Source organism: Saccostrea echinata, unplaced genomic scaffold, assembly GCF_033153115.1.
Source record: "Saccostrea echinata isolate AGI-Se365-2 ecotype Australia unplaced genomic scaffold, CSIRO_AGI_Sech_v1 ptg000047l, whole genome shotgun sequence".
Lineage (NCBI taxonomy): Eukaryota > Metazoa > Mollusca > Bivalvia > Ostreida > Ostreidae > Saccostrea > Saccostrea echinata.
This window is the reverse complement of record NW_026889796.1, coordinates 10,467,144-10,600,990: the sequence shown is the minus strand read 5'-3', so window position 1 is coordinate 10,600,990 and position 133,847 is coordinate 10,467,144. Positions and strand designations below refer to the sequence as shown.

The following is a 133,847-nucleotide window of genomic DNA, read 5'->3' as shown; positions in this document are numbered from 1 at the left end:
TATTTACCTGGCGTAATTATTATGACCAACATTTGATTTACTTTAACAATAAATTAAGGTAATTTTAAAAATAGACTTAAGTCTTTAAAGTACACATTTTTAATCTCAATATTTAGTTATTGGATTTGGTGCTTTATGTTATATACACATTTAGATAATATATAAATGCAATGCACATCTTACAGCTCATTCAAGCGTTGATAGCTGTAATTTTTTTTGCCCTTATCAGTCCCTGATCAAATAAAGGGGGGGGGGGGTCGGTTGCAGTTCCCCTATAGATTCTAGAACGCGAAAAATTCTCCTAAAAATTATACATCATGTATCCACATCCTATAAAAATATATTAAATTAATTGCTAGAACTTATATGAAATTATAAGGGGGATCCCACTCTGGTTGATAAAAAAGGGGGGGATGACCCTAGAGTAGGATCCCACACCCACCCCACCCCGTGGAGAGTATGCTCTAGAGTAGGATCTCTCCCCCTTGGGGAAATCCTACTCTGGAGTAGAATTCTACCATGTGGAAATCCCACTCTAATACACCGGTATTTAGTCAACCATATAAATATATCTGGGTCAGCTTTGTGACATTCTGGCTCAATCCCACTGGGGTATATATATAATTGCTAAAGCAAAGGATAATGTGAGCTTCGGCCATATAGAGTGCTTATTGAAAATAGAGTTATGCTTCTTTACTTGTGGACAGATGGTATTTAGATCCGCTCACATATTGAAAGGATCTGATTTACATCAGATTGGAGATCAATCAAAGATAATCATGACTATGGTTACAGTCCTTGTTGTTTTAAGAAGCCTTTTCACATATCTACTCATTATCAATGAACTCGGAGTAAAGTTGATCGTATATATATCATTTTCTTTCTACAAAACACCACATGGTGCCGATAGTACAAACTGGTTTTCCTGAAGTCACTAGCAATGTTCGTCCAGATCTCATCGCATCTCCGCCCCTTATTAATTGCGAATTTTTTTTTTTTTTTTTTTTTTTTTTTTTGGTGTTGTTTAGTAATGAGTTTAAATTTAAATTACTGCCCTGGTATTTAAAGTATTATTAAAGAAAAAATTGTTTATTTTGAAATCCATATAGAAAGTGATTATGAATTTCAAAATAAAACATTTGCAATTTGTTATTCTTAATCGAAAATTAATATATATCAGTAAATAATATAAATCAAGATAACTTCTTTTCACCTTTGAGATTTGAATTACAATCATATTTTATTTATTGAGAAAAGGGGAAAAAGTAAGTATTTCATGTAAAGATATGGAAAGATCAATGTCCACTGAAGCCAACAACTTATTAATTTTGATAAGATTTTTTTCTGCTGAGTAGGGTGTAATTGTTTTACCTATCAATATTTTGGGGTTTACCGATAACATCATAAATATTGACTTTGACACGTAAAATACAGACGCCAAGCAGAGCATGCGAGTGACAATTCTCGAAAATTAAACACGCTTAATCGTTTTTAAAAGCTCTCCACTTTTTAATGATCAAGAGTTCTTGAACGTCGAGCGTTGTACATTCCACATTTCTACTGAGAAAACACCGGGTGATCGGCATGTCTGAATGCAACTGTTTAGAATTAAAATTTTCGTCATTCATCCCTTTTGAGCCTCTATTGAACTTTTCCACATTCAAACTGGAGAGAAATTTGTTTCACTTCCCCTCACACACACACGATGTGTTAATGCTTTTTGTCGTCAAATGTCAATAAGAAAGGAATAAAAACGCCAATTCGGTGATCTTAATCAGGAAGGATTTCTGAAACGAAATTTGGAACCGCCGCGCAACATTCTCAATAAAACCATTGACAAAAAGGGTTAACGGCATTCTTTGTATGGAGTGACTGCATTTTGGATTGAAAACCGATATTAAACCCATTGGAAATTCCTTAAATGGCTTCTGAACACATGTTACTCGCACTATCCTATCCAAAACAAGGATTTTGTAAGTAATGACATTTCACTTTTTTGTTTCCTTTTGTTTTCCGACTACATTTTGTACTGTTTCTGTCCCTTAAGGAAGATTATTACATATGTAAAATTTCGAGAAAATAAAGTGTATAATATGATTAACATCTCTTCTCCTTTTGATCATAGTTCTGTGTATCAATTTGTTTCCAGCCCAAGGAAGCAGAAAATTTTAACTACTTCCATCTAAATTCTTAAACAGCGCATTGAATTTTACACAAATATTTGATATCCATGTACCATATATTGACAAAAATTGATTCCATTTTTGCTGTGAGATTCCCTCCGTATGAATAATACATGAGATTTGAATTGTATTGACCATACCAATTCAGGGATTGAAAATGTATTGACAAAGACATGAAACACTTTGGGCTTTTCTTCCGTTATATAACAGTATTTTCCATTAAACACCCCTTTTTGATATGAGTATCTACCTCATTAAAGACTGTATTAAACGGAAATGATCGATGTGTTTGGATACATTAACTTTCTGAAAAGTTTTCTCCGGTGGTAAATATTTCATACAGAGAATTCTAAAGCTGGCATGTAGTTTGGTTGTATCCAGTTTGTCAATTTTTCAATACATCATTGATGTCAAAATTTCTCTAATCTTAAATCCATTTTTTCTGATATGCTTTTGGGTTGGCAAAACAAGCGTATATACAGTAAAGTAACTGCTTTTATTTAACAGGAAGCCATTCCAACGGCGTCTAAAGGTACGCTATGGTTCAGCGAAAAATAACTCAATTTCCTGTCGGTTCACATTAGACACTGTGGATAATCAGCTCGAAATACAAAGAATGGTAAAAGACTAACTGTCAAACAGAAGGCCTTGTCCGTAGAAGTTTAGCGCTACAAAGGGAAGGAATATCGTGAAAGCTGACTGGGCGAGTGCGAGCTCGACAAATTTGATTTATAAAGCGGGAGAAGTTAACTGCATATCCCCACGTGCAGTATAACGCAAACCATCATACTACCCATACGAACTCAGGCGGAAGTTTGCGCAAACCATCTGCTTGCGCGATACCGAAACTGCAGCAAAGAGAATGGCGGAGCAATGGCACTTTGGAAGTTAACTCAACCTGCGTAGCGTGGAAATAAGTTGTCAACATGGTGATGTTAAAACCCAAGAGTAGCAGCTTCAATTCCTTGTGGTCTATCGTATGCTGTGTAATAGCTGTGGGAGTTCAATGTTTTATTTCCTACAGAAACAATTCCGATTACCAGGAATCTCTCAGAAACCAGTGGAATCGTGGCACTCCGTCAGGGGTCGGGGTAAAACTGGGACTCACTATTGTCTCCTTCATTGTTCTTCCATTTTTCATTTTATTTTAAGAAAGTCAGAGATCAGGGACACATCTTAATGTAAGTTTTAACTTTTGACTTTCCATCGAAGGCAGGGTATTACCGAGTTTTGACCTGGACAACTAGCTGGTACAAGCTACAGGTAGGTTGAGGAAACCCTTCGAGATCAAGGTAATATTATCAATACCAAATATATTCTGCATCTATCAATGGCAGATACGATTGCGGCGTATATTTAACAGGGATATTATATGGTACAAAGTACAGGTAGGTGGAAGAAAGCTCTGAGATCAGGGACATATCTTCATGTAAAAATTATCTAGTGACTTTCCATAAAAGGTAGGGTATTACCGAGCTTTGACCTGGACTATTAGCTGGTACAAGCTACAGGTAGGTTGGGGAACCCCTTTGAAATCAGGGTAATATTGTCAATACCAAATATATTCTGCATGTATCAATGGCAGGTAGGATTGTGGCGTATATTTAAAAGGGATATTATCTGGTACAAAGTACAGGTAGGTGGGCGAAAGCTCTGAGATCAGGGACATATCTTGATGTAAGTTTTAACTTTTGACTTTCCATAGAAGGTAGAGTATTACCGAGTTTTGACTTGGACTATTAGCTGGTACAAGCTACAGGTAGGTTGGGGAAACATTGCGAGATCAATGTAATATTATTAATACCAAATATATTCTGCATATATCAATGGAATGCAGGATTGTGGCGTATTTAATAGGGATAATATCTGGTTCAATGGGCTGGTAGGTGGAAGAAAGCTCTGAGATCAGGGACATATCTTCATGTAAAATTTACATAGTGACTTTCCATAGGAGATAGCGTATTACCGAGTTTTGACCTGGACTATTTACTTGTACAAGCTACAGGTAGGTTGGGGAAACACTTCGAGATCAAGGTAATATTATCAATACCAAATATATTCTGCATGTATCAATGGCAGATAGGATTGTGGCGCATATTTAACAGGGCTATTATCTGGTACAAAGTACAGGTAGGTGGGAGAAAGCTCTGAGATCAGGGACATATCTTCAGGTTAAATTTATTTTCGACTCTCCACAGAAGGTAGGGTATTGTCTTGGACTATTAGTTTGGTGAAACTAGAGGTAGGTGACAAAGAATATCTGGGATCAAGGTTATTTTCTTAAATAAAATAAATATTGTTTCCATACAGAGTACGTAGAGAAATGGTGGATATTGTACAGTTTTTTAAGCTGGTACAAGCTACAATCATCTGCGATCAGGGCTATATTTTCATGTTAATCTTGTAAAAAGCAAAAGTATTTTGATTAGAAGTGTATTCTGATCTGAGATTTCAGATCGTAATTTTTCCAGGATATGCTAAAATGAATTCAGCATGCACATTCTACGTAGATGCATGGGAGAAACATTTTGAGAGAACGTAATATCTTTATGTTTGATTAACCATTTGACTGTCATAGGTCTGTAAGAATATTAGCCTTTTTTGCAGAAATATTAGCTGAAACATGTACAACCTAACGTAGAAGGCACGTAGGAACAGGGGGTGGGGGGGTGGCAGGGGCTGCCCCCCTTTTTTCCTAACATAACTTCTTTCTATTGAAAATGTTCTTTGAAAGGCCAGTTGCCCCCCCCCCCCACTTTTTTGTAACAGTAAAGGTCAAATACGGATGATTAGTATTGTATTAATAAAATTTGTACTGTAAGATGTTGTAATTATACACCCCATCCTCGCCCCCGACGAAATAGGATCTTCGAGTTTGGGCAATTTTCCTTCTTTTTTATCGGCTTGTCAGCTTTTTCAGGTAAGTAATTTTTTTTCTCTGGCTCCCCCCCCCCTTTTAAAAACGATGCTTCATCACTGCGTAGAGAAGAGAAATGAAATCATCTGAAATCTAGTATATATTTGCATTGTTAATTAATCTGGGACTGTCCAAAATATATAGGTGAAAAGTGTATATTGTGCTAGTTTTTGGTTTAAAGGTACGGATAGCTTGGAAAAAACCATCTGGGATCAAGACAATATCCCTATGTTTGTGCAATGTAGGTTAAGCGTATTTTATGAGGTACTCTCAGATGATACATAATTCAGGGATATTGGGATAAAGACATCTATAACATCAGTTTAAATTGTCGCCCGTGTGGCGCAGTGGTGAGAGCGACTAAGTCTTGAGTCGTGGAGAAAGGAGTTGATCCTTTCGTCACGAGTTCCATTCACTTCACAGGACTTAGAGATTGGTTCTTCGGACGATACGGTATAAACCGAGGTCCCGAGTCGCGGTAGAAGAAAAAAAATCCCTCACTGCTAAATAGGCCCTGAGTGCCGAGTCTATCCCTAATTTAGACCTCTATCAGGTCTAAATTTGCAGCCCTCCACCCGTAAATGGTAGTGTCTCAATATGAGTGAACAAATCTCGAAGGGGCGTTAAACAAACAAACAAATGTCTAACATTAATCTGATACCTGTCAAAAATAGGTAGAGAAATTAGGTGCATTGTTTAGAAATATATACATTTGTACTTTCGATTGAAAAATAACTCGAAATCACCTAGTGTGAAATGTATATGAGCTAGAAAATTTTGGAGTAGCAAATGACGAGGAATATAAGTTGATAGATTAACCAATGTCTTGCTGTATTGCGTTTGGATATGCCTCGGTAAACCGTGAGTTTTGTGAGAAAATAAAATCTCGGCGCTAAGTAAGACATTCAGGAAAAATAAAATAAAAAAAAAACTTTTGCAATCAAAAAAAGATAGAAAATGTGTTTTCTTTACTAATATAGGCAGATTTTTCAGTAGTAGCTTAGGTATGAGTATATTATTAAAATATTATTAAAAAAAAAATACAGTAATTTCTATCTTACAACTTGAGTCGATTTTAAAAAATAATCCATCTTTCACTTATGGAATCGTCGCCTGCATGGGGCAGTGGTAAGAGCGTCTGCTCTAAAGTCGCGGAGTAAGGAGTCGATCCTTATGTCGCAGGTTCGAATTCCACTGCGGGACGTGGCCATGGAGACCGGTCCTTCGGAGGAGACCATATAAATCGAGGTCCCGTATCCCAGTAGGTGCTGGCACGAAAAAGATCCCTCACTGCTCAATGGACCTTTAAGTGCCGTGCATAGGTTATCACGGTTGGATTGGCTGTAAAAAGGGGTCTTAAGGCAGCCTCTAGACATGTTTTTTTTAAATATTCATTTGTAACGATACGTGCCTGTTTCCAGGGGATAATACCACCCCCTCGCGGATTTTCTATTCCCAATACACATAAACATTGCATCAATTGAAATACAAATGAATATTGGAAAAATATATATATATATCTAATAATATAGTTCAACGAATTTTATTTTGAATTTAAATGAATCCACGCTTGTCATCAATTTATCCATATTTGATGATTAATTTAAATGGATACATTGTTTATATGGACTAGTATTTCTACTTTTACGTGTACGACTTAATATATAATTACCAATTGTAAATTGCCAGTGAAATAAATGTAAATTACCTGTGAATATTAATATTAATTAAGAATATTTCATTTATTTCCGTATACATGTATTTTAACACATGTCGAATATTCCACCTACGGGTGAATAGATCTACTACATAATGAATGATAACTCGTACTATGAGCGATAACTCGTGTTCGCCTACCTGTACATTGTACCATCTAGTGTTAACCCTTTATTTACTAGTACCCTATTCTGTACCTCATAGATCTGCAGTAGAACTAATATGTTGACGGTGCGACCGTTAGGGCGAGCGCAGATACCTTTCAGTTTTAATTTAGATCGGGCTCGTCAAATCGCACGTGATATTTGCTACGTCTAGACTCTGACGTCATATGTATGTTGCATTACCAAAACGGAGTCTGATCAATGCTTATTTTAATCAAGAAAGTTTAATCTACTATTTTTCTGCTATATATCCATTAAATCAAGGTGATTTTATTTTTTGTTGAATTTTTGTTGCTACCGCGAGAACGTAATCTGCGACGAGATGCAATTCGCTAAGCATTATGGGACCACAGGTAACTGCAGAAAAAAATGCATTTGGATCAAGGTGCAAAGTCCGAATTTTTCTCTTCGCCCGGGCGTTGCTTTAAGAGCTCGCAGTGACGAGCGGCGCTATTACAATTCAGTCCCTCATTATTTAATATACACATGTACAAGGATATTTTGAGTCTATGAGTTTACTTGGCAAGCCTAAACTGAAAAATGATTTATTTTCAGTCTGGGAAGATATGGAATGGAAATTTTTAGGGCCTGTCGCCTTGTCGATACGGGATCGCATTATTTCAAGTTTATATTTATTTATCCTTTTCGTAATTTCGTTTTAAAATGAGATAGATTTTAATTAAAGAAACAAAGGTTCCATATAAATAACGATTGTATTTCTCGATCTTTAACTTGGATGAAATAATACACAGTTACGGTACACTGTAGTACATCTATTATTTATCGAATTCTCGAACGTAGTTATTTGTGCTTCGCTAAAATATCCCATTAGGACTCAAACCAGAAACATACCGTTACTGACGTCATCGAAATTTAGCTTAATAATTTTCATTATAAAAACAGCATTAATAAATGTTCTTGATGAATCATGAGAGTCCTATCTACTTAAGAAATAAATAACAAGGTTAAAAAAAATTCTCAGGGAAATGAACTTGGTTGGTCACTTGATCAAATCCTGTGAAGCCCGAAGGGATTCTCAGTAGATTTGCTAATATTGAAAGAACAATGATCGTTACTGAGAATAATCTTACTATTTTATGAGTTCTTCATATATGTTAAGTCAAAGGCGGTGGTATCATAAGTTTCAGTTTACGTACCTTCAAAGGAATATAGGGTTAAAAAGGTAAGTTTGTTTGTTTGTTTGTATGTTGTTTTACGTCCCTTTCGAGAATTTTTCACTCATATGGAGACGCCACCACTTGCCGGTGGAGAGCTGCAAATTTTGTCCTATACTTGGCACTTACGGTCATTGAGCAGTGAGGGATCTTTTTCGTGCCAGCACCTACTGCGACACGGGACCTCGGTTTAAACGGTCTCATCCGAAGGACCGTAAAGAGGTAAGCGTGATTTTAATAAGATTATTCAAACCATTATTCACACCGAAGGAAGATCTAACTGACAACTGTTGATTGAACAACAAATATCCATACATTTCAATTATCCTTGTCATCGCTAGCAAATTAGAATTCTCTGTGACAGAAATTTGTATTCGAGATATTATCTCGACGTGTGATTCGGTCACGTTTTGACCTCTGACCTCGTGATAAGTTCATACAGAATTGAACATATTTTCTCTGGAATGAGTTATCTTAGAAAATATTTGCATTTGTAAATATAGACGTATAGCATAATTCCTGTTTCTGTTATACATGTATGATATAGATTTATACATATATACGAGTATATAATACAAAAACATACTTCAATCATAGTGAAACAAATCTCAATATATGCATTAAGATTTCCTCTTTAAATTTGCTTTCATTTTCCCTTTGTAGCTGGACAAGAAAAAAGGCAATACAATATCTTTTGAATTATACAGCATTTGATGAGACTAAGATAAACGTTGAAGTTGATCGATACATAACATGGCCAGGTCAAGCATGCACATACAAGATCGGCGAGCTGAAAATAAAAGAATTACGCGCTAAAGCCAAAGAAGAATTAGGTATTTTAATGTAGCATATATTCATTTATCTAAAATTTCTTTTCAAAGGACACCATAAATATGTTACTGCCAACAGATTGGTTGATTTACAGGATTTATTTTTAAGAACACTGCCATCACTCATGTAAAGATGAATATTTCTTTCTCTCAGATGAAGAAATTGATAAACCTAATGCATCGTAGAGATCGAGCTGCAATTGCTGTACATGGCGGACTAGCACGCTGCAATTGAATGGTCGGAAGTGGGGATGATTTAAGAGTTATGTTAATTTCAAAGGTTTAAAAATAATACAGTAAGGTAAAAAGTAAATTTAAAAACATCAGATATTTGATTTAAACGTTGATTGTTATCTTTAAACCTGATGAGTCATCTGCAACTCCTCTTTACCTTTATTTTGAGAATTTCCAGGAAGAGTAATGAAAATGCGTGCTTTCAGTCATTTTGAGGAAATATTGGCATCACATCAGGAAAAGAAAGAAGGATTTTTTTCGGAATATTAGTGCAATACTTATGATTAACGGCTACAAACCCTTGAAACCCCTAATTATTGTTAATTGTTTTATTAAACATGCATTTTCTGATTTCTGTTAAGAGGGCTCAAAACCAACTTCCGGTAATGGAATGGAAATCATTCAACCGTTAAATCACTGATTGGCAAAGTTAATAATAACAATAATTATGGGAAATGTGTCCAGTGTACCAGAGTGCTTGTTGAGGAAAAAATATGTGCAACATGTAGGCGTCGCTATGATGCCTAGCATATACAGAGTTGTAAATGCGAAACTAAAACATACTGTCAGTTGCCAAGAAAATTCAGCTGGAAGCAGTAGGACTTGGAAGAAAAAGGCTTGTATCTCAGAGAGAAAGTGAAATGCCCCAGATGAATACAGGTAAATTTTCATTAGGGCATGCAATGATCTACTGAATTTTGTTTATCCTGCTCGTAGGAAACTGGGATTGGCAGCATGGTTGCGGGTGAAGCCCAAATCCTGAAATAGAAGCTAAAATCTGAGGAGCCCAAAGTGCAATTTTTGGTACACTTGAATCTCTTATGTAGATCACATGCTATATGTTTACTTATTGTTCGAACTTTGGATATATGAAATGCAATTAATTAGCACTTAAGAAATTGTCCCAAAGTCTGATTTCATTTACTTCTCATATATATGTCTACCCCCTTGGCAGGCACATGCTTGGCATTAAAAGAAACCGTCCCCTGCCACAGTAACAATCTCCTTTAATCTTGATATACTCAGCCATGTTTTGCTCTATTTTCTCCTTGATTACTTATAGATAATAAAAATTATTTTAATTTAAGACTTTTGCTAAATTAATGTAATAGAGACCCTTACTCCCGGTATCCAAACTCAAAAGTTGCACTAAGATCGAGATATCATCGTTGTCGACGTTAACAATGTCTTTTTTTCCTTAAAGGTTCAAAATTTGACATCAGAGATTTCCATTCCACTGTTTTGAAAGAAGGTGCCCTTCCTCTTCACATTCTAGAGGAAAATGTCAATCACTGGATTGCAAAAACAAAGGAAAAAGCCCGAGAAACAATTAATCAGTGCACTTCGGGTGGATTCAGAATAAATGCTTACTTTAAAATATTTCTGATTATTTACATCATCATTTTCAATTAGAAAGTATAGATTCAGGTATATGATGTATATTATTAATATAATTGTACTTTTCAATTGATGGTTTTATTGTATAAAATACCCGTTATATTTTTTTTTTCAAAATATCCAATAGTTGTATTCATTTCTTCATTATTCGAATACATGTATATTTATTGTGTTTTTAAATGATTTGAAGTGAATAAATAAGTCGTTGCTGCTTTGTTGTTGAACATTCTTGAGATATTGAATATTTAATCTTCCCACTGCCTTGATGAAGTCTCTAACAAAAGTAAAACTGTGTGATCAAAGAATATTCTATCTGATTCCAGGAAAGAACAAGGTTCACTTATGGACTGTTATGGCCCTGTGAATTTCTAAAAAAAAAAAAAATTAAAACTTTAAAATTTCACTTGGACTCTTGGTGACTGTATATTTATTAAAAAATGGCGAACTTTTGTCGCTATCCATTTCATTATGACGTCATGAAATGTGTCATTGTCCTTTACTCCCTGAAAATTTCTTTAAAATGGCCAAAAGTTTAAGCTGTTTTCAATATTTTGCATGGAACCCAACCTCTGATCCAAAATGTGCAATTACATAATTTAAGAACTGTTTTTGAAAATAATAATCCATGTTTTATTTTTTGGATAGACGGGTGGGCTCATATTTCAAATCGAATAATATTGCAATTTTGCAAAGCCTGTTTTAATATCTGGGCTCTCAGAGGAAACTTTTTATAGAAACTGAAAGCACTAAGTGTTTATATGTACTTTTATTGATGTTTGAAATGGGACATTGGGTCTTGGTATATTACCAGTTAATGGTATCTGGGCAGGTCCATTGTATGGTTAAGGTGAATCTTGCTCTTTCGAAAAACAGGTATTTTTGTAATCTTCGTTGAAGTGCGGTCAGCTAACACTGTAGTATCTATTGTTTTAGTATAAAAATGTTCACACACAAATAATCATTCTTTAAGATATTTTACTTGATCTTATTTAAAAAAAAAAATAAGAAAATAAATATGGCATATAGTCGTGCCACATTATTGATGTTCGCATTGGAACCTCCAGATGAGAAGGGAGTAGCCTTGACTTCATCCAACCTTTCTTCAACTAACATCTATCGTAGTGACATCGGAACAGATCCCTTCTTAAGAATAAGGGAGAGCATATCTAGAAGATTAAATTTGCGCCTGTGTAATAAAGAAGATGCATCTTTTTAAGATGTTTAGAAAAAATGGCACATAAGAAAAGTGACATTAAAACATTTTGTTTTAGAATTACAAAAATTTAAAGATTGGAATGATATTCACGCAGAGAAATAAAAGAAATAACCATTAAAATAATAGGTTCTTTCTCTGACGATCATTTCCTTCTGTATAAATTCGAAATTGTTACGATGAAAATTTTAGAATCCATGAGCGTTTCGACTGACAAGTTTAATTTTTTTTTCAGTTTCAGTTCAAACCATACGTTTTAGGTCATTGTGCTTTCAAATGTAATGTATCTCTGCATTGCCAGGTTTATATTATATGGTTGCTAAGTAAAAAAAAAGTACTGTAGTTTATCTTCTCAGATTTTTGCGTTATCAAGGAAAAATTGACAACTCTTTTATGAAAAACGTCATTGAACAATGAAGTTTTATTATTTTTAAAGCATAAGTAGATACAACTTGAAACAAACCAGTATGACATTTATTTTTTTTTAATTTTTTATAATCTCTGAAATTGTAATATCGGTTAAGAAAGGAGCAGAGCTTCTAAGAGATCACAATTGAATGTTTCTCAGGTAGAGTCTGCACATGTCTACACACCAATGCTTTACAAACGTTGTGAAAGCACAAGAACATCACTTTCAGAAATGGCAGCCCTTTTCGTAATATTAAATCCCCAAGTTTTGAATTTGCTGTAGTGTCAATACACTAGTCATATTAGAACGTTAAGTATGGGGGAGGGGGATATATCTTATTGATTGAATCTAGTTTGATGCCAAAGTAAATTTTTGAGATATAATGCTAAAAGAGATGTGCTGGGGATGTGCTGGGGATACAGCAAAGAAAATTTATCTTGCTATGAGAATATGTATGAACGATGTAATGCTTAAAGCATATAAAATTTTAAAAATTAATAGTATTTTACACTTAATTTTATTATTTTTTACACTGCATATCTAAAACGTAATTTGAACAAACAATTTTTCTAAACGTTACTTTAATGGAGTAATTGTTTCATGTTTAATTTTTCCATTTTTATCACTAAAATCTAAAACCTCATTTTCAAAACCAATTCTCTCAAACTTTTTATTATGGTGATCCTACGATTGTCCGTTCTGGGGACGGATAATGAAAGATGGCATGGGCACGATTACTGAAAAATGTAATCGATTAATAATCGATTACTTAGAGGAATTTTCTGTAATCGATTATTAATCGATTACACTCGTTTTTGTCCTGTAATCGATTGTAATCGATTACTTTGGATGATATAATCGATTAGTAATCGATTGCTTCCAAGTTTTTATCCTCTCAAATTTCAAAACAATATTTAAATGTTAAATGGAAATGTTGATGACATCCACTGAAGTTTAAATGTGTTCCTGCAGTTTCAGTGCAGATTCTTTTAATGTTTTATTGCCTGACGCCACGTGCGTCAGGCAGTATAAGGATTAATTTTTTCAAGATCCGAAACTAAGCGATCATTCTTAATGAACTAGATTTTCTGGAAGCTGATTTACACTGGAATTTGTTACCTGCATTTAAACAAATACAGTTTGCTTAAGAAATAATCGTATTACTGATGCAAAATAATGATGTGTTTAATTCCTTCAGTTTTTTGGCATGCACATGTTTATTCTTTGCGATTCTTTGTACGGGCATGTCCGTGTAACATTTTTTCTGCTTTTCTAAACTACTGGATCAGTCCATTTGCCTTCTACAAAAGGGGTGACACAATCATTTCGCGACAAATGTCACATGTAAATTATCTTCGCGCCTTTTTCTTGGATTGTTCTATTGAATGGGTGGGATAACTTCTATGGAAATAAATAAGGTTTATTCTTTTAACCTGATTCTTAAGCTTCAGATTTTTTATTAACAGTAATTTTTATCTCATTTTTAAAAGAACACATTGTATATGGGCAGGCAACACTAAAGCAATGGATTTGCTGATTATTCTTACTATTTATCCCATAAGTGAACTAGTCCAATCATAAGCAAACTCCCTCGACCTAGTAAATGGGACATCCCTTCTTGATTCAGTCTGTTTCCCACCTTTAATTTCAATATTACATTTATTAATAATGTACGTTACAAGGTTAGGTTTTTAAAAAAGCTTAGAAAGTCAGCCAGTAGCATATTATTTCATGCTTTGTGATGAACAAGGATAGTAACAATAGTAGGTCAGTACCCATAGAGGAATGGGCTTAACTCATGTAAGGTTCTAAGCAAAGAATCGGCAAAATGAAGAAGACATCATTATTGTCAGGAGCGCCCATAGTATAAATACCGCACGGAAATTGTGTTAGGGATGACTTTGATTTTTGCAATTGGACCGTTAACTATGCTCTTATTATTTGATTTATTGGATTATATATTGATTATTACTTGGAATCATCTTGCCGTTAATTTAGTGATTGTATATAATTGCGATATGTTTAAATAAATTGTAGAATAGATAAACTTGAGTTTCATTTCAAGGTATGAGGAAGGATTTACGTTGCCATAGAATTAAAATACTGAGGACAAAATATGAATACGACCGCTTGGCCGGTGTAACGACGAAAATGACCCCCGTAGAATATTGACCGGGGGTCATTTTTCTACGTAGAAATTTGACCCCCTGGTCAATATTCTACGTAGAAAAATGACCCCCTTTTTCGTAGAAATTATGGCCTGGGGGTCATTTTTCTCCATGTGGGTTGTAGAAAAATGATCCCGTAGAATAATGACCCTGTGTCTCTTTTTTTATACAAAAAACTGGTTTTGGTAGGAATATTCTTGTTAGACAAATACGTAGAGGTAAAATCATGCAGCCTAAAAGCTTTAAAGCTTAAGTATCAAAAGGTTACACTATATCTTACATGTACATCAATAATACAAGATGTTTTATCCCATTAAATAAAAGGAAAACAAATAACTCTAGGCTATTATGCTGTTCGATGACTATAAGAGCAAAAATACACGTGTTTGTTCTATATTAAAAAAAGTTTCCAGAGTCGTCATTTAAAAAAAAAGATTATTTACTTAGCTGGTGTCAGAGAGAGAAACTTACATGTATATATGAATAAAATGCATGGTGTCTGTGTATAATTGTAATGGTCCTCTTTAAATTTTACTCTTGGTAAATAATGTAAAAAAAAAAAAAGAATGAAAATAAAGTCTACAGCGTTTTTTTTCTTCAGAAGTTACAAGAAAGATTAATGTTTTCGAACCCTACCCAAATAAATCTGCGTGAAAAAAAATGTTAAGAAAATTAGATCTCATATATATCTTTGATTTTCCAGTAAAAAAAAACTTCTCATAAAAATATAAGGAAGATTAAATTTGCGTAAAACTAACAGACAGGACAAAATCAAAATTCCCGCGATATTCGTTCTCAGAGACAAAAAAATGGTTAGCCCAAAATCTTTACCAATATATTTTGTCGTTTGCTAGTGTTAACAAAGCCTAAACAAAATGAGGCTTTTTACATTAAAAAAATTGATTAATTAATAAAAGACGTGTTTCGTATGAAGAATTGACACAAGTTTATACACAGTAGTACGTATTTCCCCTTTTTACTTACACATAATAATGTTTACCAATAGAAAAAAACCGAATGTTGCATTCTGAAAAAGCTTCTCTGTCTAATTTAATTTACATATTATTTTTTCCCTAAGTATGATTGGCAATATTAGCACAATTGAAGTTGCGTTTGCAAGACTACATAGAACTGAGCCAAAAAAATATTGTAACACATATTGCGTTCGAATTAAGTACGTGATTCGTGTCAGCGTATCTATAGTGGTAAGTTTTGAGGGAGTGGCTAACGAGGATGTAATTTAACCCACTCTTTAAATTTGCTAGCCTATAGAAAACAAATCTGGCCATGTCTTTCCTATACACAAATTAAGCGATCTTGCTGTATGATAAGAGGTTTTAAAAATATAAGAGTTTTTAGGATAAAAGTAAACAAAAAACTATTTTTCTTACATCAAAAATCCTTATAAGGAGTTACATAATGCATATGTGCATTATGATGTAGATTATATATGTATCTATATAATGATCAGGGAGGGGGAGTATATTGCCAGTACATGTATTTCTATCACAATCTAAGGGCACTCCTAACAAACATTTACTATAGTAACTATAGTTTACTATTATTAACTATAGTAAATACTTTGATACTTTGAATTACTATGAAACTTTGTTTGGAACTTTTTTTAGATTTCAAAGCTGAAACTTTCTTAAATTGATATCAGTAGTGTAAAATTTTGGGATGATATGTTAATGAGCAAGAAATACGAGGGGTAATTAAAAAGTTCGCGAACTAATTGAATTACTTCCATAAAAGAAATAAAATCAGATTTCGATGGTTATTATTTTTTTTAAATGGTCCTCTCCGATTTGAGTACACGAATCACGTGATCCAGGCGGTCACGTGACATGCTCCGTAGCTTTCTGTTCACAGAAATTAAAAGATTTTTCCGAGTCTTATATTTCTTACCATGCAAGTTATTTTTTATAACAAGAATAGCCCATTTGTCACAAATAGGATTGGCGGATTAGGGTATCTTTTCCTAGAATGAGTATGGTGACCATCACAACCCGACTCTTTTGTATTGGGTGCGTCATTTATCCATTGTGGATAAAGTGTGGACGCCGTCTTTTTATCATATATGATATGTTTAAAATCTAAGGTAAACGATATTTTACGGATTTAATAATTATATTATTCTCCAGCTTATTTTCACTGGGCTGCAGAACAAACCTCATTTTCACCACCTCCTTTCCTTCACTAAAACAATCAATCCAATTAAAGATTGAAGTTCCGGCAAGTCTTTTGTCTTCATAAATCTTGTCAAATTATTATATGCTACAGTAACTGCAAAGTTTAAACTTTAAAGCCGTTTGTTGCTCAAGTACGACTGAGTCAACTATTTTTTGTCAGGTCATCTACATATTGAGTCATTTTTATATTGTGACGTCACAAACGTGGAGCAAACATCTGTTATAACTTATAGAACATGTTTATGAGTAATTGTGTGCCAAATTTCATTTTGTTCTGAAGTGTGGTTTTGTAGATAAAGAAATAGTTTACGAACTTTTTCATCACCCCTCGTAGTTCCCATGTGCACACATAAATTTAAGAACATAAAATATAACAATCATATATCATAAATATATATATATTTTTTTACTATAGTAAAAACTTTGATACTGCATTAAACTATTGTTTACTTTGGTAAACTATAGTTGTTTTTCTTCTTTTTGATAGAGACTATTATTGCTTTTCATATAGCGATCCTGATACAAACAATATCCATGTGTATAGTGTTTCATAGTTAACATTATTTAGATACATTCGTTTTCCCTCCTACGGTACAAATAATATAATTCTACAGACAATAAATGCATTGTAAGTACACAGATTACAGGGGAAACAAGAAATCTATGAGCCAGTGCTCTCTAGTGATACCCCACCCGCACAGACAGACGATAAAGATTTGTACCAAAATGAATACCACTGTATAGCATGCCGAACCAAAGAGTGTGTTAAAATTTCGAGCATCTGCGATGAGTTGTTGCAGAGAAAATTGTTCCGGACAGACAGGAATACACAAACACTCACCCCCACAAACAACAGAGAGATTCGCAGAGTAAAAAGTATATACCACCATTTCCTTCGGAGCGGGGGTAATACATGTAATATTCATGTTATAAATAAAGATAAATGAACCTAAAAGAAGACAAAAGATAATACATGCTATTAAAAATGAAACAGTAATTACAGTTAATGATAACATCTCCATATTGGACGCTTCATATACCGTGCTTTCTCTAAATTTTTCCTTGTCTAAAATAATAATACAATAAGTTTTTTTTGTTTCAATGCATTGGTGTATCCAATAACTGATGTAAAAGCTGAGGCGGAGGCAGGTTGAATGCGGGCACAAATTTTAATCTTGAAGTATGCGCCCGGCCACAAACTTGTCCTTTAAAATGGTTCCCGATAACATCTATTCTAAACAAGTATTCAGTCAGAAACACATATCATTTTCGGAACAAATCCGATGAGGCAAAACCCAAAATCCAAGAAAAAAAAAACAAACGGATCATATATATATATATATATATATATATATATATATATATATATATATATATATATATATATATATATATATATATATATATGAATTAATGCTCCTCAATAATGTATACTGGACAAGAGAACAGGCGCTTCAATACATGCTGAACCACACATCAGCTGATGAGATGATTCTTGCAACCGAAATCGACCGATATATAACATGACCAGGCCAAGCATGCGCATACAAAATTGGGGAGCTCAAAATAAAAGAATTATGAAAAAAGGCCCAAGATAAACTAGGTACAGTTTTAACAAGATTTTTTCTACATTAAGTTTTAAGGAAGACTACTTTCCTTGAATTTCTAATTGCTGTGAGTATTATCGAAACATCACTGGTAGGAAATGGTTGACCCCACTCTTCCACATTTTTTCTATCTATTTAATCAACTTGTCTATAGTTAAATTGATTTGTAGCAGTTCTTACAAGACAGTCTTTTAAAGAAATTTTAAGATTAAACCATTTTGATGAAATCTAGATTTTCGATATATTAGTAAACTGTATAGAACCAGATATAACAATTACAGATGGACGCATGTATTAAAAATATTTGCAGCCGTGCTTTATTCATTATTTGTTTAATACTTATTTATTTTAGATAGGTTATGCATTATACTAATTTGGGATAGCACTATCCTTAGTGTGATGGTTCAATATTAATATTATTTTCATTCAAGGAACCAAGTTTGAAATCAAAGATTTCCATTCGACAATTTTGAAAGATGGCGCCCTTCCTCTGCGTATCCTAGAAAAGAATATCAATCAGTGGATCGCCGAAACAAAGAGCAAGCCTACAGAAACGAAAGAGCAGTGCACTTCCAGTTTCTCTTTTCTTGATACTAACTTGAAATTGTTTCTAATTATTTACTTTACTTTAACAGTAAAATCATAGATTTAACTCCAACTCCCTTTTTCATCATTTAATGCACATACTGTAATATTTTCAAAATAACTTCTTTATCATTAAAATTCATTTTGTTATTCATTTTTGTATACGTAATTTTGCTGCCCTAGAATCACACAAATATCTTATCAACAAGAATTCACGAAAGTTTATATGCAATATCTAATTGACAGTGTTATGTTGCTCAGTTTTGCTTTGTTTTGTAACAAAGTTCCCTTATTCATGCATTTAAGATTATTTTGGCATTTTTTGTTAAATTAGTTTTAGAATATAAATTATAAATATTATCCGCTGAACCTTCTTGTCCAAAAATTGCTATTATGATTAAGAGGACATGTCGAAGTGAGTGTCTATTGCCAGTTATTCTGATGTCTCGAACACATGAACCCTACGATTTTTCGACAACCCCACAATGTTGGATATATCAAGCTTTGGCTGATAATAGTAGTTCTTGTTAAAAGAACTAAAAATTACACAAAATATATATGCATACATTACTTTATCTATAAATTTTGAGACTTGTTTATTTTGAATAATATAGTTCTTAAGATAAAAGGCTTTATTTCTTTTTCAGAAACACTAAAATTTTACATTTTATGTGTTTGTGTATAGATACAATACAAATATCTAAATTTCAAAACATTACAGGAACGTCAATTCACATTAAATCCACAGGGGGATAAATTGAAAAGAAGTATTGTTTTTATGTTTAATATGCAAGTGTTAAATATTGTGCTTATTTTATCTCGTTTATATTCCAATTATCAGCTCAATTATAATGTCCTTTACCTTTGTAAATACTACCATTTGTATATCTTAAGTCACAGAATTTCTTCATTGAGTCCATAGAATTTACAATAGAGAGACATTTTTCTTTCATTCACTAGGCTCCGTTTCATAGGCACACTACCGTCACAATGTTGTCCTACACCTATAGATTGCATCTCCTGATACTCACTGAAAGTAAACAACGATATATTTCTCTTTAATTTCTTTCATTGAATATGAAGATGTTAGCATGAAAACACTTTTGCAAGTTCTTTTTGCATAATTACAAATGTATCAATATGAAGGTCATCACTCTGTATCATAGATTTTTTTCTTTCATTTTGGATCATCCTACGCTATATTGTATTCGTCAATCTCCCCGTGAGATTTCGAGTCGTATGATAAATATTTTAGTTGCAGCAAAAATGAAGGTATAATGGAAGCTTGTCTTGATCATTAAGCGATTTCTGATGAATGTGGGTAAGATCGCTGCAGAATTTATACGAAGCTTATATGTTCTTATCTTTTAAAGTTGCGTAACGTTGTGTAACATTTGAAATAGCATCACTGTATTCAATATGCACAAATTGACAATTAATTATTCTCCGAATAGAGATTTTCAAAAATGTTGTGTTTTTTGAATAGTAGTAGTTTTAAATTTAATTTGTAAATGCTGTTTTGTACTATTTTTGAAAGTGTATATCACAAATGTAACTTTTAAATGTTTAGGCATAGCGAAATTGGTTCTTAAATTGTATTTTAATGTATAGAGATTAGACAGGCCAATAATAATCTATGCTACGTGTATCCCAAGCTCAAAAAACATTCAACAACAACAATGCAAGGTCCAGGAAATAAAATTGTAATGCCAACAGCATATCTAATTATCGATATACTATAATAGAGGAAATTACAAACATCAAGTTGTGTTTATGATTAAACTTTTAAAGATTGGAGTTGTTGGGCGTGGCATAATAAAACAGCAAAGGGTCCCCAAGCAGAGCAGACCCAATATGTAAACAGCAGCTGCAAAATACAAAACATACGCCGCATACATATCATGCCGTTCAAGGTTTACCAAAGACGGCCATTTACTTTTAGATAACCTTAATAACTGTCATTAGATTGCATGTACAAGAAATTGAATTGTTTGAATATCTAACGCATTACAAGAAAGCATGATTGTGTATATATTAATTTTTATCCTACAGACTATATGCATTTTATAGGTCATGCGGAAAAGTAAGTACCAAAGCCGTATGAAATGGGATTTTTGGGAAAGTTAAGGTTGATCTTCAGTTTTATGCAACATTTCAATTTTATAAACGTATATATAAAATTAAGAGGTAACATTAACATTAACTGCATAACAACTATTTATAACTTATAATTCTACAATGCTAAATGCACGCTGTGTATTTCACTTGTAAATTCCATAAGAATTTTTAACTTACTTTTTTCCGACATTATAAATCTTCAGATCTCAAGTTAAACGACAAATATCATTTAAGACACACACACCAATAATGTAAAAACATTGCAGTCCGCTGATGGCATGAGTTGATCGAGTAATTGCCTTGTATTCTTGAATAATAGAATAAACAAAATGCGTAACAATTAAAATCTATGAGTATTGTCCTCTACAAAAATTTAGAATATTTCAATTTAAATTTGTATTTGACAATTATGTGTTTATAAAAATTTGTGGGAAGACAGTATCCCAGTAAAAAAGAATTTTTTCTAAAGTGACATCACAATATTTTAGTGGACTACTTTTCTTCAAATTAATGTATATAAGATTTAACAACATTTATCATATTTTTTTGTAAAGTATGCATCATGATGTTTAACTTTGTTTCTGTTTTAACATTAATAAATGATATTATGTTACAAGATCATTAATAAGTTAATCTAACTAAGTTTTTTTTTTTTTTTTTTTTTTTTTTTTAAGATTGATTGATTGCTGTTGCTGTTGTTTTAGGTCTTTTTAGGTCTTATTGACTGGGTTCGAGGATAATATGCGTTTTGTTGGACCAAAGTACCAAATTGTTTGCCTGAGGCCGTTATGCCGAAGGTAAACAGTTTGGTTCGAGGGGTCAACAAAACGCATTTTGCCCGAGAACAGTCAATAAATGTTTTGTTATACCTGTTATTATATATATATATATATATATATAGATAGATATAGATATAGATATAGATATGGATATATATATATACGTGTATCTTTCACTGGCTTCCATGATGTAAATTTCCTTTACCTGCGCTAAAACTCGGTTAACTCTGTCACTGTCGAACACTAACGAATGCAAATAAGATTTAGCTGATACCGCCCAGAGTGTGACGTAAGCGATCCAATATCTCATCGACAGGCCCAATATCTCTCTCTGCGGTCAAACATCGATTTTTTTATGACTGCTCAGTAAAGCATTGGAAATGTTAGACTTTTTAGTATATATTTATATAGGAACCAATTTTTAAGGCATAACAATCTATATTGAAGTAGGGTAACTTCTGCAAGCGTGAGCAGCGTTAGCTTTGGTGTCAACTGTGATGAAAATGTCGGTCTTGGCTCCTCTTCTCCTGTTCTTATATAAGCTAAGTATGTTTTGTATGGCAAGGATCTCTTCCTCACGGTGTCCTAGTAATATTGGAAAGGTTGAAATTAAGGACGATTTTTTTCTGTACTCAATTACCGAGCAATTTGTTAAAATGTATTTGTTTTATATTGTAAAATATTTATTGCTTTATGTTGCTATTTGAGTGTTTCTTGATCTTCCCTGTAAATATAATTTTTTTTTATCCAATTGAATTTGGTTGTGATTAATAGCTGTATGTCAAGACTGAAAATTTCGATATAAAGTCTTTTCGATTACACTAGTGAGAAATGTCCTTATTTATCAATATCTTATTCATCTCAAAGAAGTGTTTTCTTTAAACTGTTATCACTGCAATATCAGGAAGGATATTCGATACTGAACATAAATACAAAATATTGAAAGCAATCAAAAGAGTTCCCAAAGAAGAGAGAGCTTATTTGCATCGACGTTTATGCATACAACGATCGTATAAATACCCATATAAAACTTGTCATTTTAATTTAACATTTGACATAGGGAGATTAGAGAGTTAATGAAGATATGCAAACCAACATCCTCTCTTTTCTCACTTTCCTGACTTGTCTACCATTTCTATGCCAATCACAAAAAATCTATCAAGAGGAATGTGAAGACGTTAGTACCAATGGGGAGCATAAAAGTCCAACTTATAAGAAAATTATGGTAGATTTGAATTCTCGAATTTCTCTATTTGAAGACAAAATGAAGGCGGATTTTGAAAGTCATAAGAAGTACTTACAGGATTCTTTGCAAAAACGTATCTTTCAACTTGAACGAAATTTTCAGGATTTGCGGGAATATACTTATAGCATCATTCAGAACAAACACGAAAGGAAATTGCAGGATTTTGAAACCCGGTTGAATGAATTAAAGACATATATGTATTTATTGCAAAAAGACATCACCATAGTTGAGGGCAAATTGGATTATAAAATAACTGAAGGACTTAGTATGTGTATGGTTTTACATAATATAACAAAATCGCACATTAGTCAAGTTTCTATAAATTTATCTACTCTGAATTTGACTATGTATTTGAAGTTGAAAAACACTGAAAATAAGTTGAACTCAATTGGTGCAGATGTAAATACGACGCAACAAGTCATACATTCATTCTCACAGAGTGTTTTAGACATGCAGAATTTAATGGAATCACAGTATAGAAATAACAATGTTTCGATTGCAAACCTGTCGACAGAATTGGAAACATTCAGTACGTATTAATTTTATAATTTAGAGAGTAAAATAGAAAATAAATTTGAATAGGTAAGTTGTTTCACTGAAGTATTGTAATAGTGGTCTCCATAGAATTACGAACTACTACAGATTCCATCATTCCTTCATTAGAGCCTCAATTATTATCGATGAGTTTTTAAATGTCTTAATGTAATCACTATCATTATAGTAAGTATTTACCTGTTTGAACATGTCAATCCGTTACCACAAAGGAATGGCAATTCAGATTCAGACCGAAGAGGTTCCCAAAATCTATACAAGGACATCTGATCATTTTTTTCGTGTCAGAGAAAGAGAGGCCTCCTTAAATGTTTCGTCTTTCTTTAGTTCCATCAAGTTTTGTTTTTTAATGTTTTGCCATAGAACACTACATTCACCAAGGCAATAAGACTGAAAAAAAGTTATGCAAAATTGATGTTTATGACCTTGCATTTTTGAAAACAGTTGAAACAATATATATAAAAAATCTCCGAGCTCAGATATATTTCATTGTAATCTTCTTTGACCCATCTAGACAGGAGATGGGGCATCTCAATTTATCTTCGTAAACGTTGATCCAATTTTTGAGGCATACAAAGCAAAATTTCAAGAATAAAATGTGGGAGTCTTTGGTCTGACCAAAATAAAATTAATAGAACAATTTATTTTATTGTTTCAACCCCTTGTGATCAACAAGTGTATCACTTTTAATTGATATCTAATAACGAATTTAGTACCAAACACAGGCAATTCCCATTTTACTAAAATATTTTCCCGTATAATGGTTGTAATATACATTGGAAGGAGTATGAGGCATATACATGTAAACAGTTAATAGCTCTCTAATATTTTTTTCAGTTGTAATGAATATATGGTTCGACTCGTCGATGGTAACTCTTCTGGTGGAAGGGTAGAAGTCTACTATCGAGGGGAATGGGGAACAATTTGTGACTCTGGTTGGAATGAACTAGCCACTCGTGTTGTCTGTAGAATGCTGGGCTACAGGTAACAATTAATTTGCTTATATTCAATAAAAGTTATATTTAATTCATGTCTCATTATTTTTGGATTAAAGATCATCAAAATCTCAAAATGATCACTGAAAAAAAGAAAATATATTTTTATCTATTTAGCGCATTTCTTTATATTTAAGTATAAAAAGTTATTAAAAGTTATCCTTTAATCACAGACTATTTCAAATTGTTTTGCAAAAGTTCAACTTTTATTTTACAAATATTCCCCATCTTCTTAATGTGTTCCTATCAGCACTTTTGAAACTTTATTATCCAAGGCAATTTGAAAATTTCCAACCTGTATTTTTGTTTTCAAAACTCCTTTTTAACAACTTATATTTCATAAAATTATTTAATTTTAGACTGGTAAATTTTTTGTTATATGAAATACTAATATGAGATGCCCAAGGGCCACATTCTTTGTTGAGCATTATTGCTCATTTTGATACATGAATATTTATGTGAACTATAGAATAACTATTATGGCTTTTTCACTAGTAACCCAAGTACGAAGGAGATATTTGGAAGCGAACTTGTACATGTGCGTGCGGGTTTTACTGTCTAATTACAGCATCTTGTTTTTATATGTCCATGTTTTCAACTAACTCCAACGAATCTTGAGGTAAACTTATTTGTTTACATCATTATGTATAATCTAGTATTTCAATTTCAGAGAAGCTTTGATAATTTTATTTTTACAGATGTATATAGAGTCTTATCATGTCTATATGACAATTAAATCATAACTCTTTATAAACTGAATATAATTGCATTGTATTTGTTGGAATGAAGCATAAAAATGAATTTAATTATACATCGTCATGTATTTATAAGTTGAACATTATTTCACTGAAAAGATAATATAATCAATTTAGTTGTTAATTATATATAAAAGTAATACCAAATATATTATATAAAACATTTCATTAATCTATATACATATGTGCCTCTAAAAACAAGCTGTTGTTATATCATTTTAAAAAAAATCCTAATAGAAATATATACTTTAAAAAAGTCTAACATTTCCAATGTTTTACTGAACAGTTAAAAAAAAATCGATGTTTGATCGCAGAGTGAGATACTGGATCTGTCGATGAAATTTTGGACCGCTTACGTCAAAATATGGGCGGAATCAGCTAAATCTTACCGGTAGGCGTTCTAGAGAGACAGAATTGATCGAGTTTTACTGCAGTGAGGGTAAAGAAAATTTTCATCATGAAAACCAGCAAAACATATATATATAGATAGATAGATAGATAGATAGATAGATAGATAGATAGATAGATAGATATATATATATATATATATATATATATATATATATATATATATATATATATATATATATATATATATATATATATATATATATATATATATATATATATATATTAATAATAAAAATAAAAAGTATAACAACACATTTATTGACTATTCTCGGGTACAATGCGTTTTGTCGACCCCTCAAATCAAACTGTTTTCCTTTGGCCTAACGACCTCAAGCAATCAATTTGGTTCTTGGGTCCTACCAAACGCATGTTGCCCTCGAACCCAGTCAATAAATGTATAATGCTAGCGGAAAAATATATTACGGTTGAAACCAAACGGGAAGATAATCCTGCACATTCGCCTTCTCTGCATTGTTGTCTTCTTCTTGAATAAAGTGACTTTTGTCGGGAATTTGAAGAGTAAAAGCTGAGTCACACTTAAGATGATGGTCATGCGACCAAATTTTTCTCGTATCGTCGGATGAAAAAACATGATCGGCCGACATTATCGGGCGATGCGGAGCAGTCACATTAATTCCTGGGAACACCGATGATTTTAAGTTTAAATATTAATAAATCGCACAATCATCACCCGATCATCGAGCGCTGAGCAACAGTTTGATTTTCAACGTCGACCGACATTTTGGAAAATCCAATACCTAATTGTCGAACGACCGACTTACTAGTCCGTTTTCCGACAGTCCGACGATGATCGACAGTTGATCGGCGGTCAAATCAAAGACTGCTTTAAAGCATAAATCGGGCAAGACAACATCCGATGAACTGCCGACTGAAGCCCAAAGATCCCATTTTTTCCTCAAAACCCTGCGGACGTTGCTCGTTTTTAGCAGTGTGACTGGGGTTTAAGCGATAACGACCATTATGGAAAAATTCGGAGTGGTTGCCATTTAAAACAGCATGGACGACATTTACGAGCTCATATTACAGTCCCTGAAACGTTCTACTTTCCCATTTTTCCGTTCGCTCACCGTTCGTTCAGAGTGCGTTCACCGTTCGTTCACCGTGCGTTCACCGTTCGCTCTTCGTTCACAGTTTTGCGTTCACCGTTCACAAAGCGTTCAGCGTTCGCTCTTCGTTCCGTTCTCTTTGCGTTCACCTTGCGTTCAGCGTTCACCTATCGTTCAGTTTTCATTGTCATTCGGAACTCCGAAGTGAAAGGACTTATCTTTTTGTAGGTTAGGAGTCACAGATTTTAATTTAACAACTAACATATCGTGTTTGAAGAATCATTATTTCATGGGGAAAATATCTATGATATATATTTTTATTATTCTAACTTAGCTGTTAGGTTATTTATTAAATTACTCTGGAAAATAAATGTTGTTATAAGCACATTCTGTACCTATGTAGAACTATGCTGAAATATTTAACTTAGGGCAATGTGCAAATACTTCAAGCACTGCAACATTTCGTTGTTTTGTTAAAGACGACAAATCGTGAATGGAGATATAATTATCCAAGTCAAATAATTACGCTGCAAAATTACGAAAATATTTATTTCTAACACGTTTTTTTTCAATTACTACAGAAAATATGATAGAACTAGTTCTGAGAGTTATACATAGTACTGCGGATATCGTGTTAATTTATTATCTTTGGAGCGAATTAAATTGATAGTGTGGTTAAAGGAAATATTTATTTAAAATGTTATGTACTACAGAATTTTCCCTACTGTAATATGTAAAGTCTATAGTTATAGAGAAAAAAAATCTTTCTTCACCGTAACTTTATATGTTTGCCATTCGATATGATTAATACTCCCCCCCCCCCTTTTCCCCCTAAATCGGTTACTTAGTCAGTATTGTATTTCCAGAATATTTTAATTATCATTTTAAAAAAAAATTAAGGTCTCTTTTAGAACAAAAATTTCAGTCTCAAAACAAACATGCATCTAAAAAAGTCACAAAACAATAGTAGTTCAAAATGTACACGTGTCAGCGGTGGTATTTGGAATTGGCAGAGAGTATGTTTCAAATTCAAGTGCTAATGCCCAATGTATTTCATTCAATTATTATTCAAATGTTGGAATCAAATCTAGAAATGATAAAAATAAATGTTATAGCTTGTTGGAAATACTCGCACTTCGTCTTCGATGTGACGAAACTTTCACACCTGCACAGTGTCGAATGATTTTGATTGACAGGACAAGCACGTGGACTTCGTGTTAACTTGAAGCGGGAAAATAAAAACGAGTATGACTGTCAAACAAATGGATATGATTTGTTGATAAAAAAAAAAAAGTTACTTTCACTGTCTGATATATTTAGAAAAAAATTTCAGAGTTTTTGTTTGATATAGGTACAAACATTTAGTGAAGCCTGAAATGGGGGGGGGGGGGGGGGCTAAAACGGAATCTCTCTCTCTCTCATTTGTCTGTTGAATAAAAACTATAACAGCACATTACTTGAATATCAAGTTCTGAAAATTGAATTTATAACAAATAATATCAATATGTACCTTTGTATTATCTTGTCCGAGTATAATCACGGCCATCTACAGATAAATGCTGCTCAATAAACATGGCCGTAGGAACCGGGGGGTGGGGGGGGGGCTAGGAGGGCTGTGCCCCCCTTCCCCAATAATTTTGCCGATATATAGATGACTATGCTGAACATAGATACTATATGCTTGTGCCCCCCGCAATAAAAAGTCTGATGACCTTTTCTTTTTTTTTTTCTCTTTTTTTTTTTTTTTTTTTTTTTTTTTTTTTTTTTTTTGCTTGTCAGGAAATTTTTGGTAGTCCTCAACTATCAACTGAAAATGTATGGCTGTGCACCCCCCCCCCCCCCCCCAAACCGAATTTGCTTCCTACGGGCCTGAATAAATCATCATGAAAAATAGAAATGACATATAATATATTATTGTATTAAAAATTTAAAATACGAGCATATAAATGCAAAACGTCCACTGACCTTTGTAATTAATTTTTTTTATTACTTTACACGAAATCGCCTTAACACGGAGATATATGAATGGATGTTACAACCACTTTAATTTATTCTATTAGTCAGAAGTTTTCTCTGATTTGTTATCAAATATCTCTGATTTGTTATCAAATAAGAACAAAATAAGAAAAAATAAGAACATTTTTATTTTCCAACTAAAAAAAATATCTCTTATACTTCAGCGTTCGACAACAATTGCAATGTTTTAATGCGATAAAAATCGTGTGATTAAAAACTTAATGTGCATGCATCGTCTTTCTCAGGACAATTTTGGAGAATTTATTTTATTGACTTATTTATTCATTCATTTATTGATTCACTTATTTATTATTGATTTTTTTTTTTGGCACCTGACATTATAAAACAATAAAATAGTTTCGTTTCAATGCAAGGAAAAGATCAGAGGCATTCCGAATATATCGTTCATCTTGCGTTCACCGTTCACTTTGCGTTCCGTTTGCGCTCCGTTCGCGTTCTGCGTTCGCTCACCGTTCAGCGTTCACACATCGTTCACCAAGTTGCGTTCAGCGTTCACACGTCGTTCACTCACCGTTCGCTCTGCGTTCGTTCACCGTTCGTTCACCGTTCGTTCAGCGTTCGCTCACCGTTCAAGTGGGAAAGTAGAACGTTTCAGGGACTGTAAATAAGTGGATGAAAAAGAAATGTTTTGGATATCATTGATGCATATTGTAGGTCACTTGTCAGTTTTCAGGTTCGCACAAGTTAAACTTGTAAATTATGAAACTAGCATTTTAATTTAATTACCAGTCATCAATTTACTCTGTGTTTGTTATTCTAACAGTCAATTTTTAAAAAAGGCAGAATGTTGTACAATATGGCGTTTAAGACACCATTTTTTGGTGTCGACAGGTTTTCTTCACCAAAGTGTTTGAATTAAACAGAAGTTGCAATTTTCGAACATTTTAGACGGTTGCTATCAATGTTTAACACATTATGAAAATGAATTTAAAATTGATGAAATGTTTTTAGCTAAGAAATACAGCCTAAGAAATACATCTTTAAATTGTGTATTTTATTAGACAACATGGAAATACTATTGCGAATTCTATGTAGAACTTATGTTACATTTTGGTTAAAATTACATACAAATATCAATGTTACAGATGTTTTATCACTGACCCCACAAAGCATAGCATTTCATGTTGATTCACAGAAAAAAATCAAGACTAAATTGCAGCGTATTAATTTTTAGTGTAAAGTGTCACCATTTTTTTTCATTCAGGGGTAATATTTGTTTTAATTCTGTTATATCTGTCATACATGACTAGCCTTCTGGTCGTAATCCATTTAGATGAAACGACAGCTTTAGTTGATTTTTAAATGTAAAAAGTTCCTCCTAGATGATAGAAGTACTCCTTACATTTATAAAGGTAATGAAACTATCAAGTATATGAATCTTCATTTCTGTACCTGCATAGTTTTTTTCAAATCTTTTTTTTTTCCTAAGGACAGTCTTTGGTTTTCACAGAATATTATGAAAATGACTCTTCAGGATTATATACCCTCCCAAATATGAGTATGCATGATGCAACAAATTGTACTGCATAATCAACATCGTTCTATCAGTGGTAGCTTACAAAACAATCTGTGAATGCAGCATCCTATGTTCTGTGTGTGTGATACATTATTTGTGGTAAAAATGGAGATGTATTGGAAATCTGTGCTGGTTTTAACGGTATTACTGATGACAGAAGGTAGGTTGTTCGCAAAAAGGAATTCATATTATGTAATTTTTACGGTAAATTGAGAAAATAACCTTCTGGTTATATTGTTATATTCTTTTACAGTACATTCCTATAATTTCAAGCCAGGCATAGCATAAATTTTAATATGAAGTAATTATTTACATGTATATTACTTAATGAAATAAAATTGATCATCCTTAAGCTATTTCGCGTTTGAGTTATTTTCCAAGGCATGAAAATATTTTATCTAGTAGTTACACTTTATCAAGTCTCCAACTATGGCTAAATTTTTGGATCAACAATCAATTAGTGCTGATGATTTTAGTCAATTCAATCAATGATTCTCAAATCTTTCTATCGTTTGTGGGTTTTTTTCATTGTATACAAGTCAATCATTCATTTTCATAGCATACATAAATACAGGAAAAATCGTGAAGCTTTACATGGATCATAATCAGTTCCAGGTTACCATTATGCTAAACACTACATAATTATTGCTGGTTTTAAGGTCAATACGATGATTTACCTACCTAAGGAGTACAATATTAACCGCACCCGAAGGACGAGGTGAATATTGTACTTTGAAGGTGGCTAAATCATCGCATTGATTGAAAAAAGCAATTAATGTTTTATTATATGATTCAATTATTTAATGACACAAACCCTTTAAGCAAAAATGTCATCTTTCTTGTATGCATTTGCTGAAGTCCGGTGCGTAGCATCAGTTTTGAAAGTTGGAGGGATTATAAGCACAAAGATGACAACTTATCTGAAAAAAAATCTTTGAATAGCCAAAAAAAATCAGAAATCTAGAATTATTCAATCATAATCAAAAAGGGCTATTATGCAAAGAATAGATAGAAAGAAAATGATGAAATATTAGCATGAGATTATAAGACATCATTAGAACCAGTAAAAGATGTTTTTGCAGTATTTTATCTAATTTCCTTTAATTTTAATATGAAAGAGAAGTCAGAGAACTGATAAAGAATATATTAAAAAGAAAATGGCTTTTCATGGTTAAAAATCAGAAAATAACTGAAAAATAAGTAAATAAATGATACTAAAACTGTGATTTCAGGTTTTTTGTATCTGTCTTGTTATTTTTTCCACTGTAATCGTAATTTGCTGAACACGAATGCTCCGCTTGGGTGTACTCTTGCATCATTTAATACGATGAGACGTCTATGATGTATTCTGCCAAAAAAATTGCGTGGTGTAGTATAATAACTTCAGTCTCCCAAAACTGTTGGCATGGTTCTATATACGACATCAGGTTTTTACCGAATATGTTGATTAGGTGAAGCGATACCCTAGATCGACATTGTCTGAAAATGATGGAGTGTGTTGGCATATCGTGAACATACGTTTTAAGTTCCAGAAAAAAATATGTACATGCTGTCTTACAGTGACCCCTAAGTCAAGTAAAAGTAGAGTGCTATTTGACTTTTGACAGCTGAGTGTTTGTCATCAGACCTTGATTCCCTGCAGAGAGAGTATGCAGAATGGAGATTACAGAGTTCTCCCGAGTATTCTACGAATATTGGTATATACAAATTCAACGACAGACTGGGAAATTTGGCATCATCGGGACTCGAAGAAAATTTTGTATGAATCATGCACAATGCTCATATTTTTTTTCAATCTAATGCCATCTGGAAAAATCATTGTAAATAACGTAATAAATTATAAACTTTCTACATTTGATTTTTTGATGGCTTGCTAATTATAAAGCATACTGTAGCTTCATCATATTTCGTTGAACACCAATTTTTGCTGTTTTCATGGTTGATCAAGACTTCGAAATTAAGTGACCAAAGAATATCAACTTTCACTAATGATAGAATAAGCCGAAGTAGCTGTCCACCAATTTTCATATCAAAAAATTGTATCTTTTGTCAAAACTACGAAATTTGATCCCCTAAAAATTGATCATACATAAGTATGTTAAACTATTATATTTTGTATACAATGAATCCTAATTTAATGCATTTGAGGATTTTAGATCTGAATATTAAACAGTTACACAGGAAAATTAAAAATGAGCTTTATTTGCTAAAATATGATTTATTTTAGAACAAATGTTTAGACCTTCTAAATCGTTTGAAGAGCATTGATTACAACAAACTATCACCGAAACAACAGATAGATTTTGATGTGTTCAATGATACATTAATGACAGTTGTCCAAGGATATGACTGGCGAGAGTATGTATATTTTTATGGTTTTTTCTAAATTCCTCTGTACATTATAAGAAGTATCAGAAGTAGGCAAGGAAATGTACCGTTCAACGTTTTATTATTTCATATCACTTTAATCACAGACGTAAAAGAAATACATGTATTTTGAACATGGCTGACATGTTACGAATGATTACCTTTGATTTCAAATTAAAGTATACTCAGAGCTAAGAAAAACAATTATCTCATGAAAGTAATTTTAAAATGATACATGCGATTAAGTTTCTGAACTTCATATTTGATGCAGAATTAATCATTTATTTACATGTAGCATAATTTATGCATTGCATAGATACAGCTCTTTGAATCCAGTAAATTTCCTAGAAGGTCCACAAGTTGATCCATCTGATCTGCCGAAAATAACGCCATTCGATACGATAGGTGACTATGAAAACTACATCAGACGACTACAGCTGTTCCCAAAGCAGGTTTATTTATTTATTTTTTTTTTTTTGTTTAATGTCCCTTCGAGAATTTTTCACACATTGGAATCGAACCCGCGACGTAAGTATCAATTCCTTACTCTAGCGCAAATGCTCTAACCACTGCGCTACGCGGGCGACCACAAAGCAGGTAAACAGAATATAACAGAATATAAACAATTTCACATTTTACCTTTCTAGCTTTGGCTTACTATATTGAGTCAGTGTAAAAATAGTGTATAATACTGTCATTTTTCCCATGTCAGATTGATGAAATGATATCAAGATTTGAGACAGCAATAGAAAAGAAGCACACGTATCATAATGTATCAGTGGTAAGTAGAGACTGTGTATTTTATTAATCACTTGATCATCTTTTTGTTGTTACATAAGAATCATAAAGATGAGCAAATTATGTTGACAGAATATTTAGAAAATTGTAGAATATTACCTTTCGTGTTTGTAGAAAGAGTTAATGACTTAGAATTGTTCATTTTTTCATCCTAGAACAGAGTTCCAGGTCAGATAGATGCCATTCTTGAAGGCGTAAATGTTACAACTTTTCCTTTGTACGAACCTTTTTTGGATCAATTGACAAACCATACAACGATACAAGAGTCCAGAAAGTAAGATTTAATAAAATACGAATCTTTCAGTTTAAGTGCTCGAGAATCCTAAAATATTTAAATCGTCACTTTAATTAGACAAGAAATAAAGTAATGGAGTTGACACATTTTCTCATGCACATGCCCATGCTTCATCTTTTAGTTTGTTGCCAGAATTTGAATGTTATATAATAAATCTTTAAGTTTATCAAGAAAAAACATGTTAAGAATTATGTAATATATGCAAAAGATTACCACCTTTGTAAAATTGATTATTCCCCATTTATTCTGCACATGAAAAAGAAATAATAGAACATGTTTCATAATTAAACTACTGCTTTGATTATGATAGAAAATGCAAATAAGGTAAGTTGATTTGGTCTTCTTTTAACCTGTTAACGCCTGATTTACAACACACAGGCCCGTAGAAAGCAATTTCAGTTCGGGGGAGGGAGGAAATACCATTTTCAGTTTGCGTGAGCACCACTAAGCAAAAATTCCTACAAAAGCAAAAAAAAGGTCATCTGATGTAATTATTAAGGGGGGATTCATAAAGTAAGTACTGTGAAATCACTAATTTTTTAATGTTGTTTACATGGTATGAAGGGGCCCATGCATTCATGTCCTCTACGAAATATATTCATGGTATGAAGGGACCCATGAATTCATGTCCTCTACGAAATGTTTTCATGGTATGTAAGGACCCATGAGCTCATGTCCTCTACGAAATGTTTTCAAGGTATGCAGGGACCCTTGAATTCATATCCTTTACGATGGTATGAAGGGACCCATGCATTCATGTCCTCTACGAAATGTTTTCATGATATGAAGGGACCCATGAATTCATGTCCTCTACAAAATGTTTTCATGGTATATGGGGAACCCATGAACTCATGTCCTCTACGATGGTATGAAGGGGCCCATGCATTCATGTCCTCTACGAAATGTAAATTTTGTGCATATAACAAGTCAACACTTCTTCTTTCTCGAAATCAAGTCCCCACGAACCAATATTTTTTCCTCAAAGCACAAAAATTTGACTCCACGAAAATATGTGACAGTACTTTTGTTTTCTATAGTATACTATATATCAGCAAAATTATTGGCGAGAGGGGCAAGCCCCCACCCCCCCACCCCCACCCCACTTACCCCCCCCCCTTCCCCACCTAACTCGGGTTCCTATGGCCATGACAAAAGCAAATGTATTTTACGCTTTTCGATAGTTTCTTTTAGTAATTTAATTGCATTTTTGTTGTGTTTTAGGCAACTTTCTCAAATAGGCATTACATGCACACAGGTACATATCCTCTTAGTTTTGCAATGACGTACAACTTAAAATGCAAATCTCCTCTAATACCCCAAACAAAAACATCTGAATATACGAATCCTCTCTCTAATACCCTAAACAAAATATTTCGTTCAGCCCTAAATTCAATGCATATAAAATCAGTCCCTTATGTAATGTAAACCACAGTCAATATTCAATTTGTTCATACACTTTTTTCGACGAAGTAGTCCTGTGAACTCTTTAATCTTTCCGTACTGATTTTCATTTGAAATATTTATGAATATTTTTCGATTACAGGAAGAAGTTGCGACAAAGAGTTAAGCCAGCAATCAAGTTAATTATCCAAAAATATCACAGTTTAAAGACATTTCTTCAAGATGTAAGTTATAGCAAGAGTCTCCATGATTGCCTGTATGTCTGTTTATTTGTATCTGTGTTTGTAAATTTCGTCTTTTAAGTTTTTTTTCTTGTATGAGAACCTGTATATCTTGTGAAAAATATCTTTTTTAAAAAAAGCACTCTTTCTGTTTCCCATTTCATTGGATATTATGAGTAGATAGCTTTCTTTTCCTCCATTTCAAGGTGTACTTTCATAATCTCAGAACTAATGTTGGGGTAAGTAGCTGGGATAAAGGGAGAGAATTCTACAAAGAATGTCTAAGATGGTACATTTCATTGGATTTATCACCTGAAGAAGTACATAACATAGGATTAAGAGAGGTGGAAAGAATTTATATGGAAATGAAAAAGGTAGGTGCATTTAATATATTGATAATGAAGTAGACATCATATCAAATGACTTTTACTTTCTTTAAACATTTTTAATATTTTACAGGTCATGATGAAACTTAACCACCAAGGCTCTGTGAAAGATTTTTTTGATAAAGTAAAAGCAGATCCCCGGTTCTTTTTACAAAGCGGGGTAAGAATACTTTGCCATTATTATCAAAATTAACCGTGTCGATACTTCATACAGAGAGAGAGAGAGAGAGAGAGAGAGAGAGTTTATTGACAATTTTTCATTGTTCGTTTCAGGATGAAGTTATTGAATGGTACAAGAACGCAATTCAAAAAGAAATCAAACCAAAATTACCAACTTTGTTTAAAAATCTTCCAGACTTACCATTAGTGTAAATATCCTTAATGCAGATGCTGTTTTTGAAGATTATGTTCAAGTTTTGTTGAATGCAAATTTTTCTTATCAAAATTGTTCTACTTTTCACATATACATATGTAATTCGTTTTAGGAGATTTCAGTGAAATACATGCAGACTTTGTATTGCCATGATTCCTACATAGTTCAACTTTTGGCTACTGTGCAATCATTAGATTTCGTGGTGGCTCAATTTTCAAGGAATTCGTGAGTACCACTCATCCACGAATTAACATCCTCCAGGAATTAATAAACTATGATTACAAAGTCATATTTCCTTTTGTAGATATAAGAGAGTAAATGAAATTACGTCCCCACGAACCTGTAAATTTCAAGCAATCCACGAAAACTGGCCCCACGAATTTTATTGATTCCACAGTATCACACTAGACGATGACATTATTTCTTGTCCTCATATTAACTTATGTTTACCTTCAACATTTTTTTTCAAACTGGGCTGATAATTTAACATTGAAAATACAGGTTTCCCTTGTAAAAAAAAAATTAAAATGGTTATATTGAGGAAAGTAAAAGAAAGTTTAAAACTTTAAACTCATAACTTATCAACGACATAAAATTTAATGATCTTAGCCTAAAATGCATTAATTCATTTGGTTTTAAATGTATGATTTGCATTGTAGCATTGCTATACAAAATTTGTTTTGGTATGAATTTCCCGAAGTGTGTTGCATACATACATGTATAATTCCTAGAACGTTGACTTTTTGCTTTACAGTGTGAAACCAAACCCAGTTGATGGAATTTTTGGACAGTATTTTGCAGGGCCTTCAGATGGATCCCGGCCAGGAGTGTTTCAAGTCAATGTTCATCATCCCACTAAATTGTAAGATTCTTCAAGCCGAAATACTGACATTTATGGCAAGCCCTTCTAATTTTATTCGAGAAAAAAAAATTCTTTCAATTTCTTTGAATAAGAGATATCTCTTTAGCTTAGAGAGATATCTCTTTAGCTTATAGAGATATCTCTTTAGCTTAGAGAGATATCTCTTTGACTATGAGAGATATCTTTATAACCTAGAAAGATATCTCTTTTTACAAGAGAGATATCTCTTTTCACAAGAAAGATATCTCTTTTTACAAGAGATGTAACTCTTTTACTTAGATATCTTTTTAAGCTAGAGAGATATCTCTTTAAGCGAGAGAGATATCTCTGAATATTAGAGAGACAGGGCCTGCCATAGACATCCCTAGTATCATAATTTATATGCATCTTGTTTATGTACGAACCGCAACCTCCTACTTCGATTGTTTTGAGATTCAACAACTTTTAGTATTTAGCATTTTCGATCTGTCGTATTACAATTGTAGCTGTATGACCTAAAAATTGTGAGACAAGGAAAAAAGTAACTATGAAATGTATGAACTACTCATATTTTTAAAAATTTTAATAATTTTCTCTTTACAGACCAACAATTGATTTTATGGCTTTGGCTCTCCATGAAGCTAATCCAGGTCATCATTTGCAGGTGACAGGAATTGTCAAACAAGGATTTTTTTTTCTTCCATGTATAGATGTTTTTGAGTCGCCTGCATAGCAGAACGACACATTGGGATCATTTGGCATGGCATCTGTCTATCCGTCTTTCTCTCTGTCTCTCCGTCTTTCTATCTGTCTGTCTGTCTCTCTGTCCGTCTGTTATACCCTCTCTGTCCGTCTGTTATACCGTATATCTTGAGAACTGTAAGAGGTAAGGATATGATATTTTGCTCATGCATTGCTTGGTACAATGGCTTTTGCTAAATAGCAGGGCTACTGACCTTATGATCTCGAACTTGCCTTTGAGCTGCTTTTCAAAATAGTTTGTTTATGCCACTCGCATTTAATTCTCTGAACGGTGAAAATAAGTCTGATGTACACTGCTTGTTGTAAGACAGTTTGAAAAAGAAAAATAGCTATGTTTCTATCCAATTGATTTCTACATCTGTTTACCATCAAGAACACAACTAACTGTTAATAAATATATCTTTTAGATTTTGAGAGGTGGGGCATTTATAGCTATCATATATACTGTATTTTTATGATCTCATGAAACTGTGCTTTCTAACTAATTGATATACATTCATCACATTAACTAAAATTTAAATGTATTTGCTTAATCGTATGAAAATAAAGGAGGATCTGTATATTGACTCGGATTTATAATTCAAGATAAGTCGTCGGTTGACAATTGTAGTACAGAAGAAGACTCTTAGATATTGTTGAATTGAACGCATATAATTTAATGAATTATTATTTTAATTAAATATTCATTTTAGCTTGAAGTGTTGCAGAATCATATATCAATTTGATTGTCACATTTTTTTAAATATATTATTCTAATACAGTCTTACTAACCAGAGATTTTTTTAAAAAATTTTCTTTGCAGTCAAAGGAATAATCTATAATTTTAGTATGCAAATAAATAACTGTAGAGTGTTTCAATAAAAGCATGTGTCGCTATAGCATAAATAAAGACATGAATGAATAGAGCTAAAGTATGCTCATTTTTTATTGTCATATTAGCATTATAGTTATTACAAAGAAAAAAAATATCCTCGAATAGAGAGAATGAGCTCTAATAGTATTTATTTATATTGTTAAATGCGAAAATCAAATGGAAATGTTTCCTCGGCCCTCGAAGCTAAACTGAAGCTATACTGAATTCGTCTTCACTTCTAAAGTCAATCCTCAACTTTGCTTGAATTACGAACCCAAGTTGATGTATTGATCCCGGCTTATTTTTAAATTAATAGCAGAATGTACATGTACTTTAAAAATTTTAGTTTGGGTGGTAGAGGTATATAATAAAGCTTTTTTTAAAAAAGCGGTATGAGGTCATAAAATATTCCGAAAAAATAACAAAATATATTTCTGGATAATATAGGCTGCAGCTTTAATAAGTGTTTAGATTACAAATGTCAGACAAGCATTTAAGAAGCATTATGTGCGACACACTCAAATTTGGCATACACCTTCTAGGGAAACCCATAGCAATGCATTATACAATACATATACTTAGAAAAATTGCTAACGCCCATCATAGAAAATAAATGTTCACCTTTTCAATACTTGTTTAAGTTTAAGACGTATCCGGTGTATAAATATGTTACTATTGTTAAAAGTAAGTATGTTTATGCCCAAACTAAAAAAAATGGACCCAATATTAACTGAAGCGTAACAATTCCTTAGAAATGCATGGAAATTGTGCTCACATTATTTAGAAAGATAAATTTCCATTTTCTTTATTGTGCTTACGTTCTTAATGTTTGCATTCTTAAAAAAAATCAGAAAAAGCGTGACCGATTATGCAGCATTTGACCATAGAAAAGTCTGGGAGGGTAGTCGGTGGTGTCTTTATGGTATTCCTTTGTAGAGGTTTGTTAAAAGTGAAACAATTCAATAATTGATGTTTCCTCTGGTTACAAATGCTGTTCTAGATTACTATAGTAACACATATACTGTATATTTTTTGTGAACACGGCATTCAATAGACACCACACGACTATTGCATGGTTGTACCGTAAATCTGTGGCAAGTGTGATGGACTGGGTACGAATGCAAAAGTACTGAATGACTACTAGGTGACTTGTAAGACATATCGCTCTAAGTCATTTGAGAGAAAGGGACACCGCCGCAATTGCCATCTTCGGTAGCCGCAACTTCAGATCGTGCAACAAATGGTGAACAATCGGCTTCCGGTAAAGAGCAAGAGCCACGAACCATCAAAAATGGCCCTGTCTAAAAAAAATTAACGGGTTTTTGTCAGTTGATAGTGTAGTCTTTTAGCTTTTCTTTGCCTTTTTCTTTTTTCGATATCGATTATATTTCGTGAAAAATAGAGTTTGAAGTATGACGGTGTTTTAAAAGAAAAATGCTAGTAGAACGTCATTTTTCTGTAGCGTAACGTCGTAGGGCGGAAAAAGCAATTTTACATGTATGAATTTAACTGATTGAATTTTACAGATACCATGTAGTAAAAATAATGTGTGTGACTGTCTCGAAAAGTTTTCACTCCGCCTGGTTCCTATGTTAATATTATTTTATAGAAGGAACATTCTTTTACTATCCCTTGAACACATTTTTGAGCGATGCTTCGCTCCTAGTTAAGTATTGAGTATTGATAATCATAAGCAATATACGATTTGCTTCAAATGAAGATAGTTTGTTCAACTTAGTTTATTTTTGTGAAAAACACAGGGCCAAAAATGATGGTTCGTGGCTTTAGCTCTTTGATTGCGACAAGAAGACAATTTTACGACGTTGTGTTGACACCAAGATATCGGCAACTTCAACTGCAATGAGCAAGAAGGCATATTAGATTTACTTGTTTCTATAGGCAAATGTTTTATTTACAGAGGAAAATATTGAATGATGCGCCAGAAATTTGTCTAGTTTTATTGTATATATGCTAAGTATCTAAGCACTGCCTCACAGAATTCAGTAGACATAAGCTGAATTTACGGATTAGAGTTTTCTTTAAAATAGGTCAAAAGTCGACATCAAGTGGAGAGTAAGGCCTATATTTTTCTGAATATCACACGCAGTGCACATGCTAAATAGCGCATACTTTTTCAAAAGTCAAAAATATGCTATATATCGGCACTATAAAGAAAGGTCTGATAGAAAAGAAATTGATCCAACCAAAACAACCCGTCACGGTAGCCTAGTGGTAGAGCGTTCGCATTGAAATCGGGAGGCCAAGGACGTCAAACCTAAGACGTAAGCATAGGTATTGAACATTTCTTCGGCAAGCGCCCGACATCAGAATGATTAATTCATTGATTCATTGATCTTATGTTGTTTTGCGTCCCATTTCAAGAATTTTTCACTCGAGACGTCATCATATACCGGTGAAGATTCAAATTTAGAACTATACTCGGCACTCAGTGCCATTGAGCAGTGAACGTTCTCTTTCGTGCCATCGCCTATCGTGACACGTGCCCTAGATTTTTAAGGTTTCATCGAAAAGACCCTTGACTTTCACTTCCAATGTCGGGCGCTTGACGAAGGAACAGTCACTACCTTTGTTAACGTCTTAGATTTCACGCGGTCCGGCGATCGAGAACCCGCACCTCCCGATGACAAAGAGAACGCCCTACCAATAGGCTGCCGTGACCGATCCTAGCATTAGAAGTGAATTTCTTGGATTATTCAGGTGAGACCTTAAAAACGGAGGCCCCGTGTCACTAAAGAACATTCACTGCTCAATAGCCCTGAGTGTCGCGTATTCAAAACCCTTCACTGGTATGTGATGACGTCTCTAAATGTGTGAAAAATTCTCAAATAGGAAGTAAAACAACATACAATCAATCAATCCAAGCAAAACATGAGCAAAATATTCAGTCTCTGTCTTTAACAGTTCTTAAGATAAAAGATGTGTCAGGCAGACAGAAAGAAGCTTGGCAAAGTGAAACTGACCCCATCATGGTTTATTTATATATTAAATGTGGCAATTGCATGCGAAACAAGGATTTTTTTAAAATACTCTAGTTAAATGTCTCCTACGTCTTCAAATATTCTTTTCTCTCTAAGTTCCCATAACTCACTTTTAGACTTTCAAACAGTATAAAAACAACAAATTTTCAATCAGAAAAGCCTGCTTATAATTATTTTTTTTCCTAAATTTTAGATTTCTATTGCATCTTCCGCTAAACTACCCAAATACAGAAAACTTAGGGGTGGTTACTACTACTCGCCTCCAGCAATTCCCCCCCGACACTCCGCGTTTACAGAGGTACACACTTGTAAGATATCTAGTGTTGTAATGTTCTTAAAATTTTACTGGCTGGGCATGTATATTCAGACTTTTATTTATATACTAAGTGTAAGTACCTTAAAGATTATTTTACATTGGAATAATATATACTGATTTTTTTTATATATCAGTCCAATGATTCTTTATCTCGTGGGAATAATTTTATTGTATTAATGTAAGAGGAGGCAGTGTTCCTATTAACCTTTTGTCTTTGTCATAATTAGATAATTTTTCTCACAGGGATGGGCATTGTATGCTGAATCCTTGGGTGAGGATATGCAGTTGTACAAGACAGATTATGAACTGTAAGCAATTATGGTGAATATTATTACCACTCTCTCTTTTTTATTAACCCTTTCCATTCTCTTTCTCGATCCCACTTTATTTACTAGTACCCTTTCAACTACCCCATAGATCTGCAGTAGAACTATTACAATTCAGTCCCCCATAATTTAATATACTAGGATACTTTGAGTTTGTGAGTTTACATGGCAAGCCTAAACTGAAAAATGATTGATTTTCAGTCTGGGAAGATACGGAATGGAAATGTTTAGAGCCTGTCGCCTTGTTGTCGATACGGGATTGCATAATTTCAAGTTTGTATATATTTGTTCTTTTCGTAATCTCGTTTTAAAATGAGATACATTTTAATTAAATAAATAAAGGTTTGATATAACGATTGTATATCTCGATCGTTAACTTGGATAAAATAATACACAGTTACGATACACTGTAGGACATTATTATTTATCGAATCCTCGAACGTGGTTATTTGTGCTACGCAAAAATCTTTTTACATAAATATCCCATTGCGATTCAAACCAGAAACATACTGAAGTCATCGAAATTTAGCTTAATAATTTTCATTGTAAAAAAACAGCATTAATAAATGTACTTGATGGATCATGCGAGTCCTATCTACTTAAGAAATAAAAAACAAGGTTAAAGGTTAAGGGCTTCTCAGTAGATTTGATCACGTGCTTATAATGATAGAACAAAGATCGTTATTGAGAATAATCTTACTATTTTATGAGTTCTTCATATATGTTAAGTCAAAAGCGGTGGTATCATAAGTTTCAGTTTACATACCTTCAAAGGAAAATCGGGTTAAAGAGGTAAGCGTGATTTTAATAATATCATTCAAATCATTATTCACACCGAAGGAAGATCTAACTGACAATTGTTGATTGAACAACAAATATCCATACGTTTCAATTATTTTATCCTTGTCATCGCTAACAAATTAGAATTCTCTGTGACAGAAATTTGTAGGCAAGATATTATCTCTTGTGAATCGGTCACGCTATGACCTCTGACCTCGTGATAAGTTCATACAGAATTGAACATATTTTCTCTGGAATAAGTTCATCTTAGAAAATATTTGCAATTGTAAATATATTCGAATAGCATAATTCCTGTTTCTATTAAATGTATGATATAGATATATACATATACACGAGTATATAATACAAAAACATACTTCATAGTGAAACAAATCTCTATATATGCATTAAGATTTCCTAGTTAAATTTGCTTTCATTTTTCCCCTTGTAGCTGGACAAGAGAAGAGGCAATACAATATCTTTTGAATTATACAGCATTTGATGAGACTAAGATAAACGTCGAAGTTGATCGATACATAACATGGCCAGGTCAAGCATGCACATACAAGATCGGCGAGCTGAAAATAAAAGAATTACGCGCTAAAGCCAAAGAAGAATTAGGTATGGTATTTTGAGACACCTTAAATATGTTACTGCCAACAGATTGGTTGATTTACAGGATTCATTTTTAAGAACACTGCCATCACTCATGTAAAGATGCTTAAGAATATTTCTTTCGCTCAGATCAAGAAATTGATAAACCTAATGCATCGTAGGGATCGAGCTGCAATTGAATGGTCAGAAGGGGGAATGATTTAAGAGTTATGTTACTCTCTAAGGTTTAAAGATAATATTCAAAAATGAATACAGTAAGGTAAAAAGTAAATTTACAAACATCAGATATTTGATTTAAACGTTGAATGTTATCTTTAAACCTGATGAATCGTTATGCAGTGCATATTTGCATCTGCAACTCCCCTTTACCTTTATTTTGAGAATTTCCAGGAAGAGCAATAAAAATGCGTGCTTTCAGTCAATTTGAGGAAATATTGGCATCACATCGGGAAGTAAGAAGGATTTTTTTTTTCGGAATATTAGTGCAATACTTATGATTAACAGCTACAAACCCTTGAAACCCCTAATTATTGTTAATTGTTTATTAAACATGCATTTTTTTTTCTGTTAAGAGGGCTCAAAACCAACTTTCGGTAATGGAATGGAAATCATTTAATCGTTAAATCACTGATTTGGCAAAGTTGAAGATGTCCTAACTTTTTAAGTACAAAGTTGTATACTGTATATAATTTCTCCCCTAAAATTAGGATGTTGCGTTTCTTTTGCATTTCAGTATATTTATGATTGAAAATTGATAAGTGAATGAGACAAGTTTCTGTGTATATTTTAAAGGGCATATTAAATGAAAAAAATAAATTTGAACTTTAACCATTTGTCTAAAAATAAAATTGTTTATTATTATTTGAATCTTAAGATTTTAAGAAAACATTTACTGTTATCTTAATCACATTTTTTTGGGTATTTTTTAACTTGCTTGTACATACATAATCCACAATCGTGAAGAAACTGAATCTCTCTTTCTCCAAGGATGCTTTGTGGCTGGTTTTGTTAAAATTGGCCCGGTGTTTCTTTCATTAGGGCATGCAATGATCTACTGAATTTTGTTTTATCACGCTCGCTTGAAACTGGGATTGGCAGTATGGTTGCGGATGAGGCCCAAATCTTGAAAAAGAAGCTGATATTTGAGGGGTCCCAGGTGCATTTTTGTGCTAAAATGTAGACTACATGTTATATGTTTACATATTGTTTGAGCTATGGATATATGAAATGCAATTAATTAGCACTTAACAAAATTGTCCCAACATCTATTTCATTTACTCTCTCTCTCTCTCTCTCTCTCTCTCTCTCTCTCTCTCTCTCTCTCTCTCTCTCTCTCTCTATATATATATATATATATATATATATATATATATATATATATATATATATATATATATATATATATGTCTACCCTCTTGAGACATGATTGACATTAAAAGAAACCGCCCCTGCCATCATTGCATCCTCCTGTAAGCTTGAAATACTCATCCATGTTTTGCTCTATTTTCTCCTTGATTATCTATATATTTTTATAAATTATTATACTTGAAGACTTTTGCTAAATTAATCTTATTGGCACCCCTACTCCCTGTATCAAAACACGAAAGTTACACTCAGATCGAGATATCATCATTGTCAAAGTTCACAATGTCTCTTTTCCCTTGAAGGTTCAAAATTTGACATCAGAGATTTCCATTCCACTGTTTTGAAAGAAGGCGCCCTTCCTCTTCATATTCTAGAGAAGAATGTCAATCATTGGATTGCAAAAACAAAGGAAAAAGCACGAGAAACAACAAATCAGTGCACTTCGGATGGATTCAGAATAAATTCTTACTTTAAAATATTTCTGATTATTTACATCATCATTTTCTATTAAAAAGTATAGAATCAGGTATGTGATGTATATCATAAGTATTATTGTACTTTTCAATTGATGGTTTCAGTGTATAAAATACCCGTTATTTTTATTTGAATATCCAATTATGTAAATTCATTTCTTTATTCGAATACATGTACATGTATATTTTTTGTGTTTTTAAATGATTTGAAGTGAATAGATACGTCTTAGCTGCTTTGTTTTTTATTACATTCTTTAGATATTGAATATTTAATCTTCCCAGTGCCATGATGAAGGCTCTGGCAAAAGTAAAACTGTGTGATCAAAGAATATTCTATCTGATTCCAGGAGAGAACAAGATTTACTTATGGGCTTTTATGGCCTTGTGGATTTTTTTTTTAAAAATCAAAACTTTAAAATTTCACTTGACTCTTGGAGACTGCATATTTATTCAAAATGACGTATTTTTCTAGCTAGTCTATGTATTATGACGTCATGAAATGCGTCATTATCCTTTAATCCTGAAAATTTCTTTAAAATAGCCAAAAGATTAAGCTGTTTTCAATATTTTGCTTTGAGCCCAACCTCTGATCCAGAATGTGCAATTATATGATTCAAGAATTGTTTGTGAAAATTATAATCCATGTTTAATTTTTTGGATCGAGTGGTGGGCTCATATTTTAATTCTTTGCTAAAGGTTCTCAAATACATCTATTTTCTTCAAAATCGAAGAATGTTGCAATTTCACAAAGCCTGTTTTTAATACCTGGACTCTCAGAGGACACTTTTTTTATAGAAAATGAAAGCACTAAATGTTTACATGTACTTTTATTGATGTTTGAAATGGGACCTAGGGTCTTGGTATATTACCAGTTAATGGTATATGGGCAGGGATATGGGCATTGTATGGATAAAGTGAATCTTGCTCTTTCGAAAAACAGGTATTTTTGTGATCTTCGTTGAAGTGCGGTCAGCTTACACTGTAGTATCTATTGTTTTAGTATTAAAATGTTAATACACAAATAATCGGAAATGTTTCATTCTTTAAGATATTTAACTTGATCTTATTTATAAAAAAAATTAAGAAAATAGATATGGCAAATATTCGTGAAAGCATGATTGTTGTTCGCACTGGAAGCTCCAGATGAGAAGGGAGTAGCCTTGACTTCACAAACCATTCTTCAACTAACATCTATTGTAGTGACATCGGAACAGATCCCTTCTTAAGAATAAGGGAGAGCATATCTAGAAGATTAAATCTGCGCCTGTGCAATGAAGAAGATGCATCTTTTTTTTAGATGATTAGAAAAAATGGCACATAAGAATAGTGACATTAAAATATTATTTGTGTTAGGATTACAAATATTTAAAGATTGGATGGTCATTCACACAGAGAAATTAAAGAATATGACTATAAAAATAATAGGTTCTTTGTCTAATGATCATCTCTTCTGTATAAATTCGAAATTCTTACGATGTTTAAATTTTTTTTCAGTTTCAGTTCAGATCTCTGCATTGCTAGGTTTTTATTATATGGTTGCTAGGTAAACAAAATAGTGGCAAGTTCTTGTAGTCTGTCTTCATCCTCAAATTTTGTCGTTAGCAGAAAAAAATTGACAACTCTTTTATGAAAAACGTCATTGAACAATGAAGTTTTATTACTTCCAAAGCATGAGTAGAAACAACTTGAAACAAACTAGTATGACGTTATTTTTTTTTAATTTTATGATCTCTAAAATGGTAATATCGGTTAAGAAAGGAGCAGAGCTTCTAAAAGATCACCATTGTTTGTTTTCCAGATCGAGTCTGCACGTGTCTACATGCCGTTGCTTTACGAACGTTGTGAAAGCACAAGAACATCACTTTCAGAAATGGCAGGCCTTTTCGTAATATTAAATACCCAAGCTTTGCATTTGCTATAGTGTCAAATACACTATTCAAATTAGAACGTTGAGTATGGGGGAGGGGGATACATCTTATTAATTGAATCTAGTTTGAATGCCAAAGTATTTTTTAGATATAATGCTAAAAGTGTTGTAACATGTTATATAGTATAGAACATTTTTCTTGCTATGAGAATCTGTATGAAAGATGTGTTGCTTAAAGCATATAAACTTTAAAAAATGATAGTATTTCACGCTTATTTTTTTTTACACTACATATCTAAAACGTAATTTTCACAAACAATTTTTCGAAACGTAACGTTAATGGAATAATATTTCATGTTTAATTTTGCCATTTTTTAACTCTCAAATCTAAAACCTCATTTTCATAAGCAATTATCTCAAACCCTACGATTATCCGTTCTGTGGACGGATAATGATAGCATATTTAATTCAAGTTCTTATGCAAAACAACCGTCGAATGTTTTTTTTTTTTTTTTAACAAGACTGAGAATTTTTGAAGAGGAAGTATTTCGTATCATTTTAATGACATGAATGAATTTTTAAGCAAGAATATCATAATACTAGAAATAAAATCTTTCAATTAGTTAAATTTTTTGATAAGTAGATTGCAACTTTTACATGCGAGGGTTGATTTAAAAGTAATATCACAAAGACAATAAAATCTTTAATAATGAAAAGTTTTCATCAAAACTTTGTATACTATTATCTCAATTTATTTGGACTTTTGCCCTAAATTTTCATTCAGATATATGCAATACTTTATGAAATGTTAAAATAAACTCAACACTGTGTCTCGTCTATCGCGGCAAAGCATGAATGTACCGAAGTCGTTATGACGATTCACTTCGAAGCTCGTTTTAAATCTGATGATACACAAGATTTACGCAAAAAAAGAAATGAAATTACATTTGAACAAAGTTTAAATGATTTTAATACTAGTACAACTCAAAACACAACGGTTTATGGCAATTAAGATTATAAAACTGAAGCATGTGGGAGGTTAAAAAAAATTATGTGGATGAACTGAAAATGAGTACCGAAAAGTTACATCATAATGACGTTTGAATGGAAACATTCTAATCATGCAGCGATAGACAAAACCAATCATTGTGTTTGTCATAATGTTTTTAAAAAAGTATTAGATATATTCGAATGAAATGTTCAGGCAAACAATTAGATAGATAGGGGTATTAGGAAGTCAATTCTGTTTATAACGATTGATTATTTAAGATTTATAGCAGTTGAGACATTTCTTTTGTTTCAACCCTTGCATATGTAATTACATGCATTATGTGAAAATTCGAACTGACATTGCTCTAACATTGATATAATCAATTCTTCAAGAAAACTTGTGAAGAATATGGTAAAGACAACATATGGTTTTTTATTATTTTTATAAGCAGATTGCAAAAGCTATTAAGTAAATAAATTATAATGAAAATTTGATGTCATTGTGTTCTATCTAGTGTCATATTTTTCCAATATAAATGTTTTTGTAATTTGCGGAATGACACCCCTTGGGTGTACCTATAAATGCCAAGCTGACATATAACTATGTTGCGAGTCCTTTGCCAAATCGTTTAAGTGTCAAGTTACTAGATTCTGCTTACATAGTTTCACATAAATCAGGTTACTACTTTATACTGTGTGTAGTTGTAAACTATTGTTTCAATTAATAAGACGAAATTAAATAACGATTTACTGTATGTGTACTTAAAAAAGCGGGCTTCATATTTTAGCGGCTTTGGCGCAGACAACGATGCGCTAATTCATGAATACCGCTAAGAAATCATTAATAAATACAATATACGGCAAGGACATGTACAGCGCTAATTCATAATTTCGCCAACAACTCCATACCCAGTCATTGCGCTAAATTTTGAATACACCAATTTATGTACATGTACAGTATTTTCAGCAATTGTTTATTATTGAATATGAAATTTTTGGTTTCAATGGGAGAAACAAAAGAAATTTTATCGTACTTTTGTTGTCTTATTTTTTTCAGCGTAAAAACTGTGTACTCCATTCTTTTTTTAACATATCAGATTTATATAATGATAACAAGATTAGATATAGCAATAGAAAAAAGCACAGTTAACATAACGTATCAGTCGTATGTAAAGACAAAAAGAATCAATATATATTTATTTTATATATTGCATTTTAATTTTAAACATAAGAACCTTTAAAACCAGACATTAATTCTGACAGCCTATTGATATGAATTGTACATATGTTTATTTACTACTTGTTATTAAAAGAGTTAATTATTTTGAGAATTTCATCGTAGAATAAAGTTCCAGGGCAGTTTGACAACATTCTTGAAGGCGTTGATGATACAAACTTTCCCATTTACAGACCGTGTCTGGATCAATTGACAAACCATTAAATCACTGAACAGTCCAAAAAGTAGGATTCGGTACATATCGAACTCTTCAGCTCAGGTACACGAGTATCTAAACATTTGATATTACAGTCTGCATTTGGTTCAAGAATTTTTTTTTTAAATTAAACATCACTTAAGCTAATAAGTCTAAAGCTAGTTTGAAATACACGTACATACATTTTATACATTTCATCTTTTAGTTCGATGTCATTTGTTTGTAAATTAGAGAAAAAACTTTCCCAGTGAATAATTATAAAATGTTGGTTTTTTTTTTAAATGTAACCAAACATGGCCCACTTTGTACAATTATTGATATGGTTGTCTTTAATCTTGATTACACCTGCTTTAGGTCAAAGCAAAAGTTCCTTTGGGCATCAGAATTGCTTTTTAAGGACACTCTATTATATCTCTAACCCAAATTAGCATTACACGCATTCATATGCTCCCAACGTTTTTCTGGGATAATTGCCCGTCTTCCTCAATGCTCAAAATCAAAATTTCTTGTTCAACTTTAAATGTCAAACCCAATAAATCAGCATTTTGTGCAATTTTTAACAATAGTCAATGTCAAGTTTGTGCATTTATTTTTCCTGAAGGATCTAAATTGTAAAGGAATGTCTTTACAAATTTATTATACAAGGGCTGTTCGAAAAGTTCGCGGACATTATCAATATTTAATTATATTCAAGAAATTCAAGATCAGCACATTATCTTATGTAAAAATATTTATTTTGTTGATGTGTGAAGTGCCATTCCCTAAATAAACGATTACATGGAAATAGTGTTACTTAATTGTAAAACTAACACGTTTGTTACCATGGCACACTAAATAGCATTGTAACGTCAAAATGAGTTTCTCAATACATTATACTCGTACAGTCTGGCACCAAACCCACATATTAAAAATGCCAACTTTCGAACAAGCTTTGTGTGTTATAAAAGCAAATGTGCAACTGAAATTACCTTGTCAGAGAGGACTTGCGACAAAAGTCAAACCAATTATCAAATTAGTTCTCCAAAATACATGAGCTTAAAAACATATTTTCAGGACGTAAGTTATATCATGTGTATGTGTGTTGTTTAATTGTTTGTTCGGATGTATGCACTTCTGTTCACAAATTAATTTGAGAGAAGTCACTAATTTTCATGGGCGATTAAGCTTCGTTATTTTTAAGTTATGGAAAGACCCATGAATTCATGTCTCTTATGAAATGTTAAATCACAATATTGATCTACTTACCTTGAAGTAAAATCCCCACGAACCAGGGTTGGGGTAATTGAAATAAGTAATTGTAATTTACTGTATTTAAAGACATTTTTTCAAAGTAATTGAAAGTATTTGTAATTGAGTTTGTTTTCAATTACAAGTAATTGAATGTATTTAAATACATTCCAAAAATGTCATTTCAATTACAGTTCAAATACTTTATTTTTCAAGTTACATATTAAAAAGGTGTTTTATCATAATGCATACCAGTTTATGTTTATTCGATAACTAAATGTACAGCATAAACACACTGCCCAGGGCAATAAGAAAGGTCAAATTTAATAATATCGCTGCTTCAAAATATTCATGTATTTGTTCGTCAAAATTTTTGGAAATAAAAATGAAGTAATTGATATGTATTTAATTACATTCCTCGAAGTTATTGAGGGTAATGAATTACATTTGTTAAAATCAATTTAATTGTAATTGCAAGTAACTGACAAAATTATCAATGTATTCGAAAGTATTTAATTACATTTCAAAGTAATTGATCCCAACCCTGCCACAACCTCATTTTTTTTTCCTCAAACACGAAAATTTGACCCACAAAATAAGTGATTTCTATTCAAAATATTATCACAATATAGTTAAATCATTTATATTTTGTGGGAGATATAGATAGACATCTTTCCTTATGCAATTTTCAAGGTATACTTTCACAATATCAGACCTAATGTTGGGTAAAGTAGGTGGGATAAAGGAGAAGAATTCTACAAAGAATGTCTAAGACATCATTTATCTTTGGATTTATCCCCAGAAGAAGTTCATAACACAGGGTGAAGAAGTGGAAAGGATTTTTATGCAATTAAAAAAGAAGGTGGCATATTTAATGTATTGAGAATAATACACACATTATCGTGTTAAAGTACTCTTCTTTTTAATATTTTATCTATTTTATAATTACAGGTCAATTTGAAACTTTAAAACACCAAGGTTCTGTGAAAGAATTTTTTGATAAAGTTAAAGCAGACCACAAAGCGGTGTAAGAATACTTTGCATGACTAATAATCATACAACTTTAAGTTTGCAATGTCATTTTAAGGTTATATATATATATATATATATATATATATATATATATATATATATATATATATATATATATATATATATATATGTGTGTGTGTGTGTGTGTGTGTGTGTGTGTGTGTGTGTGTGACAGGATCTTCTATGTTTCTTTATAGAGTGGTAAAAGAACGTAATTCAGAAAGAAATCAAACCAAATTTACCAACTTTGTCTAAAGAGCTTTAATATTCAATAGTGTAAGCAGACATGTACATGTATAACACATTGTGCAAATTGTTTTCATTGAAAATATTCTGCATTTAATCTGTTTTCAGGATATATGGAGTAATTGTATAACCATAATTCATTCATTGTTTCTATATTATCTATATATGAGGCAAGGCAATTCTAAACAAAATTGTATTGAAATATATGTCTTATTTTACATTTTATCCGCAAAGATTTTTTTTTCAAATGTGAATGTTCATTTGAAAACCGATAATCAAGCTCTTTTCCTCATGGAAAATAGAAACTGATTAAAGCAAATAAAGAAAAATCTTGCTTGAAAAGGTTCAAAATAAAATGCAAAAACAGCATAAAATTTGGTGATTCTAGGCCCAAAAGATACAGGGTAACGTTTACGAGAATTGTTTTGATTTTTGCCATTAATTTTATTTTACTTTAAGTTTCAAATTTTGACTGAAGAGATTTCCGTTCTGTATATTTTGAAAGAAAGTACCCTTCCTCTTAATATATTAGAAAACGAAGTCGATCATTAGATTAGAATGGCAAAGCAAAAAGAGGGAGAAACAACAAATCATTGCACTTCCGGTGGATTCAGAATAGATGCTTACCTTGAGAAATTTCAGATAATTTTACATTCATTATGAGTCATTATTTCTTAAATAATATAGAACTGTTTCTTTATATCCGCATTCCTTAATTACTAGAATATGCTCTTTCTTTTTTATAACGAAGGGAATAGTTAAGTTCTTCATGCTTTGTTACTGAAAATTCTTGTAATGCTGTTCAATATTTAATCTCCCTACCGCCATGAAGGCTCAAACTCAACTTGAGTAAATACTATGTGACAAAAGAACATTTTAGCTGAATAAGGTCAATTTTTCAAAATTAAGGGTTAACAGCAATATTCTACAATAATTACATATCATTCATTTTATCTTATTTTATTTACAAGTTTCTTGTAACATGATGCATATTTCTATAATCTCATGTATATTCCTTACAAAATACTTTTACGTGCAAAACTTTGTATACATATAATAATTGAAAGACAACACAATTCATGGAATTCATTGTAAAGAAAAACAAACAAGTCCATTGAAAGAATGAAGCCAATGTACGACATCTTGCTTATTATTAATCATTAATATGAATGTTGCAACCAATTCTGAGATAACTAAAGGCAAGCACCCAGTCAAGACATATGATTTTTTTAGTTATTTATTTTTGTGATCTCTGTTAAAGTATTCTCAGTTTAATACGTATTATCTCACTATTGAATGTTCAACAAACAATTAACCAGAGTACGTTCATTCTTCAAGATAAATTTACCTGATCTCATTTATAAATAAAAACGCAAGAAAACTAGTATAACACATAGTTGTGCCACATGTTTGTTGTTCACATTGGAAGCTCCAGATGAGAGAGGAGTCGCCTTGACTTCTTCAATCCATTCCTCGACTATCATCTCTAGCACTGACATAGGAACAGCTCCATTGTTAAGAATAATAGAATGGAAATCTCGGAGGTCAAATTTAGTGCCTGTAACAATGACATTTTTTTCCTGACATTTCAAAGAAGATTTATAAAGATTAACAATCTAAATATGATCGAATTGTACCTGATTTGCAGCTAATTAAATGTGGGGGTGATTGTAACTGGAGTACCTAATTCAGTCTCTGCTTTTTTTCGGAGATCCTTGATCTTAATTTCGCCTATTTTGTACGCACATGCCTGTCCAGGCCACGTGATGTATCTATTGACTTCTATCTCCGTAGCCTCGTAAGAATAAGCTGTATAGTTCAGCATGTAATCAATAGCCTTCTGCTTGTCCCAACTAACAATGATAAAAATGACAATATATAATTTATAAAACAAAACCTCCTCTGTACACATTTTTATTTCTTGAAAACTGTATATTCAGGCCCGTAGGAAGCAAATTCACTTTGAGGGGGCACATCCATACATTTTCAGTTGAGGGGGCACTAACAACTACCAAAATTCATTGACAAGCAAAAAAAAAAAGAACAAGAAAAAGTTCATCAGACATTATTATTGAGGGGGCACAAGCATATAGTAGCTAAGTTTTCTACAGTATTCTATATATCGGCAAAATTATTGCGGGTGGGGGGTGGGGATGGGGGCACGCCCCCTCCCCCCCGTGCCCCCCCCCCCGGTTCCTACGGCCATGAATATTTTCGCCAGAGCTTATGTTTATACTTACTTGTAGTAATGTAACCCTGTGTCAACAACAAGTCTGCAGGCTCGAAGAATTTCTGCACTGTACCGTCCCATCCTTAAAGAAATAGCTTAGCAATTCATGTTATTGTTGTTGTTGTCGTTTTAATTTTAAGCAATGAATGAAATATTATTTTCCTGAATTTTTGAAAATAAAAGTCGAAGCTACTCACAACTCATAGTCGTCTTTATATAATCCCATTTCTACTCCAAGATATTCTGAATATAACGCCCATCCCTAAACAGATATTGTGGTATACATGTATATATTTTCAATCAAAACATTTTTCGATGACCAGCCTACGATCTTTCTTTTTAGACAAAAACCTACGTTTTGGGTTACTTTGACTTGTATATGTAATGCATCTCTGCATTGCCATGTTTGTATTGTTTGGTTGCTTGGTAAATGAAATTAGAAATCGACGTTTCTTATTCTGTTTTAAGTAAGCGCTTCGAATGCATGCGACCTCAGTTTTGACGAAAGCAAATAAATTTAGGGATACTTCATTGATCGAATCTAGGTTGAAGACCGATATTTTGTATTTTAAAGTGATGACATTGGAACTGTAGACGAGTTACATTTACAACTTTTTTTCCAATTCGAAAGATAAAAACAAGAAAAAGCCATTTAAAATTTATATTTACTTATAAATGATATGATAAACCGTGTACCTCAGAGTAGGCGGAATACCATGGAAACCAAACAGGAACATCGTAAAAAGATAAGGGAGTGTGCCGTCTGTAATCCGGTAGATTTGCCTTCAGTGCGTAACTGTGCTGTTGTAGTAAAAATGAATGTGTAAAATTTATCTAGTGACATTCTTACATATCAAAGAAAAAGGAATTTTTCATGGATATAATGTTTATTTTTCATAGATATAATATTATCACCTGTAAATGATGTCCAGGGCTAGCTTCGTGAAGACTCAGAGCCATAAAATCAAAGAAAGGGCTGGAAAATAAAAATTATTTTAAACCAATTCAAGATCATTAGATCATATTTTCCTTTGGTATTAAAATAATATGTTTCAATCTCATGATCATTTGAAGAATAATTACTTCTCCAGTGGCCTGAATAGGTTGATGGAAAATACGCCAGGATATTCCTCTGTCGCTGATGAGTAACCTCCCCCTGGACCATCATACGTCATCTTCCTTATTCTTTTAAGGAGGAATAACTATAAACCGTTATCACAAAGCAAGGGATAGATAAAATAAAAACTCGAAATAATTTAATAAAGCCATGCATAAAAATAATCAGAAGCAATCGGTACTTACTCAAGGGGTACATCTGGTATATTTTTAAAGAATTCCGGTAACTTTGGGTTAATTCTGTTGAAGACAATATCGTTGTATTCTGCTAAAATAGTCTCCTGTAATGACGAGTGACATATTTTTGATTATTTGTTGGCATCAGAGATAATGAAAATAAAAATATCACTTATAATTTGTTTTTTGGCTTGTGCTATGGAGAAAATACGTTATTCTATTAAGTGATGCCTTTCGTTGATATTTATTAGCAAAAATCTGCAACGTATAATATAACGATACACAAGTGTCAGTTAGCTTACATTTGCAGTTTGTCCCTCTATAAGAAATATTAAAATCAAACTTACAGAATTGTTTGAGTAGAACCGAGAGTCGTTAACAAGACTGTTAAAGAAATCTTTCACCGTGCCAGTATGACCAAGTTTTTGCATTGTCTGCAGAAATAAAATGAAAGTAGAACTTACAAACGATAAGAAGAACCATTCAGAGTTTCCAAATTGAAAGAATATATTTTTATAGCTTAGAAAATCCTTTGCTGGGAAAAGTTCTCAATTTCATTTTTTTAAATAATCAGTTTTTAATACATGTAAAACTTATTACATGATGCATTCTTATGTCATACGTTAACAATGTGCTAAACGTTCGGAAACGGAATACCTTCTTCATCTCTCCATGAATTCTTTCCACTTCCTGTTCTCCCACTTTATGAACTTCTTCCGGTGTCATGTTGAAAGACAAGTGCCAAGTCAGGCATGCACGATAATAATCAGAACCGCCTTGCAGACTGTTGACACCATAATGTGAACGAGTATTAGGCATGTATTCCTGGGTAATGTAATGGACATGTTATCGCAATGTCTTTTGAAATTATTATATGCAAGTCTCCTATAATAAATCTATCAATAATTTTCTTTTCAAAAAAACCTGCATTGTGAAGCTGTCTTTCTTACATTAATTATAAATTCTTTGATTTTTCGGTATGCTTCAATCGTCCTATTTACAGCTTGGAGCCCTCTTTCTCTAATTCCTGTTCTACAAATGGTAAAGATTAATTCTATATGAAACTAGACCGCAAAAGACACAACTGTGCAATTAAAAATATGAATAACCATTTTGAATGGAATATTAATGGTAATCAAATATTATAAGTAAAAGTATCGTTATTTTAAATCTGATCATTGGTTAAGTATTTCAAGACGGTTATTGCCACTCACTTTTCATTTTCTGGTATACTAGCAGCATTCGTTAAGGAGTTGTTAAAGGGTGAGTAAAATGAGGATTGTATTGGTTCCACTAAAAACTTATCTATCATTGCTGGAACACCTGCCTGAAAAGGATTTATAAGTTTTATGATTTTTCTATTAACAACTTCTCCCGTGTGTCCCGATAATATTTTGACTAAAAACAAAATTTATTAAGAACAGGCTATCCTTGGCTGATCTATACCTATGATTAGTTTTAAGTAAAATGCAAAGTAGAATGTAATTTGTTATCAGAATGCTAGAAAATCAGCAGTTAAAAATACTTTAACAAAAGTGAACTATTCGTCATCTGTCTATTTTTGAACAGTTTCATTGCCATCTTCCTAATGCAAAATTAATGTAGATGTCGAAGAGATACATTGTTTTTTCAATGATTTCCTCCTTTTTCGTTTTAGTTATATACAAGAGACCCAAGGGCCTTAACGGTCACCTGAGTATAATACATCACTGTAACGGATCCACAGAAGTATGAAATAAAAACAAAATAAATTGATTAATGAGTATGTTTGCTAAATACACAACAGCAGAGAAGATTTTCAAAGAAATAATGCATTTTCACTATACATGTTTCATCCATAGAGTCCTGCCCTAACACAAGAACCCCGACCAAGGGGCCATGAATTTCACAAATTTGGAAGAGAGATCCTTGTTCATTATAACCATGCAGTTTGTCTGCTTAATACTAGTACTCGAGGGCAAAGAAGATTTTAAAAAAAAAATGCATTTTCAGTATACAATCAATAGAGCTCCTCCCTAACACAAGAACCCCTGATCCCGGGGCCATGAAATTCACAATTTCGGAAGAAGCATCCTTATTCATCATAACTATGCAAGTAATTTGTCTGCTTAATTCCCAGCAGAGATTTTAAAAGAATTTATGTATTTTTACTATATGATCAATGAACCCCTCCCTAACACCAGAACCCATGACCAATGGGGAATGAATTTCACAATTTTTGGACCATGTATTTAGTCTGTTTGATTAATACCTAAAAGAAATAATACATTTTCCATATTTATCAGAGAGTTCCATCTTAACACCAAAACACCTGACCCAGGGGCCATTAATTTCACAATTTAAGTAAGGACTCATTTCTTGTTATAATCATGCCAACAGTTTGACTGCTTGATGACTGGGCGTAAAGAAAGAGCTTTTTAAAAATTATATTTCTTTATGGTTTTGGCCCCACCCCTAAGGGAGAGGGGCCATGAAATTGCCAATTTTGGTTTCTCTTGACTTATAGATGCAATGTACCAAAATAAGTTAGAAATGGTTAAGCTGTTCATGAGAAGAGATGAATCCTGAATCCGTAATTTTGTTATATACAGTTTATTTCCTCCCTTTTTTCCTACTATTTTTGACAGAAATTACTTCTTTTATATGAAAAAAAAAAATATTTGCGACAAGCGTTGTTCTATAATGTTAAAATGTTTCACTGTTACTTACAACTGATACGTTGTGGTACGTTCTGTTCAGTCGAATTGCTTCACGAAATGTTTCCTCTATTTCATCAATCTAAAGATGCAACAGATTCAGTAAATAATGAAGCTGAACAAGCGACGTGCATATATTCATAAATCATACTTTTCAAGTTCTTTCGAAAATTACTACAAATATTTATATTAATTTTCATGAAAATTGGGAAAATAGACCTTGTTAACGTACAACATAATGAACATATTTTATAGACAGGAGCTTTTAACCTGGTGGGGTATTGCATTCAGTCTAGCGATATAATTTTCGAAATCTCCTCTGGAGTTTGATGACGCTTTTACAGCACTTGTGTATAGCTGGACACCCTCCAGAAAATTCATCGGATTCAGCGCGCCATACCTGTTATTAATAAACATGTGAAACAAGAATTATTTGGCATCATTTTCATTTTTTTAAGAATTTTTCCTATGATGGAAGAAAGCTTCTGTAAGATTTTACCAAACAAATATAGAAATACCTACTTTTAAACATATTTGAGCATGTCTGCTACCATATGTCCTAAATGACTACATACCAGGCCCATTGAGATCCATTAATATAAGTCTCAAACGTATCTTTTAGAATGAGGTAGTTGATCCTTTCTGAGGAGGATATATTTGAGCTTATAGCATTGAGTCTGTTTAGAAATCCTTGTGTTTTATTCTGAAAACAGCAAAAACAGTTGCCTTACTCTCATGCTGCCATTTTGCATAAAAGATATTCATATCTTATTTGACATATTTAATCTATTTGATGGCCAAAATGTAAGGGGGAGATTTTTTAACTCAATCATGAAACCTTCAATTTTCTCAAAGAGCTCAAATAATATTTAGACCCTAAATAAGTATAAGCCGACGAACCTTTCTAACTTCAAACATGCTTATGTCGTAGGAATAAACTCGATCATTATTGGCGTACAGTCCAATATAAGTACCATATTCTGGTTCGTTCTCCATACGCCAGGACCAATATTCTTTCTGTATTTTCTGAATCGTATCTACTGCAGCTATAAACGAAAAATATACTTTTGTATTTCCTAATATGCTAACTTCTTTTCTAAGTTTCTTTAAATCTAGGTTTTAAATTTTTTCAGTTACTGCAATATGCACATTTTGTATTATGTATTTAAAACTATACGCTAGAGTTATATTTAAGTGAATAATTTCTAATGTTAAAAGATAAACTTTACAAAAAAAAATATTCTAATATAATTATAATTATTATAATTAATATAGAATTATTATTATTATTATTATTGTCAAATTCTTAAAACAAAGTTCTGTCTCCGGATTAACTTTTACATTAAAAATAACAAATGTTAATATGAGAATTTATCAGAGCCCTCCTTATTGTCATCTGCCAGAAACTTCATTTATAAAATGCATGAAAGCATTCTTAAATAGTTATCATACTGGGTACTCAACAACCTCTTGCTTACCTTTGTCAGTTTTATAATGGCTGTAAACAGCTACAAGTATATAAATATATCAAACTGAAACTACCTTGTACGATTTATGGGTAGAACTCCAATGAAAATTACTTTGTACATGGAAATATCATCGACAATGAAAAATATTGTTACAAATTAGCTTACCTTTTCCAAATATCATTAAATCAAACACAGAAATGGCCAGCAAGAATATCCCAATCTGAAATGTACATAATTTGTTAACATCTGTAGATCTTGGTGATGATGTAAACCAAAAAAAAAAATCAAAACTTCTATTTAATACCCTTTATAGAAACTTCTTAAGGATATCCGCTCCTCAGCCTTAAAATTGTTATTTAATTTAAAAAGTCTCAAAATGAAGCTTAAAATTGAAATCTTTTCTTCCAGCAATTTTCATTTCATGCATCTCAATATGATTCAATATGCTTTGAAGTCCTTGAAACGGTCTTGTAAAAAGTTCACATTGTACCACATAAAAGTACAAAAATAAATATTTTTAAAGAAATCGAATTTCCTTTAATCTATAGCCTTAGATATCAATGTTTATTAGCATGATATGAAATTAGAAAAGATCTGTGATGTCTTGCAATGATAGCACAAGTTTTTTACACTATGCACTATATAACAATTAAAGTAAATAGAAGAACTAAAGTACCGTATAAGTATGAAAAATATGCAGTTTTCTCCAAATGCCTGAATACCTACACATGATTCTAAAATAAATTTTTTGATCAAATTTCAATTTGAAAATGCATGGTAGGTGTTTTATTTCGTGTTTCCTGAAAATATATTTGAGATTGAGGTTTGATAATTTTCCCTACATAACATGATTACCTATGTTGATGAACTTCGAAGAAATACCATTGGTAAAAACACAATACTTTGAGAATTTAAAGACATTTTTGTGAGCATTTTCAATTCCTCAAGTCCTGATTTTCAGAACCTGAGGATCGAACTTCCTTAAAGGCTTTTGACCTTTGCATAGTATTTCACATTTTAAAACTAAAAAAAAGGATAAAAAGGATATAAGAAACAATATAAACAATATTGTTCATGTATTAAACATTAATCATGCTCTGGGGAAAATTAGTTTCGACAAAGAGCGGGTGTTTCAAGAAGCTATGAACAGCAATCCCTTTGGTCTTTTTTTCGAAACAAACACGAAGTTAAAAAAAGTTCGAACTAAAAGTATCCCTATTTCATACTTAATAGACAACTATGTATGGGAATTACAATAAATTTTGTTTATATTTCATTGATTGCATCATAAATCATAGAGAAGTTTTATCTTTTTATTTTAAATTCTACATAGATTTCCTGAAGAAATTGCATTTAATCATATCCCTTGATTGTTATAAGAATCTTCAAACATAATAGAGATAAAGACAAAATCTCACCTTATTCATATTGTTACCCGTTTCCTTATCCTGTCACAGTGTGCAAAGGTAAAAACAGTATCGAACATTTAACGATAGCTGTATAAAATTTAACCAATAAATTCATGATAATTAAGAGTGTCACAAATGTTTACTCTTGGGTAAATTTACCTACATGTAGGCTAATAGTAGTAATAAAGTGCTCAGAAACAATCTCAGGTAACTGACTGTTTCTGTAATAAGGGGGTTGCAGATTTTAGCTGCGAAATGACAATACTTGAAATTGTCCTAAACGAGATTTTCGTCATTTTTTACACCCACTCAGAAACTTGGGTATAGATCAGAATTATAACGTTTCATTACTTTCTCAATGAAATTTCCTTACTCGAAACAAAGCAAGTGAAGCAACACCATGGGACTTCCTTTCAAATAATATTTTGGCACTTTTTTAAACATAAATTTGGACAAAGAGCATTTAGTATAACACAAGAAATTAACAAATGTGAGATGATTAAAATCAAATACATATTGACATTCTTTTAAAGCCGTTTTACAAAGGTGGAGTTAAGTTATTCTTTGATTTCATTAATAAAACAAATGCATTTATTTTTTTCCCCCTTAAAGTTGTTTCAAGTCATATTTATTAATCAATTCATTAATTATCATTAGTATTTCTGACATTTTCATCAACTGGTTTGCAGAATATGACAAATACTGTCCCATCCAAAGGACAACTTAATGTATTTCGTCTTAGACTCGTATATCTTTTATCTTAGACGCGTTATAGCTATAACAATAATGCTAGGTATCTTGGAACCTAAACTTAGCTCCTAGCGATAACATTAGTTAACAATAATGCTAGAGATCTTAAAGTTCACATAATTAACACATCAACACTACCGGCGATATATATATATATATATATATATATATATATATATATATATATATATATATATATATATATATATATATATATATATATATATATATATATATAAACCTGAATGCTAGATATCTTACAATTTAAAACTATATTTTAAAGCTACCGGAAACTTTTGCTACCTTAATGTCAAAATCTAGACAAATAAAGATAACTCTGGGTAACAGTAATACTAGGTAGCTTGCTATCACATAGCCAAAAGCTATTTATGTTGTTAAATAATCTTATCTGAGTATATCTCTAATCTTAGTTCAAACAGTCTAAATTTAGTCAAAACTGAACTTCTATTCTATTTCTTTTTCAATCAGAGATTTACCTTATATATATATATATATATATATATATATATATATATATATATATATATATATATATATATATATATATATATATATATATATATATATATATATATATATCATTATATATATATATATATATTTATTTCAAGATTAAATTGATCTACTGTCAGTTCAAAAGTTTGAAATTATCATGAACTACTGTTTAGTACTACATTTTTTTATTTACGAAAATTCTCTTAATACTACTGCTCATGATCATTTTCTTTCGTTGTTTTAAATCTTTTGTGCTCATTATTTACTGTTTTCTTTATAAAAATATCTCTCATACTCAGAATTTGTGTGAAACATTAATAGTTAATGATAATTTCTAGTTTACTCTACTTGAAGTTTTTTAAGTAAATTAAAACATAGCTTGATGTTATGAAAATATTTTGAAATCATACGTGAAAGATAAATGTTTGGACCATTTAAAGACATGAAAATTAAATCAGATTCCCCTAAAAAGACTGTGATTTCAATACCTTCTTGAGTCGATTGATACTGAATTTCATTTTTTTTAATGCATGTAATAGTAATGCACAAAAGTTAGTCTTTAATAAAAACAACGACGACGACGATTCTTGTTTTGCAAAGTTGTATTTATTTAATACTAAGTCTTTATACATTGAGAATAATTACAATATGGTTGGTCTTTTACTTTTCCGACACTTAAGGTAATATTTTTTTCCTGCATCTACATGTTTAGGATGGAATTATTATTGTTTAACAATATGCTTTCATACGTGTTTCAGTATATATCATCTTTAAAATGCGATAGTTGTATCTCCGCCTATTTTACCATATAAGGACTGTGTTATCTAGTCGGTGACGTCACTCAGTATATAAAAGCAAACACTGTCTGTTGTTCTACCTTTTGCATTCTTACTCTGAATGAATGCACACTGCTTTTGCGGTGTTAAATATGTCGGTAATTTTTCTGATTCGAATTCTGATTTCCTTTACTATTAAATAAATATTTTTTATGAGCAAGTGTAATTATGAAAAATTTGCAATAAAATAGTTTTCAAAGTTTCTGCTTATATGTTGACATTAATTATCAAAATACACATACCATAACAAATATTTTAACAATAAGTCTGTTTACAGTTTAATTGGTTATAGTTTATTTATTATATATATTTTTTATATATTAATAATTATACAGATTTATAATACGTTTACATTGTTGTATATGTTTCAAATTCTTGTCATACCACAGAGTATACGAGCAGACGAGAAATGAGATACAGGAACCAACGATGAGATTTGATCTCCTTATAATGTGTATTACAGCAAGCGAAATTCACAATGATGTATTTTTACTTTAATCTTGTCCAAAATATGTGTCATTTTTTAAGAGTGTTTGTTGTATGTGTATTATATAAATTTCAGAGTTTACATACAATCTCAAACTTTGTTTGGTCACATGAAAATGTTACCTTGGACATTAGTCATTTGCAACGCCATTCCCAGACGTTTTATTGACTTTTGAAAGTATGTCATTAAGTTGGTTTACCTATGGTGCAAACCCTGTCCCAGTTTGTAACACGATGCCCTTTATTCGTTTTTAATGTTGTCAACAAGCCTATTTCTGCAGAATCAGATTGATAAATGACGGTGTTTTTAACATACTTATAAATATAGTATTTGATGGGAGTAATTGTGGAATGCTCCATTTTTTAAACAAAGTAGTTTGTGCATTATATTTGTCTGAATGAAAATGCGTAATAATTATGCAAGGTTTAAATTTCGGCACAGGCTAAGATAAAGATGAGTCTACAGTTGTAATCAAAATTTTATACGAGTTTTAAGCTGTTTGAGTGTTATACTGTTTTCCAGTAATGTTTTCATTAATCTTTTTATTATCTTTTAACGTTAAATTCAGATAAAATGATTTCTATGTATTTACTTACGAAATAATGACAAAGGTTTAAAGGTATAGCACAGAACAGACGGTGCTTTTTGCCTTTGTTGTTCAAAACAGTAGTTGACTCAAATAGTCATACTCTGACGAATAAAACGACGAAAACTTACATGAGATTCGATTTTCTACATCACTAACAACTTATCTTTCACAAATGAGCGAAAAAAAACATACCGAAATTAAGGAGACCGATGACAGAAAACTTCTTTTAACAACATACTGTATAAAGCCTCAATTTTGAAATTTGAATTTTTTTAAATTTTTTTTAAAATAAAACCTTTTCCCCCATAATTTTGAATCTGTGATTACCGGGTATCTGGCCTTTATCCGTTAAGTATCTCATACTACATGACTTTATTCTAATAACACTAACATAAAATTACCTCAAAAATATCCCTACATTAGTAAACTAAAATACAAAATCTTACAGTGTATTGATTTAACAGAATACCAAGAGACACGACACCTCTTTAGATTCATTTTGCTCTTACAATGACCAATCAACATCGACTGTCCCATAATTCTGAGTTATTTTCTTTTGTTTATCTAAAAAACGCATTCAGACAAATTTATTTCGCAAGCCTTCACATTGTTTACAAGACAGTTTCTTAAACTCTTTTTGAAGTCGTGTTCTAGAACATCTAAATAAATTGCAATTACATGCAGAAAATTGCGGTAGTTATTTTTGCTCATCGTCTGTAGAGATAAAAGGTCAGGTTTTTGAAACGTATAAAAAGGGAGAACCCTCTTCTATCTCAACACAGTACACCTTGCTTTTCCACAGTCTACAAACGTCTTACGCAGGAAAAGGTAGTTATTTTTCATACGTGTTTTTGTAATATTACTATTACAATTATTATTATAATGTCTCGGTATAGTTTTTCAAGTATTTAAAATTCATATTTCTTTATGTGGTGTTTTGTGTATACATTTTTTTTACTTTGATTCCTACGAGTTTTTGCGTATTTTCGATAGGAAATCGTAGTAACATAGGGTACTTTAAATAGCAATTATTAGATGGACCCGTATGGGTTTTTTTTTTTTATCTTTTTTGTTTCATTCTAGAGATTCCCTTGTCATAAATTGAGTAAAATTATGCCTTTTTTAATTAAATTAAATTCAAAAAGTGTCATGCTGCTTTCTTAAATATCAAAATAACTTTTTTTTTTAATGTATTCTTTTTCATTTAATACAATATGTAAAGATAAAGCTTTCTAGAGTGTAGTTTAAACTAAAAGGCATTTGAATATGTTTAATTTTCATATTTTGTCTTTCAAATAAGCATTGTATTGCTTCAACTTAGAACAGATATCAGAAAAGTTCAACGAAATTTAAAGCTTATTGAACTGCATTTGTGGTAAACAATTATCCAGAGCAAAATTAAATTTTAATTTTGAGAACTCCTCGTGCCTGTTTGGAAATACACAGATTTGTCAAAGTTAATTCATTTAATTTGACTATTTGGTTGTCTGTAATTTTGTCAATTTTTATCTATTTCTTTAATAATTCAATTTAATTTTAATTATTATTATTATTATGATTCTACTGTTATATTTCATAAGAATATTTATGAAAGATACTTTAAAACAAAAAAATAATATACCGGTATAGCTATACTTTTAGATTAGAAATATCTATCTCATACAACTTATAATCAATCATTTAATAATAAACCAATAAAATAATCAATTATAATATTATTTTGGTGAGCTGTTTATTTTGGTTTATTTTGCAGACTGATTTTTGATTGCTGTTTTTTTTATAACTGAGGCCACCAGACAATTTAAAATATTCTCATCTTCAGTAATATTCAGATTTCCTAAATTGTAATGAAAGCTTAAATTTATGGCATACTTTAATTTTCAAATCGGTAAATTTCACACTCTTCATAATGCACTATTACATGCACACTTCTGACTACATACTGTAAATTCCTAAATATACACGGGAAATATATTATCACGTAATTTTGCGAGAAGCGTCACTCGCGAAATAAAAATACTCGCTTTTATTTCTAGTTAGCTAAAATACACATATAATATCTTTATCAACAGTCAACACGAGAATTTATCTCCTCGAGATTTTGACGTTTTCAAGTCAAGTCGATATTAAGTATACTCGGGTAAAATGAGGAATGTACAGTATAGATGAATCTTCTTCAACCTATATAAGCTTCAAAAAATGATATAAAACGTTGATTCTTATAAATAGTTCAAAAATCTATTTATAAATTAAGCATAGGTTGTAAAATCATTAACAACAGAATTATGAGGAGGAATTAATTTAAAATTACAAAAGGATTTTCAAAATAAAAGATCATATATTGAAATATGTAACTTACAGAAATGAATTCCGAGGATCATGAAGCATTTCAAACCAATGCCAAGGTTTTCTCCGGTGGTCTGAATAAAATACAAGTCATCGATTACTACAACACATGGGATGGATATGAACAGGTTGGTACATGATCATGATACATTGTTAAATTTTTAATTTTTATCCAAAATACTTGATTAAAATCATTAATGTTCTGAAAGTTTATTCAACAAAATCTCCAACCACTGAATATTTGTTCTCCTCATGAAAACTGATCGATGTTTATCTGACGCAATAACTACAATTTCTAAACTACATGTTTAGATCTGATTTTTAAAGGCATCTGTTTGAACGATTTTGAGTGTCAAAAGTCAAAGAAAATTGTGAAGACAACGAACAGTGATTGATCTCAAAATTCTTAAAAACTATACAAATTTGTGAACTGGGCATAAAATATGGACCTTTGGAAACTCTGGAGGTGGGATCAGGTGTTTAGGAGGTGTAGGCACTACCAGTCAACCTATGTATTGATCAGGTAGACGTAGTACCGAGTATTCCGCAGTCAGATTAAGTATTAAAAAATGGCCAAGTAATTGGTATAAAACATGTCAGTATACCACCCAATGATAGATTGTATTTGCGAACAATGTCATTATAACGACCATAAAATTTTCGAAACGCTGACCCTCAACGATGTTTTTGAAATCCCTGTAATATCAACTTATTTGTCAGTAGTTTCTCAGTTAAAATTAAGTTGGGAGACATAATCACCATATACAAGTGATAGTGAAATATTATTACATAAATAAGGATGGTTGACGATGGAAAAATTTGTCATCTCGTTTGTCAGATAGTTTAGTTGTTAGCTGGACATTATCGCCCATAGTTTGTAAAATATCCAAGTGGCAGACTTTGTGGTGTCTTTTACTTCACTGGGATATATCCAGTCGACGTATAAATGAAAGTAACGATTGTTAATTGATAAAATGTCGTCGATACATTTCTAAATGTTGAATTGAAGGCCACAGCAAGAATTTCCTTCTCATGTAGAAGTTTTCTTTTTTTAAAATTCTGCTTCATGGGAATATAAAAAAAGGTTGGTTAATAAAGGAGCACAATTAGTGTCCAGCGCAATTCAAGCAGTTTGTTGGAAGACTTCATTTTGGAATAATTCATGAGTCTTCCGGCAAAATAATGCAGAGATCAATTATACAATATTTTACATACTTTCAAGTACTCATACTTCAACAAACAATCAACAAACTTTTTTTGCTTGTATAATTATACAGATATATTAACTGCATTATTTACTTATATAACAATTTCAACGATCTTGTATTTAATTCCCTAGGATCTACAGCCTGGTCGCTACAATGGCCCATCTTATGCTGCAGAAGCCATTCAGAGAAGTTTTCCAGACAACAGAGATAAGATTCGTATCTTAGATGTGGCAGCTGGTACTGGTTTGGTTGGAGAAGAGGTAACTACCATGATAAACAAACTTAAGTATCATAAATTTTCATTCAGTGATTCTAGTATCGATACATCGGATTAACCACATACATGTTATATTGCATTACACCAGTAATATTGCGATACACCAATACATTATATCGATGCTTCGTATTATGAACATCTTGAACATCTGACCAATCTCGTCAGAAAAAAATAATTCATTCTGTATCATAAGTATTATTTCAATATTCAAGATGAAGAAAAAAAAGATTTAAAAAATTAGATCTGTGTCAATTGTTCTCTCTCTCTCTCTCTCTCTCTCTCTCTCTCTCTCTCTCTCTCTCTCAATGATTAATGATGATTTCAAATTTGATCTACTATTGATACTAAACTATACACAATTAAAGTTAGTACATATATTCCATATATTGCAGTTGGCCAAGCGAGAATTCAAAGAAATCCACGCTCTGGACCCAAGTGAAAGCATGCTCATGAAAGCCAAAAAGAAGAATGTTTACAAAAAGTATTTATGCGAATTTGTGAATCCAGAACCATCTCCAAACATCGAAAACGGTAATTGGATTTTTTTAGTGAAAATATTGCATTTTAGACCTTTTTTAATCATTGTTTTAACTTCTTTCTATTATGATTTGATTTGATATGTTTAGATGCATACCACTGTGTTGTTTGTTCGGGCGGATTTGGAAGCGGGCATATCCCCTCCGGTGCTCTAAAGGAATTGATACGAATAACAAAACCAGGTACCATCTACGTTTTATGCTGTTTACTACTCTGCCAACATTTCCAAAAACTTTTTAAAATGATATATATTTACGGGTCTCTTTAAAAGTCGCATCCTCTCAGATTCTAATATTACATATATATAAATGTATTTGTTTACAAGACATCTTCTTTGAACTTGTGTATACCATTCTTCAAAGTTTCATACATTTTAGCATTTTAACCTTTTTGTTTTAGGTGGAATGGTGATAATTGTGATGAGGGAAGAATACTTGAATATTCCGGAATATGCCGATAGCCTGGAACCCCTTATGAAGCAGTACCAGAACGAAGGACTATGGATGTGTATAGAAAGATCTGTCGTCCACAAGTATTTCTGTGAAAAGTACGGGGTTATATTCCGGTACAGAGTTCTACATCGCCATTTATAATCCAACACAGGCATTTTTAATATTGTAAATATTGTAATTTATTAAGAGCTTTAATAGTTCCATATCATGAACATTTTACTTTTTTTTTTTTTTGAATAAGCAGGGTACATTCCATCTGTTTTTGCAAGTTTTAGTCACATACTTGTACGTTTTCCATTACATGTATATCATTCATTCCTTTATTTAGTACTATGTACTATAGGCACATACATGTAATTATATTTACACATTTTGCTGTTATACATGCACAGAGCCAGTCCATGTCATCCTTGTTCAATATTTATGCTGTTCTGTGATTTGAACAATTATTTATTATGTATTGTTTTATTTTAATAAAAACTATATATATTGTTCAACATATTCAGATTTGTTTTGTGTCGTGAGGACATGGACCTGTTCTTTTTTAATAATAAATTCTTAATACTAGTAGTCTACGATTTCAAAATTCAAAACGTTTGAGCAAGTTCTTGCAAGTGTTTTCGTCACAATTTACCAGTGGCGTTTGATACAAAATTTAAAATGTGACCAAAAAAGAAATTGGTTGATTTGTCTATGGTGAATTGTGAAGATAACGAATAGAGAACATTTGGAGACCAGGACATCTATTCACAAAATATCTTACGATCAGTCGTAGTCGTAAGATTGTCATAAGCTTTTTTCTTAAGATTTTTGGTTATTCACAAAAAATTGTACGTTTGAGGTTACGTCAAAAACAGTCGTTAGTTTACATCTAGTCTTTAGTTGACGTAAGACTATAAATACTATACGATAACGTAGCTAACTAAGATAAACTTAGTCAATTTTTGTTTTACATGATCTAATTGATAATAAAGTTAAGATTATCACCTTTTCTACATCACATTTTTAAAAATTGTTTTGAACAAAAACAGATTGAATGGAATTATTATTGCCTATTTATCTTAATATGATGGTCCTCTTTATAAAATCCGAATAGCAATCAATCAAAATGTCAAAAAGACTTTATGGCGAATTGATTTTTTGTCGAATGACCAGGTATGGGTACATGTGAAGTGTATTCAGTTGTTCGTGGAACGTGTCAAATCAATGATTAGAATTGGGGAGAATTTAAATGCTCTATAAAGTCCTATTTAGTAGCGCATATTTAGTGAGATAGATTCACACTAACAAGAGAGTTTACAGTTGGTCACTCTGAGGTTAACACTTGCTACTCTAGATCTATGAACGACACTAAAGTGTTAAATAGTATACACGCTTGCTATTTTTTAACATTGACTTAATATTTGCATAAAATAAAATAGAAAACAATGATCGTTATGTATACGTTGATCAAAGGGACATAATTTGAGTTATCGAACGTTACATTATGCATTTCACAAAATACAATCAATCACAAGAATGAATTCTATAAAGAAGACGTCTTTGAAGGTAGGATGGTGGGGGATGTTTAATTTCATGTAGAAGTACAGTACCACATCTTTTTACGCAGATGATAGTCTGGCTATTCGTACCTGTGACGCGTTCATAGAGCGAGTACTGTATTGGTGCTCGCTGCATGGGCGCACAGGTACTTGTGGACAGTATCCCCCCCCCCCCCCCGAATATACCCCACAGGTCAAAAAATATTTTTATGTATTTTTTTCATAAATTATTCTTCTAGTACACATTTACAATGTATTCCATAAGAAAAATCCAAAAAATAACGCAGAATTAACGTTTTACTAAAAAATCATACCCGCGGTATTATAAAATAGAAGAAGGTAAGTCACTTCCATTTGTTTACACTTGACCCCTCTTGGATATCAGGCCCGAAATATCATTTACCTAATACATGTCACCAAAATGTGTCATGATATCTTGTTTCGGTAGATATTTTTGTCTTTAATCGTGCTATTTAATTGCCCAGGCATTCCATAATAATCCGAGTATTCATCGTCAAACGTGAAAAATGCTACAAGATTTGGAAATGTCAAAGTAGAAATTACGGAAGTGATGCAAAAACGTCACTTAGCGTGTAACTCTCGAGTTCCGAGTGTTATAGAACTAAGGGAAAAGTCAGAGGTCTACGAAAAAGTTCGGGAAAATTTTGATAAAGAAGTCGAAATTGATTCATTAGAATTAAATTCTGCTTAAGATTTTCGAGATGAGCGAGGGTAGTCGTCAATATTCCCTTTAAAGGATGTTATCACTGATATCAAATAGCGGTTTAAAAATCGCTTAAACATTATAATCTCTTACATGTACCCCCCCCCCCCACACACACACACGGCCGCCTTCCCCTTCTGCGTGGACATGGAATTTTCATTAAATTGTTTTTGCGGAAAGGTGGATATCCGTTAAATTAATGTGGTAGTAAATATAATATTTAGAATGATAAACTAGTTTTAAAAATAAGTAAAGACAGAAATGTGATTATTTAAAACTGTACAAAAAATCTTTTTTTTTCCATTTGTTATGAATTCGCTACATGTATAATCAATATTGATTAATTTGGGGACGGGGGCTGTGCACGGCATTACAAGTTACAGTGTTGGAGAAAAACAATTGACCGGTTGATGAATGGTTGTACAACCCATGCAATATTTAAACGTCAAAAGGTACGTAATACAAGTTGCAATCATAGGCGTCGGAAGCAAATTAAAAGTGGGGGTGGCTAATTGAAAGTGGGGGGGGGGGCTAAACCAACAAAAAAAGGTAAGCTCCAATTTTCAATGCCTATATTATGTATATCTTTGCAAAAAAGTGGGGGGGGGGGGCTAAGCCCCCCTAGCCCCCCCCCCCCCCCCGGTTCCGACGCCTATGGCAATTATCTAACTGTGACTGTTAGATAAGACGTACCTAAAGAACTTTTTTAAAAGTCTTTATTTTATAGAAGTTAGGCTTCCGTTTGTTCAATTAAAATAATAGCAGCTTGATATATATGTAATCAAGGCCAGAAATCAACTCAGCAGTGCGACGCGAAAGTAAAGAAGAGCAAGAAATTTTTTTAAAAAATGGGGTTCTGATTTTCATTCTTAAGAATTAATATTGGAAAGACTCACACTTAAATTCCTTGGCAAAATATAATCATCGCATAAGAATATTTAAAAAATACACATAATTATTAAGCTTAATATTATCGGAATTAATTGCAAGCATGTCCATGTAGAAGGGGAAGGGGGGGGGGGGTACATGTCTTGTAAGTTGTAAATAAATGTTTAAGCGATTTTTAAACCGCTATTTGGTATCAGTGATAACATCTTTTAAAGGGAATATTGACGACTACCCTCGCTCATCTCGAAAATCTTAAGCAGAATTTAATAGCAATTCTCTGTAACCACTTAAACTTCTTTGCCACGCATGGTCACCGATTTTGATGAAACTTTGCCCATTATTACAACTTGACTCCAGAAACATATATCAAACAAAATTTTGTTGCTATGTGTCTTGGTTGCCATGGTAACAGCCAGAAAAGTTGAAAAAATTGAGATTTTCATCTACTTTAAATCTTTATTAAACCTTAATAAAGACTAAGAAAAACAAACAAACCATTCTCCCAAAAACATGACACCTTGTTGCCACTTATGCTATAAAGAAACTATTTAGAATTTATCTCTAAGTAAGTGGTAACCATGGGTACATTAGGAATACATTTTAGATGCTGAAAAATGCTGAAAAAGGCTCTATAGTCACAAATGACAGATGTTACATGATCAAACTCAATCAGCAACGTAAGAAAAACAATGAAAAATATTTGACCTTATGTAATTAAGTATTGGCAATATAATTCTAAAAATAACTTTCATGGTTGCCATGGTAACACAGTGTCACCATGCAAAATCTGTTGCTATGATTGGGTTAATGCTACTATCGTGAGGAAAAACAATAAAATTCATGACTGGCATATATGCATCCTTAGGACCTTGCAACACCGAACAACATATGGAAAATTGAGATTAATTGTTACTTTGCAGTGTAACCATGGAAACAACATACTAGTTGTTTAAAGTGATATTTTTTTGCTGCTTTAGGAATTTACTAACCTTTTAATCAAAAAACATATTATTTGAATCACCTTGAATAGTACTTATCTCGTAGAACTAAAGTTGAATATCATATATTGATAAAGGTTGTTGAAAAATACAACACTGTTGCTATGGTTACCAAGAAGAGAAAATGTTCGATTTTGTTAATTTTTTGTCAATATTAGACCCTATGTACCAGCTTTTTGCATCCAGTTAGAGATTGGGTGATAGTCAAAATTGAAAGTCAGGTTAGTTGTTCACATATATCAGTCATTAAAGTTTTGGGAATCTACATACAACGGTACGTATCCAAGGAAACAGATTATTTTTCAGATTTTTATGCATGTTTTTTCGCCTTATTTCCATAGCAACGCACTATTTAAAGAATTGAAATTGAATTTTTTGAAATGTGAAAATTAGGGTCACACCAAGGCCTTTAAAAACTGATCATCAGTTATATAGAAATATGCTTTTTAAAAAGATAGGATAAGATTAAATCACTAAGAGAATAAATTTAAAATCCCTTCGTGGTATTAAAACCATGGCAACCATTGCCAACCTATAAGAAATATCATATTTTGTCCTTGGTATATGTTACAAGGATCTCTTCTCTATTATTTGCTTGCATTTCAACCTATAATTGTTTTTATTCTTAAGTGTATGACTTTATAAAATTAAATAAACAAAATTATTACTTTTGAATACTTTGTTTCCATAGTAACGTATGTTATAGATGATTTACCAAACATGTTTATCATGCATGTAAGACACCAGGCCTTCAACTTTCAGAAACAGTCATTGCCATTTGTTTGCTTTGCTGCAAACGTTAACTGTGGGACTCTGAAGATGTTGAAAAATGCCATTTTTCAAATTTTAGGACATGTTGCTATGGTAACCATGACACGTAGCAACCAGTTTTTGCCTGATTTGAGTTTACGGTATCAAAGACTTTTATCATAGTGAGTTTGGAGAAATTCTGAGACTATGCGTGCCACAGCTCCTATATAAAAGTTCAAGTCATTACAGAGAATGGCTCTTAATTCTAATGAATCAATTTCGACTTTCCCGAACTTTTTCGTAGACCTCTGACTTTTCCCTTAGTTCTATAACACTCGGAACTCGAGAGTTACACGCTAGGTGTCGTTTTTGCATCACTTCCGTAATTTCTACTTTGACATTTCGGATTTCCAAATCTTGTAGCATTTTTCATGTTTGACGATGAATACTCGGATTATTATGGAATGCCTGGGCAATTAAATAGCACGATTAAAGACAAAAATATCTGCCGAAACAAGATATCATGACACATTTTGGTAAATGATATTTCGGGCCTGATATCCAAGAGGGGTCAAGTGTAAACAAATGGAAGTGACTTACCTTCTCTATTTTATAATGCCGCGTGTATGATTTTTTAGTGAAACGTTAGTTCTGCTTTATTTTTTGGATTTTTCATATGGAATACATTGTAAATGTGTGCTAGAAGAATAATTTATGAAAAAAATACATAAAAATATTTTTTGACCTGTGGGGTATATTCGGGGGGGATGGGGGGGATCCTGTCCACAAGTACCTGTGATATTTTACTAGAAAAAGACGTTAATGGTATAATCTTACAACAAAGCTTTATGATAAACGTGATGACTATAACTTTTCAATCGTCAACTTCAATTACTCATGCAGCAATATATCCTTATAACCTGAATATGGGGTGTATATCTCTCAGTTGATTCGATACGCAAGAGCACGATCTACATATGAACAATTTCTAAAACGAGGTAAGTTATCGACAAACAAGTTGATGAAACAAGAATATCTACAGTCTCGTTTAAAGTCATCATTTCTTAAGTTCTATGGCCGATACAAGGACCTTGTCAGCAAATACAATCTATCATTGAGTCATATGCTGACTGACGTTTTTCATACTAATTGTTATGCCATTATTTACACACTGAATTGTCGATGGATTTTCCGTTATTTACCGATCACGGCAAGGAGAACACGGCAGGTGTGATCGGTCGGCAGGGGATGCTCACTCCTCCATGGCATCTGATCCCACCTCTGATGTTTTTGGAGATATGTGTTTGCTCTGCTCCGATTTGTATTGTTTTAATGGACTTTGAGCTTGAATACTGTTCGTTATGTCCATATTTCATCTCAGAAGTCCATTTATGATCAGAGCCATTAAGGACCTCTGAAAACAGAGATGGGATCAAGTGCCATATAGAAGTAAGCATCCCCTGTCGAGTGGTCACATCTGCCGAGTGTTCTTTGTCATCATCGGGTAAACAGAAAAATCCGTAGCCAATTTGGGGTGAAAGTATTGGCCTAACTGTTATTTACAAATTTAGATTGAAAAATTCTAAATTTTTGTAGAGGACACTTGTATCATTAACTTACTTGTCAATAGCCTGTCTCGTTTGGAAAATTTTTCTTTTTTTTGCACATGCTCTTGCGTATTGTATCAACTGGAAAGCATAAACTTCATATGCAGGTGATAATGGTATGTTGCTGAATAAATAAGGAAGGAAAAAGTATTTACGTATACATAAATTAATCAATTGATAAAGCCAGGTTTTAAAATTATATTCATTTATAAGCACATAAACCCGTCGAACCAGACTGACTGCTTATTTCTCCATATTGTGCTTTTAACCGCCACCAACATTAATTTGATCATTTCCAACTTCTGCCATCAGCAAACAGAAGTCGCTTTCATTCTCACGCTAGGAATAAGCTGAAAATAAAGTTCAACGCTGGGGAACGTTGCTCGTCTGAATTTGAATTTGTATATATGACCATAAAATTCCAAAATGCCACATACCCACCCACCCCCAACCCAACCCAAGATTGTATTAACTGCCAAAGTGATAATCCCATGCAGGCTTCATTAGAGAGCTAAATACGATTCAGACACAGTTTGAATATATATAGCTATTATATTCCAAAATGACAACATGGATTTACCTAGGTAGGTGCAGATGAGAAAATTAAAATATGACTCTTGTCGCGTTAACCCACCAGATACATGAACCTGGTAAATTAAATAAAAAACAATGGAGGTGACAGTTCATAGTGTAAGGAGAGATAATTTGTTTTGTTTTGGTTTTTTTTTTAATCCACTTAATCAAATCAAAATTCATGTATAAGGGTTTAATTTAATTATGATTTTGAAATAAGGAATTGAACAAACCAAAAAATCGATCAATTCACTTGCATTTAGTGTAATGTATTGTCGTATTGTAAAAAGCACCAAGTTTGAATCCAGTCCTCCTCTCTTAACTAGACTTAGAAAGGTTTTATGTCCAGAAAAAGAAGCAGTGATTTTTTTAATAAAGAAGATTTGAAGGATAGAATCTATGCAGCAAGGATTAGAACTGAGAACCAATCTGCAATGGTGCAATTCGAAGAATACGCAGGATTTCAAGCTAATTTTGAAAACACTGGTCAGAAACGTTCCTCTACAAATGGTTGTTGATCCACCCCACCACCTCTCCTGTCCTATTTAAAATATTTTTTCTAAGTTAATCTTTACGCGACAAAATCTGGATCATCCAGAAAAAGCGAAGATTGTTTCAATCGGATCACATTCGGCCTAAAGGTTACAGAAATGTCCGAATAATTATGAGTTTTTATAAGATTTTTTGTTTCATAATTAAATCAATTTCTGCATTTGACAGCGCGTAACTGGCTTCATCGATTTCTTTGCACTTTAATCTCACTTTGTTAAAATGGTTTGTTTTACTGCTTGTCCAGTTTTCAATTATAATTATTATTGCTTCAGTTTCTCTTTTGCAAGTAGAATTTTGAAGCAATACTACCAGAAACAGATGCAGAAAGAGGGGGGATGGGGTGGAAGGGAGAGACAAGACATACAAGAGACACAGTAAATCTGCTTGGGACCTATGGTGTGTTGGTTAACAATGCTGGAGCTGTGTGAATGAATATAGACCAAGACTTGATATTACACTTGTAGTAAATATAGATCACAATAGGTCAGACAAGGCAGGCCCATAGGAAGCAATTTCAGTTTGGGGGGGGGGGGGGGGAGGGGCACTTACAACCAAAAATTCCTTGACAAGCAAAAAAAGGTCATCAGACGTTTTTTATTGAGGGGGCACTAGCTTATACATGTGGTACAGTAGATATGTTTTCTATAGTGTTCTAGTATTCTATATATCGCCAGAATTATTGGGGGCACGTTCCTCCAGTGCCCCCCCCCCAACCGGTTCCTACGGCCATGCAAGGGAAGAGCATTAATCTAAGTGTCGTCAATATCATTTTGCAACTATGGATGAATCATATTCAGCACAATACTATAGACTAAGCATATATTTCATTTCTCCTTTTCTTCAATTACTGCTTAATCAATTCAAAATACTCAGACAATGAAACAATAGTCTTTTTGTGTGACTATATCTTCGCATCAGATGGAGCACTTCAAACACAGGCACTTGTTTCGTATACGGGGAACCCCTACTTATTTTTAAAAATAAGTAGGGGTGCCCCGTATACGAAACAAGTGCCTGTGCATAAGACGTGGCAGTGTACAATTTTCTGCATTCCTACCAAAATGGGGATGGGGGGGGGGGGGTATCCAAAATATTTTCCTAGATGTGTTCCATTGGTCAACAATTCCTATTTCTGGTCAACACATCTATTTAAACCTAACAGTCGCCTAAATATAAGTCCATTCTGGATGGGATCCATAGAATTCTATAATTAAACAAAATAAAACTGATAGATGAAGATAAGTTGCTCCAAAACAAGAGAAACTGGACGATCAGGATTAAAAATAATTAGTTTAAAGGGGATCGAAATCAACCCTCTCAAAGAAGAGCATACATTTCTCTATAGGATCAATGGAGCCCTGCCTAGCATCAGGACCTTTGACCCAGTTGTCAAGAAGTCACAAGTCTGGAAAAAATAACACACTTGCGTATTTCAACTTTGTACTCTATTTGCCTCTTTGATGAAAATTTTCAGAGAATTAATGCATTTTAATACTTAGTATATACATTGTAATCACAATTCAATAGAGCCCTAGCTGCCCTTAACACCAGACTTCCTGACCCAGGGGCTATGAATTTCTGGAAGAGGCACTCTTGTACATCATAACAATGCATGCTCTTTTTTGGCTAAAGAAGCTTTTTAGGTCATCTCAATCACTCAGGTGACCTATTGCTATATCTGTTTTTGTCAGTCGTTGCGTGCGTTGTCCGTTATAAGACATGCATCGTAAGTTACCATTTAAACATTTTCAGCTTCTTCTCTGGAACTGCTGAACAAATCACAACCAATTTGGAAAAGGGGATTTTTGGGTAAAGGAGAACAAAAAATGTGAAATTCATGGCCCCCACCTCCCTGGGCCTGAGAAGTGTGACACTAAAACCATCAAAATTAATGCAATCTTTAAAAATCTTCTTTACTCTTGGAAATCAAGCAGTCAAATGTTGGAATAAATTTAATAAGTACTGAGCCCTATACCTAAATTGTAAAATTTATAGCCCCAGAGCAAGGGTTCTGGAGTTAGGATGGGGCTCTATTGATCATATAATGTCAATGCAATAAATTCTTTAAAAAGCTTCTTCTCTCCTCCAGTATATTTAGCAGACAAAGTGCATGGTTATGATGAACAAGGATGCCTCTTCCTAAATTGTGAATTTCATGGGGTGAGGCTGTATTGATATTAAAGTGAATATGCATTACTTTTTTGAATATCTTCTTTTCTGCTTCTGGGTATTCAGCAAACAAATGAAACTAAGTGCATGATTTTGAGTAACAGCTCCTTCTCCAAAACTGTGAATTTCATGGCCACTGGGTCAGGGGTCGTGGTAATAGGGCGTGCTGTATTAATTACATAGTGAAAATGCATAATTTCTTTGAAAATCTGTGTGACCCAGGTGACCTAAAAAAAAAAAAAAAAAAAAAAAAAAACTAACTCATTCTTTCTTTTTCAAAGATATTTATTCATTAAATTTCCTTCAGTCTCATATGCAAATGAAATAAATTACTAAGTCTTGTAAAAAAACGAATCACAAAACACTAACAATGAATACATCATATGAGATGATTGTCAAACACACACCGTATACATTCCTTCTACGAGAGAAGAATTCAGTTTTTCAAACACAGAGTCTAACTTGCAATAAATGTCAATGTTTGCATAAATATACATCTTTATCATTCTCTTCATTGAAAATTTAGCATGCAACCACTAAATTAACTTTTTCTGTTAAACAAAACAGATATGTATATCTCTCAATACACTCCATCTTTATGCACTAATCTGGGACTTAATTTGCAATATATATAAAACAGCAACTTTTGGGACTTTTTTAATAACTTGTTGTTTTGATGTTTGACAGTGAGTATTTTTAGATTTGAATAGGTAAAAAGACATTCCTTTTGTGTCAATTTGAAATTCTTGATTAGTATGAAGAAAACCACATTTATTCTGTTCTCTCAGATTTGTGGCCAATTTCCTCTAGATTCATTGCTGTTGCCAAAATCATATGGTGAATTACATACATAATGGTAATATTTCATATTCACAGACGGTGCATACAGGGCTGCGTAGAGACTAAGAACAGCAACTAATGTTCATTTTATTGCTATTTTCAAACCTCTAACCAAATATTCATACACACCTATATGCTCTCTGCTTGAACGAATGTAAAGGAAAAAAAATTGCTTCAGAGTACAAAACAATCTGATAGAAAATAAATGACATTCAAAATAATTGAAATTTAAATCATACAAAAAGATGTACAATGTACTTCATCGATTCAAATAAATGCATGGATAAAAAAATTGAATGGAAAAAAATATCTGAGAAATATATTCCATAACACTCCTTCTCTAGCAAAGAATTCTATCTGCAGCTTTGAAAACGAAAAACATCAACTTCATAAATAAAATTTTTCTTGCTCAGAGTAGAAAAAAATGGTACAAATGCTGCAGCATCGGTATTATTTACATCTTAAATTATGACAATTTCTAATATTGCTGTTCTTATTGCAACAAATGAAATGCAAAAAATAAAATGATCTGGTATAAAAATATACATTACTGATGTCATCCATTATGCAAAGTGTTTACACAGAAGTGTAATTGGGTGAATTTAAATCCAATAAATGGTTAATATTCACAAATGTTGTTTTACTACTCACAAAGGAATGTCAACATTTCAAAGAATTGTTTACATATATAAACAGTGTTTGTTATTCATATGTACCAAGCTGAGCAAATGTCACATCCACTTCAAAGCCAAGGAAGATTAAAAGAAGTTACCTCCCTTACAAAAACTACACAAAATATCTAACATTCTATTTCAGATAGACGTACCAATTCCAACTTGATTTTAATAATGATAATATCTCAAATTATGAACCTCTGATGAACCTCTGTCAAGTCTATTCACCAGTCATGATGCAAATAAAAACAAAATAAATGCAAACATACCGGTATTTTCTGATGTAATATATGGTTTCATTTTTTTTTAAGTGTCTCTTGTAAGAGAAAAGGTTATACAGAGACCAAAAGGTCATGGATATATTAGGACTAAACTCAAATATAGGTAAAGTTGTATACTTGTACATTACTGTACAGTAAAGATTGTACAATACTGTACAATAAAGATTGTACAATACCGTACAGTAAAGATGCCTGTTGTCAACCTTGGACTGAACAAGATATTACCGTAAATCTGGAAATTTTTACTGTAGATAAATTTTTAGCAAATTTGCACGTGCAGTGCATTCGCAAAAATAGATTTCTTAAAAATAAATCAGCAACAAAAAATGTAAACAAAATTTTTGCTGACAGCATTTTTAACCCGGTGAACAAGTGTTTGTAAGCAGTGGTCATTTTAAGAAGCCTGTTTACAACAGATTGTTAACAAGATTTGATTTAATCAAGTGTAAGAAATCTTTAAATAGTTTAGATGTATTATATCTTCTAATATTTTTATCTGATTATTCAACGTTGGCATCATTTAATATTGTATGTACATGTGTGATTTATTGTATGTACATGTACATGCGTAACTTATAAAATGTTCTGAAATTTTTAGCGCTTTTTAATATTAGCGCCAATGACAATTCGCAAAATTTTGAAACGTAAAATTAATCAACAGCTTTTTGACCCTAATTTGCAAAAATAAATTGACGTAAAAATTTCCAGATTTACGGTATAACTAACACTCTTATCTAATATTAATACTTATCAAAACTCTTCCTAGAATTAAATATAAAAAAGTATCAAAGTCAAAAAATATAATAGCAATGTCAATTAAATTTTAAATATTTCATTTTGGTAATATAAACAAGAATTCCACATAAAATTGAGTTTATATATGTATTACAATAACTTAAAAACAACAGTTTATAAAAAGAAAAAAAGAAGATATGTATAAGCATGGTGGATTTCTGCACTTTGGTTGAAAAATATCGAATTTGCTATGAAAACCAGTGGTTGAAAAAATAATATAAACTTCACAAGAATTCCACATAAAACTGAGTCTATGTATGTATTACAATAAATTAAAAACAACAATCTAAAAAAAAAAAAGATATGTACATGCATGGTGGATTTCTGCACTTTGGTTGAAAAATATTAAAATTTGTTATGAAAACCAGTGATTGAAAAAATGATGTAAACTTCACACACACATATATATATAAAACTGAAGGTAACACATCATAAAAATAAATATAAGTTTTTGATTGATAGCAAAATAAGAAAATATAATTCTGTCACATAAAAATAAGTAAAAATATGATGGCTAAAATATTATGCTTATAGTATTATTCAGTATTAAAAACAAAATTAAATTACACTTAGTGGTATTTTCATATTAAGAGTAACATTAGAAAATTATTAAAAAAAAAAAAAAAATAGCCCTTGTTATGTACATAGAAAGAGTAAGAAACTTTTTTTTTCTTTTCTAATTTGCAACTGAATGTTTTAAAAAGCAATATGCCATTTCTAAAATTCTTTTCTTGTCATAACTCTTTTGTAAAGATAGCAGAAGAAGTATGCCCATGAAGGTCTGATAAGGGAAATAACTCTGATAAATTTTAAAAAAAAATTCAAAGCATGATCAGAAAAAGATTTGATTTGTTAATAAAGATATAAACTATGATGAACAATTGCAAAGAATATCATTTATTGATTTTATTAAATAGACAGGATTGAATGAAATTAAAATTTTAAACAACTAAATTTATTTAAAAAATAAAAAATGTTACTGTACTTTAAATACTATTCTAATTAGTATTTCCCCCTGCAATATACATTTTTTGTACCTAGTTGCAGTTACTGTTTTCCCTCCCTCATCGCTAAAATTCAGATATTAAAAGTGTTTTCATTTCTTAAAGAGTTCCAACAATGGAAGTTGTTATGAACAGACCTGGCTAGGATTTGTCGTCTTTTTTTTTCTCATACAAGAACAAACAAAATAAAAGTCAGAAACTATTCCACTGATAAGCCTATGTTCCAGGGTTTAAAAGACTTAAGGTAATCTACAAAAAATGTAGATAAAAATGTAAAAATGTGAGAAAATCTTCACACAGATAAATTTAATTCTTCTGTGGTTGTACAATATTCTTCATATTTGGCACATTCTATGTAGACCTACTAGATAAAAATTTTAAGTAAACCTATTAACAACTACCAGTAAATGAATCAGAATTAGAAATGAATGGTAAAGCCAAATACCTGTCCTGGTCTATATTTTTAAAAAACACACACAAAACAGATCAAATTCTTATCAAATAATATCCTAAAGAAACAATGGCTCATCAAAATACCATTTTTTTTTTTAAATTGCCTCTGTTCATTAGAATTGGAAAAATTAAATTTTCTTAGTGTAAATTTGAAAACAAACTGATGAGAAGTTTAGAGATATTGCAATGATAAAACCTGACCTTCATTCTAGGGCAAAAATGGACACTTCATTGTCGCAAAATATTTATAGTTCTTTGATGAGCATTGGTGAGTACACACATGTTCTTCAAAAGAATTTTGGATTTTTTTAATATTGTTACAAAAGAGGTTTTATATTAAAGCTATATATGTATATCTCAAACTACTTTTAACCAAACAGTAACACAACACATCTAATACACAAATCATTTATAACAGAATATCACACATAGCATGCCCAGCAACATCCTTTTCAATTTTAAATTTCCCTGTGCATAATCTCATAATACTTATTCTACTTTCTACTTGTGGATGCTCATAACTTCTTTTCCTCCTTTCTGAATGAATATACCACTTCAATTGTATCACTCAACATATTGTGCTGCTGAAATGGACTTTGAAAAAAATCTACATGACTTTTAATCCCTGGCATTTTAATTTGAAAGGAATCCTTTGAATCAGAAGTAAGTGACAGCATTAGAAGTCTGCAAAATTCTCGAGATCAGTTGATGAAACAGGAGGTGCGTCTTTCCATCCGTCTTCAGGGTACTCCTCAAAATTGTGGGTGTCCCCCGCATGGCTGACTTTGGGAACAATGGGGGGCTGTAAAGGATTAAATTACTGTTTTAAGTTCTTTGTACATTTTTGTAAAACAGAGTGCAAGTGATTTTGACTTGTACCAATTCAATTATTGTAAAACTTGTCTAATCCGGACACCACTGCATGGTTCAGAAGAAATGGGCTGGATTAGGCAGCATTCTGGATAAGACATACATTAACACTTAAAACAAATGAATTTACTGCAAGGGACTTAAAGTTTACATCGCATTAGACAAGATTTCGGATACCACAACATCTGGATTAGACATGTTTCACTGTACATTGTAACTGATTTGTCTTTAACAGTCAAAATTATGTAGAATTCAATTTTTTTAGCATTTGTGTTTTTAAACTAATATTACCATTTCTGCACCAAATACCTAGCATTTCAATGAATTATAGATTACACATTTAAAAAATATCCGAGAATTCTTTTAAAAATAATCAATAAAGTAAAAAGAAAAAAGAAGAGAAAATCAATATTGTTCTATGAATAGACAAATCTGTTTATATAGATGGATTTTTTTGAAAGCCTTTCTCCAATGCATTTTGTAAAACCAAAGTATTCAGTATTGATTGTAACTTGTATATCAACACATGATTTGGCACATTATCCACATAAATGAGTTAACAACAGCAGTGTCATTAACTGTCTATAGAATCTTGATCACCAATTCACCATACACCTAAAAAATGAGGGGTTTCCAGAAACAAAATCAATTTCATCACATTGAATTTCTCTTTGATCTATATATATACAGATTTATCACATATACTACACTCTTAACATAAAAAAAAATTAAGTAACACTACACGTTTTAGATTATTTTGTCACAAAAAAGATTAACCAAAATATCTTTACTGTGAACTATGAATTTATAATATTTTGTCATCAGAATTTTTTATTTGTTTTACAAAAATCATCCTAAAATATTTATAATCCTTCTTTGGTTTCAGTAATGCAAAAACAATTCAAAAAAATCTGCTACAGAATTTGTCCAAAATTCCCTCTGGCCTCATCCTTGCCAATGCTAAAACAATGTAAATCTGGTGTAGTTACTAGTACGGTTTAACTTCCACATCTTGAACTTTCATATCTTGAATACAATGGATGGGAAGTGAAGAAACTTTTTTTTATGTATTTTAACTCAATATCTAAAATACTGAGTTCATCTGAGATATCTTGAAGTTTTTTTAGGGACCCAATAAGTCCGAGAAAAGTAGTTTGCATTGTCCTTGTTTTTATGCAATAAGTTCCTTAATTGTGCCATGGTCCAAACATATTTCGTCTTAAAATCTTACATTTAATTTGAGTAGAGCTACATCCTCCCAAATAACACCCTTAAACCATTTGTGCTTCTTCACATCTTCTGTACCATTCTGCAAAAAATAAAAAAAAATAATAAAAAATAAACCAAATTACAAAACCTTACTCAAAAAAATCCATTCCATTAAATTAAAAAAAATTGTTTTTAATTCAAAAAAGAATTGCAATTCCATTCTTTACATCATTCTCATTAAAATTACCAAAGTTATATAAGCATTGAAACCAAATAATATGTAAATATTTGTCTATGCATGAAGATGAATGCGGAGCCAAATTATGTACTTCTCAAATTATGTATTTTGTGTAATATACTTTTTAGAAAAAGTGCAACAGTCCTCAATATTACATAAATATCTAACATCTGATGAAATCATATCTATATATCAAAAAAAAAAAAATCTTCAGAAGCTGCTAATAATCCCTGATTATTTCTTTCTTCATTTCATCACTGCTTTTCATTCAATTTACCTGTTACTCAAATACACACTTTAAACATCTGTCTTTCATCACTTAACTAATTATTGCAACTGCAGAAAGTGGTTTCCAATTGCTTTCCACTTTAAGAAACTATCAAGATATAAATATTTAATTTTAAAAGCAGTCTGTGCATAATTAGCTTTTTCCTGAAATTATGAAATTCTGTATCATATTTCAGCCATCAAAGAGGTGATTATTTTTTTTTTCAGAACTGTTTGTCTCTTGTCTCCGTCCATGCACAAGTACTTGATAGACAGTTCCTCAAGAATATGCCCTTTAATCCCCCTGCAGGATTGACTGAATCACAAGACAAGGTGTATATACCTTCATATTTCCCAGTCTCCTTGTTCTGTCCTGCACCAATAATTTCTTTATCAGATCCCTGTGAAAAAAAAAATCAAAAGCTCATCATTATACAACTAGGATGGTTCGAGATAGGTATCAGACCATAGAAAGCTTGTATTTATAGATGCTCTGTGTTGAATTGTTACAAAAATGCCATTATGGAGATGCAAGGCATTTATCTAACAATAAAAAAAACATAATGCTTTCAAGATTTTGATCGACATTTATATTCATTTTGATCAGTAAAAACGAAAAATGTCATAAATGAACATGCAGACATATTATGTCAATTTATCATACATTTCACTTTGCATATTTTCTCTCCTTATATAATTACATTAATGTTCTATTAATTGAGACTTATATAACTTGACTATTATTTAAATTCAGTTTGCCCCAAACTGTAGGTTAAGACTTTAATTTGTTGTGAGAGATTATTATGTCGCACAAATTAAGCATTAGGAGATTATCCCGAGTTTTGTAATCAGTGGAAAGAATATTCAGTACATTAAGCTTTATATTTTACTGTTTCCCTACAACACTGATTACTGGTTCCTTGTCTGCAGCACACCTATTTACGGATTGGGCGCCTGCCAATTTGTTTGCACCTTATTCAGGTGAGGATTAACGTCTGAGACAACCCACAGACAGTGAGGAGCAACGATTAAGTCTATTAACGATGCTCATAATTAGCGCTAAATCATTTCATGTATCCCCCCTGTCTCCCCCATACACCTCAACTTGTGCAGGGAATTATAGCAAGATTAGAAACAGACTCTAGATAGAGCAGAGGCTTTAATCCAAAGTGGCTTAAATTTTCTTGTTTATTTACATAAATGTTAAATTTTCTTGAGTTGTTGTTATTGAAATACGTCAAGGGTATAATAATTTTAAATATTTTTGTGGGGAATCAGGTCACCTAGAAGCTGTTTCGTATTAACCTTTTTATTAAATGTTGATATGTTTGGCTTCAATTCTAGATCTCCATAACTATAAATTTTATCTAATTTATATATTATCACAATGATGTACACAATTATCAATGAGAATTCCAAGTAGATTTCACCACTTGATACAACATAATCACTTCAATCTTAAAGTTATAGATTTACATATACATGTACATGTACATGTACATGTATTTATTAGCCATATCATCTAATTTCATTTATGTAACTTTTTATATATGAAGATTTTATGCCATTGGGACGCATCAGTTTTTTTTAAATATATACTTCTAGAACTGTTAAACATGGATACCTAAGAAAAAAAATTTAATACATGTACTTCAAGTTCACCATGACAATTAAAACATTAAAAGAACACACAAATTCAACCTACACAACTTTCTACAAACTGCCAGAAAAAAGTCAAAATCATTTTTTTTTAATATGTAATTAAAAAAAAAAGAGCTCATGCTCAATAAAAAAAATTCAAATGAAAATAAATTCGAGCAGGTGCATATTCACACATATCAGCTGAGAGTAAAATTAATGATTTTATAATCTTTGAAAAACCTGCAGATTTCAAGGCAAACATGCATGGAGAAAGTCAAGCATGCTATGATGAATACACAAGGCTGTTTCTTGATACAAGTAAAAAACCTTTTGACATATTGACCAGAAAGTGTTTGTTAAAGTAGGATCAGCTTCTATACTTTTTTTATTATTTAGGAAGGGGGTGTGGGGGCATGTTTTTTTTATTCATACATGTGTTTTCTTGTTGCTATATTCCTTCAACTAAAATTATCACTTACTTAGCAACTGGATCTAAATGCTTTGGCCACTCCAAGCGGCCCTCAATGATTTTTTCATATATTCTAAAGGCATTGTCATCAAACCAAGGAGGGTAGCTGAAACAAGAAAAAGAATAATTACTTCAAATTACCTTCATTTTAATATTTTATATAATTTATTTCACGTTTATCTCAGGAGCACATTAAGTAATGCTTAAAGACATATCCATGCCTTATTTCATATAATTTCTGCAGATTGATTTTATTTGGGAGGATGACCCTTTGAATGTAAATGAATATTTGGGAGGGTGACCATTTGAATATAAATAGAGGATATTCAATGTTTTGTAGATGAATATGGAATTTATTTCATAAGTGGGACAGGATTTTTTGATATTTTCACGAGTGCGAAGCACGAGTGAAAATATAAAAAAATCTTGTCTCACTTATGAAATAAATTCCATATTCATCTACAAAACATTGAATTTTCTGTTTATTACATTTTCTTTGATTTTCCCTTTGCCTCTGTCTTTTCTTAACACAGTGTCATAGCTAGGCTTGACAACATAGTTGAGCGGTTGAGACGTCATAACTTAGCAGTTGTGAGATTGAAAACATTACATAGCATGGATTTTAACAAATATATTTGGGAAGAAATTTGCAGTTTTAGCTCTATTAAGATGTTTAGTTATTATCTCTATCTTATGACAGGCCAGAAATTATTTTTTACTTACTTTCCTTTCACACTGTGAGAGAATATCATTTTGGTATCCTTTCACACTGTGAGAGAATATCACTTTTATTCAATAAATAAATCACAGTATTTCACTGTTGAAAATGTAATAAATGAATGTATTCAATAGTTTTCTTGTAATTTCATGCAGTTGGCTTTAGAATGAAGGTAAGGCATTACATGTTTTAGTTAAACAATAGCAATACCCTTTACAGTCAAACCTTGATATCTCAAACTCAATGGAACTGAGAAGAAACTGAGAGATATCTGAAGGTTCGAGATATTGAGATTAAATTACAATAAGAAATAGTAGTTGGGACTTTCAAGTCACTTTGACATATCCATGGTATTCAAGATATCAGAGTTTGAAATACCAAAGTTCAACTGTATTAAGTTACTTGAGTATTATCTGTCTTGTGTTCTCTTACCCCACCAACATTTCATAGGGACCATCAGTCCACTTACCCCACCAACATTTTAGGGACCACCAGTGCACTTACCCCACCAACATTTCATAGGAACCAACAGTGCACTTACCCCACCAACATTTCACAGGGACCACCAGTGCACTTACCCCACCAACATTTCATAGATGAGGATACCCAGGGACCACCAGTCCACTGCCTTGTTGTGACCCTTACTCTGGATAATTTCTGGGGCCAGATACTCGGGGGTACCACACAATGTCCAAGTCCTGAAAGATACATTTGGAACATTTTTGTCATGAAAAAAAAAATGTACTCTAACTAACAAATGGTGATCCTGACTCAATGTTAGAAGCAAACATTAGACTTTTAAAAAAATTTATCAAAATTTTGTAAATATACAAAGTGTTTTATTGTATAAAAAAAAAAATCAATATATATTCATATTTTACCATTATGTTCAAAGCATCAATTTAGAACAATGTTTAAAAACCACACATTTTATATGAATTATAAAGACAATAATTGATTCAAGATGACTACATTGGTTTTTTTTTTTAACAAGTCCCACTTTTTACAAAAAAATAGGATTCCACCTACTGCAGCAAACAGATCGTGATGCCAACACTTAGATTGACAGAACACTTACAGACAGACATAATTGGTATCTTCTTTGATTTAGAAGGCATCGACCTACTTTTAGAGATACAGGGTCATTGTAACTATATTAAAAACTGATAATAACCAGGTCAATGAACTGCCTTCGGGTGTACTATACCATTTGTAAATTCATTTATCAGTCTGGTGCCTAAGTGCTTTAAAGGAGAGAGACAATGGATGTAATAGAAGAAATATTATAATCATTTTTAACATTCATACCCCCCAGTTTTGACTTTTTCATGTAAAGATTAAAAAATTAAAACTCACCTGCAAAGAGAGATACAGAAAAGTTGGAAATGAGAGAAAACAAGAATATTTTAAGTTTACAGTTATCTTAATTTTTTTTTTTTTTTATATGGGCACATGCAGTAATGCTTTAAATTTTTCTTCTGTATTTAAAAACTCTAAGCTGATTTTGAATGTCTATATCTGAAGAATCTCGGTTTTTGTGTAGTGGAATTTTAATTAGCAATTTGTCTGCATGTGTCAACAGGGGGATATATGATGAAGCAGTAAGTGAAGCACTGTTGGCAGAGCAGGGAGAGGGATTAGAAGAGATAACTAGATCAAAGCCAACTGACTCAGGCTCTCCTCCTGTGTGTGTGGTATTCATACAATGTTACCCACGGTGTACATCTGAGGTATTAGCTGTATGCTATATACTTTCCCATAGCATAAATCGATGTTAGTGGAAAACTCTTGTTTTGCAATTTTTTTTTTTTTTTTTGCAAGGACAAAAAATGAAAATTTATGTCAACAAATTCTTATGGTACATCCTGGTATCTGTCAGTAGACAAGGGAAAACTAATATTTATTTATCAACAAAAAATCTTCAGTTTCTCTCGGCATCAAAACATTTACCCTGTTTATGTCCCACTTGTTTGTTCTAGATGACAAGCAACGCATGCATAGCATGTATACTGTATAGCACCTCAATCTATTGGATGAGCTCTTCAATTTCCCCATGGATCTACCTATGCAAGAAATTCAATCCCCCCCTGCACCCACATTTTGCGCATCAACTTTGAATCCTCTTTGTTCTTGACTGAGGTTTTGTATCCACTCCCACTTGTATGATACTGATATGGAGCTTGGGTAAATAAATGAATTGAATTGAATTACCAATAGGAGTGGAAACAGATAGGTATAACCTGCATGTGTGGTTAAAATTGCAACAATGCACTAAAGGCAGATTACCATCTCAGTTTTCAGTAAACTGGGTACATAATACACAAATCAATTTCTTTGGTGAGGTATATTGGACAGTTTTCATTTTTGATGATCCATTTATTATCCTCTAACCTTGAATCATAACCTCAAATATCAATAAACAAATATCAAATTGAAATATCAATACACATTAAAAAAAAATCAAGAGCTAGAAAAAAAAGAAAGCAACAAAAAACAAAGCCAATTATTTCACCTTGATACTAAGGTTTGACAGTATTTTTCAGGCTTGTACAATAACAGTTTTTAGGTTCTTTGTGGTACATATGTACTGATATTCATATTCATAACTTAAAATATATACTTGTGGCTAATGACCCTAATTAACTAAATTTTTGGCTATAATTATATTTAATCTTTCAGAATAGAAGTAAATTCTGCGTCGTCCAAACATGTGTCAAAACTTTACATTTGTCAGCAATCTAATTGTAGCTAAATTTAAATATATCAAATTAATCATGACCCCAAAGAAGCACAGCAATTATTGAACGATGACAATAGCTTTAAAGACGTTCAATATGACGGGTCCTTAAACAAAAGAATGAGGGCATAGTTTAAATCCTTATCACGCCAAAAATCTTTCTTTAGTCCCTGCAGTCTTCCTAGGGTGTATTTATCTCAGGGACCTGGGTTTTTGTGTTGGAGGTCAAACCAAACTTATTGGAACCAAAGAACTACTGAATATCTATAGAGTGTAATGTCAGTTCAGCTCGATCTCAATGTCTATTGACTCAAAACTTTGGCGTGAATGTCCTACGTATTTACAAGTTCTTAGGTTTACATTGCATTACAGTCGAAAAAGAGTTTTCATTCAAGGTTATTCAATCAATGTTTGAAAACGTGTGTAAAAGAAGATGTCAAATTTATTTCCCAATGCCGATATATTATGCCTATAAAGAAATATGACTGGCTTGATTTCTTATTTAAAATTTGCTCTCAGACTGTTGTGTTTGAGCTTTGAAAACAACAAATAAATATCTCTATAAGTTGACAGTGAAGAACTGAGACACAGTCGTGGAATGTTTACCGACACTGCCTGCTTTTACTTATAGTAATTTTACAAAACCTTGAAATATTTCATAGGTATCTAACATCTGAGACAATTTTCCTGTTCTTAAATAAGGATCTTTATTTTCTGTTCCCACCCATGTCAGATAACCCGACATGATCTAAACAGGAAATTTTAACATTCTAGGGATATAATAAACCTGAATACAAGGAAGCTATACTTTTTTCTCTCTTTATTTAGAAAAAAATGACTTCAAGTTCTGAATAACAAATACAAGTCAAGAAACTGCATTTCTGCATTATTCAATGTCCTGGTATTAAGTCTCATATGGCTTTTAAAAAAAATATTTACATTCTACATACCAACATTCTTTAATCTAGTTTAATTGCAGAGCTTTGTCATATAAAACAAATTATGTTCCCGTCTTTATTATTTTCACTTGTATATACTACAATAGTAAAATCTTTCCAATCCATGGGGCCAAATAGGAGCTGGTGCTTATATTCCTGTAAAAGTGGTTTATGTGGTGCTTAGCAAATGAGTTTTGACCCCCCCCCCCCCAATAGGGGACACCAGTCCATAGCAGGTCAACTCCAAGCATAAGCGGATGCATATTTTTCAGATGAGTGGACTAAGACAATGCAGACCTATACATGTAAATTGCCCTGTCCAAGACAAGAACATCTGAAATAGCGACTATTCCGTTACTAAAGCCAAACACATACATGTATAACCACTGAGCAGTGTGCTCCACAAATGATATTTGATCCATCATTAAATCTATTATAATATTTTGTTTGGTATTATTTTCTGAAAGTTTAATTGAACAAAAAAGAGGATGCATTTGCAAAGCAGCATATGGTGATGATGGCCTGATTTTCACATTCATTCCCTTTGGGTACTATAGTGAGTTAAACAGATTTATAACTACAAACAGACAGATGGACAAACTGATAACTTAAAAAGAACACTGATCGGTGAACAACAGGCATAAAATTCTACAGAAGGGATCTTATGGTGATTATCGGATAAGTCAAACTGTATTTAAGATACACTCTCAGAAAATTAAATATGCTAAAGCATTAAACTGTTAACAGAACCATATTTGCTGCAAAGTGTGTTAAAGTTGGTGATATGGGATATAAAGGAACCATTTTCAAGACTTATAACTGGCATCACACATTAATACATGTAATTTCATTAACTTAAATTACCTGTCCTCTAGCTTCTTGGCAAATCCAAAGTCAGTAATTTTGATATGTCCATTGCGGTCCAGAAGCAGATTTTCTGGCTTTAAGTCCCTATACACTATATGTTTGCTATGTAGATAGTCTAAAGCTGACACAATTTCACATGAATAAAAGTTTGCCATACTGTTTGTAAACCTGCCATGGTTTCTTAGATATGAAAAAAGTTCTCCTCCAGGTACATATTCCAGTAACATGTATAGAAATCGCTCATCATGATATGCCCATTGCCTGTAAGAAATTAAAAACAGAGATTAAAAAAGTTCAGTTGCATCAGTGATTTACAAATATACTGGCACATACTTCATAAATGTGTGCATCTTGAAACACAGGGTTTAACTTAAATTCTTTTTTTTTTTAATTATTATTGATGGACACTAGGTTAGTCTGTGTTATGTGAAAGGGGGGGGGGGTACAAAATAAAATTTAATATAGTACATGATTACAGCAAAAAGAAGACAATCATATAAAATATAGCATCAATTTACAATGGGGCCTTAAGCCCATCGTTTCGTATTTGGCCTTAGTTTGAAAGAATGCTTTTTTCTTTTTAAATAAAGGCAAGTCCTTCCACTGAAACTGGTCACCATAAGCTGTGGTGAGTTCAAGATTTTATTATATACCTAACTGTGTATCACTCAATTATAATGTTGATTTCACACAATCATGTGAAGATGTGATCCAACTTTCTGGATCAACACATCGTGGTTTTCTGAATCCATATCACCCCTCTCTTAAACTGATGATGTAGTACACAGTATACTATAGTCATGATGTTTTTTTTTTCTTGCATATTAAAAAGTTCCTTGAAAAGAATGTTTTGTATAATGGATTAAGTTGTATAATTGATTCCAAAAGTTTACTTTTATTATATTTTGTTATTTATAGAGGGGTATGAAATAAATTTAACATTATAACAGTAACTTTATCCAAAGAGCCGTACCACATATTGCTGACAGACGCAGATCATCACATCAAACTTGACACTTCGATCGTGTCTCCTTTGATCTGATGATCTGCTTCTGTCAACTCAACATGGTACGGCTCTTCGGATCAATACTGTTATAATATTATAGACAAGAGGTCCATGGGCCACAACGCTCACCTGAGTCACTTTGGCCCTGCTGTTTTTCATCAGATTTTCCACTTGTAATACTTTGATTCCCTACTGGCCCCACCCTTACCCCTGGGTCATGATTTGAACAATTTACAATCTACACTACCTCAGGAAGCTTCCATGTAAGTTTTAGCTTTTCTGGCCCGGTGAGTGGTTCTCGAGAAAAAGACTTTCAAAGATTTTTCCTATATTTTTCAACTTTGAATCCCTATTGTGGCCCCACCCTAACCCGGGTGCCATAATTTGAACAATTTACAATTTACACTACCTCAGGAAGCTTCCACATAAGTTTCAGCTTTACTGGCCCAGTGGTTCTTGAGAAGAAGATTTTTAAAAGATTTTTCCTATATGTTTTAATGTAAAACTTTGATTCCCTCTTGTGGCCCCACCCTAACCCCAGGGGCCATGATTTGAATAATTTAGAAACTACACTACCTCAGGAAGCTTCCACATAAGTTTCAGCTTTACTGGCCCTGTGGTTCTTGAGAAGATTTTTTAATGACCCCACCCTATTTTTGTCTTCTCTTGATTATCTCCCCTTTGAAGGGAACCTGGCCCTTCACTTTAACAATTTAAACTCCTCTTCTCCCAAAGATGCTTTGTACCAACATTGGTTAAAATTGACCCAGTGGTTCTTGAGAAGAAGTTGAAAATGTGAAAAGTTTACAGACGGACAAGTGGATGGACAGACAGACGGATGACGGACAACGGGTGATCAGAAAAGCTCATTTGAGCTTTCAGCTCAGGTGAGCTAATAAAATACTATGTACCAGTTACACATAGCTCTACATCCAGCAATCATTAACAGTATTCTAATCTAGCTGCTATTTAGGGATAAAAAGCATTATTTCATATTAGTGCCTTCATAATAGGCAAAGCTACAACCTTGCAACCCTGGTACTTTGTATCAACTGACATTTTTTAATAGCCTTCTCTGATACATTTAGTGCATGAGCTTTTAAATATCTGGTAGAATACTGATCATATCAAATCTCCAAGGGTAAACTAACCAAAATCACTTTTGACATCACAAATGGCAGAATTCATTTTATGATCAATTAATATTTCATTACTTTGCACTGTATCTTCAAATACAAAAATATGTCCTTGTTATATGGTGGCATTTGCTATAAAAATGCCGGGCTGTAAATGTGATTTACAGTAGCAGGTAATAAATTCAATCTTGAAATCTTCAAGAACTAAAACAAATTTGATTTTCAAGGACAAGGTAGTTATATACACAGCATTAGAATAATTTACCCCTCTCACGAAACTGGCAGAAAACCTATAAAGTATATTCTCTTTATTCTATATTTTAATTTCGCATGCTTATTGGAAATCTACTTGATCTTTAGAAAACACTTTGAAATTTGTTCCTGCAAATTTCTTTTGCGGACAAGAAGTTTTTTCTCCCTGCTGTTATTATTGCTGTAAGCAATTATGTCAAAACATGCATTGAATCAAGATGAATGATGTAACATTACCACCTTGCAGATTTACCGAACCTGTCTGCAGTTTCACCTTTTACCATCAAAGATTACTAAGATATATTTTGAGCTCATGCACATATAAAAATAAATAATGGCATATAAAATGTTATGATTTGAGTTTTTTATAAGTAAAAATATATAGCATTCTTAGTATGCATTTAATCATATTATCACACATTTTGAAATATAACTATTAAATATCATTATCTTTTTTTTCTTTTTATCAATCACAAACAGATGTTAGGGTCCTTGAAAACCTATCAGAGATCTGATAAAGGAAGAAATCTATTGAAAACTCTAAAAAAGAATTAAGACACTGAAATGTAATATATAAGAACTAAAATGCTTTGTTTGACTGTCCTTTTCAACTTAAAAGTTATCCGGGCCAACTTCACCCCATTTCTTTGAAAACATTTAGATGGAGAAATTTGTTAAAGAGAAGGGGAAAAATAGTTCTTAATGTTCTTTGATGTCAGGCATTATGTTCCATAAAAGAAGATTAAATGAGTTTTACACTATTTGATAACCAAAAGAAAAAAAAAATCACATTCACTGAAAGCTGCCTCTAATAACAAAAGCAGAGAGTTTTCAGATCTATGTAATATTAAAACCATGATTTATCTCCCCTATTCAAGCTTACTTTGGGATTCACTTGAATTTTGTGGTTTTTATCTGCTACATTAGTAATTTTCTTAATAAGCAGCTAGCTATATAGATCCAAATACAGAAGAATAGTCATTTTATCACACATAAAATAAAAACAGAATAAATATTTCGACATTGCACTACACACGAAATATACATCTATATGAGCACAGAATCTCTTGCCAGTTAATACAGTACAAAATAAGCGCTAGGATCTTTTCTTATCCCCATCTGTGGAGTAATATCCCCCAATTCTGTTTATAAATAAATCACAAGAGAATCGCAAGAAGAAATATATATATTTACACAGCTACCTTCCACTGTATACAGTGTACTCACATATTAACAATGAAGGGACACGACACGGCTGCCAGAATCTCTTTCTCATTCTTGACGTGTTCTATCTGCTTCAGTCGAATCACCAGCGAGATCTGAAGGACCTTCAAGGCACAGTACTCTTTAGATTCTTTATTTCGACATAGGACTACACGACCAAATGTACCGGTTCCTGGGGGAAAAGAATCAATCTATAAGTTAACTAAAGATATAAATATTCTAACACTATAAATGAAACATATGATATTATGGTACCTTGAAGTTATTGGAAATTTTAACACTAATAAATTGTATGATATAACCTTGAAGTTATTGTGAAATTATAAATAGTAATGCATGAAATATGAGTCTATCTTACAGTCAAACTTCGTTATCTTGAACTCGATGCAGGACCAAGTAAAAATTTTGAGATTTCCGAAGATTCGAGATATCAAGGGTAAAATACTTTAAGAATAAGTGGTTGGGACTTCCAAATCACTTCAACATATCCATGGTATTCGAGATATTAGTATTTGAGATACTGAAGTTCAACTGTATTTATTAAAACAATTGTGGATTACTAAATATCCTACATTATAAAAATATTACATGTTTTTTAGGGTAATGTGAAATTGTTATTCCGCGAAAACCATTGCTGACCAAGGTGAAAGCCGAGATCAGCAAACAGCAGTGGTTTTCAAAGGATAACAATTTCACATGTTACCCTAAATGAACATAATTATGTAATATTTATTTTGATATACTGAATGTATTTAGAATGCATTTAAAAGAAAAAGCCATAGTGAAGCCTATATAAATAAATTGTGTGTTTCTGGTTCCCCGACTGACCCTAAAATATATGAGCTGATCGACCCTGAAATTTTTTTTCGCTGATAAACAATTCCATTTTCACTATTAGAATTCCTAATCTCGATCACATCTGTGTTTGAGAGATACACATTAAACAGAAATGCAATTACTAAGCCGCCCTTTGGGGAAAAAGAAATTAACTCTTTGTTTTTCCCATTTTGTTTATTGTCAAAGTTGAATTTTAACTAATAAAATGTTAAAATAAAATAAAATGTTTTCCCTACCTACCTACCCTATTTTTTCTCGGGTTGGAATAGGAAACACAATATTTATTTACCTTGGCCTGAACTGTACGCACAGACATTCAGCACAGTTAACAATTTTTATACTGTTACACGTTGTCATGCATTGTCAACCGTTGCTATGTAATGCTACCCGGAGGACGTGGTTTACACATGCAGTAGGTGAACAGTACTTTTTAACAAATGTTTTTTAACCAATCAAATTTGACTGTTTAACATGAAAGTACCGTATAGTTGGAAATTTTAGCTAGATGCAAATTTAGCGATTTATCCCCCAAAATTGGTATATATTTTTAGCGAGGAGTAATTTTAGCAAATTTATAATGTCAAGAAAGATAGCTTAAACAACCTATAGGGAATAGCGATGTTCAATTTCAGCGATCCCAAAACCCTCGCTAATAATGCCAAAATTGAACCTCACTAAAAATTCTGCTTACCATATATGGTATAACAAACTAAATCATTTAAGCTAGCTGGTGAGTTTATACTTGACCTTGACCTAATATGAAGTCTGAGACTTGATGTTCAACTTATTTACACAATAAAATGCTTTCTTTGTTTGTTAAGACTGGAATTAACAGTTGCAACTATAATGCAGAAAAAATACAAAACCCATGTACGCAAGAGGTAAACTTTTTCTGCAATGGTTGCAACCATTAATCCCACATTAACAAAGAAAGAAAGACATTTTAAGTCTTCTAATGAACAATCATTTAAAGTCTAAGGTTTAAGTACATTAATTATCGTATTAATAATCTGTAAGTCATATGTTACGTTTCATTGATGGAAGAGGCCACTCTTTAAGAAATCTTTCAGATAGGTGGCCTTGAAATAACAGTTCTAACTAGTTTAGCATTAATGGATTGATTAAGGGAAGTGGTTTTCATAAGAAACATAAAGGAGGAAATATTCAGTGGATGTAAATATTGAAGTTTGAGATATAGACTCTTTCTTCCCCAGTTTCAAAATCATTTGCAAATTGTTAAAGCTTTCTGACAGATAGAAAACACATAATCCAATAAAATCACTAAGCCCCCTGGTCTCTTGTAATAAATTTTATCTTTGAGTCAAAATGTATTCACTTGTGTTTGCAATTGCATGATCTATTGATGATAGACAAATAAACAAATTGCCACAAAGCAGGGTGCATAGACATTTAAAGTTACTTAGTACAAAGAAAAAAGAAAACAACTTGTTTATGAGGTTTAGCAAAGAGAAACATGTCTTACAAAATACGATTATTGAATTATCTCCCATTTGTATTATAGTACATAAATTTACAATAATAACATTGATGTTTATAGGTAAACGTATATATAAATCATTGAGACAGCAGTACACATACATGTAAGTTATTGTTGACTCAGAAAGCACTCGAGCTCACTCAGTCTACTAATGTTGCAGCAGGAAGAAACTGTACGTTTCAACAAAGATAATAGATTTATTCTAACGCTTGTTCATGATTGATTATTATACAAACACAAACTCGCAAAAAATAACAACAACAAAAATGCTATCTTGTCTCTGAAAAAATAGTTACATTTTATGTCCCCCTCTTCTGAATTAAATTCATGATTCTGGTGATAAAGTTAAACTTAACTGTTAGGGGAGCAATGCAAAAGATAAGATCGATTGTCAGAATTTGGAAAATATAAAGAACAATAATGAAAAAAATAGTTTGTCATTGTAAAAATTAACCAAGGTCAAAGTCACAAGAAGTCCTGCTAATGGGTCAAGGAAAAAACAGCTGATTTCAATATGACACCTACCCACTTGAGTGATATCGTGGGGTAAAAAATTTACCCCAAGGTATATATATCAGTTGGCACCATCAGCAATATGACAAAACTTCACGTAATAATGGCATCATACTCTGATGTGATATATGAGGCCAAAGTCATAATGAGATGAACGATATTTATAATGTCAAACTGCAGAAACTAATGTCCTCCCTCCATGAATCATTACAATGCTAATGATTCTTGTGCTTTGTCTTGAGATCTGCGCACTAAATTCTAAAATAATAACACGTCTTGATTTATTACTTCTAAACCAATACTGGTGTTAGGGATGACAAAATGGGGAAATGAAACATTTTTGAGGAGGAACTATATATAAACAAGAGTTCATATACCCTAATTAAGGCATTCTATAGTCATTATCTTTCAAAAACCGTTTGAAATCTAAGTTTAGAATTACAAAGGGTTCCCATGCTTAAATTTCAAAAGGAGAAGATTTTTAGGCTTTTTTAAATTTTTTTTTCTATATTGGGCAAAAAATTATTTGAGAATTAAATGATGTATATGCGTTGTGACAGAAAAAAATCTTTATATCTATAAGGTATCAAGATTTTTATTTAGGACCCCCCCCACCATTTCTTCCATCATGATATTCTATATTTGCTTCATTCTGATCTTCAAAAAAACTGTTAATAAAAAAAATGTGAGCTTGTTTATGAATAATATAAAATTGAAAATCTTCCTCAAAATTACATTTTTTTCTTTTTGCTTGAATATACCATACAGATGTATTTCTGCTTTCGATTGGGCCAATTTCAATAGTATTACCTGTTCATGTCTTAAATGTGATAAAAATGAAATTAATTGTTATTGTGTGGCATAAAAAGAAAAATAGGCCTATGAGGTTGAAAAAGTGAAGAAAAAAATGTTCCAAGTACGGAAATTATTTTTTGGTCCATTTTTTTTCTCTCTCGATTTAAAGAATTTCACTCCTTTCCAATGACAAGCAATCATTATTTATCAATGACAGACCAAATACCCCTGGCCCATAGACAATCCCGTATTGCCATATCCTTGGAACTATAGGTGAACAACCTTCAATTAAATAGGGATTAAAATCAACCATTTGCTATCACTGGATCAAGGAGCACAGGGTTAGCAAAACAGTTATACCTACTGATAATTTAATGTTCGAAAAACAGAAATCTATAATTATTCCGAAAGGTTTGAAAGAGGTTTACATTAGCTTCCAGCTATATCTCCCCCCCATGGAAAGATTTAGCAGATATTGATTAGAGTATTCATACATTTTTTTTTTTAACAAATCGTGCTTTGTGAGTTTATGTCTGCTGAATCAATTAAAAATAAAAGAATCTTGTGATTCGGGTTCAGTGTAATATACAGAGAAATAAATGATAGTGGCCGAGTTTAAAAGCGAGACTGCCTATGACGTCAAAGCTGGGTACAGAGCTCTATGCAGTGACAAAGCAATTTATTATTATAGATCATCTGAATGCTTCTCAAATTACTTACATTAGACTAGTATTTAGTATGGGGGAGTATGAAATGGTCACCTAGTCCACATAATGGTTGATTGAATTTAATGTTTATGTTTCATTATCTAGATGGACTCAATATCCCTCAAACACCCATTGAAGAATATTTATTTAATGTATTAAAAAATTTAATTTTTTTGGCATACTAATTTGTATTTTGACTAAATTTTTATTGATCCTTAACTAATAATTATGCTCCCATGGCTTTAATGTGTTACATGATATGGGTTTTAAGAACTTTGTTTGTTTGATTGCTTAATTATAATGTCCCTTCAAGAATATTCATTCATGCTGGGACACCACCAATGAAAGGCTGCAAAAGGCTACTACTACTCCAAAAAATAATTCAAATTCATTATTCTTTGTCAAATATAAAACATATGGGTCATAAGCCATCGATATCAAGTTAGAATTAATGCAATTTAGGTTTTTGTTTTGAAAAGGAGTTATTATTATTTCATAAATTAAGTTCTGCAATGTCTAGAGACTTTCCTAACAGCACACATAAATGTCCTTTAATTTTAATGTATCTTAAAATGTACTGAATAACGAGTGTAAGTACCTTAATTATAAATCAACTTTAACAACTTCCCCCTTTTCCATATTTTGATTAATGCATTTATTGGAGTGCTCAATAAATATAGTATTGCTAAACAATTCTACATTGTATTCCATATTGATGAAGCCATATTATACAGTTATGTGCTGACACTAGTGCCAAGAAATCTGTGAATATTATGTTTGTGTAAGTGCCATATTGACTAATACTGCATAGTCATCAGTGTACTAAGATACTAATTATAGGTATATAAAAAGTACCTGTCACTATAATAGGTATTTTAGGTATGTACACCAGGAAATGTGTTAAAACATTGCTTTTATCATTAGTGTGACCATTCTCAAATTAGAAAGCATTCTTGTACATAAAAATAGATTTCTCATAAATACAGAATAATAAATACCATCTGTCTGTGTTGAAAGAAATGCGAATATATTCAAACATAGCAATACTTGTATGTACTTAACCCCAGTGAGCTGGGTACTATGATGTAGTTTTTGTGATATTTGACGTCATGCCGTTACATATAATTTCACTACATGATCTGGTACATTAATGTACAAAAACTTCATGGCAAGACAGCTGGTTTTCATTCTCTCTGAGAACAATTAAGAATTAATATAAAGGTATCTACAACTAGATGATAAATTCTACTCATATTGGAAAGTAATTTTTTTTTTCAATCTCATTTTAAGGAAGTTTTTTTTTTTTTTTTTGAAAATTGAAAAAGGTGTACTTTTAATCCTAAATCCCTTTCAGTTATTACAACAATAAACTTGCACAACAGGAAATGTTGAGAATTTTTCCCTTTTTTTCTTTTTTTTTTTTATTTTCCTTTTTTTCTTTTTTTTTTTTTTTTACTTTGGCAATATAAAAGGCTATATAGTCATTATAAGTTGTGCATCAGTGACATACATGGAAAGCTTGTGGTGTTCAAAGATTTCAAATTATAAAGGTGTGATAATAGGTTAAGTTACTTCATAGGGAGAGGGATTATGTGAATTAAGGACTTTTGTTTGACACTTTAAAGTTAAAGAATATTATTTTAATCCACAAAAGAAATAATATTAATTTAAATCCCTTAATCAACAGGAATAAAATATTGAAATCAGACGAATAACAAGACGACTTCATTATTAGATGCATGAATTGACCTTAATTGAAAAGGTATACAGAACTGTCTTTGCCAACCCAGTACTAACACCTGACATGTCATTCAGGTAAAATTTGGTCACTGTATACTTGCATGTACAACCATTGATTAATTAAATAACCACTAAATCAGCGAAAGTTCATTTGATTAATAAAAATGAGTGCATATGTAACATACACATCAAAATTCATTTAATTACAAATTAAAGCTAAATGCATGTGTTTCCTTCTTTGATCTTCCTTACAGTGTGATGATTGAGCTTTTAGAACTTATTGAAAATCAAAGCAAAATTAAGCTGCACAATATGCTGAGTCTGGCCTGCTGCGATTTTTCTTCGACCTTTGCTCTGTCTGCAAACGATGATGACCTCGGACAGATTATGAAAGTGTAGATATAAATGGAAGATGAACGTCAGCAGGTTGAGCTTAGTGTCTTGTTCTCCTGGCAAAACATTACTAAAATTAGCCCTCGATGGAGGAGTTAGGGGGTACAGGCAGTTCTGGTAGTGACCCCTGCAGCAGAATGACTCATACTCGGCTAAATAAAAACTCATCTGTGTATATATATATACCAGGCGGGCTTTTATATTTTAACTCATGACTTACTTTCATCTTTTTTTAGTGAGTTTACAAATCTTCTGCTTTTTCTTTTATGATCTATCTGCATTGATCTGGTAGCATTTTCTTTTATTTAGCACTTCTAGATGGTTTCAACAACAAATTGCATGCAGTAGATTTATCATGTTTATGGGGGCATATATGTTTATGATGCATTGTCAGCATCTGCTGTCTCTCAAGTTCCCCCTACCCCACCCACCCCCATTTTCCAAATAAAAAATACTAATAAATTTTTCATTCTGAAATTTGTTCCTATAGCAGAGGATAATGTGGCACCCGTCCCTAGGATTATATCAAGAACCACTCCACATAGACAAAGAAGACATTCACCAGTGACTTGTTCTATTTATAAATATGAGAAAGTGAAACTTATCCAAGATATATGTTGTACCTGTTTACTTGTATGACCTTTTTATGTCCTTCTTGCAGATAAAACCAATCTTCTCTAGTCAGGTTGACAAACACTTGAGAGGGTCTCATAAAACTGTGCTGTGTGTGTTTGAAGAGGTACCCTTATTCCATCCCCCTTTTTCTCACTTCTCTCTTCTAGCTCCCTCCCCTATTCTTTCACTTTCTCTCTCATTTAACACCCCTCTTCCCCCTGCCCATTCCACTTCATATTCCTCTCCCTCCTCCCTTCTCCCTCACTAGCCCAATCTTCTTCCTCCAAAACACCTTTTTCCTATATATCCCACTTACCAACTCCAGCCTTGCAAAAATTAAGTGAATAATTATACTAATATAATTTGCATATTACAATTTCTTCCTTTATAAATTTCCTTCAAAATCCATCCATTTAATTGTAAATGTTTGCCTTTTTGTCAAGCAGCTTTTAAAAAGGAACAGTACAAAAATTAAGGAGCAATGGTCAAAACTCAGTGGCAGATTTATGGGGGGCACACCTGGCGAGCCCCCCCCCCCCCCTTAAAATTGTCAAAACGTAAATCATAGTTTAATTTGTCAAGAAAATGTAAAAAGACCTTGTTTTTACCCTACAAAATCTCAAGAACCCAGGAGCTTCCGGAGGCTTCACCCCCTAGGCCCCCACCCCCTGCCTACTTTTTGCGCACCCCTAACTTCAATTCCTGGATCTGAGCCTGAGACTCATATAAAAACATCACTTATTTTTGTCTTGGCCTCTATCAACTACAAGTAGTTGAAGCAAAACTTCCCCATCGAAACCAATGGTACAAAGTGATATTTGCTATGTTAAAATTAAGGTAATAATTAGCAATATTGAAAGTGAGAATTACTAAATGTATAACAACTTCTTCATGACAGCTAGAGTTCATCTTTCCTGTGACCTGAGGCTGGAATTGGAGCAACCTGGAGCTTAAGTCCGTAGGAGAAAATTCTGCATGTCCGAAAAAACTCCTCTGTCTAGATCACTGGAACATCTTTATCAATACATGTACAATGACCACTGGTAAGGCTCCAGGAAATGTTAACAGTTTAATTTAATGTTTTGAACACAAACATTTACTTCTTTAAGATAAACAACACTGATTGTCACTGAAGGATTGACTTCTTTTATAAAAATATATATAATTGTATCATGATTTAAAGCTGTATTTCGTAAGTTATTAGTAGAGCCTTCAGGGTTATCAGGTGTTTTTAACTTGTTTACCACAATTGCTAAATGTGTCGATCTTACAAACTTAAAGGTGTGACAAAGTTCCCATTAATGACTTCAAACTTCTTTGATAGTATACTCCAAAAACTATTAAATCATTTGATCTCGATATGAATAGCATAGGGTGATATATATGAAAAGTCAATTTTGGTTACCTGAAAAAGTTAAACACATGAACAAAATAATGCTGTAAAAGTGCTTATAGCCTTCTTTTTTATGTAAATCTACATGTACTAATAGTTAATAAAATAATACTAGTTCAAAGTCAAAAGTTTCACTTTTCACAGAGGTGGGTCACAGGAAATTATAAACATAAATTGTATGTATAAACATTTTTTTCTAGCCCTAAAAGGTTTGAAATTCTTCTTACAAATGGTGAGAATTTCAAACAAATATTTAGTCAAGGTACTTAATCGTAAATATCGGATAAAGGTCTATTGCATGTCATTATTTAAAGTACTCCATTGTTAAACACAGCTATATATTTGGACAAAAGACGCTTGGTCAAATAGAACTTAGGTCATTGTTTAGTATAAATACACAGTGTAGCTTTGATATGTCAAAAGAATCTCTTGGCAGTAGGGTGATTTTTTTAACTCAAATTTGATCACGTAACTGTCATGTCTAGATCATACTAGATCTTGGATCAATTAGACTGTTGCAATATAGCCAAAAAAAATTGCAATAATTGTGCCTCATGAATCATTACCTTTTAATTAAATCCCCCACCCCCCTTCCTATCCCCACCTCCCAAAAACATCAGTTATACTGCTACAATTTAAAAACAAAGCCCATAAATATTGTATTAAATAAATGCTTCATATGTATAGACTGTCTTACACAATTACATGTGGAATAAAAATAGAAAACAGCTGTCCTGCAACTGTCTAGACCAAAAGCCCAATTCAATATAACTAGAAAACAAAGAGATTTTTTTGAATGATGTAGGTTTTTTTTTTTATTTTAGTATTGTACATATGGTGTGTTACACATATGATGTATAACTTTTACCTAAAATTGGTTTAGTTTTGATTGGTTTTTCTCAAGTTTAAGCTTGCACCCCACTTTAGCAATTAAGGTATTGATCACCACTAATTATGTGGGTGTAGGTGATTAAATATCTAACTCTCTGTAACCTTGCATTATATCTTAGATTTTAGATTTCTCTTTAAAATGATCTAACTCTTCTCAGAAATAATGAGAATATAATTAAAATTGTCAACTTGGTCAAAACAGAAATATAATAAAATTCTTATATTCATGTTTCTGATCAAAATCCAACTAAAATCAGGGACCTATATATATGGTGACTAACAAGTATATAGGTCCTTGCTAAAATCTGATCAACTGCTTTTAAATACTATTACTGTTCCATGGCTGTTAAATCTCTTTCCAAGTTTAAAAATTTCCTACATTCACAATCTAACCACGTTTTATAAAATCGTAGAAACAAAACTTGGATCCGCCTACACTCCACAAACACACACAACCATGAATATTAGCTGCAGGAAAAAAACATCTGACTTACCAACGGTACTTAGAAGATCGTAATTGTTAATATTAGGGGTAGGTTTGCCGTCTCCATCAGTCACATCCTTTTTAGAAGCAGAAGACCTAAGACGAACTTTGGAAACTTTAGCAGACGCCATTTCTCTTACAATATAAATCCAGTTCCGAAGTTGACAATTTCTAAAATCTGTGTATCCAAGTCCAGTCAAAATCAAACTTTGAGTTTTCCATTAGAGATCAAAACCAAGTCAAATTTTACACTTCATTAAGAATTCTTTAACACGATTGACCATAATGGACAACCCAGCGATAATTCCATAATCTCAGTCATTCGATCTCTTTTACGAAAACAGCACCCAGTCCGTACTCCAACGCACACGTAAATGTTTTGATCGCGATAGGAACAGAGTGACTTCCCTTTAATAGTATAGTCTGTTTCTAATTTGGAGTGAGTATCCAGCTATTATGAGATCAGGTAAATGAATACGGAACTATGAGGAATACTTGTACTGTTATATAAAACTCTCACTACAGAAAACACCAAATTCAATCAATGATGTGAAATACTGTGCTAAATATTTATAAAATTCTCTCTCTCTCTCTCTCTCTCTCTCTCTCTCTCTCTCTCTCTCTCTCTCCGCTTTTGATCATTTATTATACCTTAGTGGTCTCCATCAGGGCCTCCGCGAACCCGCCGATTGTTGAAGTATGGGGGATCCACTGAACTCCCTATATCACCAGGATTGATTATAACCCGACCTCGCGGACGTGGTGCTAATAAATAATAAATGTAGAAAAAAGCCTGAATGTTTTTGACATAATCTCACTGAGTAAAAGTTTTTCGCTTATTTTTTTTTTATATTGCCTCAAACATTTCTTACCTAGAAATTTTTCATAAAGCCATTTAGTTGAATGAAACAAAATGATTGTTGTAGCAATCATGTTGTCTACTTCTGTATGAGGGATATTATAATAGAATGAAGTAACAATGAGGAATATATAGCACCAAGTGGATTAATCGTGACGTCATAGTAAAGGACTTCTGTTTGCTTGGGGTTATAAAACTACTATTTTTTTTAATTGAAACGATACATATTTTCTTTTCAGTCCCAGCAATGAACATTTTGATTATTTACTTATTAAACGGGTTAAAAACCATAAACAAATAGCCTAAAAGAGTTATAATTGACATGCTCTAACAAACGTACAGACAGAGACCCGGATTATCAGTGGTGGGATCGTGGGGGGGGGGGGGGGTGTTGAAAAGTTAAATGACAATCGAAACTTGCAGTACTTGTAGTTAACATGAATTTAATGGCATATAATTATTTTAAAACTTCCTAACAAATTTTTTTGAATGCACAGGCGGGATGCTCAATCACACTCCACCACCAACCCCACAACCTCCAAATACGCAAGTTCGTTAATTTTAAAATAATATTGGAATATTATTCCGCGTTATTTTTTTCCATCTTTATCTCTCTTCCTACTCATATGAGCAAGGTCATTTTCAAAAACAAACGGCAATCATGGGCTCCACATGTCTGGAACTTGGACCTTAGCTATTATTAATTCTTGTTAATCATGAGTAAAACGGCACCCTAAAATAAGAATTTGTTTTAATTTTGTATGACTAAATATTTTTAGAAGTATACTCTGGGTATTAATAGATACCGGACATGTTCATTATTATTTAAACCAATTCAATATGAATTTCGAATGAAACCGATTTGGTTTTTTTATTCTATTTTAATATCAAATAGATTTTTAAATAATAAATCATAAATAATTATGTATATGTTGTTTTTAAGATCACCAGTTTAATCAATTTTTTTTTTTGGGGGGGGGGATTAAAGATTAATTGGAAATGTCTACATGTACAGTTAGTTAAATGCGACTGGTTCTTCTTATTTCCTGACTGGCCAAGTTTTGAAATATAGATTTTTGCGAGGTGGAAGGTATAATATTATGTGATGGTTTAGAATTTCTATCCCCCACCCCCTTTCTCGCAGTTTCTTTATTGTATGAAATTCTAATGTTATTGTATATGAAGTGTATTTTATGAATTCCATTCTGGTCCCTTGCCAGAGACTTGAATATGCTAAAGCCTTGTAAAGCTTTACAGATACACGATACAGCAGTTAGGTCCCACTTATATATTAAAACAACCCCCTTTTCCGGTCCCATGCCCTGCCGTTAAAATAAAATCTTGCAAGCATAATGTTCATCTTTTATGCAGTTTGTTTTCAGCATTTAATTTAATTTGCTGATTGCATGCATGTATAAATAAAACATAAATTTAAATCAAAACAATAAAATAAGTCCGTTTATATAATTCAACAGCAAGTTAAACTATATTATTCCAAACTGATAACTGGGATTATATTGAATAATTATAATAGAAAAAAAAAATTAAGCACAATAGAAGAAGTTATATACAATGCTGAGATGCTATGAGTGACAAGGATGATTTTGACTTTGGTGGTAAAAAAATTGCAGATGAAGCTTGATTAAATATTTATTTAAAAAGAAGCATTACACCAGTACCAAAAAATTAATTTTTGGGGGGTTCCTGAAAATAAATAAACATAGATTCAATGTAACATCTCTCTCTCTCTCTCTCTCAGTGGGTCCTTAGATTAATTTTAATAAACTGTTTTACGCGTATCCCCCCCCCAAAAAAAAACAATATTCAGTAAAAAAAAAAAAAAAAAAAAAAAAAAAAAAACTCTTGCACTTCCATCTCTACTCATTTAACTTAAATTCAAAACACGGTAAGAGAAATATCGGTAATGTAAATAGTTTTCTTAACTTTATCGTATCTTTAAATATTATTGTTTAATTATTTCAGTGTTACTTAAGTACAGTGTACTTGCTACTTGAGTGTAAGTTAATCTGAGCCTTTAAGAAACAGTGTTGATCTCTTATAATTGCATAATTCGGTGAAAAAATTCTTACACATAACTACATGTATGAATGAAATCTATAACCACTAGCTTTATAATAAAAGGGAAGTAATTCTAGTATTTGTTAAGTCTTTTATACCATTACATTAAATAGCATAATATTATTGCGTCATTTAAGCAAATTGAAGCTACAAGCCCATATGAGTATTCAGATGGGAAAATATTTGTTTTGCGGCGACATCAAAACTCAATATTTACATTAATTTTTTTTTAACGTGTAATGCATATGGATAAATGGGTGCAATATTTGGATAATATAGCTCAAACTGTACCTTTTCTGCCAGTGACCTTGAACTTGCTGGTATGACCTCGGGTCAAGGTAATGAACCACCCTCAGGTCATAATTTTTGTTCATGTACCAACCCGTCCCCAAAACTTTGTTTGCAAGCTTGGGGCGGAGGTGCATTTTTTAAATCTTATAATTAAAAGTTGACTAGCTTTGTTGATTTACAATTAACTTTTAATAACTTTAACGAAAGAAAAAAACAAATTAAATGCAGATTAATGAGACAAATCAGCACCATTGACACACATAACTACATGTATGAATGAAATCTATAACCACTAGCTTTATAATAAAAGGGAAGTAATTCTAGTATTTGTTAAGTCTTTTATACCATTACATTAAATAGCATAATATTATTGCGTCATTTAAGCAAATTGAAGCTACAAGCCCATATGAGTATTCAGATGGGAAAATATTTGTTTTGCGGCGACATCAAAACTCGATATTTACATTAATTTTTTTTAACGTGTAATGCATATGGATAAATGGGTGCAATATTTGGATAATATAGCTCAAACTGTACCTTTTCTGCCAGTGACCTTGAACTTGCTGGTATGACCTCGGGTCAAGGTAATGAACCACCCTCAGGTCATAATTTTTGTTCATGTACCAACCCGTCCCCAAAACTTTGTTTGCAAGCTTGGGGCGGAGGTGCATTTTTTAAATCTTATAATTAAAAGTTGACTAGCTATGTTGATTTACAATTAACTTTTAATTAATTTAACGGAAAAAAAACAAATTAAATGCAGATTAATGAGACAAATCAGCACCATTGACAACCAATCAATTTATTCTCTCAAAACCATGTAAATGGTACATGATGTACATAAACATATAAAACCGTATATACATAAAATACAGCGTGTCAAGCAAAGGGCTCAAAGCCTTTAAAAGTGATCTTTATAATAACAAGAGGCTCATGGGACACAACGCTCACCTGAGTAACTTTGGCCCTGCTGTTTTACACCAGATTTCCCCCTTGTAATACGTATTGTGGCCCCACCCTACCCCGGGGGTCATGATTTGAACAATTCAGAATCTACATCACACCAGGATGCTTCCATATATGTTTCAGCTTTTCTGGCCCAGTGATTCTTGATAAGAAGATTTTTTAAAGTTTTTTCCTATATATTTCAATGTAAAACTTTGATTCCCCATTGTGGCCCCACCCTACCCCGATGGTCATGATTTGAACAACTTAGAATCTACACTACCCAGAATGCTTCCATAAAAATTCAGCTTTTCTGGCCCAGTGGCTCTTGAGAAAAAGATTTATAAAGATTTTTCCTATATATTTCAATGTAAAAATTTGATTCCCTACTGTGGCCCCACCCTATCGAGGGGGGGGGGGGGAGGGGGATGTTCATGATTTGAACAATTTAGAATGTACATTTCCCCAGGATGTTTCCATAAAAGTTTCAGCTTTTCTGGCCAGTGATTCTTGAGAAGAAGATTTTTAAAGATTTTTCCTATGTATTTTAATGAAAAAGATTTGATTCCCCATTGTGGCCCCACCCTATCCCCGGGGGTCATGGTTTGAACAATTTAGAGTGTACATTATCCCAGTATGCTTCCATAAAAGTTTCAGCTTTTCTGGCCCAGTGGTTCTTGAGAAGAAGATTTTTTAATGACCCCACCCTATTTTTGTCTTTTCTTGATTATCTCCCCTTGTAAGGGGGCTTGGCCCTTCATTAAAAAATTTAAACTCCCCTTCGACCAAGGATGCTTTGTACCAACTTTGGTTAAAATTGGCCCCGTGGTTCTTGAGAAGAAGTTGAAAATGTGAAAAGTTTACAGACGGACGGACGACGGACAACAGGTGATCAGAAAATTCACATGAGCATTCAGCTCAGGTGAGCTAAAAAGTGTTAACAATTAAACACCTTTCTGGTATTAGTTTACATGTAAATGTATAATAATATGTAACACAACAATGAAAGAAAATAATATATTCATAATGTGAACAAAGTGATTTTCGGGCCCAGGGCTTTTAAAACAATGTTCTGTTGACAATATAGCATCCTTCGGATGAGAGGTCCCATATCGTAGTAGGTGCTGGCACGAAAAAGATCCATCACTGCTCAATGACCCTAAGTGCCGAGTATAGGACTGCAGCCCTCCACCGGCAAGTTCATGATGTACTCCTCACATGTACCGGTACTCCTCACACTTGTTGGACTAACAATGAAGAAAAAGAAGACAGTGGGAAAATAAGGCTGTGGTTGGAGCCAGACGAAAAGACCAGCTAAAAGTAACAAGATAAAGAAGTCAATAAATGTGCTCGAACGGTCAAGAAAGATTACGTTGACAAGCTAGCACAAAACGTAGAAGAGACTACCTCAAAACAGGACATGGAGATCTTATATCGCACTACAAAAACTCTGAGTGGGGGATCCAGAAGCACTGGTACAACAGTGCGAAAACAAGATGGAGAATTGGCCTCCAGTACAGAAGAAAAGCTTACCTGTTGGAAAATCACGTTGAGAGAGTATTAAACCAGAGGCGTGTTCAACAGCGCTCGCGAACATTTCTGTTGGAGGTAACAGGAATTTTGGCGAGCTCTCGCGAACGTTCGCTCTGTTAAACAGACCTCAGGAATGTCCATCAACAGAATCTGAAATAAGTGAAGGTTTTGACACTTTGGACATCGATACTGACGTACCAACAATAGAGGAAGTAAAACAGACTACAAACTTCTTAAGAATGGGAGAGCCCAGGGATCGATCAAGTGCATGCAAAACTTTTATAGGCTGATATATACCGATATCCTGCAAACTATTTGGGAGACAGAAACAGCACAAGTTGGTTGAAAGGGTGGTCCATAATGAAGCTATCCAAGAAAGTGAACTAAGTTGACATAAATAATTGGAGAGGAATTCATGTTATTCTCAGTTACCAGCAAAGTCCTAGGCAGAGTCATTTTAAACAGAATGGCCTCAGTGGTAAACCAATAGATAAGGAGGCTACAACATACAACAACAAATTAGAAAAAGTACACAATTTTATATATCTTGCATTGGTACCAGCCAACTGAGATTCCACCGTTGAAAATAGAATAGCCAATAGAATATGCCACTTTTGCAAAACTACAGAATATCTGCAATTAGTCTTCGATTACCAGAACCAAAAGCAAGCAGATTCAAAGAATGGTGGTCCCCCCTTTTGGTGTCTTAGTGGATGGGAGATGCCGGTCAAGGTCACGGGGACAAATATCATAGCACATTCGGAAACATTTTGACACAGATAATGCACTTGTAAAATATGAACGCCCTATATCATATGTCATTTAAAAGCAATCACCAAAGTTAATTTTTTTTTTAAATTATGTCAATGGAAGGTCAAGGGTAAAGGGTCAAAATTCAAAGCATGCTCGGAAACATCTCGTCATAGGTAATGCAGATGTTAAATATGAAAGCCCTTTCTCTTCTAAATCAAAAGTTATCAGCAAAGATAAAATTTTTGAATAGTAGGTAAAACATGAAGGTCAAGGTCACGGGATCCAAGATCATAGTGTATTTGGAAAGGCCTTGTCACAAGTTAAAAGTCAAAAGTTATGACTAATTTAAAGTAATGTTAAACTTTTTCAAAAGTAGGTCAAACTTCAAGGTCAAGGTCACGGGGTGAAAAATAATAGCATATTTGGAAAGGTCTTGTCACGGGTAATGTACATATGAAATGTGAAAGCCCTATCTCTTCTCATTTAATTATGGTTATGACCAAGGTTAAAGTTTTATTGACAGACAGACTGTCAGGCGACTGAGATTTAATGTCCCCTCGCTTTCGCGAAAGCGGGGGACAATAAGGATAATCAAAACAATTGTTATTCGAGTCCTCCTTTATGAAATCCTGGAAGATGACAAACAACATCACCCGAAAACTAGATACCTTCCAAACAAGATGCCTCCGTAGAATACTTACGATAATCTGGCGTCGCCCGCGTGGCGCAGTGGTAAAAGCGTCTGCTCTAGAGTCGTGGAGTAAGGAGTTAATCCTTACGTCGCGGGTTCGAATCCCACTGTGGGACGTGGAGATCGGTCCTTCGGATGAGACCGTATAAACCGAGATCCCTTGTCGCAGTAGGTGCTGGCACGAAAAAGATCCCTCACTGCTCAATGTCTCTGAGTGCCGAGCATAGGTCAAAATTTGCAGCTCTCCACCGGCAAGTGGTGGCGTCTCCATATGAGTGAAAAATTCTCGAGAGGGACGTTAAACAACGAACAAACAAACGATAATCTGGCCGAACAAGATCAACAATGAGGAGCTGTATGAAAGAACACAACAGCTGCCATACGGTATTTGACCAGATTAAAGAAAAACAATAGAAATGGATTGGTCATGTCCGCAGAATGGAAACATCAGATATACCAAAGGTAGCATTAAGATGAACACTTCAAATCGGAAAAGAGGGCGACCAAAGGAGACAAGGATGAAAGTGGATGGAAGATCAGGGATGGACTTGGGGCATGGTGCAGCAAATATCGGCAGACAGGCAGAGATGGAGGTCCTCTGTGCAGGTCTTCTATGCTCAAGGCACGAAGAGAACTAAGTAAACACATCTAGGGATTGGAATCAAGTTTTGTACAGTGACAGCAATTTGCCCGATGTCAAATGCATCCTTCTCTAGACTGGATTCCAACAGTCAAGGACAAATATAGCAGCGTGTATGTTGTTCTTTGAGAACCATTTTTCGTAGAATGCGTTCCATGTTCGACTGCCTTGGTATTTAAGTTCATGTTGGGTAAAAATATCAAGCTTGAGCTCTGCTTGATTCACGGAATTGACATTCTTTAGTGCTGCTTGGAGTGTATTTAATTAATAAATCCTCTCAGATATGTTCCAAATATGCAGTATACTGCATAAAACCAGCAGAAAATTGAACTACCATGGATTTCCACTGTTCTCCAGAATCATGCCTCAAACACGGATTTTTTCTGGATGGTCCATGGGGATCGGAGAGTGAATCCTTATCCAAATCATCATTTAGTTGTTGCCTAACGACGTCATCCTTGGGTTCTACTGAAGCAAAATAAAATCAAACAATGGGCATTTTGATATACATGTAATAATATTTTGATATTTTTATACATTTGCCCAACCGTTTTGTATCTTTATACATTTGCCCAAATGCTGTATTTTCATCCATGCTCCTACAAATATCAATGTTCCTCGTGTTATCTAATGATAATCCCATACATCAATTAAAAAATTGCTATAACTGCCTATAGAGAACTCGTTTGGGAAGATCAACCTTTTCCCTATTTCTAACAATCCTTTTTTGATGCGTCTTTGTTAAGTGACGGTTTTTTTGTACCACCTTCCTTTTTACTCCTATTTTAATACTTTTTCTCATCTAATTTGTGAATTCACCCTTATTCGATTCTTCGTCACTCTTTTTCGGCATTTTTGTTGCCAAATCGCCTGTTTGATTTCCTCTTTAATTTTTCTTTACCATAACTACTTTTACCGTCTGTCGCTTCTCGGTGTCTTATCTTTTCTGGGATTGCTTGAGGTAAACTGAATCGTTTTCCTAGATGGTATTTCTTGTAGACACGCGTTCCTGTGATTCTTCTAATTTCTCAGTCTCTCCTATGTACAGGCATACGTATATTTCGAAATTCCTCATCTGTCATTAATGTTGTAAGTTCTGCAAGCTGGTCCTATTTACGGAGGGGAAAATACATTGTAATAAAGATTATAATCAAATATTAACCTAAAAAAATAACTTATACAATAAATTTCCATAAGCATATCTTATGGTATAATTTTTACATCCAACATGTATTTTGTTTATAAAGTGTGCAGAAAGCTACGGCATTCAGAACATCAAATCACGGACCTGGGGGGGGGGGGGAGAGAGAGAGAGTTTTAAGTATACGTTTTATTCAATTCAAGCACATTGTTAAAGGATGTGCTGTTGTCATATCTCTGCCAAGCACATTGTTAAAGAATGTGCTGTTGTCATATCTCTGCCAAGCACATTGTTAAAGGATGTGCTGTTGTCATATCTCTGCCAAAGACTGTTCCATGGCATGTGAATATCCAAAGATTTTAATATTTACAAAATATACGACATACGAAAAGATTCTACAATTTGAGAATCCAAACATTAATGCTAAACAAAAATGCTGAAGATATTGAAAAACTTTCTATAAAGTAGGTAGATTTACAGTGTACTTTGCATCACTTTATTCATGGTAGATAAAATTGTTTTATATACAATTACTCAGTATTATTTTTTAAATACACGTATATTAAGCATTTTGAAGAAATTTGAACATTTGCAAACGCGCAGACTGTGTATAAATTTCTGCCTTACAGACAAGCTTCCTTACTTTGCTCCAAGCAGAAGGCTTCATATATTATAACATCAGAACAACATGAATGCTGACACAAGAAGAATAATTTAGAACATGGTTTTGAAGATAAAAGATCGATATATGTAGTAGTCTCCACTTCACTTTAAATGCCAACATTATTTTCAATATGTGTATTTGATTGTTTTTAAAAATCTTTTAAGTTTTATTTCAGTATGCATTACAGATTGTATATTGTGTTCTTTAATTATGGACAGATAACAAAGTTGCATAATTCAAGAAAAGTAACTTTTAAAAAAATTAATCAATATTCGTGATTCATAAAGAAACCCCCTAAATGAATTCGTGCAAAGAGTAAAATTTTTCCATCAATTTGTGTTGGCATTTTAAACGGCGTTACCATTGTAAAGGAAAAAAATGCTATATATACATGTACTAGCCAGAGATTTAAAGGTTTTATATAACCGATTTAGCAACTCCATCTAAAAGCAAATTTCATGCATAATACAAATAGTTGATGTTACTGTTTTCAGATTACATTGTTTCCCTTTGTTTGAAGATACACATTTTTTCAAGTGATAACCTTGTATTCTGTAAGCTGTCTTTTCTCGAGTTGGAACAAATTTAAACATTGTCTATTCCTTACTTGGAAATATAAGTTATTCATATTTTTACAGCAGTATATTTTTGTTTTCTGTACAAATTGTCGTTCACATGTAAATTTCTAATGATTTTTGTATCCGACTATTTGGTATTGTTGCATCTATATAGAAGAAGAGGCAGATTTGGTTATGGAGTTTCCATTTAGTAAGGCAAGTTAAGCAAATCTTTCAAAAATGGCCCTACTCAAAATATATTGCATCATATTGCCATACTAAAACGGAAACTTCATTTTAAAATCATTTTGTGTTGTTTTTAATGTTTTTCATCAATCTAGGTTCTGCGGATGGTAGAAAGTGGTTTTTCCTATGTAAATATATTTTCTTGCTTTAATGTTTCGTTGTGAAAGCTTATACATGTACAGTGAAACTTCTCAAAAAAATAGGCCGATTTCTAAAATTCCGACGGATATTTAATATTCATTTTACAAATAAATTCTCAGGAAAAAAAAAACGACCAACCCTGAAAACTGGATATTGGTCACTTTTACAAAACAAAAGGTAAGAAACTTAGGTAATTTCACCTCAGTATACCGACCACTTTTTTTAAATACTGTAACTAGGAAATATAACTGCCATTGGCCAGAAGAGTGCTAATAGGTTTAATGACTGGTTAGAGGTAAGTCTCTGTAAGTCTCACATGTACTTGTGGACAGGAGCAACCCCCCCCCCCCCAATATTCAACCCGGGACTTGTTGGACTTATTTATGAGACTTATCTATCATGTGTATTATAGGGAAAAAAATTGGGGAAAACCCCTAAATAATCGTTCCATACAAAAAATACCTCTCTTTCCATTAAATCTCTCTATTATAATATATAGGGGGTATTTTTGGGTGGAACGATTATGTTAGGGTCTTACCTATGGTACACATGGTAAATAAGTGTAATAAATATAATTTGTGAAAAAATGCCTAACAAGTCCCGGGGTTGAATATCTGGGGGAGGGGGTTATGTCCATAAGTACCAGTGGTATGTCTAAGATGAGTACAACTGTATGATTTAGCATTGTGGATTAATCCAATGTATCAAAGTACATTTTGGGTAATTAATTGTACATCGTCGGATCCATACCCACGGGTGATCTCGTCTTTTACTCATCACTCGTGGGGATCAGACGCCTGGATGGAGGTTTTGATGTATGTAAGGGATATGACCCCCGTGGACAGGGTTGGGCCACAACAGGGGATCAAAGTTATACACTGGAATATATATGAAAATATACTTAAAAACAGTCTTCTTCTCAAGAACAGGAAAGCCATGTTTATAGTCCTATAGTACAGAAACATTCTCAAATAGCGAAGATTCAAATTTGTTCAAAGATGTCACCTGAAAGTGTACTTAAGTGGAGGCTAAATTTACTTGACATCAGAGGCTACTTCAGGACAAAAAGGAATTAGGTTTACAGGTACTGGCCATTGCAAGCAGACTCTTGAGGACTATATATGGAGAGGGGATGATGAAACTGTGTTCATCTGCCATTTTACTAAAACATAGATTAATGTTTAGGCGGTAACTTCTCATTAGGGAAACTTGAGGAAAGCAATAAAAACTAAACAAATACTAGTACACAAAAACATGAATATAAAATTTATTCTATAAAATAACGTTTACATCCTTCCATTCTCGAAATAATGGTTATAGTAAGTGAATTGTCCAAATCATCTACCAAATTATATGTAACTTTTTTGAATCAAAAAAATGTTTTCTATATACACATATCTTCTAATGATAAACTAGAACTTTCAGACAATTTAGCGGCAGTTAAACAAGCGGCGCAGTCTGGTAAGCAATCCAAACTTCCCTTTCTTCTCTTTCTTCTGCTGAAATAATAAGTGCGTAGTCAAACGTTTGTAGGACTCAATCATTGTGTGTACACCAGGACACATGACCAAAAAAGAAAATTGAAATGCATATGATGTGATAATGATGGACGTTTACCTGTTGTTTCTTTGGTTTGACACAACAAATGAATCTTCTCCAGCCTTTCTGTGTTGGCACAGAATCATCCTCCTAAAAGTCAAAATTCACTTCAGATCTTGTTGTTTTCTTATTTATTTTTAAGCTACACTTGTCCATTTTAAAAAAGGTAAACTATAAATAACGTTACATAGTGCTTTTTGATATGAAATACGTACCATTTCGTTGCTTACATCTGGTTCAGATAAAGTCTTTAAGCTATAAACGAAAGATGGAAGAAATCAAATAATGGACAAAATTTTTGGTCGGCTTTATTTCTGCAATCAATGAATATATTACTATGTATAAATCATTTCAAGTACAAATATTGGACAAACCTTGTGTTAGTGGCTGCACAGGTAAATAGGTCTTCAACGACCTCCGAGGCTGTGTTGTTCATAGTCTAAATAACGAAAAGACAAATTTTCTAATATCTTTGTAACAAGGTATTATTATGATAAAGTTTTACTGAGGTGTATTAAATAGGAGTTATTACAATACACAATATGGACATATTTTATTATTCCATTATATAAACACCTTTTGCAATGTTAATTTCTCAGCATTCCTCTTTTCAAAGAGTGCCCTCAGTCTGGAATCACATTCTGCAGATTGTGATAAGATAGGTACATCCACCTCTACTTTGACCGGTCGCACCAAGCTAGGTACATCCACTTCTACTTTGACTGGTCTGTAAACAGGTCGCACCAAGCTAGGTACATCCACCTCTACTTTGATGGGTCTGTAAACAGATCGTACCAAAATAAGTACATCCACTTCTACTTTGACGGGTCTGTAAACAGGTCGTACCAAGCTAGGTACATCCACCTCTACTTTGACGGGTCTGTAAACAGGTCGCACCAATCTAGGTACATCCACCTCTAGTTTGATGGGTCTGTAAACAGATCGTACCAAGCTAGGCACATCCACTATAATTGGTCTGAAAACAGATCGTGCCAAGCTAGACACATCCACCTCTGCTATAATTGGTCTGTAAACAGATCGTACCAAGCTAGGTATATCCACCTCTACTGTAATTGGTCTGTAAACAGATCGCACCAAGCTAGGCATATCCACTTCTACTTTGACTGGTCTGTAAACAAATCGTAGCAAGCTAGGCACATCCACTTCTACTTTGACTGGTCTGTAAAAGGAAATAACTCGGTGAATAGTTAGGCAAAATTTATGTTTATCTCTTCCTTGACAGCTGTTATAGATTACTAAAAAAAAAAGCTGACAATAGAAGCAAAATGTTTTTTTTTCTTTCAACTTGCACTAGCAGAATAAAATTCTGGTATTTATTGTTATTCTTGAGTGAATCTTCTCCGTTACCCTTAGTTTGAATGAAAATAAAATCACGCTGTTACAAGAAACTGATTTACTTTTTGTACATACCCAGGAATATCGCAGTTAGTAGTTGCTTGGATTATCAGGTCGTCCACATTTTTCTGTGCCTCTTTATACAATAACTGTCAATGAAGAAAATTGATAATTTAATCTCCTCCCTTGTCTTTCAAATGTACAATGTCTTCATATACAATAAAACCTCTTTATCTTGAACTCTATCGGACCAAGTTTAGGCTTTGTGATATCTGAGGATTCGAGATAACGAGGATAAAAAACGTGAAGAAAAAGTGGTTGAGACAGCTACTTTTAACAACATATTCCTCGTATTCGAGATATTATATCAGTAAACACAATATTCAGAGTATGTGTGTAAAGAATACGATAAACAATATTAAATTTAAAGGTATACAGAATAAATATTTCTCTATTCAATAGATACCTTTCGCATTTTCAATTTCTCAGAGATCATCCACTGTTGGTATGCCCTCTGTCGTGCGCCATAAATTGCAAATATGAGTGGGGCAGTTTTAGATAACTGTCCCTTGTCGGGGCTGAAAAACATTTTTTTTTTACATGTTTCAATATATATATATATATATATATATATATATATATATATATATATATATATATATATATATATATATATATATATATATATATATATATATATATATATATATATATTAGGGATGGCAATCGAATACAGAATTGTCAATCGGTTAACCGCAAGACGTTCCGACCGATTAACCGGTTAATCGTAACAAAATAATATACATTTCCGGACATGTTTTTTTTTTAATTAATTCTATTCATACCCCTCCCCCTCGCAATAAATTAATACATAAATTAAAATACGGCATTATTGATAATCTATTTATGCTTGATCTTTATACTTTACGTATTTTAATTCAATTTCGAAAGGGAAAACATAAAACATCCACGGGATACATGTAGGACATTGATAACTTTCTGACGACCCCGGGGCCCAGACATTACACACGGTTATTCTGCATTGTCACCATAATTAAAAACAAAGTATACACTATTACTTAATTTACAATGTTTGCATAAAAATATAATTTGACAGATAACTGCAAAAGATACACAATGTAATCAGTTTATAATACTCAACGGTGATTTAATTATTGTCATTAAAAACATATAGGACAGGCTGGGTAACGACATGGTGTTTAAACAGCAATCAACACTTCACAAATTGACCAATTAATTACCCCAACACCTCAGTCCGAAGAGCCTTAATGAGTTATATCTAAATACATGTTTATGTGAAAACGTTATAACTTAACAACATTCATAGCTTTTTTAAATTGCATATTGAATTTTAAGGAAATTTACACATATTTTCATATTTTTTTTCCCGACTAACCGATTACGAATTTCCTAACCGATTACTATCGTTCCGACCGATTAATCGGTTAACCGGTTACAAATTGCCATCCCTAATATATATATATATATATATATATATATATATATATATATATATATATATATATATATATATATATATATATATATATATATAAATACAACATAGCAATATATATAATGTAACCCTATTTTTCTTCTGAACCTTTATGCTCTAGAAATGTACGAATGATATAATGTTGTCATACAGCCGTTCCCATTTTTTCAACTCTGCATTTTCCATCTTGTTTAAAATTGCAAAAGGAAAATCCCTTGATTTAAAGAATGGAACTTTTCTAAATTACACGTATATAATCTGCTTAAATGCATTGCAAATTGAACTTCATCTTCTAATGTGCGACTATGACACCCCAACCCCCCAAGACAACAATTTGTTTTATCTATAGGAAGGAGTTTTTGCTTTCCAGGTTGTATTTACCTAGGAATATCGCGACGACGTGTAGTTGCACGCATGATCAAGTCCTTCACATTTTCCTCTGCTGCTTTATATAATAACTGTCGATAAAGAAATTAAAATTTATTTAATTGTGCTCTTCAGCACCCAAAGACATTAGGTATAAAATTGTGTTAATCCTAATTAAAATTACAGTTGAACTTCGGTATCTCGAACACCAATATCTCGAATACCAGGGATGTGTCGAACTGATTTGGAAGTCCCAACAACTTATTCTTTAAGTATTTTACCCTCGATATCTCAAATTCTCGGATATCTCCAAGTTTTTCTTCAGTCCTATTAACTCGAGATAACGAGATTTGACTGTTATTATTTCACATGTATGTGGATGTACCTTTATTTTGTTATGCCAGGAAAACACAGTACATTCATCTTCATTTAAACATCATATTATAATACGTATTTATTATACCTGCTGTGTTGCTCTTTTCTGGTCTGCGTAGAAATTTCGGATAGCTACTACTCTCTCGTCGGAAGCTCCCATCAGGGTGGGGGTCATATTTGTCTGTTCTTTGGCAATGCTGAAAGGAAGAAACAACCAAGCCTACATCTCCGGAACTACTCAATATAATTAAGTTGGAATTATTAAAATTGTAGAAGACGTAAGTAAATCCTCCTTGAAAATAATTTAAGTCTATTTAATTTTTAACAAACCTGTTCTTAGTAGCAGAACAATATCTGGAAACCTGATCAATTACGTCATCAAGGATGCTGCGTACAACCTAGAACGATATCAAATAGGTAATGTAAGATTCAAACTATTTAGTATCAAACAGCAGAAAGGTCTTTTTCTGGTCATATTAAAATATATAAATGTACCATTACAAATCTTACCTTTTCTGATTCCTTGTCTTGAGATTTCAACTTAAGACTTTTTTCTGCAGTTTTCGAATTGCTCTCCATTTTTGGTTGTCTGGTAATCTTGGAAGCCTTCAAGGTGCTTTGTGGTTTATCAATCGCTTGTGTATTTGTCGCATCATCTGTTGTTACATTTTTTCCACTCTTGCCTTTGCTGCGTCGTCTTCTGCCTCTCGAGGACCCCCTCTTCTATTTTAAAAAGTTCGGAAGAAATCTCTTCTTAATTTTTTTTCTCGGTACTCTTTCAACTCCCCCGTGCTCACTATTTTTTTTTTTTTTTACAAAGTCCACTGATATGAATTTTAATTGAATTATTCCTTAATGTATACGTACCTTGTTGTCTAAGTCTCTCAGAGTCAATGAGCCATTCTTGAGACATTCTCTCAGCTTCTCCGAGTTCTATGATAAAATCACAATAGACACCATTAAGTTAAGATTATCTTTTAATTGTATTTCCTTCTTTGACTTCTTATCTAAATATTATACAGTTATTGCTGGTTTTTGAGGTCAATACGATGATTTAGACACCTGAGGAGTACAATATTCACCGAGCCCGAAGGGCGAGGTGAATATTGTACTCCTCAGGTGTCTAAATCATCGTATTGACCTCAAAAACAGCAATAACTGTTTTATTATATGATTAAATGATAGCAAACTCCTACAAGACTGTTTTTTTTTTTTGCTTTAATTGAAAGTTTTAACGAGAAATTTCAACAAGAACACATTGTAACATGAAAAAATGGAACAGGAATAATTCATGATATTGACCTGCAATAATTCCTTATATTGACCTGGAAGGTCACGTGATTCATTATATTGACCTGCAATAATTCCTTATATTGACCTGGAAGGTCACGTGTAGGTCAATATAACGTAGTATTTTTCTAACATTGTTGGATCTCAGCCAATCAGAAAGAGGGAAATTATTCAATCATATAATAAAATGGTGTATATAGTATTTAGAATTTAATATGATATGTTGATTGCAGTTAAAAACTTAATGAAAATATTTTTCAACCGTTCACATAACTTACCTCAAATGAACTTGCCATTATTAAAAAGAACCAAGGAAAATATACTACTAAACGATATACGAAAGCCTATTAGGATCAAACTACAGTTAAAAAAAATTAAAAGGCGTTATAACGCGAAAAAAGGCGTAATAACGCCTTTTGAAAAGGCGTTATAACGCGGAAAAAGGCGTAATAACGCAAATAAAGGCGTAATTACGCCTTTCCAAAAGGCGTTATGACGCGAAAAAAGGCGTTATTACGCCTTTCCAAAAGGCGTTATTACGCCTTTCCAAAAGGCGTTATTACGCCTTTCCAAAAGGCGTTATAACGCCTTTCAAAAAGGCATTAATACGCCTTTCAAAAAGGCGTTATTATGCCTTTTGAAGGGCCATTATTATGTATTTGACAGGCCCGTGCTTTTAAAGTGGGAGGGGGGGGGGGTCCCATAAAATTGACAAGCCTCCCGAAAAAAAATAAACTGCCTAAACTTGAGGGGAAACTTATTCTAATTTTTCGGTAAAACTTTTTTAAAATGCAATGACTTGCCCGAGTTTAACCATACTGCAACAAAATGTTAAGGGACCAAGCAATCAATAAATGATTTTTTACATTTAAACTATAGCAAGACTATTCTCTCAAAAAGTGGGGTGTGGGAGCCCCCCCCCCCCCCCCTCACTCGCATTCGTACTACCGGCCTGTTTGAAAAGGAGTTATATCCAAAAATGGAAAGGCGTTATTTTAAAATAGTAAATATATGAAAGATTGAACCAAAGCCATCTTTATTTATGCAATATTTAGATTATAGTTTTAATATTATAAATTATATTATAAATTATAGTATTTTCTATATTCCTGCACATCTCGCAGACAGTTGTTTGCATTTTGCATGCATATTAAGAGAAGTCAACACTCTACTTTTGAAAATCCAGGATATACTAGTACATGTAGGCAGAACCAGCTTTGGGCTTTGCTAGCCACGTATTAAAAATTCATGACAAATTTGAAATATTTTTCTCTCCTCTTGGTAAAAAAACAGGCAACGTATTTGCATAGGTATAATGAGCAATTAGCCTTCAACCAAATTTCTGAAATCCATGCACCTTGGTAGAGGCGTCTGGCATCAGAGAAGGACTAAGTTGGTTTAACACTGAAAATATTTTACACATTTAAAAATCTTTTTTCCTGGAAATCTAATAATAATCAGCCCCCAGGGTGTGCTAAGTAAGTCATGTATTGAAAAAAAGAGGCGTAATAACGCCTTTTTAAAGGCGTAATAATGCCTTTTTAAAAGGCGTAATAACGCCTTTGGAAAGGCGTAATAACGCCTTTTGGAAAGGCGTAATAACGCCTTTTGGAAAGGCGTAATAACGCCTTTTAGAAAGGCGTAATAACAACTTTTGGAAAGGCGTAATAACGCCTTTTGGAAAGGCGTAATAACGCCTTTTTTCGCGTTATAACGCCTTTTGGAAAGGCGTAATTACGCCTTTATTTGCGTTATAACGCCTTTTCAAAAGGCGTCATTACGCTTTTTTTCGCGTTATAACGCCTTTTCAAAAGGAGTTATAACGCCTTTTAAATTTTTTTACCGTAGTTTGATCCTTATAGGCTTTCGTAACGATACAACGAATTCTTGATGCTTTAAAATTTGTAGCGTGCATGATGACGACCTTGATACAATGATGTCATTGTTATTGTGACGTCATTCGATTAAATAAAAACATTATAACAATATCAGCATGAAAATTTATAATGTCCATCCCTCCAATAAAACTAGGGATCATACATGTAACAATGACTCTTATAATTACGTAGAAGTTGATGGCATATATCATGTTTTTTTTAATAAGTGTGTATAAACACCCTCCTGCGGTATATAGATTAAAAAAAAACTCAGTCTCTTCTAGTTATGTCTAGATCGATTTGAAATTGTATGAATTGCAAGAACGTTTAAGTAACAGACATTGATATATTTTTAATTAAGAGGAAGATAATGCCTACCTCTCGTTCCTTCACTTCCATCTTCAAAAATATTTAATGTGAAATTTTCCTGTGCATAAACAATGCTTCTAACTGAAATGTTTGTTGTGATGCTAATAGCTTTGTGACGACCTTGATATAGTGACGTCATAGATACTGTGAAGTCATTCGATTAAAAAGTATTTTCAATGGGAAAGATAATGCCCTCTCTTCAATAAACAAATAAAAGGGATTATAACCATAGCACTCATATTAATTACCAGTTCAAGGCATATACAGTTCTCAATAAGTTTGTCTAGATGTATGTATTAACCTCCTCCAATTAAATTTAAGGGAAAAAATATGTTTTTTTCTAGTTATGACTCGATCGATATGCAATTATATGAATGGTAAGCACGCCATAAACATTAATTTACATATTCAATTACGACAAAGATGATTCCTACCTCTCTTTCTATCGCTCCCATCTTCAAAAATATTTAGTCTGATTTTTTGCTGTGAACAAGCAATGTTTCTAACTGAAATGTTAGTAATGACGCTAATAGCTTTGTAACATCCCTTAGACTATGATGTCACCGGCATTCTTTTTACCGGAGTGGGGGTGGGATATTTTTTATGTTAATGTGGTCATTCCTGCAAGTTGTGAAACGAATCAATTTATCTTATTATAGTTTTTCAATTTATTCAACTTGTTTAAACAGAGTAAAAGACAATAAAATTAAACAATATCAATAAATTCAAAATTCAAAAAATGTATGGAATGATAAATAAATGTAACATTTAAATGCTGTTTTTACATTGTTGGTCAATAAAGGTTAGTAAAAGAAACTGAAATCCACTTTTGGAGGATTGGTGGAAACACGTACATGTGTATTAATAAAATGATAAATAATTATTTCTAATAATTTCAATTTAATTATTCATTTGAGGGTTTGGGAACTATATTTTCTTTGATTGTCAGATTCTATCCCAGTCTTATACTATTGGATTTTTTTTCTTTGCAGGCAAATGAATGAACTACCATGCTTGTAGTAAATTAATAGCTGGACACTCTTAGATTTATTTGCATCTTTAATGAAGCTACAAAGCAGGCGACACATGCCTTCTTTGGAACACTAGATATTTACATAAAATGGAAGAATCATCAGTTGCTGTAGGTTCTTTCAAAAGTTTATACAAATCATGAACCCCTTCGGGTAGGGTTGCGCAATAATGGGTGATTTAAAGTTTACAAGCTTTAATTTCTTTTAAAAAGATAGGTGAGCCAGCACTGTAGCCATTATACCATTTGTTTAGTTTGCTGAATCGATTAATTATTAAACGGAAGATGCAGTAGTGTACTGGGGTGGTGTTGGGGGGGGGGGGGGGTTCAATTCACAATGGTGAATCTAGAGTGGGCTTCACATATGCAATGGCATACTCAAATAACTGTGTTTTATAGCATAAACTTTTTGTATTTTTGCATTTATCTGAGTTGCTTAAATAAGAGGAAGAAGTTTATGGAATATATTATGATATTCTTTTTAATTTTGGGAATCTCTAAACTGTTTAATTGAATGTTTGAGTCAAAGCAACAGGTAATATAAATAACAAGAGGCCCAAGGTCCTTAACGGTCACCTGAGTATAATCCATAGGAGTATGAAATACAACAAACTGATAGATGAAGGTATGTTGCCCAAAAGCTAGAGAAATATCATGATTAGGGATCAACAAAATAACTAGTCTACTACTCCTTAACAAATCTGCTCCCAATCCTAACAATTATCTTGTAAACTAAAGAAAACAATAGTGCTTGAGCACTATCAGAAAACCCATCTCATTCCCTCTCGAACATTGACCTCTCCTGGTCAATGAAGAACATTTAATGTACAAAGATAAGGGATTTTTGTTGTCTCATTTTTATTTTCTATAATTAACAAGTCTTCCTGATGACTACGAACTATGAAAGTGCTTTTTGTATTATATGTTATAAAAATCCTTGTAGAAATCTCTCAATAGATTTGACCTTTCAATTTATCAAAGGTGAATAGCAAAGGGGAATAACATCTCTCAGTAGAATACAAATTATGCATTTTCACTAGAAAATAAAAGTAAGGCGACCCCCCCCCCCCCAAACCAGAGCCCCTGACCCAAGGGTCACAAAATTCAAAATTTTGAAAGAGACACCCTTGATCATCATAACCATGCTTTAAGTTAATCTGCTAAACATCCAGGAGAAGAGAATAAAATATTCAAAGAATTTATACATTTCTACTATAAAAATAAATAGATCCCCGTCCGAACACTAGAACCCCTGACCCAGGGCCCATGAATTTTACAATTTTAGATCCTTGCTCATCATAACCAAACACTTATTTAACTGCTTAATACCCAGGAACAGAAGAAGATTTTCAAAACGTTTATTCATTTTCACTATATAATCAAGAGAGCCCCACCCTAATCTAGAATCTCTAACCCAGGGGCCATGAAAATCAAGATTTTGGAAGAGTCGCCCTTGCTCATCATAACTATGCATTTAGTTTGTTTGCTTAATACACAGGAATAGATAAGAAGATTTTCAAAGAATATCTGCTTGTTCACTATATAATCAATAGTGCCCCACCTTAACACCAGAACACTTACCTAGGGGCCATAATATTCACAATTTTGGAAAAAGCAGCCCTGCTAAAAATAACCATGCACGTGGTATATCTACCAAATACCCAGGAGCAAAGAAGATTTTTTTTAAGAAATAGTGCATTTTCACTACATAATTGATATACAGAACCCCTTACACCAGAACCTTTACCCAGGGGTCATGATATTCACAATTTTAGAAGAGGCACCTTTGTTCATCATAGTTTCTTTGTTTAATATAAAGGGGGATCGAGAGAAGAAGCTTTTTAAAAATATTATGCAATTTCACTATACGGTCAATAGATCCCCACTCTAACTCCAGAACTCCTGACTCTGGAGCCATGAATTTCACAATTTAGGTAAAGGACTCATTTTATGTTATAATCATGACAACAGTTTGACTCTTGATGTCCAGGAGTAAAGAAGATGTTTGAAAATCGCATTAATTTTTATGGTTTTGGCCCCACCCTCAGGTCCAAGGGGGGGGGAGGGACCATAAAATTCAAAATTTTGGTCCCTCTTTGCCCAGAGATGCTCTAAACCAAAATTTGTTGAAATTGGTTCAGCGGTTCCAGAGAAGAAGCTTAAAATGTTCAAAAGTTTACGACCGACGAACAACGGATGACGCGTGACGACGGACGAAAACAGATTGCAACAGGTCCCTTGAGTGACAGAAGACTGAATAAAAATTCACTTACAGGCATTATATAGAAGCTATAAATGAGTAATTGAAATTTACAGAAAGTTACAAAGTCCCCAGGGACAGGATGTGAATGAAGCTAAGATACACATAAATAAAATTACATTGAAACAAAAGTCATGAGAGTCGATAAAACTGGGAAAGTTGTAGGATTCAGTTACTCATATCTGGTTGATAAACTCAAACTGCTGAGTAAGTAAGAATAAGGAGAAATATCTTAATAGAAAATTAACAACATTTTACTCTTAACAGTACTTATTGATTGTTTAAATCTTTCTTTTTTTTGAGTATGCATTAATTACTTAGTCTACATGTAATCGCATATTTTATTCTTAAATTATGGAAAGATAATTATATAGCTTAATTTAAAACACATACACAGTATCTTTTTTTTTATTAATCGTGATTCATAAATTGTAAGGAGTATTTTTTTTTTCCATCAGTTAGTGTTTGCATTTTAAACAGAGTTACCTTTGTAAAGAAAAAATTGCTATACTAACTAGAGATTTAAAGGTTTAAGAAAAGATAAGCGATCGCATATAAAATCAATTTTCTTGTGTAGTACAAATAATTGATGTTAATGTTTTCTTTATTTTCATTATTTCCCTTTGCTTGAAGGAACAACTTTTTCAAGTGATGACCTTGTATTCTAAAAGCTGTGTCTCTGTATTTGAAACAAGTTTAAACATTGTTTGTCCCTTATTTGTTCACATGAGTTATTTGTATTTTTAGATAATATTATTTTTGTTTTTCCTTAAAAATTGTTGTTTATATGTAAATTTTTATTTATTAATGTATCTGACTATTTGATTTTATTGCATCTATATAGAAGGAGAGGCACTTTGTTTATTGGAGTTTCCCTTTAGTAGGGCAGTTACTCCGAAATTCCCAATTCAAAAGAAAAACTTAACTCTATATTGCCTTACTAAAACAGAAACTTCATTTTTTAGGTCATTGGTGTGTGTGTTTTTTTTTTCTTTAATTTTTCTTCGTATGTAGTATTTTGTTCTAAACAGTTTTTATTGTGAAAGCCGATACATTAACAGTGAAAACGTCTCAAAATCTGTGTTCCCCTATAAATTTCAGTCTACTTTTTCAGGTCCTGGTAGAAATCTTAACAACCTAATAAATTCTCACTAAACAGGCCATCCCAGAAAACTGGACACTGGCCATTTTTATAGAAACAAAACTTAGGTAATTCACCTCAGTATACCGACCCCCCCCCCCTTTTTTTTTAACTGTAACCAGAAAACATAACTGTCATTGCCCAGAGGGGTGATAATGACTGACCAGAGGTGTGTCTAAATTGTGTGCACATGATTTAGCCTAATAAATTAATTATTAAGATTTCAAAGGGTATATGTGTTGCAGCATACCTTTAATGGATAAATGTGGCTTTAGACTTGAACGTTAAATAAAGACTTGGAAACCCAAAAAATAATCCAACAATGTTTATGTAAGTACATACATGTTTTCAGATTGGAATAAGTAACTACAGGACACCTAGCATGTTTATCAGAAAAGTAATATAGACCCTTAATCATACATATAAAAAAAATTCCGCTCTTCCACCTCATAATTTTATGAAGACAGATGAATGCAAAGAAAAGAAATACTCACAAATAAAACAGAACAAGTGTAACAGTCAATCATGCATTTAGGAAAAGTTTTCTTGTGTTTTCTGTTTTCCAATTTCCAAAGATTCTTCAAAATTTAAGTTAACATATGCTTCTCCTAGATTTTCATTAAGTGACCTATAGCCAGTTATCACCATCATACCTAAGCCACATGCTTATGCTAACTAGCCATATACTCTGGAATTTTTGTGGCTTTTTCCTTATTTGTGATTGTCTCAATTTCTTACATTTCGTGACTTATTCAGGTGACCTATTGCTATCTGTTTTCGTACAGCGTCGTACGTCGAGTGTTGTGTATTTTAAACATTTGAACAATATCAGTTTCTTCTCTTGAAAATTGTTGAACTAATTTCAACCAACTTAGGCATAAAGCATCTATGGGTGAAGGGGGGAATTATGAATTTTCATGGTCCCTGCCCCCTGGCAGTCTTTAAAATTCTTCTTCCCTCCTGGACATCAAGCAGTCAAATTGTTAGCATGATTGTAACAAGAATTGATCCCTGGAGTGAAATTCATAACCCCAGGGCCAGGGGTTCTGGTGGTAGGGTTGGGATCTATTGATCATATAGTGCAAATGCATAAATTCTTCAAAAATCTTCTTTATCCCTAACTATATTCCTATATAAAACATTGATCTCCTGTTGTGGCCCCAACTCAGCCCCCGGGGTTATGATTTGAACAAACTGAAACCTGCACTTGGGTTTCATCTTTTATGGCACATTGGTTCTTGAGAAGAAGATCGTTTAAAAATACCATTAAATTTTCACTAATTCTGTATTTTCTCCCCTTGAAAGATGGTATGACCCTTCATTTGAACAAACTTGAAATTCCTTCACCCAAGGATGCTCTGTGGCAAGTTTGGTTGAAATTGGCAGAGTGGTTCTTGAAAACAAAGTCGAAAATGTGAAAAGTTTACAGACGACTGCACTGGACAGACAGACCACTTCTCCGTACAATGAAGCTATTCCCAACCCCCATCTCAGAATATTTTGAATAGCGGAGTTTATGAAAATGTGAATGGGCATTTTAGCGAAAACTTAAGTGGAATTTTCAGCGGAAGAAAAACTGATTATCGCACAAATTCAATGGAAATTTAAGCAGAATTTCTTTTTAAATTAATTTTTTTTTTTTTTTGAAACAACCAATGGTAAGTTAGCAAAAATTGACCAATGGTCAGCAGATTTATGACTTAAGTTTCCAACTTTAAGGTTCCTCATCCTTTCTGCTCACTTGCAAAAAAAATTTGCTTCAACGTTTATTATTTTCCAAAAGAGATCTAATTTACAATACGGAACTTCCGAGATACCGGGATATAACGGTTTTCGTTCTGATTTTATACACCATTGTCACGTGATAATGCTGAAATGTAGGGCATATTTTGTTGACATCGAAACAAAATGGAGCGTAACGTGGCAGACGAAAACAAGCCCCAAAAGAGAAAAAGTGAGAAGAATGGAGACGAACCAAGTCATTATTGGTGTTCGGTGCCGGGTTGCACATCAGATGGCAGGAAAAAGGCCAATTTAATTAAATATCCGTGGATGAGAGGAGTACAGTTCTATCCATACCCAGGAGCTAAACGTAAGGCAAAGCTAAGAAAGAGGTGGTTGCAGCAGGTTTTCAGGGATGAGAAGTATGCTCCAAAACGCTACCATTCGGTATGTTCACGACATTTCATAGATGGTTGTCCAACAGAAGAAAACCCCGTTCCTACTTTATTTCCGCGCAATAAAATCGTCAAACAGTCCAGAACTACAACCTCTATAGAGAAACGTCAACAGACCAGGTGTAATTCTTTGTCGGATTCAGCTATAGCAGCGGAGAAGTCAGATGTTCATTCTACCCAGTGTACACCAATAGAATGTTTATCGGTATTGTAAATAATTGATTTTATTTCTACATCGAAAATTTATGAATGTAGGCCTATATATACACATGTATCATGATCAGACTCGGAGACATAATATTAAATGACTGTCTCTGCATGACATATACATAACTCATAAAAGTTAGGCTTAAACATATAATAAATATATTAAAAAAGCATTACATGTATATTTATATAAAAATGAATTTTTTAAATGTGTACATATACAGGATAATTAAGAAGCCAGGATTGCTTGAGGCTATATTTTATGTGTGTATCAATGAAACAAATTGTTTGAAATCAGAAATCAAATAAACAAAATATACATACAATTATGTGTAATCTTGGGTAATACTATGTAATATTAAATTTAATATTAAAAAAATATAAATGCATTATTAAGTTTAGTACCAAGAGAATCATCTGAATTGATGATATGTGAAATTTCAATGCATATTTTTTTTTCAGATGGAGGATATCACAGTTTCATGTGAAGGGAATGCAGATGTACATATACCTCTCCCTATAGCACATGAGTGTGTCATAGAACACACATCAAACGAAAACTGTTTTGAGGAACCTTGCTCCAAGACTGAGGACATTTCTTATGGAAACTGCAGTAAGTGTAATGAATTGTATGTTTCATTAGCATAATTCTGAAATGTTCTATGCAATTTAACTTTTTTGTTTTTGTAGTATACATGTATATCAATTAAACTTATAATATAAGTTATTATTATTATAGACCATGACCATGTATACAGCAAACGGTCTGTGGAACCTAGGTGCAGTGAAGATTTTGTTGAGTTTGCTGTGCAGACGGACCTGACCATGGAGGATATACATCATATGGAAACTATGACCAAAGAGACAGAACATATCCACAGGGAGCAATTTGTCAATAGAATTACACGGTCCGACTCGGCAGTCAGAAGATATTTAGGAGTGCCTAGCATAACTATGCTGTTTGGATTGTTTGGTAAGAAATTTGAAGATATAGTTTAAAATTGACCTAATACTGCTTAATATGTATTTTCTTAATTGCAGCTAATATTGATAAGTACAATATTTGAATACTTTGCAGTATTTTGTATGTTTGTTTTTGGATAAAATTTTATTTCTGCTTACAGCAATA

General features: G+C 32.6%; 6 protein-coding genes across 6 annotated transcripts in view; 3 read left to right on the top strand and 3 right to left on the bottom strand.

Annotated features, from left to right (window-relative positions):
- Nucleotides 1-30,312: 30,312 nt before the first annotated feature.
- LOC133202577 (uncharacterized) lies at nt 30,313-45,671 on the top strand. Its single transcript, XM_061338414.1, has 17 exons — nt 30,313-30,427; nt 31,875-32,026; nt 32,495-32,625; nt 32,951-33,086; nt 33,347-33,415; nt 33,588-33,706; nt 35,271-35,352; nt 35,556-35,723; nt 35,809-35,895; nt 36,009-36,103; nt 36,863-36,970; nt 37,553-37,613; nt 41,757-41,861; nt 42,123-42,187; nt 42,407-42,478; nt 43,437-43,606; nt 45,268-45,671. The coding sequence occupies exons 1-17, from the start codon at nt 30,325-30,327 to the stop codon at nt 45,474-45,476; spliced, it is 1,932 nt and encodes a 643-aa protein (XP_061194398.1). The 5' UTR covers nt 30,313-30,324; the 3' UTR covers nt 45,477-45,671.
- A 6,900-nt stretch (nt 45,672-52,571) lies between these two features.
- LOC133202967 (uncharacterized) lies at nt 52,572-61,348 on the bottom strand. The gene is made up of 19 exons (XM_061338818.1): nt 61,340-61,348; nt 60,087-60,141; nt 59,931-59,960; nt 59,353-59,498; nt 59,028-59,155; nt 58,723-58,852; nt 58,466-58,534; nt 56,971-57,083; nt 56,707-56,788; nt 56,414-56,581; nt 56,104-56,190; nt 55,766-55,860; nt 55,547-55,648; nt 55,379-55,439; nt 55,160-55,264; nt 54,661-54,725; nt 54,474-54,545; nt 53,917-54,086; nt 52,572-53,791 (listed from the first exon to the last, which is right to left on the bottom strand). The coding sequence occupies exons 1-19, from the start codon at nt 61,346-61,348 to the stop codon at nt 53,592-53,594; spliced, it is 1,887 nt and encodes a 628-aa protein (XP_061194802.1). The 3' UTR covers nt 52,572-53,591.
- A 5,502-nt stretch (nt 61,349-66,850) lies between these two features.
- Nucleotides 66,851-69,825, top strand: LOC133202561 (methyltransferase-like protein 27). Its single transcript, XM_061338398.1, has 5 exons — nt 66,851-66,982; nt 68,194-68,322; nt 68,732-68,870; nt 68,966-69,058; nt 69,276-69,825. The coding sequence occupies exons 1-5, from the start codon at nt 66,872-66,874 to the stop codon at nt 69,467-69,469; spliced, it is 666 nt and encodes a 221-aa protein (XP_061194382.1). The 5' UTR covers nt 66,851-66,871; the 3' UTR covers nt 69,470-69,825.
- A 12,270-nt stretch (nt 69,826-82,095) lies between these two features.
- LOC133202453 (cAMP-dependent protein kinase catalytic subunit PRKX-like) lies at nt 82,096-106,990 on the bottom strand. Its single transcript, XM_061338278.1, has 8 exons — nt 106,626-106,990; nt 96,753-96,921; nt 93,129-93,392; nt 89,168-89,287; nt 87,882-87,977; nt 86,105-86,162; nt 85,279-85,356; nt 82,096-83,979 (listed from the first exon to the last, which is right to left on the bottom strand). The coding sequence occupies exons 1-8, from the start codon at nt 106,744-106,746 to the stop codon at nt 83,854-83,856; spliced, it is 1,032 nt and encodes a 343-aa protein (XP_061194262.1). The 5' UTR covers nt 106,747-106,990; the 3' UTR covers nt 82,096-83,853.
- Nucleotides 106,991-118,455: 11,465 nt separating this feature from the next.
- Nucleotides 118,456-125,942, bottom strand: LOC133202839 (uncharacterized). The gene is made up of 13 exons (XM_061338715.1): nt 125,913-125,942; nt 123,235-123,300; nt 122,878-123,090; nt 122,698-122,765; nt 122,456-122,564; nt 122,008-122,084; nt 120,577-120,688; nt 120,186-120,259; nt 119,331-119,934; nt 119,129-119,193; nt 118,970-119,009; nt 118,773-118,844; nt 118,456-118,654 (listed from the first exon to the last, which is right to left on the bottom strand). Exons 1-13 carry the CDS (start codon nt 125,931-125,933, stop codon nt 118,586-118,588), a joined length of 1,590 nt encoding a protein of 529 aa, XP_061194699.1. The 5' UTR covers nt 125,934-125,942; the 3' UTR covers nt 118,456-118,585.
- A 6,267-nt stretch (nt 125,943-132,209) lies between these two features.
- Nucleotides 132,210-133,847, top strand: part of LOC133202838 (uncharacterized) — a 2,502-nt gene continuing 864 nt past the window's right edge. The window contains exons 1-4 of the mRNA XM_061338714.1: nt 132,210-132,716; nt 133,181-133,331; nt 133,458-133,691; nt 133,843-133,847. The exon at nt 133,843-133,847 is cut by the window's right edge and continues 864 nt beyond it. Coding sequence (XP_061194698.1) covers nt 132,243-132,716; nt 133,181-133,331; nt 133,458-133,691; nt 133,843-133,847 — 864 coding nt within the window. The 5' untranslated portion in view covers nt 132,210-132,242. The remainder of the gene's footprint in view (nt 132,717-133,180; nt 133,332-133,457; nt 133,692-133,842) is intronic.

Coding starts and splice junctions, on each gene's coding strand:
- LOC133202577 (XM_061338414.1), top strand. CDS start 30,325: ATGCAGCATCCTATGTTCTGTGTGTGTGATACATTATTTGTGGTAAAA. Junction 35,724..35,808: donor TTTATATGGAAATGAAAAAG/GTAGGTGCATTT, acceptor AATATTTTACAG/GTCATGATGAAACTTAACCA. Junction 43,607..45,267: donor TAAAGCCAAAGAAGAATTAG/GTATGGTATTTT, acceptor TTTCCCTTGAAG/GTTCAAAATTTGACATCAGA.
- LOC133202967 (XM_061338818.1), bottom strand. Junction 59,961..60,086: donor TTTAATGATATTTGGAAAAG/GTAAGCTAATTT, acceptor ATATACTTGTAG/CTGTTTACAGCCATTATAAA. Junction 57,084..58,465: donor CGTACCACAACGTATCAGTT/GTAAGTAACAGT, acceptor AATCCTTTTCAG/GCAGGTGTTCCAGCAATGAT.
- LOC133202561 (XM_061338398.1), top strand. CDS start 66,872: ATGAATTCCGAGGATCATGAAGCATTTCAAACCAATGCCAAGGTTTTC. Junction 66,983..68,193: donor CATGGGATGGATATGAACAG/GTTGGTACATGA, acceptor TTAATTCCCTAG/GATCTACAGCCTGGTCGCTA. Junction 68,871..68,965: donor ATCTCCAAACATCGAAAACG/GTAATTGGATTT, acceptor TGATATGTTTAG/ATGCATACCACTGTGTTGTT.
- LOC133202453 (XM_061338278.1), bottom strand. CDS start 106,746: ATGGCGTCTGCTAAAGTTTCCAAAGTTCGTCTTAGGTCTTCTGCTTCT. Junction 89,288..93,128: donor GCCAAGAAGCTAGAGGACAG/GTAATTTAAGTT, acceptor TGTATCTTTCAG/GACTTGGACATTGTGTGGTA. Junction 83,980..85,278: donor TAGCTCTACTCAAATTAAAT/GTAAGATTTTAA, acceptor AATCCTTTACAG/CCCCCCATTGTTCCCAAAGT.
- LOC133202839 (XM_061338715.1), bottom strand. CDS start 125,933: ATGGAAGTGAAGGAACGAGAG. Junction 120,260..120,576: donor AGAAATTGAAAATGCGAAAG/GTATCTATTGAA, acceptor CTTCATTGACAG/TTATTGTATAAAGAGGCACA. Junction 118,845..118,969: donor CAGATGTAAGCAACGAAATG/GTACGTATTTCA, acceptor TTTGACTTTTAG/GAGGATGATTCTGTGCCAAC.